Source organism: Colossoma macropomum, unplaced genomic scaffold, assembly GCF_904425465.1.
Source record: "Colossoma macropomum unplaced genomic scaffold, Colossoma_macropomum, whole genome shotgun sequence".
Lineage (NCBI taxonomy): Eukaryota > Metazoa > Chordata > Actinopteri > Characiformes > Serrasalmidae > Colossoma > Colossoma macropomum.
Window position 1 is genome coordinate 38,211,638 of NW_023494802.1, and position 144,179 is coordinate 38,355,816.

General features: G+C 39.4%; 6 protein-coding genes across 23 annotated transcripts in view; 1 reads left to right on the forward strand and 5 right to left on the reverse strand.

The window, feature by feature from the left end:
* Positions 1–309: 309 nt before the first annotated feature.
* On the reverse strand, positions 310–16,872 carry LOC118822925 (NACHT, LRR and PYD domains-containing protein 12-like; the record flags this gene model as incomplete). The annotated part of the gene is given in 8 exon segments (XM_036592254.1): positions 310–505; positions 2,137–2,313; positions 4,119–4,295; positions 8,054–8,227; positions 9,240–9,268; positions 9,270–11,026; positions 13,624–13,698; positions 16,597–16,872. Coding segments are annotated over 8 exon segments (2,724 nt in total), but the record flags the coding sequence as incomplete, so codon positions are not given.
* Positions 16,873–23,267: 6,395 nt separating this feature from the next.
* Positions 23,268–36,853, reverse strand: LOC118822183 (NACHT, LRR and PYD domains-containing protein 3-like). Its single transcript, XM_036591095.1, has 12 exons — positions 36,556–36,853; positions 35,410–35,478; positions 31,758–33,552; positions 30,566–30,739; positions 29,640–29,816; positions 28,365–28,538; positions 27,897–28,070; positions 26,577–26,750; positions 25,710–25,883; positions 24,851–25,024; positions 24,426–24,599; positions 23,268–23,631 (listed from the first exon to the last, which is right to left on the reverse strand). Exons 1-12 carry the CDS (start codon positions 36,695–36,697, stop codon positions 23,625–23,627), a joined length of 3,408 nt encoding a protein of 1,135 aa, XP_036446988.1. The 5' UTR covers positions 36,698–36,853; the 3' UTR covers positions 23,268–23,624.
* Positions 36,854–42,151: 5,298 nt separating this feature from the next.
* On the forward strand, positions 42,152–54,964 carry sgms2b (sphingomyelin synthase 2b). Its single transcript, XM_036591179.1, has 6 exons — positions 42,152–42,261; positions 49,429–50,090; positions 50,710–50,827; positions 52,324–52,477; positions 53,237–53,403; positions 53,615–54,964. Exons 2-6 carry the CDS (start codon positions 49,594–49,596, stop codon positions 53,798–53,800), a joined length of 1,122 nt encoding a protein of 373 aa, XP_036447072.1. The 5' UTR covers positions 42,152–42,261; positions 49,429–49,593; the 3' UTR covers positions 53,801–54,964.
* A 5,033-nt stretch (positions 54,965–59,997) lies between these two features.
* Positions 59,998–85,161, reverse strand: LOC118822195 (complement factor I-like). 18 transcript variants are annotated; one of them, XM_036591115.1, is made up of 27 exons: positions 84,951–85,161; positions 82,963–83,344; positions 82,006–82,153; positions 81,229–81,416; positions 80,025–80,138; positions 78,265–78,396; positions 76,381–76,419; positions 75,824–75,853; positions 75,677–75,715; positions 74,034–74,063; positions 73,894–73,932; positions 73,265–73,294; positions 73,125–73,163; positions 71,796–71,825; positions 71,555–71,587; positions 70,523–70,552; positions 70,384–70,422; positions 69,469–69,498; positions 69,228–69,260; positions 68,100–68,129; positions 67,142–67,177; positions 65,945–65,971; positions 65,712–65,848; positions 64,706–64,809; positions 64,105–64,385; positions 61,950–62,051; positions 59,998–60,418 (listed from the first exon to the last, which is right to left on the reverse strand). In XM_036591115.1, the coding sequence occupies exons 1-27, from the start codon at positions 85,005–85,007 to the stop codon at positions 60,201–60,203; spliced, it is 2,397 nt and encodes a 798-aa protein (XP_036447008.1). In that variant the 5' UTR covers positions 85,008–85,161; the 3' UTR covers positions 59,998–60,200. The 18 variants fall into 18 exon arrangements, with proteins under 18 accessions (XP_036447008.1, XP_036447009.1, XP_036447014.1 ...); XM_036591116.1 differs by lacking the exon at positions 76,381–76,419; XM_036591121.1 differs by lacking the exons at positions 73,894–73,932; positions 74,034–74,063.
* Positions 85,162–96,581: 11,420 nt separating this feature from the next.
* On the reverse strand, positions 96,582–126,791 carry LOC118822203 (tetratricopeptide repeat protein 39B). The gene is made up of 19 exons (XM_036591143.1): positions 126,541–126,791; positions 118,318–118,352; positions 116,600–116,704; positions 114,624–114,755; positions 113,745–113,821; positions 113,449–113,516; positions 112,918–112,982; positions 112,287–112,392; positions 111,472–111,537; positions 110,740–110,848; positions 109,563–109,630; positions 108,420–108,479; positions 108,050–108,211; positions 107,190–107,281; positions 106,314–106,434; positions 106,079–106,190; positions 104,768–104,885; positions 104,143–104,259; positions 96,582–103,744 (listed from the first exon to the last, which is right to left on the reverse strand). The coding sequence occupies exons 1-19, from the start codon at positions 126,565–126,567 to the stop codon at positions 103,648–103,650; spliced, it is 1,737 nt and encodes a 578-aa protein (XP_036447036.1). The 5' UTR covers positions 126,568–126,791; the 3' UTR covers positions 96,582–103,647.
* Positions 126,792–129,307: 2,516 nt separating this feature from the next.
* Positions 129,308–144,179, reverse strand: part of LOC118822926 (lens epithelium-derived growth factor-like) — an 18,178-nt gene continuing 3,306 nt past the window's right edge. The window contains exons 5-15 of the mRNA XM_036592255.1: positions 143,691–144,179; positions 139,892–140,033; positions 138,347–139,296; positions 138,116–138,271; positions 136,609–136,931; positions 135,461–135,507; positions 134,801–134,880; positions 134,282–134,383; positions 132,558–132,759; positions 132,376–132,448; positions 129,308–131,423 (exon numbers count right to left, since the gene is read on the reverse strand). The exon at positions 143,691–144,179 is cut by the window's right edge and continues 54 nt beyond it. Coding sequence (XP_036448148.1) covers positions 131,399–131,423; positions 132,376–132,448; positions 132,558–132,759; positions 134,282–134,383; positions 134,801–134,880; positions 135,461–135,507; positions 136,609–136,931; positions 138,116–138,271; positions 138,347–139,296; positions 139,892–140,033; positions 143,691–144,179 — 2,589 coding nt within the window. The 3' untranslated portion in view covers positions 129,308–131,398. The remainder of the gene's footprint in view (positions 131,424–132,375; positions 132,449–132,557; positions 132,760–134,281; positions 134,384–134,800; positions 134,881–135,460; positions 135,508–136,608; positions 136,932–138,115; positions 138,272–138,346; positions 139,297–139,891; positions 140,034–143,690) is intronic.

Below are 144,179 nucleotides of genomic sequence, written 5' to 3' on the forward strand. Positions count from 1 at the left end.
AAGACTGTCCTCACTGCCTTTAAATATTAATCAAGCACTGCTATTTACTAGTTTTGTTTAAAGCTCAAAACATTTTCACCCTTTACTATATTAGTTTTTTTGTATTTTTAAGTATTTTTTTATTTGAGAGCTTTTGGAGATAAAGATAACTTGTTTTTGTCTCTGTATACTCATTCACTCTAAAGCAAATTGTGATCTCACACAAAAAAGCAGTTCATAAGGATTGCTAAGGAGCTTTAAAACTTGTAGAAACCTTACACATCGGATACTTTGTGTGTGAGTGTGTGTGTGTGTGTGTGTGTGTGTGTGTGTGGAGACAGTAACATACTTTAATTTCTCCAGTTTACAGTGTGGGTCCTTCAGTAGATCAGAGAGCTGCTTTACTGCTGAATCTCCTGGATAATTCTTGTTTAAATTCAGTTCTCTCAGCTGTGATGAGGGGTTTGATTTCAGAGCGTTAGCCAGAGCAGCACAGCCTTCCCCAGTAATACTGCACACAGCCAGCCTGAAGAGAGATGTATAAAAAATTACCTCACAAGACCCAGCAAGCACTTGAGAAAAATGATATGCCGGATCAAAATATAGATTCACTGCGCACTGCTCTTTGTCAGGAGCAGTATTAACAAACACTGCTGTATTAGAGTATACATTATACATTAGGTATGTAAAAACATAAATCGAGTGTAATTAGTAGTATGAATCAACAGAATTCCCCAAAAAAATTTTACTGATATGCAATACTTTTAGTGTATGAGCTTACAAATGTGTACTGTAACAAAGTTTGTTTTTCTTCTTATGCATACTTTTTTCACAATACTGTGATAACTGTAAACCGTGATACAAGGCAAAAAAATTATCATGATCCTATATTTTGATATCAGCACGTGACTACTTCCTATCATTCTTGTACAAGTTAATCTTGGTTTTACTTGTCCAAAGAATCTTGTTCCAGAACTGAGCAGGCTTTTTTTTAGATGTTTTCTAGCTAAGTCTAATCTGGCCTTTCTGTTCTTAATTGATATCAGTGGTTTGCATCTTGAATTTAATCATTGGTGTTCATTGATGATGTGACTGATGATAGAGGATGCAGGATGAACTCTGAAGTGTATAGAGCTATACTTTCTACACAGATTCAGTCAAATGCTGCAAAACCTATAGTACGGTGCTTCACAGTGTAGATGTATAGTAACCTAAAACATGCCCAAAAAGCAGCCCAAGTTCTGAAGTCAAAGAAATGGATTTTTCCATTTGAGTCATTTGACCTCAACTTAACTGTGCATGCTTTTCACTTACTGAAGACAAAACTGAAGGCAAGAAAAGGGCCACAAACAAGCAGCAACTGAAGGCAGCTGCAGTAAAGGCCTGACAAAGCAGCTCAAGGGAGGAAGTTCAGCATGTGGTGATGTTCATGGGTTTCAGACTTCTGGCAGTCATTGACTGTAAAGGATTTGCATCCCAGTATTAAAAATAATCCTTGTATTTATAATGTTAGATTGTACAATTATGTTTGAGCCTGTTAAAATGGAGGGACAATGTACAAAATGGCCATAGTTCTTAAATGGGTAATGCAGTATTTTTGTTAAACCCCTTGGATTAAAGCTAAAATTCTACACTTCAATCACATCCCGACTCCTCATTTAAAATCCATTGTGGTAGTGAACAGAGGCAATATTACAAAAATTGTATCACTGTCCAAATACTTGAGGACCTGACTGTAGCTGGATAAATTCATAAATAATGTTGAAATAAACTTATTAAATTGATCTGGCAAGAGTTTGAAAATGCACTGCAATATATTCTATGCAGCATACCTGTATTTTTTACTGTGCCTGCTACACAACACTAAGTGGTGTGGCTTGACGTGTCCAGTGTGTGGTGGCCTTATAGCACTCTGAACTCATAAAAAACAGTTCCACCTGATAGGCAGCTTTAACACTTTAAAAACCTCACACATCTGATATGCTGTGTAAGTGTATATGAGAGAGAGTATGTTTCAACAATTAAAATATATTATGTGGTTTATATTATTTATTTTATTTGGCATTTTGTTGTTTTGTTACAATATTCTGCTGTTAAAGGCAAGCATGCTGATAAACATTACTTTTTGTTTTTGTAGACAGTAAGTCAGTAACTCACTCTAGTGTCTCCAGTTTACAGAGTGGATCCTTCAGTAGATCAGAGAGTTCCTTCGCTCCTGAATCCTTTAGTTCATTGTTGTTCAGATTCAGTTCTCTCAGGTGTGTTGAGGGGTTTGATTTCAGAGCGTTAACCAGAGCAACACATCCTGTGTCTGTAATGCTGCAGTCAGACAGACTGCAAAGAGAGGAAAAATATGACTTTCACGTAAGTGCTTTAGATATTTGTACTTTGTTCACTGCTGGTCACTGGTAACAAACTGTTCTGCAGATATTGAGACTTTCTGAGCCAGATAAATGTTCTATATTGGTTTGTAAACTACACAGCATCCCATGTTTTTAACAGTGTTGTTGAAGCAGTTAGTATCAAATAAATGAGAAAACCTCACATTAATGATTGGTAAACCACTTTTTTCCTTTAAATCTGGAAGTTTTGACAATTTGCTGCCCCATACTGTTATTTTTGTGTCATGAAAAAAATCCTTTATATTTACACAGGTACTTAGGAGTTACTAAATTCATACAGATACTATAAGTACTACTGTACAATACATGTTTACTAATATTAAGCAATGCTAATGTTAACACAAACACAACATCGCAAAGCACAGTAAGTGCAAAGCACAGTAAAGAACAAAGCAAGAGCAAAAAAACAGCAAAAGTATTGCTGTATGCTATTTACAGATGTATAAATAGAAGAAGTAAATATATAAAATATAGTGAGAACCATAAAAATGTGCAGTACAAGGATAAGTAAGTAAAATTGCATAAATATTATGCAGGCAACAATGTAGTGGTTTAGGTTCATTCTGCTGTGGTGGTTTAGCTCCTGCATTGCTTTACTGTTGCTCACACTTCTCAATTTATTTTCATTTTATTTTAAACAAAAAGGACCCTAAAAGAGAAGAATACAATCATACAAGCTTGAGTTCCTGCACTGATAGATGCTGAATGGATTAAAAAGTGTAACTGCAGTTCTAGAGTTACTCAGTATGTATTTTTTGAGCTGATATGTTAGATATGTTAACTTCTGCTCAAGTTGGTTTTTGGAAAGGTACACTATATTGACATAAGTGCTGGGACACACCTCTTAACCTTTGAATTCAGGTGTTTCATTCAGTTTCATTGACACAGGTGTATAAAATCAAGCACCTAGCCATGCAGTCTGCCTTTACAAACATTTGTAAAAGAACGGGTCATTCTAAAGACCTCACTGAATTCGAGAGTGGTACTAAAAGGACACCACTGTTCTAATAAGTCAGTTTGTGAAATTTCTTCCTTCTTAGATATTCAACAATTAACTGTGAGTAGTATTATGTAAAAGTAGAAGCATTTAGAAGTCACAGTAACTCAGCTATGAAGTGGAAGACCACATAAAGTTACAGAGCGGGGTTGGTGAGTTTCTGTCTGTTTGTAACACTCTTTGAGAAGTATTGCCAACCTTGTCTGTTGCATTCTGCACATTCTTTTCCTGATTGTGTCTTCTGTGTTTATGATCTTTTTCCAATGATCAATTCTCTCTTTTGGACAACGCTTTGGATGCACTCTTTAGTTTGTCACTCATGTTTGTCTTTTGGCTATTCATGATTTTGATCTAGTTTACTTCATATTAGGTAAGGATAATTGATATAGTATTGATTGAGCATGTCAACAAATTCTTAACTTAATACAAGTAAACATTATTGTAAAGTGTAACCAATTTACACCACATGAAATTTGAATACAAAAATTGAATGAATTTTTATCAGACTACAGAATACTTAACTGAAATTTTAAGGTTTATAAGCGAGCAGTATACAATGAAATATTATTAAGCACTTTAGGCTTTACAGCTGCCCACAGAGACAAACCAGTGTGTATTATTTGACTAGTCGACTAGTCAATGTTGCTATCACATATATAATCACCCTTTTACTTACTCTGTCACACATACAAACACACAGTACTGAAAAAGGATTTCCAGATGTTATATGAGTAACTTACTGTAGTGTCTCCAGTTTACAGTGTGGATTCTTCAGTAGATCAGAGAGCTCCTTTACTCCTGACTCTCCTGGATAATTCCAGCTTAAATCTAGCTCTCTCAAGTGTAATAAGGGGTTTGATTTCAGAGCTTTAATCAGATCTGCACAGCTTTGACCTGTAATACTGCACATTTCCAGGCTGTAGAGAGAAGAAAAACTCATCACACTTACAGCATAACACACACATGCACACCTATTTTAAGTCATCTGGCAGGATCACCTATCAGGGATCAGCTTACCCAAGCTACTGATAGTTGGTCCCTCCCCTTTTCTACATCTGGGCTGCATTTAGCCTTGACAAAACATAGTAAAATGTTTATTTAAATGGAAACGGTGGTGTGTTGAACACACTGTTGTATTTTGCAAGGATTGCAACTATGGCAGCTGAAAAGGCCATACTTGTTCAAGCATATTCTATTAAACAAACATTTACACTAAAATACTTACAAGAAACATGTCTTACAGTGTTTTCAGGTGTTGTGTACACTGAGTTGCAATGGCCCCATTTGTAGAGGACTTTATTAGAATCTATTGTTTGCACTGCCTTTATAATTTGGCAGTGTTTATATGCATGTCACTGCTGATTGGGTAACACCTCTGACACACCTATCAAATGAGAGAAAATGTACCTCAAAGCTCGTTTCAAATCATTTGGACAAAACATGTTGTTCAACCAGGAAGCCATGGCAAAAAGGGATGCAAAACATTTTGAGATTGAACGTGCCTGTGATATCATGTTTCTTCATTACTCAGCCTACTTATACACTCTCACCCCTTGTGAGGTATTACCTCTCCCTGTGTCATTCCTGAAGAGTTTTCACTTGGATACATTTTTCTGTTTTTTAGGATTTCTGCCTGTGTTTGAAATTGATCTGGATTTTACCCATTTGCTCTATGCTGCTTCTGCCATTCTCCAGTTGCTTGTTTAAGATAGTGTTTATTGTTTGTATTTTAAACATCATTAAACTCTGCATTGTATACTTGTGTCCAAGTGTTACAGAATATCTAACCACAATGGATGCAGCAGTTTATCTGAGGTAGGATCTGACCATAGTAAAGTCATACAAATAATGCAACAACTAACTGAACTCAGCTCTGTTTTTAAGGTTTGTTCTCAATGCCTGGATGCAGTAGTACCTAGTGCACCTAGTCTTTCTGATGATGCCAAGATTACCAAACACTGGTATTCCCCTCAAATGCTGTCAGGTCTGAGGCTCTTGCAGAGAATGAGTGGTTTGAGTGCAGGAAATGGGCTTGGAAATAAACCCATGCCCGTCTCAGTCTGGCTGAATGTCACCAGAAAAAGCAGGTGGACAAATGATGAATCAACCAGTTGATTTACTGTTTGCAGTTGCTCCCCCATTATAAAGTCTCACCCAGCTTTCATGTCTCCATCCTCAGGCTGAAGATCCCTGGTCCACTATATGATGCCTCCCCCAAGTGGCTCCACTTCCTTTGTTGGACATTGATGGAATCACTACTTACAGAGTTAATTTCATCCTTCACTCTCAGCAAAGAGGGGTGCATCCAATATCTAGTGGACAGGGAGGGGTATGGCCCCAAGAAGTGGTGCTAAGGTCCAGCCTCTGACATCCTGGACCCATCCATAATCATAGATTTTCATGGTCACAGGCCCGATTGACCCACTCCTAGACCTCAGGGCTGCCCCACCGCACTGCTAGACATGCATAAGGAGAGGGTTCTGTCATGCCCTCAGGCAGAACTACCTGTCAGAGATCAGCTTCCCTGGATCATTGATAGTTGGCCCTTCCACTTTCAGACACCAGATTCATTTTTCTTCATTACTCAGCCTTCTTATACACAGATTCTTGCCTGCACTCCTTGCAAAGTATTGTCACTTTTTCATTTTTGAGCCATTTTTTACTTGTGTCCAATTTTGGAAATTTCTGCCTGTATTGGATCTGTATTTTGCCTTTTAGTTTTTTGCTGCTCTTTCCCTTTTAAGTTGGTGTTTGATGTTTGGATTTTAAACATAATTAAACTTGCATCTGCATTGAATACCTGTGTCCGAGTGTTAAATTAGTTTTCAATCTCAAGTAAAGCTGTTATGTTTTCATGTACATGTAAGTTAAAAATCTAGAATCAAGCTTATGTTCTGTTGTAAATGATTGGTAGTGAACTTACATTCAGTAAAGCAAGATTTTGCTTACTGTATACAGCACAATTTGGAAGGACTAAGTATGTTAATTGTATGGAAATTTAATTAGGGAAATGGGAAGAGCCACTTATTCAATCATAGGCCTCCAATGGGAGCATGGGTTTTGGTGCTGGTGGTGTCATGATGAAAAGCCCAGAGGGGCCTGCAGCCTTTGCCAGACCTGTGCAATAGTCTATGAAACTGATGTCAAAGGTGCCAGGAAGACATTATCAGTCTCATCTTAATAAGTACACCAGCTCTCCTGCTTCTGTGGAGGTACCAGAGATGGCAGGAGTAGAGCTTAAGTGAAGAGGGACCCAAGACAATGCCACATTTAATGATCCGACTCCTCACAGAAGATAATTTGAAATGGATGCCAATAGGACTGGGATTGGTGCTGTCCTACTGCAAGAGGACACAATAGTAGATCAACCACCCAGTCAAAACTTTTTTCTAAAAGGTTCACCCATTCTCAGTCAAATTACTTTGCTATTGAGAAAAAAGACTCTAGCTTTGTTATATTGATTACAACAGATTGAGATTTCTGTCTGTTTGAGCTCTCCAAATGCTATTGTGTACAGTGACGATAATTCTCTGCTGTTTTTTAAGAGAATGTTTAATGTCAACCAGCATTTATTGAGGTGGCCTTTGCTCACTAAGAGCTATAATCTGGATATTTGCCCAAGGTCAGGTTTTTCTGTTTGTTTTTGTTGCCTAATTGGTTGCTGTCACCCAATAAAAGGCATTTAGATTTTTATTTTTAGCCCTCAGCTTAGCTTTGTAGCCTGTATTTTTGATAAATATCTAAAGCTTGTTTATGCTAATATCTTGTTGTGGACCAGAACACCAGCTGAGTATAGTGTATTGTATGATCTTGAAATAGTTGCCTTGTTCGCGAAACATCATTTGGCCTAGTAATTTTGATAGGGCCTCATCAGTTTTAAATCTGACTTTGATCTCACTAACGAAAAATATTGCACAGAGGCCCATTCTAATTAATTTAAGTACTGGTAAAATCTTTAACCTAGACATCTTATCAGTGTTTCACATATTAAAATTGAGCAAACTCTCGGTCAAACTTGATAATATTAATTAAATATTAATTGTATACTAATATTAATTATTACCTATATTATTAACTATATTAATTAACAAAAACAGGTGTCAATACTTGGACAAGCAAGAGGGAATGAAAGAAAAAAAAGCAATGAACGAGGAGTTTTCAAAACAAGAGTTCAGTAAGTAATTAAAAACTACAGAGAAAATGGGACCCCAACCACCTGCAGGACCTGGTAGACCAAAAACAGCCCCCCCCCATCAGACAAACAGCACAAATCAAACTGCTTCAGATCTGAAAACATCCACAGGTGTTACTTTCTATCCTTCCACTATGGGTATGAAAGGATGTGTAGCTGTCAAGAAGCCCTTACTAATATATACATACCTAATTGCAAAAACAAGCAACAATTAACAGGCATAAATATAAGATTTTAGTTCACAGTTTTATTATCATTATTATTATTATTATTTTTGCCTAATTAAAAAATAATTTGTTTTATTCTTTTTATTAAAAGTGCATTAAAATGTGCAGATGTGTGTTCTCTGAGGATGTGTTAATCACACAGAACATGAGCAAAACATATAATGTAATTTGATCAGGGGCTACTTTTTTGACAGGGCTATCAAAAACTTTTTACATTGATCAGGCCTGGGATATACTGAGATAATCAGTAACTCACTGTAGTTTCTCCAGTTTGCAATGTGGATCCTTCAGTAGATCAGAGAGCTCCTTTACTCCTGAATATCCAGGATTATTCCAGCTCAGATCCAGCTCTCTCAGATTTGAGGGGTTTGATTTCAGAGCTTTAACCAGAGCAACACAGCCTTCCTCTGTAATACTGCAGTGATCCAGCCTACAGAGAGAAGAAAAACTTCTCACACTTACAGCTCAACACACACACACACACAATATTTATTAAGTGACCCTTACTAGTCCCACAACAGGGAAATTTCACCTCCACATTTGACCCCGTCTGTGCAGTGAAACACCACATACACACTAGGTAATGGACACACACTAGGTGGCAGTGACCACACTTGCCCGGAGTGGTGGGTAGCCCTATCCACAGCAGTTGGGGGTTAGGTGCCTTGCTCAAGGGCACTTCAGTCATGTACTGTCAGCTCAGGGGATTGAACCAGCAACCTTCTGGTCACAGAGCTGGTTCCCTTACTTCCAGCCCATGACTACAATGACCAACAATTAGAGGAACAATTGGAGCAACTATTTCAGGCCACAAAATAGAAAGCATATATGCTGAATGACCACTTAAAAAAACACCTCTTTATTTCTACACCCATTGTCCATGTATCAGCTCCACCTAACATTTAGGTGCACTGTGTAATTCTACAGTTCTACTGTAATTCTGTTCTTCAATGGTCAGCACCCCCATAGAACCACCACAGAGCAGGTATTATTTGGGTGGTGGATCTTTCTCAGCACTGCAGTGACACTGGTGTGGTGGTGGAATGTTAGTGTGCTGTGCTGGTATGAGTCTTTTGCTATGTTTTTGTCTTGCCATCTGGTGTTGAACTGGTGTACTAGGGTGAACAGCTCATTAATTTTTTTATGGCTCTGTCAGACTAAGATTTCCTTACAGCTGAACTGGCAGATGTCCAATTTTGATTAGCCAGTCAGTGCCAGGCAGCAAAATAACAATGCTGTTCATTTGCAAAATACCTAAATTTCACATTTTGATGGCTAAAAGTGTACACTATTGTAAAACACAAATGCACAGACCTACATGCACCTAGGACAGAGCATTCAAGGGACCATACATTTTCACAGCACATATCATCTACGAACATGGTCCTTACCATCTCTACAAATAGTGAAACAGTGAAATATTTATTAATGAAAATACTTACACTGCTTTTCTGGATGCTTTGACCACTGGCTAGCAGTCTCTGAAGACATTCCTCTGATGGGTCGTACTTTCTCAGGTTAAACTCATCTAACTCCTCTTCTGAGTTCAGTAACACAAACACCAGAGCTGACCACCGAGCAGGAGAGAGCTTAGTTCCGCTGAAACCACTGCCATCTCTTCTGTTCAGGTACTTTTGTACTTCCTGTACTAGAGACTGATCATTCAGTTCATTCAGACAGTGGAACAGGTTGATGGATTTCTCTGCAGAGGGATTCTCCCTGATCTTCTTTTTGATATACCTGACTATTTGCTCTTTACTGTGTGAGCTCTTTCTTGGTTCTGGAAGTAGCCTTCGTAAGAGAGTCTGATTGGATTCCAGTGAGAAGCCCAGCAGGAAGCGGAGGAAAAGGTCCAGGTGTTCATTCTCACTCTTTAAAGCCTTGTCCACTGCACATCTGAGGAAGGCAAACGTTTGTGGCTTTTTGAAGAAAGCAAAACATCCAGTGGCTTGCTCCAGCAGCACATTTCTGTGGTCAGAGATGAATGAAAAAAATGCATATAAAGCTGCAAGAAACTCCTGAACAGTCAGATGAATAAAGCTGAACATTTTCTCCAGGTGCAGTGCAGATTCTTCTCTGAAGATCTGAGTACAGACTCCTGAGTACACTGACATTTCTCTGACATCAATGCCACACTCTCTCAGGTCTTCCTCATAGAAGATTATGTTGCCATTTTTGAGCTGATGGAAAGCCAGTTTTCCCAGTGCCAGGATAATATTTCTGGTCCGATGAGGATTAATGTCACTTATTCTTCTCTGTTTGATCTGAAAGATCAGGAAGCGTGTGAACATTTGAGTCAGAGTCTTGGGGATCTCTTCACTTTCTGTTTCACTCAACATCTCCTCTAGGACAGTGGCTGAAATCCAGCAGAAGACTGGTATGTGGCACATTATGTAGAGGCTTCTTGACGACTTTATGTGTGCAATGATCTTTTCAGTAAGTCTCTGATCACTGATTTTTTTCCTGAAGTATTCCTCTTTCTGAGGGTCACTGAACCCTCGTATTTCTGTTACCTGATTAATATACTGAAGAAGGGACTGACTGACTGCTGCTGGTCGAGTAGTTATCCAGAGAAGAGAAGAACTGAGCAGCTTTCCCCTTATGAGGTTTGTCAGTAGAACATCTACTGAGGCTGATTCTGTTACATCAGATAAAATCTCATTTTTTTCTAAATGTAGTGGAGGTCGACACTCATCCAGACCATCTAAGATGAACATGATTGTGCAGGAGGCACAGTTTATTAAGTCTATTAATCGAATTTGTTTGATTTGAGGAAAAAAGAGATGAAGAAGATCGATCAAGCTGAGCTTTTTCTCCTTTATCAAATTAAGTTCCCTAAAAGGAAGTGGAAATATGAAGGCGACATTCTGATTCTCTTTTCCTTCAGTCCAGTCCAGAATGAATTTCTGCACAGAGACTGTTTTTCCAATTCCAGCAATTCCTCTTGTCAACACAGTTCTGATGGGTTTGTCTTCTCCAGGTATGGGTTTGAAGATGTCATTGCATTTGATTGGTGTCTCTTCTTTTGATTGTCTCCTGAATGTTGTTTCAATCTGTCTCACCTCATGTTCACTATTGACCATTCCACTCCCACCCCCTGTGATGTAGAGCTCTGTGTAAATCTTATTCAGAAGTGTTGAGTTTCCATCATGTAACACCCCTTCATTTATACTTCTAAATGTCTTCTCCAGTTCAGATTTGTGTGTTTGTTTACACACAGTGATGTATTCTGGTAAGAAAACAGACAGCAAAAATCTTTTGGAAATGTTGATGTTAGGTTTCACGGTTACTGCCATCAAACTGTCACATTTTATACACAAATATATCTTGCATTAACAAAAAATTTGTTGTTAAAAACTGATCATAAACCAGTTTTAAGAATGCAGTTTTAAAGCCATGAAGACAGTGTTTAAAGAGAACAAAAAGGCAAAGCAATTGTGCATGTGATTAGAGATATCAAGGAAATTCCAGGAGTTGCCCACATCAAATTTAAAACTTTGATGCTTTCATAGAAAACCAAAAATACCTCCCTACCCAATTACAGCTGTCAAAACTTCAACACTTGAACTGCAGTTCAAGTTTCAAGTACAGCTAGGCTTGACCTGCCATTCTTCAAAACACATGGAAGGCCAGCATTAAGACTGTTCTCTGTCGTGGCACTCAAGTAGTGAAAAAGACTTCTGCTGGCTGTCTGGACAGTCCCTCCCTGACTGTCTTCAATCATTGACTGAATACCCATCTCTTTGTAAAGCATTTAAAGCTTGTGTTTTACTACTGTAGTTTGTGGCTTTCTTTTCATGTTTCAGCACTGCCTGTTGTTTCTGGCAGTGCCTTAGTTTAAGGGTATTTTGGACCTATTTTGGTCTAGCTAATATACATTCTCTGATTGAAAAAAAAGCACTTTTGTAAGTCACTCTTCTAAATGTCATATAAGTAAATGTTAACATGCTAAAGACAACATGACTGACACCAGCAAAAAGAAAGACACTATACCAAGTCCTACAGACAGAAAAAAGCAATTATTTAATAAGAAAAAATAAGCAAATAAGCAAATAAGAAAAAAAACTTGTTGCAAAGTATGCCTTGCTAGTCAGTTAGCTTACTAAGACTAACCTTGCTGATGGTGAGTGTTTGCCGATTTAATAAGCTGCTGCTTTTTTTCCTCCTTTGTTTTGTGCTATGAGTGGTGGCTTGCATGATATAGAAAGTGTGAGGGGATGATAAAAAAACATTACAGAAATAGGACACCACCAAGACAAAAAACCTGGCTACGAAATCTGTGAAGGGGAAACATAACAGTTCTATAAACATAACTGCAGTTGTGACACGTCGACGCGTGTCACAAGACAACTTGGACTTCATTCCCCAGAACCCTCAGGAGGATCACGTGACTACGCAACTTCCCTCTGACTCAGAAAACTCAGCGGACTGCATTAACCACAATGCTGTGGGGAATCACATGACCTCTGAAGAGATCACACGCTCCTATCAGAGGTCGTACTCACCCGAATACTAAATGTTTGCACCTGTGTTTACAGTCATATGACTTAGTTAGATTAGCTTTTAAGCCCGGGCTTTAGTTTAGCTCTTTGCAAGGTATTGCTTCTTCACAAACATACTGAGCGGTTTTTCCAAGTGTTATTTGCTGTACGTTTTTGACCATTGTTTCATTATTTGACTTTGCCTTTTGCCTTTGCCCTTTTGTACTGTTGCCTGTCTTTGCTGATCTGTGTTTTTGGACCTTTGCCTGTTTTTTGACTTCGTTTTTGCCTTGCCCTTTTTGACTTTGTCTGCTCGGTGATATGATCACCGCTTTGTTTTTGGTTTGTCTTTTGGATTTGACCCACGCCTGCTTTTTGACCACGCATCTGCCTAGCCCTATTAAAACACCTTTTGCCCTTTTAATCCATGAGCGTCTGGTTTCTGACGAACTGTTACAGCAGTATAGACTTGTATGTGAAAGTTTGGGGAGCCCAGGTCAAGTTACACACTTCCTTGATTTCTTAAGTAAAATGTGGAATGTGCATAAATATGGCCACCTATTACAATCGCAAAAGGTATGTAATATAAACTATGTTAACCTTAATCTTCTGAAATTACCTTCATCATCCTTGAATATTATTTAAAAATAATATCTGGTTTGATCTTAAACATGCTGTAAATCAAGAATTATCAGGAACAGAAAGATTGTTAGAGGGCTCCAAAAACCTTTGGAAGGTTTGATTTCAGCCAAAGGGATTCTTACTAGTACTATCCAAAATAAAACCCTGCATTGTTCAAAAATATGTACATGCGAAATTTTATGGTTTATTATTTTTTCAATGTATTAAATTCAGCAAATAAACAATAATTGTGTTAAAATTGCCAGGAATTAAATCATATTAAGGTTCATTCCATACAGAAGTGGTGTAAACTTCTTTTCACTTCAGAAAAACTTCAGCAGTGTGTAATTAGACTATGGGTACTCAAACAAAAATAGTGAGTATGTATGTAAATATGTACCATCTATACTTTATGTAAGTATGCACCATAAATAGACCTTGGCTTTTAATATTGTGGAAAGTATGCCCCAGCTGTGACAACTGAGGGGGATTCTAGGAGCTCTTATTAGGACTTACTAGTGATCATGAATCAATAACAAATATTTTGGTTTATTACTCTGTAATAAATGTCTAGTAGACTTCTCAATCACATGCATTCCATTTTTTCTGTACCGTGAGCTCAGTGCAGTGGAAAACATGCTCAAACAATAAACTATTTACTAAACAGTGCAGTGATCAACTAGTAAATGAGCAGTAGTGTCTAGATACACACATTCAGACTTACCTTCAGTGAGAGCAGAAGCACCGGGAGAGCATCCAGCCTGAACTGAGCTGCTGCTGGAAGTGGGAGCTTTCTGAGCTGGAGGGGTGATAAATAGAAAATCAGGACTTGGTAACACTTTCTGTGTTTATCATGTTCATAAAAAATCATTAACACATTCACTGGTGGCTAGATAGAGTTTTTAGAATGGTTTCTATTTATATGTATTGGATTTATAATTGTTGATGATTAATAATTATTACTTTTTGGGTCTGAAAAGAAGATGTCTACCATATTTGTAAGGGTCCAGCCACAGGAGGTGCCACAAGTTCAGGGAACTCCAATTCCCAGAAGCCATCAGGCTGATTAGGCCCAACCTGGTTCACCTGTGGACTCCTTAAGGCCGTGGCAAACAGCAGCCCTTTGTCACACCTTTGTAGAGGGGTGACCAGTTCGGTAATTAACCCAGGTGGGTATTTATACAAAAAAGAAAAGAAAAGAGGGCAGAAAAAAGAGAAATTGCCCCCAAAACAAAAAAGAGGGCTAAAAAAGAATAAATTGTCCCAAAACTACTTAAAAGCCAAAAAGAAGGTTTGAGGAAGAAATGGCTCCAAGCCATACAAAAGGTGTTTGTTCCTCAAAGAGCAAAAATATAAGGCTGATCTTCATCTCATAATCACAGAGGAAATGTCTTTTATTTTACTTTTTTCTATCTCAGCTTTTGTTTGAACACGCTGGTTTTAGCATCCCCTTAATTTGCCCTTTCCCACCATTTTTTATTCCCATTCGTTGAGGTGTTTTTCCTGTTTTCGCCTGTCCTGTGTGGCGCAGCAGTAACTCCTCGGGCCGCCATTCAGTACCTCGGCAGTTTGAGCCTGGCTCTGAGCCACCTCACCCCAACATGCTCAATCACCTCATTAATTTATTTAAGACCCTTTCTCACAGGTTTTCCTCTCTGCACTTGGGTTCCCCTCTCTTCCGCTCCGTAACAATATTGATCTTTCAGTTTGGCAAGCACAGTTTTTTTTTTAACAAATAAGGTAAAATCCCTAAAGGGCAGTGATGTTTTTAACTATATTGTATTTGCATGGCTGTTGACCTCAATGAACTAGATAATCCTACAGTTTTTGTCTCAGAGCTGTAATCTCAATGTACAAAAAGTGAGAATGTTACCCCCACACACATAGAACATACCTTTTTTTTTCAAAATCTTCATTCGTTTTTGAATGAACTAAAGAAAAGTGATTTATTATCAGCTGCCAAACACACCTTCCACATATCTGCTGAGATCTATGCTTTTTATTATTTTCCAAATAAAACTTCTCAATATGATTAGATGCCAATGATAAGGAACTTATTCTGGTTATTATTCAATTTGCAGAGTGAAGATTTTCCACAAGGGGAACTAATAGAGTAAACCAAACACCAGCATGAACTGACCATATGTTTACAGTAATAAATTGTTTATATGATGTTTTTATAGCAGTGCACTGCAGAAATTGGGTTTTTAAGTAGTGTATTGATCATTTAACAGTGAACAGCTTACTTACTTTAAAAAATTAAAGCATTTTTTGTAGTGGTAATCAGATAAACTGCTTATAAAGTGAAGGTATCTTCATCAAGCACTACTATATGCATTTTATAATTAAATGATTATATTATAATATTATTATAAAGTCTTCCTAGTTCATGTGTTTCCAATAAAATAGGTCAGAAAGGCCCTGCATTATTAATTTTTATATATATCTTTTTTTCAGCTTCACCTTAAAAATTGGATTATTTGACTAAAAGACAAATTATTTGGTATATTACACAATAATAATACATTTATACTGACATAAGCTCAACTCCGCTCAATGCTGCTGCATTTTGTTTGAGTTGTAGAGGATGGATTGACAATTATCAACTCTGCTATAACAAATGCATGAACTCTCTGCATCGCTCTGAGAAAGAAAAGGCTGAACTTTTGAGATTACACACAGATCACACCCATGTCTCCTACTTTGGGTTTGGTATATGAAGCTTATGAGCCCAGCTTCTCACAAAGAAGCTTTCTCTGAGTTTTAGTACCAAGAATCAGTATTTCAGTTTTTTCTTAATTTATTTATTTTTTTTAATTTAGACATTAAGTCACGTAAAAGTAAAAGTAAAAGTACTGTGATTTAACTATACTCAAAAAGTAACATTTGAAGGAAAAAATGTACTTAAGTACAATAATGAGAGTAGATATAACTTGTTAATCTCTGATAATAGTAATCAGTAGAACAAATCTAGGTACACCACCTCAACGCATTATCTAGGGGAGCCAGGGAACAACCTAATGCACGGCACAATTTAGCACAGACTTTTTACATTGTTATACAAGGTAAACCAGTGTGTGCTTCTTGGGCACATTACCATATTTCCTAGCCACAGTCTTCTGCCAAAATTCAGAGCAATTTGTCAGTATTTCAAAGAAATTTGCACCAACGAGTGTTTTCAGGGCATGTAAGTATTTTTTTTCAACAGAAGTTTTTTTGGTTACTGAGCTGTTTGTGTAAATCACAAAATCCAACCTTATATTACTTTCATCACCATCTTGTTTCCTACAATGTAGCACCATTTTGAAGCAGCTGACAAGCTCACAGCAAGTGCAGCTGGGCTTAAGTACAGCCTCTGTACTGCGGGGTTAGTTCTTTCACAGCGGTACAGGTCAGACACCTTCAGTAAACAAAGGGGTAATTTGTAACACTGCACTTCCTGTCATTTTTGGTGGAGTTGTACATAAACGCTAGGAGCTAGAAACAAAGTTCTAGTGTTTGTTTGTAGAAGAGATGTTTATGTTGCTTGTATAAAAATGTGATTATTCCAGCTTAAATCTTATTAGACATTATTCAACAAAAAACAAAATGTGCCCCACTCTTCTCTGTATCTCTGTATAATACAGGTTCTAATAAACTTTAATGTAAACAGACTCTTTAACTTAAAAGCTCAGACGTCTCAGACTTTATCACTCACCTCCATATATGTTGTTTATAACTGTCAGCGATCCTTGAACAGTGTTTCCATCGATCACAGGAGCACAGGCGGTTCCTCCTGTCTGAGCTGTGATGTTGGTCTGGACAGGAGCTCTGTGATCTGGAGTCTGAACCTCCATCTTTTACCGGAAAGGCCTTTGGTCATCAAGCCAGAGAGTAAATTAAGCACATCTCTCTTACTTTTCTCTTAAGGTTATATGTGACGTTTTCGTTACTAAACATGCTGCTGAACATTTCACTTGGACTGACTGACTAAATAGGTTTGTCACCACAGGAGAAACTGCAGCACTTCCTCTGTCAAAAAATGTGAAGTGAGTATCATTTCTTAAGCAAGAACTTCCTGTAATTTGGGGAATTTAGAAGGATGTGCTACATAGAAAAAATAAACTATAAATAAATAAATTATCATTTATAGAGTTTGTCACCTTGTACACTTTTACTTTGTGATGCATGTGGAAATGTGGAATGCAAAGAAAAATACATTGTAGTCTACATTTTATGCCAAGGCACCTGTTCGGTAACACTTTAGAATACTGGTCCATACATAAGCATGGATTAATACTTAACACATCTGGAAATAATGAAGTGTACACGTTAATAAAGAACTGAATCAAATATGAAAAACCATTAATAAAGGTAATCATTAATTATTAACATAATTCCAACTCAATCTGTTAATTAATACATGACTAAATATATTAATTAACCTTTTATGTAATACATGTCTAATGGAGATGATGTAGGTTAACACAAATTCTAGGCTAATAATTACTACACTAATCTGCAGGAAACTAAATGGCTTTGCTGTCGAACAATTTTTTTTATGACATGATATTCTTTATATTGATTTTTTGATGCCTTTCACATTGTGTCAATGTTTCATGATTAATGGATTATTAGAAGTTTCATTACAATTACATGACAAGGGCGGGACTCAGTTTCATGCACTCTTTTTAATCATTTATTAAAAAGATTTTATTTAATCAGCAATCATGTGCCACAAAAAAGACAGTATGTAATGATCATGATGTATACTACTATTCATTAATGTCTGTGTATCATTAGTCTTTATATGACTGTATCATGTAACTTGTCTAAATTCTAAATGTCCCCCACCAGTAAAGTCATGATGTGTGTATATATATATCACGCATAACATTAAGACCACCTCCTTGTTTCTACGCTCATTGTCCATTTTATCAGCTCCACTTACTATATAGGTGCACTTTGTACTTCGACAATTACAGACTGTAGTCCATCTGTTTCTCTGCATGCTTTGTTACCCCCCCTTTTACCCTGTTCTTCAGTGGTCAGGACCTCCCATGGACCCTCCAGCAGCACTGCTGTGCCTGATCCACTCATACCAGCACAACACACACTAACACATCGCCACCACATCAGTTACTGCAGTGCTAAGTATGATCCACTACCCAAATAGTACCTACTGTGTGAGGGTCCATGGGGGTCCTGATCTCTGAAGAACAGGGTAAAAGGGGGCTAGCAAGGGTTCATTCATCCCTCCACATCCCCGGCCACTGCAGGACTTTTCTTTGTGCAAAAGAAAGATGGAGGGCTTCGTCCATGTATTGACTATAGAGGGTTGAATAACATTACTAAAGCCTATCCTGATCCTCTTCCTTTGGTACCTGTCGCCCTTGAGCAGTTGCGGGGAGCCAAGATTTTCACCAATCTTATAATCTGATTAGAATTAAAAAGGCTCACCACTAAGGGGCACTATGAGTACTTTGTTATGCCATCCGGCCTCAGAAAAGCCCCCTGTGTGTTCCAATCCTTTATTAATGATGTACACAGAGACATGTTGGGGAAATTCGTGATCGCATATATTGATGACATTTTGATTTTTTCAGAAATAGATTCTGAAAATGATGAGTATAACAATCACAATGCACTGCCTACCTCATGCCCTAGTGATAAAAAGTTCGTGCCTATTCTGTTTTGAGATCGTCTTATTACCTGGGCTCTTTCTTCTCTCACCTCGGGTCATCCGGAATAAACTCGCACTCACCAGTTGTTGTCATCAAAATACTGGTGGGAGAGCATGGTTGCCGATATTCATCGGTTTGTAGCATCCTGTTCCACTTGCTCGCAATGCAAAACCACATGTATGTTGCCCGTTGGCAAACTGATGCCGTTGCCCGTACCTTCTTGTCCCTGGTCGCATATTGCATTAGATTTTGTCACTGATTTGCCTGTTTCTGATCGTTACACTGTCTAACTGTGGTTGATCGATTTTCCAAAGGTGTACATTTTATTCTATTCACCCAACTACCTAATGCTTTGCAAACTGCTGAATGTGTGTTTAACCATGTATTTCGCCTGTTTGGTATCCCCGAAGACATTGTCTCTGATAGAGGCACTCAATTTACTTCTCAGGCTGCTGGATGAGGTCATGCCCGACGCCAGCTCCCTGCGTCCGAGATCATGGAGGGTGCACCTGTCTACGCTGTTCGTCGGCTCCTGGACTCGCAGCGGTGCAGAGGTGGCCTGCAGTACCCGGTAGACTGGGAAGGGTTTGGACCAGAAGAGAGGAGTTGGGTACCGGTGGAGGATGTGTTGGATCTGGCTTTGATGGAGGAGTTCCATCGAAGTCGTTCACCACAACCCGCACCGCGTCTCCGTGGTCGTCCTCATGTGCGGCCTTCCAGTCCTCCCGGTGTTCATTGACGATCGGCTGATTGTCGCGGTCGTCCTTGTTCGCAAGCTGTCTCGGACTCTTTGGGGGGGAGTACTGTCACGCTTCCGGGTTCTCCTCCCTTGCCTAGCATGCTCCATGACTCCATTTCCCATAATTCCAGTCCCGATGACATCATCAATTTGAAATCCAATTCCTCCAATCCACACGCAACTGCCTCATTCTCAGTCACCCGATTCTAATGCAATTCACCTGTGTGTTGTTTGTCTCGGAACCTAAATAGTCCTCGGTTTGTTCTCCTCGTTGTGAGGTATTGCCATTCATATGGACTACGGAGTGGTATTTCTCTGGTTCCTCTACTTGTGCCTTGAACCTTTTGCCCGTTTTTGAATTTTGCTCTTTTGGATTTGCTCATCTGCTCTGTTTGCTTGTATGTTTTGTTTATTCTGGTTTTTCACTCATGCTTGGTTTTTGGATTACGATATTGGATTTGCCCTGAGATTTTGTTTTACTTGGATTTTTGTACTGACAACTCTGTTATTAAACAGACGTCCATTTTTAAGATCCACAAGTGTCTTCTTGCATTTGTGCAGCATTTCAATTATCACTGAAGAACATTTATTGAAACACACAAATTATAAATGTCTTGCAGCATAAAATATGAGGAAAAAACAATGTAGCTTAACTAACATGATGTGTTTCATGTCAAATCAGCACTGCTGAAACACTGAACGGAGAAGTTAGCTCAGCGCTGTCTTTGTGAATGTGTTTAAAATGATGCCAGACGTTTTTCTTCTAAATGTGCGGCCACTTTTTTGTTTGGTTGTAAACTAAAATGATTCTGGGCATATATTAGCCAGATCAGGCTCAGAAATGAGCTTTCACCCCCCCTCCCCCTCCAACCTACTCTGCGGTGCACAAGACAGGACGGTCCACAATGCTGCCTGAACAAAGCTAGACTAAAATTAATCAGAATTTTGTGAGGGTGTAAAGAGTGTTTTAATTCTGTGCATCCTTAAATGTTGCTCTGATTGTCTCAGTGCAGTTCACCTCGCTAAGGTTACATAGCCCACATAGTATTTATGTTCAAGCATAATTTCAGTTGCACAAAGAGGGCTCTTACTCGACACATGCACTCTGCAGCACCACATTTCTGCTGGATGAAAGTATTGCTTGTGCTAATTCACAAAGCCTTACAATGTAATTTACCATCAATTAATGAGATTTTAGCCTTTGGGAAAATTTTTGTTCAGTGACAGAAGCGATGACTGATAAAGGCATAACAAAACAATCACTGCAAATAAGTTTGGATGGTACTGAATTAGCACAGATGCTAATTTTTCTGGTTGCATCCTGTCCAAAATTAATTAATGATATATTAATGTATTAACCAATGACTTTATAACATATTTACATCATGACTACTTTGTGGGGCACATCATCATTACATAATGCTAAATGTAGACCAAATAGACTACAAATAAACATGTTAACTAATGATGGTTAAATCAACTAAATCATGACTTAAAACTGCCATTACATGCAAAATGATTACCTATTTTGCTAAATATATTAAACTATTATTTTGTTGCAAAATTATTTAATCTGAGAAAACATACTTTCTGCAAGGCTGTTAGAAGAGGGTTTGTTTAGCAGGTCACATTACATATAAAGTACACAACTGTACAAATGTATATATTCTTTAATATTCTGGGCATATTTAATGCCTTTTTTGACATTGGTTATAAGCCTATAATGATGATGCATAAATATGTTAAGCCACAAATTTGCTTATTTAGCATTACATACTAACATTTTCCTGATATGTCATTACAGTTTAAATAAATAAACAGCACATCATGCAATCTTTTCAATCTAAGCTCAGCCCCAAATTCAAAAATATGTAATACTGCATTTAGTTAAATATGTTTAACTTGGTGGATGCAAGCCATTGATTTTCCTGCAGATTAGTGTTTTAGTTATTAATTTATAATTTGTATTAATCAATATTATCTCCAAACAAACATTATGCATTATAGAAAGGGTTTTAAATAATATATCAAGTCTTAAGGATCAGAAGAAACAGAATGAGTTAAAAATGGCTGTTTAATGGTGGTCCTTAAACACTTTTTAATAATACTACTCACAGTTGATCGTGGAATATCTAGGGGGGGAAAATTTTACAAATTGACTTCTTATTACAGAACGACACTCGAATTCAGTGAGCTCTTTAGAACTAACCATTCTTTCACTAATGTTTGTAAAGGCAGACAGCATGGCTAATTGCTTGATTTTATTCAGCTGTGGCAATAGGACTGAATTATTAATTCTATGATTAAGAGGTGTTTCCCAATACTTTTGTCCACATAGTGTATATCTTATATACTACTACTAAAAAAAAATCTTTTTAGAGAAATTTTCATGCCAGTGGCAGCTCAAAGTGCTTTGCAGACAGCTGATAAAGCTTAACAGTAATATTAGAAACTACGAGTATAAATTTAAAATCATATAAGACAGTGACACAGATCAGATTAAAAAGACAAATACTAAAGAGATGTAGAATTTTACAACCCCATTTCCAAAAAAGTTGGGACTTATTTACAGAATGTTAATAAAAATAGAGTGCAATGAAATGCAAATCATCTAAACCATATTTTTGAAGGAATATACTACAAACACAACATATCAAATGTTGAAACTGAGAAATGCTATTGTTTTTTTGAAAAATATATGCCAATTTTGAATTTGATGTCAACAATAGTTGGGGTGGGGGCATGTTTACCACTGTGTTTCATCGCCTCTTCGTTTATCAACACTCTGTAAGCGTTTGGGAACTGAGGAGACGCTGCTGTAGTTTAGAAAGTGAAATGTTTTCCTATTCTTGTTTGACTTAGGATTTCAGCTGCTCAACAGTTTGGGGTCTCTTTTGTCGGATTTTTCATTTCATAGTGTGCCAAATGTTATCAATGGGTGACAGGTCTGGACTGCAGGCAGGCCAGTTTAGCACCTGGACTCTTTCAATATGGAGCAGTGCTGTTGGAATATATGCAGAATGTGGTTTTACATTGTCTTGCTGAAATAAACAAAGCCTTCCCTGAAAAAGACATCATCTGTATCGCAGCATATGTTGCCAAGACTTGTATATATCATTTAGCATTAATGGTGCCTTCATCAACCACACATCAACCACACCATGTGCACTAACACACCCCTATACCATCATGAATACTGGCTTTTGAACTGTGCGGATATATTTGGATATGTTTTATTAAATAATATGACACACCAACTAAATTACATTTTAAAACAAAAACATTAGAATTCTCACCTGTGTATAAATAGATTACAGCATATAAAAGTATAAAAGCATAAAAAAAACAAATGCAATTGTAAGTTTTTGGCTTCCACAATTTATACATGCCACACCGTGTACATTCTTATTTTGTGATGTGTGGAATGTGAAATGGAGCAGACAGTGAGTAACTCACTGCATTGTGGGTTCTCCAGTAGTTCAGAGAGCAGCTTCTTTTCTGACTCTCCAGGTTTATTGAGCCCCAGATTCAGTTCCCTCAGATGTGACAGGAGTGGAACGGATGGATGATTGAGTTTTGTTTTTCTTCAATTGAAATAGCTGGAGGAGAAAACTTGAAGGTCCAATGAAATGTCTGTTCTATCAAACTCCTTCTTCAGATGACTTGCGTAGCCATCGCTCAGAATCAGATTGAACTGAAAACGCTTCATTTATCCCTGAGGGTCAAGTGGCTAACAACACTGAGTACACCCAGGCTAATGTGGAAAAGGCTGCTGCTGTATCATTCCTTGGTAGTTGCTGTAAATCTTTGAATGGAAAATGTCCATTTCTACACTTATAGAGACAGTGTTGCACATGACAGCACTCAAATCACATTCCATATAAAAGCAACCCAGATTTGACCAAAGGTAACCTCAAGCTCAGTTAATCCTCCTGGATCAGATTTGATCTTGGGTGACCTCTACTTCTCACTTACTTTAAGTAAAACTGGATAGAGAACATCATGTGTCCAAAGTTTCAGTTCCTGAAAAACACAACTTCCCACCAACTGCATTCACTTTCCTGCTAATCTAGTTTACATAATTTTTACAAATCATATGTACAAATATTTTGTAAAAACACAAAGGCTAAACAGGCAGACTTGGCTCATATTTGCATGCTTATAGACATTCACAGAAATAATGGACTTAATGGATAATGTACAGATTTGAGCAATAAGACACAAAAGACAAAACACGTTAGCATGTAAAATCATGCACTGTGTGTATGGGGGGGTTCTCTTCTCATAATCAGCAGTGTGAGACAGGTCTTCTGTGTGAGGATTTCAGAAGCTGTAAGACAGAAAACAGGGCAGAATTATGGAATTATTACATGTATAATATTTATAGTTATGCTGCATTTAGATTCACATCCATATAATTCATTTAGTGAGTGCAGAAGTGTGAATAGCCTAAACCCATAAACTATCAAAGGGATGAAATATGAAATAATGAAACAAAATGAAACAATGACAGTAATTACAGCATCTTTCAAAAAAACTATTTAAATAGAAGTTCAAACAAATCAGTTTAAAAACTATTTAAGCACTTAGTAACTCTTAGAAATGCAGTGCAAATTCTTAGTACATCCAGCATCTTTCAGTGTACAAAATGACATTTGTTACTTTCTAAATTTCTTTTTTGGATAATTTTGGTATAATATAAAATGCTAAAGCACCAAAGTGAGAGATGTGAACAACAGTGAAATAAGCCAGGAGCTGAACCAACAGGGCACAATGAATTTACTAAATATTAATGACTAAAATGAAGCTGAGTAAACAGAGAAGTAAAAGTGTTAACATTTTATTCTCAGAAAAGTCCATCAAAGTTTATTTGAGTACATGTAACTGTGCAAATGAAACTAGTAGCTACCCACTACTGCAAAATGCTACATATTATTATAGCTAATAAAGGTATTACATAACCTTGCTTATAAAATATGAATTTATCTATGCACTGTGTGAACAAAAAAGTGAAAATATGAATGCATGCAATTGTTATTTGTATGTATATATATATATATATATATATATATATATATATATATAATATATGGTAAGTGAGTAACTGACTGCAATTTAACTCACTGCAGTTTCTGCAGTTTACAATGTGGGTTCTCCAGTAATTGAGACAGCAGCTTCTTTTCTGACTCTCCAGGTTTACTGAGCCCAAGATTCAGTTCCCTCAGATGTGATGGGTTTGATTTCAGAGCTTTGGCCAGAGCAGCACAGCCTTCACCTGTAATACTACAGTTATGCAGCCTGCAGAGCAAAGAAGAAAAACTTAGAAAAGAAAGAAAAAAGAAAAACAGCTTTTTTCATTCTTACAGGTACAAAAATATTGCACACAAGCACATATACCCCCATAGCATGCAGCATGAAATAAGAAGAACTAACAAGACTATTATGAACATTACCTCCCTGTGTCACATACAAACACACAAGATAGATGTTATGGCAAAGCAAATAAAACTAGTGATTATACATCAACTGTGAGAAAGTGATGATCTTACCCCAGTTTCTCCAGTTTACAATGTGGATTCTCCAGTCCAACAGAAAGCAGATTCACTCCTGAATCCTGCAGTTCATTGTTACTTAAGTCCAGCTCTCTCAGTCCTGAGGAACTTGAGAGGAAAGCTGAGGCTAGAGCTGCACAACTTTTCTCTGTGAGATTACAACCCCACAGCCTAGCAGAGAAATTATGTTCACATCAGAAAACTGACCCATCACAAACAAATGTGTGCATAGTGTGTGCTAATAGTTCCTCTTTGGGGTAAAACTCCAGCCGTCATGAGTAAATGACTGATTTTCAAAGCCATGTTTACATGCTTTACAAAGTAAAAAAAAAAACAGGTCATGTATTCATTAAGTATTACATTTTCATAATTTCATAACTTAACTATCAAAACACTTCAACTGTACAGACAACATGAAGATTTTTCATCAGACAGTATGTCTCACTCTGGAAAACCCACAGCACAGACAGTGGAAAATTTACTGATTGGTTGTTAAAGCTGAACTGTCGTCATCAGTTTATTTATAAATCGTTGTGTAATTTGTCGATCATTATATGCAGTTACATTATCCAGTCAAAAACTACACACTATCAGTAAAGGGGTGGGCTAAGTCTGGGGTCAACAAAGTGTGTCAAATTCAATGTTTTCTTATATGTTTCTCCATCTTTGTGATAAAACAGCCCAGAAATACAATTCTTTTAGAAATATATTTTCTGGATCTGTAGAGTCTGGATTGCATGTGACTAACATCTGAATCACATCTTTATTACATTCCACTCATTAACATTTATGCTAAAAAGGTAAGGTTGTGTGTGTGTGTGTGTGTGTGTGAGCAGAGATTAGGTCAGTAACTCACTGTAGTTTCTCCAGTTTACACTGTGGATCCTCCAGTAGATCTGAAAGCTCCTTCACTCCTGAATCCCCTAGTTTATTGAGGCTTAGACTAAACTCTCTCAGATATGAAGGGTTTGATTTCAGAGCTTTAATCAGAGCAGCACAACCTTCCTCTGTAATACCACACCATTCCAGTCTGCAGAGAGAAGAAAAACTCTTACAGCTCCTTGATGCAGAGTTGGTGTTGGGGAGCATTGCCATGTATTGCTTTAGATGTGAGAAGGACTTTTTGTATTATGATTACACGGTCATGATGTTGTAACACATGCAGAATGCTTTTATTTCCATGAACAATTAGAACAATGTTCCAGTGATTGTTGAACATTTTTATTAAAATGATGGATTTTGTCAAACTGGAGAGCTATGACCTAGCCTTGCTCATACAGTACCAGGCCTTTCCTGGATTCTCCTGTAATACCGAAGTATGAATGGGTTTAAGATGTTTTATTGCATTTCACAATGTTGTTAAGTCTTAAATGCCCCCACATTAACTTTTTAACATGATCTAGGAATATATTTCAAAAAACTATAAAGTTTAATAAATACAACATTAAATATCTTATATTGATACTGTTTTGGTTTCACTACAGGTCAAAGTGTGTTTACAAATCACAGCATTCTACATACTGTTCCAACTTTTATTCAACTGTAGTTTATACAGTGCAATGCCTGAAGCAAATGACTAAAATAAAGCTAATTACTCTACTAAAGACTCTTAGTAGAGTGCATTTCGCCATTTTGTAGCAATACTCTGCTGTTCCATCTCAAATAGCATGCAAATAAGCATGAGCATTTGTGTGTGAGTAGAGACAGTAAGTCTGTAACTCACTGTAGTTTCTCCAGTTTACAGTGTGGATGTTTAAGTAGAATAGAGAGCTCCTTTACTCCTGACTCTCCTGGTTTAGTGTGGTTTAGATACAGCTCCGTAAGATGTGAGGGGTTTGATTTCAGAGCTTTAACCAGATCAGCAAAGCCTTCTTCTGTAATACTGCAGCCAGATAGCCTAGAGAGACATACACACACAAATATACACCTTAACCAATGATTTGGACCTGCCCTTAGATATTCATTAGGCAACATCTGTTAGCAGTGTTAAAAACAGCTCAAACTTTACATTGTACTTTAGGATTTCATAAGTTCTTATTTGACATTTTTGTTGTTTTTCTTTTTTAATGAGTTACATGTGCAAGGTTTTCCTTTTTCTTTATGAGATCACAGTGTGCCAAACTGGCAACCTTGGCTTGTTATCTCAGAACCACACCAGAGCAGCCAGACAATCTTCAAGGTGCGGAAACTCCACAAATACATGTGGTTTAACATCAAAGCCTGTCTCAGCCATCTTCCCCCACCCTCCTCTGCCAGTGTACACTGGCACATACTCTCACCTTTAGATGCCTGCATCCTCCTGGTTGTAAATAAAAACTTTGATTATTTCATGCACTTTTGTCTCTGGAGTGGAGATAACCCACTTGCATAAGGAGAGTAAATCAAGCTCCACTCTTGCTTTAGATATGAAAAAATGCACCAAGAAATAAGAAATTTGCAACGCAGAGAAAGCACCTGCTGATTTTCTGAAGCAAGATTGGAGCTGAATTTTCTCCTCTCTCGCAAAGATGACAACTTTAAATACAGTTTATCTGATTGGCACAGTTTTAGGACAGTCTACCATGTCTTGCAAGTGGTTGTTAGATGTCTAATCATTACTTGATTAAACTACAGTAGTAATCATTATTTAAATTCAAATTCTTTGGAAATTTCTGTTTTAAATTATTTTTGCATTATATCTTAGGTTCTCACAAATATTCTGAAAACCCATGTGTATTTAATGGCCATTTTGGCTGGAAATAAAATCAATTAAGGATAGCCTCTGAGTTTTGCACTTTTGGGCAAATGCTTCATTTTCATTTTCCATAGAAAAAGAGTTTTTTGTACTTCAGCTAGTCTCAGCCTCAGATGTTCTGCCCCAAGAGTAACACAGATCATTTGAATCTGAAAATATCATATTGTTCTTCATTCTCTGCATCACATTCACACATCCTTTTACACACAAATATACAAATCATGGCACAAGTAAAATTAAAGGTTTTCTACATCATCTTAATTGTATTTGAATGTATGTGTGTATAGAGAAAGTAAGTCAGTAACTGACAGGAGTGTCTCCATTTTACAGAGTGGATCCTCCAGCAGATCAGAGAGCTTCTTCACTCCTGAATTTCTGAGTTTATTCCAGTTCAGACTCAGTTCTGTCAGGTGTGAGGGGTTTGATTTTAGAGCTTCAACCAGAGCTGCACAGCCTTCCTCTGTAATATTACAGTCATACAACCTGCAGAGAGAGGTTAACTGCTTAAAACTTTCTTTGCTCCATTGATAGGGTTAGCTTCACTTGTTTCACAAGTTCTGACTGGTTATTCTTTTACCATTATTGACATAAATGTTTTTGTCTGTTTATGTAACTCTGTATATTGTTTGTGTTGTATGTTTAATTTTTTGAAACAATATTTATCTTAAAATCTGTTTCTTTTTAAAAGCAATTCCAAGCAACATTCATCTTATGCTATGGACACATGTATTTTCACGTGTCCATAGTGTAAAAAGAAACAGTATGTTAGTAACTCACTGTAGTTTCTCCAGTTTACAGCATGGATCCTCCAGTAGATTAGAGAGCTCCTTCACTGCTGAATCTCCTGGTTTGTTGTTATTCAAATTTAGTTCTCTCAGATGGGAGAGGTTTGTTTTCAGAGCTTTAACCAGATCAGCACAGCCTTCCTCTGTAATACTGCAGTCAGACAGCCTGCAGAGAGACAAAATCTCATAGTCTCATAATATGAATGAGTTCCAATGCTGTTCTTTGTGCCACTTTCTTCTGTATGTGTTTGCACTATATCAAATAAGTTGAAAATACATTTCATTTTATTGGGGTTTTGGTCAGGGGATTGGGATGGCAATGCCAAAAACTTTTTTTGGTGACTGAAACATTTTTGCATTTACAAAAATGTACAGATGTATGTTTCTAATAACTGTCCTATTAGAAGATCCAGCCACAATGCAGATTTAGCTTTTTCACAGAGGCAGCCAAATTTATGTATCCCAGCATGGTTTTCAGGGCCTTTGGAGAAAAAAACAGCCACAAAACATGACCAATACTCCACCATGATAAAAAAAACAGGGGGAGGGGATCCTTTCTGTATAACCATTCTTCCTTTTTATGCCACACCCGTCTTGAGTTTTTGTTGGCAAAAATGTTTTATTTCTGTCTCAGCTGACTAAAAAAACAATTCCAAGCACTTAGGTGGAAACTATTATATGGAAAGACAGCATGTAATTGTAGTTTTGGAGACTTCATGACTCAAACACGCTACTATCTGCTGCAAATCTCCAACTGTGTTCTTTGGAGAAATTTTGCTCTCATCTTCACCTGTGCATTGGGGCACCTGTGCATTAGGGCATATGACAAATGTGTCCTCATTCAGTCAGGGGTGCTACAGATCTGGGTGTTTCTGAGTTATTGACCTAAAAGTAAATTTGGCCATTTTCTAGCATCCAGCTAATTTTCATAGCCATTGGCAAATGTATTAAGGTCAACATACTTTGTCTCATTTCATTTATGAATTCCTTAATGTCCTAAAGTTGATAGATGACGGAGATTTGACATCTGTCACATATTTATAACCCAGTGAAACAGGGAGTTATAGATGAGCAATTTTGGTGGGTTTTAAAAAGTAAAATATAACATGCTACAGCTGCTCAAATGAAATTCTAGAGGCATAAGTGATTTTCTTTGACAAATATTTTTTGTTTTCTTTATTTTAAGTGTGTGTGTATTTGTGTGTGTGTGTGTGTGTGTGTGTGTGTGTGTGTGTGTGTGTGCAAAGAGACAGTAAGAGTAACTCACTGCAGTATCTCCAGTTTACAGTGTGGACCCTTCAGTAGATCAGAAAGCTCCTTCACTCCTGCATCTCCTGGTTTAAGGTCATTTAGTCTCAGCTCTTTCAGTTGCAAGGAAGGGTTGGATTTTAGAGCTTTAAACAGACAAGCACAGCCTTCCTCAGTAATACTGCAGCTACACAATCTGCAAAGAAAGAGAAAACTCCTCAGCACCCACAAATATTCTATCAGACACTTCACAAAACTACCAGTATAAATATTTCTCTTGCCAAAAAACATATACATACCAAACTTAAAGGAGGCATTAATGTACAGTGTATTTGTGGTCACAAATTGTTCTCCAAAGGTGATGTATGGATGGCTTCCCACCACAATATGCTACCAGAAATACTCTGTAGAGCAGTGTAACTATATTTTTGTCAGTATAATTTGTTTATTATGTAGTATCATATTATGGCAAGAAATAGTATATTGAATTACACCACAGAAACAGATCTTTATCATGAAATAAGCACTAGTGGATGATTAAACTGCAAGTTATCAGAAAATGTAACATTTTTGATATATGTAGACTGTTTCACTCAGCTTTTACTTTTTTACTAATGTTTTTAGTGTATTAATGAATTACACTTAAAATGTGGTGCTATGCTTTGACTCTTATTGACTGTAGTTAATTTTGTAAAATGATACATTTTGTTAGCCTATATATAAATATATGCCAAAGGTTCTACATTCTTCTGAATGGAATAACAATTACAACAACATGTTTCACATTCCATAATCTCTGTTTTGTGGTGATTGTTCAAGGGATACATTTTTAACAGTGTGTGTGAGAGAAAGATGAATAATGGGTAATGGAATGTGTGAATGTCTATGTAAATATGTGTGTATGTGTTTGCAATCGACATTTACATGAGAAAGTGATAATCTCACCTCAGTGTCTCCAATTTACAGCGTGGTCTCTTCAGTCCAGCAGAGAGCAACTTCACTCCTGAATCCTGCAGTTTATTGTTACTGAGGTCCAGTTCTCTCAAACTTGAGGAGTTTGAGCTGAGAGCTGAGGCCAGAGCAGCACAGCTTTTCTCTGTGAGATTACATTGATGCAGCCTGGGAGAAAAATGATGTCAGAAAGCCACAATCTCAGCCATACACACACAAACATTCAAAACTAAAACAGTAGGGTACTTTTGGATCCAGTATGTCATCACAGATGTGTTTGGGTCTTATTGCAGGAGAGCAGTCATGTCATAGGTAATTATTCTCTCAGTCTGGTATTTATTAATAAAATACATGCTTAAAGAAAAAAACAGCCTCTGTTTTTGGCAGACAAAAAAATGAGTTTTCTTAATAATTTCATGTGTGTAAAGATTTTTCAGCAAGGTTCTGGTCACTGATGTTTTTCTGCAGTATTCCTATTTCTGTGAGTTACTTTTGCTTCTTTGCTACCTGGTTAATACACTTAACATTCTGGCATTTTCATCAATAAAAATATCAGTAAAATATGTGCTCTGTGGCTGCCCCAAACACAAAAAACAAATAATCTGGACCTGTCAAATATAGCCATACCCATGACAAGCTGCAAAACAACATTGTGATAAGATTCCCAGCTATTTAGTTCTACAAAATAACTGCAGGACTGCCAATTATGCCATTATTTATGATGGCTTATAGCAACAATAAAAATACATACATTGAAAAGAAAATGAAGGCAATAGTGAATATAGATATGGCTTTCCAGTGATGGCCTTGCTTTGTGAGACACAAAATTATTTTGCATGGCACATCACAAGCTACCATCTAGGTTGGCTCTGGATCCCAGGGGGTCCAACAATAGCTAATGTTATGTAGCTAGCTAGCTATTGTGTTAGCTTAAAACCATGTTAGCACCTCAGGCTCTTGTTGAGGCAGCCACATGCCTACATTTTAAATCTGAGGCTTTAAGCAGAAGGAGATGCTATGTTTGGCTTTAAATATATTTGTTTGAGTTTTAAAACAGTTATTGTCAAGTAAATTCTGCAAAATGAATCATACCAACTAAAGCCAATGAAATTTATTACTCCTAGTTTACTTTAAAAGTAAAAAATAAAAACAGTTCAGTGAAACATTTATACATTAAAATACTTACACACACTTCCTGGATGCTTTGACCACTGGCAGGAGTCTCAGAAGACATTCCTCTGATAAGCCATATTTACTCAGATCAAACTCAACCAGCTCTTCTTCTGAGTTCAGTAATACAAACACCAGAGCTGACCACTGAGCAGGAGAGAGTTTAGCTCCACTTAGACAATCATCACCTCCTCTGTTTAAGTATTTCTGTACTTCCTGCACTAGAGAATGATCTTTCAGTTCATTCAGACAGTGAAACAGATTAATGGATTTCTCTGGAGCAGGATTCTCCATGAGCTTCTTTTTGATGTACCTGACTATTTGCTCTTTTCTGTGTGAGCTGTTTTCTTTTTGTGGCAGAAGGCCTCGTAAGAGAGTCTGATTGGACTCCAGTGAGAGGCCAAGAAGGAAGCGGAGAAAAAGATCCAGGTGTCCATTCTTACTATGTAAAGCCTTGTCCACTGCACAGTTGAGGAAGTCAGAAATTCGTAACTTTCTGAAGAAAGCAAAACGTCCAGTGGCTCGCTCCAGCACATTTCTGTGTTCAGAGATGAAAGTAAGAAATGCATATAAAGCTGCAAGAAACTCCTGAAAGCTCAGATGAACAAAGCTGAAAACCTTCCCCAGGTGCAGCCCAAACTCCTCTCTGAAGATCTGGGTGCAAACTCCTGAGTATATACACACTTCTCTGACATCAATGCCACACTCTCTCAGGTCTTCCTCATAGAAGATCACATTGCCATTTTCTAGCTGTTGGAAAGCCAGTTTTCCCAGAGCAAGAATAATCTTACTAGACTGGTGAGGATCAGTGTCACTTATTCTCCTGTATTTTTGGCTGCTGTGTTTGATCTGGAAGTTCAGGAAATATGTGAACATTTGAGTCAGAGTCTTGGGAATCTCTCCACTTTTTGTTTCACTCAACATCTTCTCCAGAACAGTGGCTGAAATCCAGCAGAAGACTGGTATGTGGCACATGATGTAAAGGCTCCTTGATGACTTTATGTGTGTAATGATCTGTTCAGCAAGGCTCTGATCACTGATCCTTTTCCTGAAGTATTCCTCTTTCTGAGGGTCACTGAACCCTCGTATTTCTGTTACCTGGTTAATATACTGAAGAAGGATCTGATCGGCTGCTGCTGGTCGAGTTGTTATCCAGAGAAGAGAAGAACTGAGCAGCTTTCCCCTTATGAGGTTTGTCAGCAGCACATCTACTGAGGCTGATTCTGTTATATCAGATAAAATCTCGTTTTTCTTGAAATCCAGAGAAAGTCGATATTCATCCAGACCATCTAAGATGAACACGACTTTGTAGTCAGCCCAGTCTATTAAGTCTCTTATTCGAAATTGTTTGATTTGAGGAAAAAAAAGATGAAGAAGATCTATCAGACTCAGTTTTTCCTCCTTTATCAAATTCAACTCTCTAAAAGCAAGAGGAAATATAAAGAGAACATCCTGATTTGCTTTTCCTTCAACCCAGTCCAGAATGAACTTCTGCACAGAGATTGTTTTTCCAATTCCAGCAACTCCTCTTGTCAGCACAGTTCTGATAGGTTTGTATTTTCCTGAGAAGATGTTGAAGATGTCTTTGCATTTGATAGGTTTTTCCAGTGTTGTTTGTCTCCTGGATGTTTCAATCTGTCTCACCTCATGTTCATTATTGACTTCTCCACTCCCACCCTCTGTGATATAGAGCTCTGTGTAAATCTTATTCAGAAGTGTTGAGGCTCCACTTTGTGACATTCCTTCATTAATATGTCTAAATTTCTTCTCAAGTTCGGATTTATGTGATTGTTTACACACAGTGATGTATTCTAGTAAGAAGAGACCAACAAGAGCAAAAATTATATTTGGTAGTTTTCAAAGTTTCCATTTGCCAGATTATTTACATCAAACTGCCTTATTTTATTTTTCTGTGATCTCTAGAATCTCAGCAAGGAAATTACTAGACTAATTATTCCTAGATTAATATAAAAATAATTTAAAAATGAAGCCAGTTTTGTGGTTGTTATAAAATCTTAAAACATTGAATATTAAACATCATTCATCACTGTGCCATTGTAGTGCATTTTCTGTGTTTTTTATCAATTTTGTAACAGTGATATCAGTAATCATAATTGTAAAATTGTACATAACTGTAAAAAGTAATCATACACCCTCCAAAACATGATGGATCCCTTTTCATACAATCTCAATTTGTATGAGATAAAAGGTAGATCAAGAGACAATACAAGAGATGGCAAAAAGAGAGAATCCTAAATAAATAGTTTGGCAAAAAATCAAATTCACAAATTTTCTACTCATCTCAAATGCAGTCAGTCAGCCACGACATGTTTGGTGTCCAAAGTTGGCTCCTTTAGTATAGAACAGGAGCTTCTAGGCTAACGGTACTAACAACCACTGGAAGTCAATAGACACCCTAACTGTTTCAACAAATACCTGCCAAAATCGTTATATTTTTGCTTTAAACTACATCAATAAGCTTTGTAAAGTCATTAAAAATATTTAACAAATTGGCATGCATATACCTTTTTTTTACATATTTAAGCTATAATTGGAACTGTTTTATCATCTGCATAAGTTTCTGCCACTGATTTTCCTTTCAAACTCTGGGAGGCAGGAGCACAGGACTTTGTTGTAAAACATCACTATTCAGGTTGGTATGTTAGGAAAGTAATACCTAAGATTAGCTTACTGTAAGAGAGTTAGAAATTGTATATCAAATAGCAATAAACACATGCAAATACAGTGTTGTGTTCCATTTTGCAAAAACAGAACAAATAAACCTGCATGTAGTCTGGTACATTACCACAATTTGCACTTGCTTAGCTTCTCTACCTAGCATTACCCTATAGTGTGTCAGTGTTCTGAATTCCCTTAGCCACATCTCTGGTCATCTTATGCAGAATGAAATCAATTTGTGCAAAAGAAAGAAGTGATTCCAGTTATCCTAAATGGCTGACCCTTCTTTTAGCTATTTTTTTTAGCTAGCTAGAGTCATACTGTTTTCGAAACCATGTTGACCTTCTGTGTAACCTGTATTTTGATTTTGATGTAGTTTGAGCATATTTTATGCATGTATTTACAGAAATGGTTTGGGTGACCATGGACTTCCAGTGTTTGTTAGCAACATTAGCCCAATAACTTCTATCCCAACAACAGTTCTAAATTAAAGAAGCAAAATTTGCACACCAAACATGTCTTGACTGATCGACTACATTTTGATGAATCTAAATTAGATTTTTTGGCCAAATTGTTCTTTTAAAGCTGTGAAGGGGGTGGACAGGCAAGTGAAGCCGAATGCAAAAGCGAGTAGAGATGTAAACCACAGGAGTTTCCATGAACTAAACAGAACATAGACAAAAACTAGAATATAAACAACAGGAAAACAAGTAGTATGAAAACACAGAGAGTAAAACGGCAGACTAAAGAAATGAGCAACGAAGTGATAGTTGAGGAAAAACAATGCTATGCATGAAACAAGGAGAAACAAAGGACTAGACATAGCTGGGGGTAATGATGAAAGGGTGGAACCCTCAACAACACACAGGAGAAGGAGACATGCATTACTCTTGGTATAGTTTAGGTTTAATGCAGTGTGCTCAAGAAAAACCCAATATGTTGCAATGAATAACCATGAAGATCCTGTGATAATTATACACAGCTAGTACCTTCAGTGAGAGAAGAAGCATCAGGAGGGCCTCCATCATGAACTGTGCTGAAACTGGAAGCATTCTGAGCTGGAGGGAAGATAAATGGAAAATCAGAGCTTTCATCACTGTGTTTTCCAATACAGTGCTTTGTAAAATTGCCCCACCACAGATTGCAAAATTTACATATCCCCTCTGTGGTCTCCAAAAGCTTCGTCTGTGCAAACAACAACTTCCTCAATGCAGTCTGGAAGGCTTGCATACCAGATACTCCAACAGACAAAAGGGGCATGTTTACATGTCAGCGTGCAGAGTGAGATACATCTACCATAAAAAGCAGCTTTCAGTATTTGATAACTACACCAGTTACCAGAAACAGCAAAATGTACCAGAAAGTGAACGTGAGAAGTGTCGCCTACTACAATTTACCACAAAACGTGGAAAGTTACAATGGTTGAAGTATCCGGAGGTGCACCTTAAGACTGATTCTGATTTGAAAACTGTCAACATTTCAGTCTAGAACTCTAGCTAGTTTGTTAGTATGCATGTACACGTATCTATAAGAATCCCTGAAAGACCTTCTGAGACAACAGTTACCAGTTTTTGGAAACCAAGGCATGGGTGAAAACTGGAGGGATATTTTTGCAGTTATGCATGCCATATAATGTGTAATAAACTGTGTAAACAAATACATAAATATAAATATAAATATAAATATAAAGTCATATGCAAAAGTTTGGGTGCCCCTGGTCAAATTTCATTTTTTGTTGATATTCTCTATAGAGAACAGATTTCTGCACATTTTAATGCACGATTACTGTTTATTTGCAAAATCTAACGTAATTAAAAAGCAAGTGCCCTGTGAAAAAGTTATGGCATGTTTTATATTTCATGTTTAACTTTTTTCCAATAGGTTAAACTCAGCTAGTAGATAGAAATTAAATTGCATTAAAATTGAAAGTGCATTAAATCCCTGTAGAGAATGTGTTAGCTTATTTTCACTTCGAAAATAAACCAAACACATAATTTAACTGCAGTTTAAAACTTTTGCAAACTGTAATTTACACTCATACATGCAGAAAATATGAGCTGTGTTGAACTTTTAATACTCAGCTGGACAAACAGATTCATTAACCTACAAAGGTTTTCTCACACTTCATCACTTACCTTCATATATGTTGTTTATGTTCACCGTCAACGAGCCTTGAATAGTATTTTCATTGATCACAGGAGCACAGACGGTTCCTCCTGTCTGAGCTTTGATGTTGATCTGGACAGGAATGCTGTGATCTGGAGACTGAACTTCCATCTTCTAACGGAAAGGCATTTGGTCACCAAGCCACAAAGTAAAGTTGGATTGTTGAGACTTCAGTAATTATCTTTCTGCTTTTTCTTTATTTCTCTATATCTCGCATTATTTACGATATCTTCTCAAAATGCATGCTACTGAATATTTCACTTTCAATTTGGACAGACTGACTGACTGAGTTTGTCACCGCAGGAGGAAGTGCTGCACTTCCTCCGTCAAAAATGTGCATGAGGGGTAAGCAAAACATGGTGTCTTAAGCAAGAACTTCCTTTAAGTCGCTGAATGCAAAGAGGATTATTACATAAAAGAAACAATAAATACTTACTTTTTTAGTTACTGTCTTGTAATACTTTACTTTTTTACTTGCTGTCTTTTAAAACTTTACATGCTTCACTTATTGTCTTTTCATTTTTTCTACAGCAGGTTTCGGTTCATTCTTAATATGAATGTGAAAAACTAGAGAGACAGAATCATCAAAGAAAGGTTATTCCATGCTTACACCTGTCTAGTGCACAAATCCTGTGGCTGGTGTTCTGCTTAGGAACACTGGTCTAGATCGAGTAATGTTAAACGTGCTACTAAGCAGGTATGTTTCTGAAGTAACTCTCCTACACTCACTCTCATCTCTGTTTCCAGAACAAAAAAAGCTTAGACTGGCTTTTAATGGAGAAACTTCCATGAAACTCGTTGCATGCAACATAATTTCCATGAAATTCGACAGTTACACAAAGCAAAACAAAAACAAAGTCACAACACATTTGACTACTCCATTATTTAGCCATATTAGCAGTTTTTTTTAGTACACTGTATTGTTCTCACTATAAAGTCATCTGCATTGTGTTGTTTACATTTGTGGCACTTTTATATCTGTCTTTTATCCATCTACCACTCGTGCAATGAATAATCTACAATTAATATATGATTAATCAAACTACATAAATAAGGATGACAAAAGGCTAAAGAAGAATAGCTGTCAAAGTTTGCTGGCTAGTGAGCTCAGCTGGTTACAGATATGTTAGCTTTGAGAAACTTATTTGTTTGTTGTCAGGTCTCAGAAAGCTGACAAAATGAAAAAGTACCAAAAGTACCATTATTGCATGAACTGTCAAATAAGCCAGATTCGGTTTTATTTTCTTGGTTATTTATCCAGTGAAACTAATCACATGAAATGATGCAATTTGTTAGGATCACAATGCATGTATCGGCAGTTTGATTTGCTGTTTCATAAATCCTTTTCCAGAGTTTCAAGTGAGTTGCAGGATGCTTTACATTGTACAACTCAAGTGCAATTCATAAATGTAGGTTCATGTAGGTTTCAAGCAACTAAAACTGCATAAACATGTTTCACCATGTACAGCCAACCTCAGCGTTCAAAGGTGGAAGAGCTCCTGGAAGGCCTTCTAGTAGAAAGACTATGAATAAGAGATGACCTATGTATATATTCACAATTTGCAAAATACCCCCTGGTATTTGGGGGTTCCTTTGTTGGCTGGCTTCTTTTGTGTTGTCGGGCTGCTAACTAACTCAGTTCTTACACATCGTTTCTTTTGTTTTTGGTGTGAGAAATGAGTAAGAATTCACTCTTTTCAACGAAGCTTGGGAATTTGGGTGAAGTATAAATATGCAGCGGCATACTGTAAAGCTTTTCAGAGGTCTCCCACTCAGAGTTACAGTTGCAGACTGGGTGAACCAGTCTGCTACAGCGCCACCCTGAGGCAGAGCAGTGCTGCAGCTCTAGTTAGTTAAGAACACCGAATACGGAAGCTCTGTTTTTCCCTAATAGATAGCATAACATCATGATAAGTTTTTTCAGAACCCCCTCAGAGTTTTGATTTTCAGGAGGTCTTGGATCCCCCCAGGACACCCGGTATTTAGCACCTTGTTCACAATACAGGGTGATTAAAAAAGAGTTCAAAGCGCCATATTTTTACAACTGTAAAAGAGTAAGGTCACCAGCATCACCAGATCTCACACCTTGTGACTTATTATTGTGGGGGTACGTTAAGGATTTTGTTTATGTGCCACTCCCAACAACACTGGATGATCTCCGAAATCACATCGAAAGAGCTGTGAATACAGTGACACCCAACATGCTCAATCCAGTATGGGATGAATTTGACTATAGCGTTGATGTTGTCCGTACAGCTGGAGGAGGTTCATATTGAGCACTTGTAAAATTACGTAATAAACTTTATGCTCATTTAAACCATTTACAGTTTACTGCATTGTTCTGTAATGATTTACAAGTGAAATAAATCATTTTGAACTTGAATGAATCTTTTTGAATCACCCTGTAAATTGTTGTGAGGTTTATCTCTACAGTTCTTTCACAGTAATTATTTTAACTTATGTACTTACTGGACATACCACATTACACAGTATCAAAAATTTGAAAAACTTTATTTTTAATTCCGTTAAATTTATATAAAAAGAGTACAAAAATTAAGTTGAAGTTTCTCTTACCGCTTTCTTGATACAGCAGTGCTTTGCACGGGTAATCTGATAAGAAGACACAGCAAGCAGGTATAATAACCTACATTTTTCTCAATTAACTAAAATATGTATTTTTAGGTAGTAAAAAATGATCTAGTTTTTTACTATAAACAGACATGTTAGGTGGGTTCTGTATAAAATGAAACCAAATTGCAGTTCAATTTGCTGGACAAGTGGGTCGTACATTGTTGGTTGTCATGCAGAACCACATGTAGGCTAGTGTTACAATCACATACAGTGTGATACGATACACATTACTGTCAGATTGCTCTGTAATTTGTCATCACTGCAGCTCGATTGGAGGGGACTTTCACAGTCACATAACACACCTTACAACAAATCACAACAGTACACTTTACACCATAACCAGATTGCACAATGCTCCCAACAACCCCTAATGCTGCAGAATAAGTGCATATGTTGCTAAATTTGTACTTATTTAAACAGTTTTCTCTTTTGATTAAGTATCACAATTGACTGAGGGATAAAAGGGTTCCTAAATCTATTAAGTCTCCGTTTCGGTACTCTAAAACGTCTATTTAAAGGCAATATATTGTATTCACCATGTAGCACATGCGATGGATCAGACAAAATACTAAACACTATTCTTTCCATACTTTTCCTGTAGGCTGTAAAACCATCCTCCAAAGATTGACCTACAATCTTTGTATCAGTCTAAGCAATCTAGTAGACAAAAGACAGTTGTACCATGTTGTCGCACAGCATTGCATCACATTCTGTTTACTGTGGTGTAAAACAAAAATAAAATCTGATTATTGGACCCAAAAGATCTGAACCTGTAATGAAAATGAACAAGTTGCTGTATCTTACTGCAAACATAATCAGTATGACTATTCAATTATGGTGTTGCATCTACTGTATATGTACACCAGGGTATTTACAGACATAGCCTGTTTTATTTTCTGATTATGAAATGATAATGGAGGTGGATATAAATCAGGAGAGAGACCAAAAATAATATCCTCTGACTATTATATTAATAATAGGAGCATTCTAGTTACACCGGTCTACCAGCTTAGTAACACCCTGTTGAATGAGATGAATGTCATTATTATGCATCAACAGAGCTAATAACATAGAATCCTCAGAATATTTCAAAATGAAATGATTTGTTCCTGAGCTTTACAATAATATGTATACAACGTAAACAGAAGCAGAGAACTAGCACATCCTTTTGGTGCTCCAACATTAGTAATAATGGACAATGATAGGGTTTTTTGTTTACTTTTACTTGCTGTACTCTATTAATAAGTAAATCCTTCTACCAGTAAATAAGATATGGATTAATATCTAATTGAACCATTTTTGACAGTAGAATATCAGGATGAATGGTGTTAAATGCAGATGAAAAATCCAGAAAAAGTATGAATGAGGTCTGTCCAAATGTCTTCACACAAAATGGACCCGCATCTTGTTTGTATGTAAACTGATATGAATCAATTTTTTTCCATTTATTGCCTTAAGAAGATGCTGAACCAGGATCCGCTCACAAGATTACGAACTACTGATGTAATCGCTACTGTGTGAAAATCACTGCAATCTTTAGGACATGATTACTTAGGGACTGGTGTAATACATGATGTCTTCGATATTCTAGGAATAGCGTGTGTATATACAGAAAGCTGAAAGATGGCTCGCCCATAAACCGGGGCCAGTTTTACTGCAAACAATTTTAGAACAAAACAAAATGATATTATCTGGACCAGTAGCTTCTTAATGTACTGCATCTAAATGTACTAAACACATCATCAACAGAGATTATTGTCCTATTTAAACTGGTTGGTATAAAAGCACTAAGAATATTAGCTCATTTATCATCAAGGTCCACCATTTTAAAACTAGTAAAATGACCATTCAGTAAGTTTGAAAATTCAAGGTCATTTTCCACTGGAAATGGCTTGCTTGATGAGGACATTCATGTTCTTCCTAGTGTCACAGAGTCTCTTCAGGTGCTTAGTTTTAAAAGGATCATCCAGTCAAGTCAAGTCAACATTTATTTATATATCACTTTTTACAACTGGTGTTTTTACAAAGTAGTTTTACAGAAAAATCTGGGTCCAAGCCCCCATGAGCAAGCCAAGCGTGACAGTGCCAGGAAAAGCCCCCAAAGAGCGAGAGAGGAACTAAGACTCAAAAGGGGAAACCCATCCTCCTCTGGTCGACACCAGATTGTAAACAATTACACAATATGAGCAGAGAATAAAGTTTGACCATTAGTATAAGTTTACGACATGGACAAAGGGAAAAGCAGGTGAAGCAATAGCTATGATTAGATAGTTTGAGTCTGTGCAGATCATCAGGGTTTAGGTTAGGGTCAGTTCATTCAGGTAAGGTTTGCTCCGTGGTGGTCAAACTGGTCCAGAAGGCTGGCAAGCAGTGGGCACCCAATCACACAGCCTTTTCGTATACATCGCTTTGCCTCTCACAACTTCCCTCCCCCATTTTTTTCCACTAGTTTAGCAGCACCCCAGTCCCAATCTCTAAATCCACAAACCTGACTTCATTTACATTTTGGAAATGTATGTATTCAACAATACAGACCTGTAATACATTGTTTAAGTGTTTAAGTGTTTATGTAGTTATTGATGTGGCCCCGGCAGTTTTTTTTAGTTCATGACTATGTGTTGTATATTCTGCCAATCATTTTTTCCATCTTCTTCTCTTTGGCGTAGTGCGCCCTCTACAGGACCAAGGCGAAATAATCCTTCAACAGCAGGTTGGAAAAAAAAGACAAAAATTAAAAAATAAATAAATAAATCTAAAAACATATGTATGATGTTTTGATATTTTTGAACAATATAGAAAATATGACTAACACAGGTGTCTAAAGGGAAACCAAAAGCGCTGTTTCTCAGCTATGACTCATCAGACACGCAGGTGCAGTGTTGTCCGGAAGGGGCGGGGTTTACGCGTCAAGTGGGCGTGGCGACGACAGGTGAAGGCTTTCAGATCCTGCCTCGACAGTTCGGAGTGGGGTCCGGAGGAAAACACGAGAAGCTGCGAGGCTCGTTATTTAAAACTACAGCCAGATTGACTGCAGAGCGAGCTCGGTGAGTCCTTCAATCCCCTCAGCAGAGTTTTTCATACGCGCACTTCTCCTTGTTTAGGCTGCTTTTTCCTCTCTGAAACCTGGAATGTCTCAGTCTGGTGTTGCCAGGCTTTTGTACGGGCTGTAGCGAGTAGAGTAGAGAGGGTGTTTACTTGGTTGTGTAACACCATCAGTTGGAGGAGTTTCTTTTTGAGTTAACTGACCAAAACATCCAAGACTTGGACTAGTCTGGACTAATGAGCTGTGTTTCCTCATCTCAGTTACACTGATTCAGGTTGGTGACCTCAAGAAGCACTGGATTATCATATAAACACTGAATACCATTGAATTAGCTTTAGTGCATGAGAGGAGGTGTGCAGAGCGTGTCAAAGCCACCCTCCAGTGAAAGCTTGTTACTTCAGTTAAGTACATTTCCACAAACCACTTAAGTAGAAGCACAAACACAGCAGAAAAGAGGACTGAGGACTGCAGTGGAGCTTCTTACACCATCCAGCACCTGTGAACATTGGAACTGAAGTTTGTTCGACTCTTTTTAAAACCAGCTTTTGGTCAGCTTAAGCTGAAGAGTGGTCAGCAGTAAAGCAGACCAACACAGCACAATGAAATTAACCCCTAAAAAGTGAAATGGGAGAACTGAGAACTTAATTGAAATGACTAAAATATAACTGGCTAAAGTAGATTATTTAAGTATGAAAAAAAGGTATTATGAGTGTTGTACCTGTGTACATGTACTTTTACAACTGCTGTTAGCAGTTAAACTGGTGTAGATCCAGGAATGATTAGCTTTTATCACTCAGTCATGTGTGTGTTGGAGATCTTGGGGGAGGAGGGGGGGTTCTGGGACGAGCATCAGTTCCTGGATTGAGCGTCTGGCCATGTGCGTTTTCCGTAGATTGGTGGAGTTTGGAGATATTTTAAGCAATGAGATCAATACTTGTCCATTTTAGCTTCTAGATGGATGCTATTATGGTTCCTTCCAGAGGAGTCAAATCTATCCTAGGACAGCTGAAGGTTAGGACGATTGATAACACAAGTGTAGCCTGGGTTAATGTTTAGGCTGTAACAGAGCACATGGTTTAGGGTTTGAGTCTGGGATCAATGTTGGATTTTTTATATTGTATCCTAAATATTTCTTGATGGTTGGTTTTGGTTCAGAAAAATACATTTTTTGGCTGATTGTTGAGTTTTTGGCTGAGTTTTATTAGCCTTTCCTTTTTAAACTTACATGTGGACTAAGTGAACACATGAAACATACTAGCACATTTCAGTACTTTCTATTAGTCAAAATTACAATGTTGTTGCTGTTGGAACAAAACTTCTTATCTTCAAAGTGTTAATTTTACAAGAGAAAGGAAAAAAAAACATCCTTAACTTATGATGGGAGTATAAAAAGAATTTGGTCAATTATTGGTCAAAGAAAAAAGTTAACGAGTCTTTCAAATTATGTTAAAAGAGTAAAAAATGACAATGAAGATACAAGGTTTTGTTTTGACAGTGACTATATAAATGCCATTATTTATTCTTTAAAAGGTCTGACTGGCATTATAACTTCTTAAATGAATAATGAGTCGCTTAGTTAAATTGACTCAAATGCTGCAGTGAAAGAATGATGGCGGCTGGCTGTTTAACTCAGTGAGTCATCTGCTGATTCTGATAATGGCTAGTTCCAATTGTGCATCTCTGTTAACTATAACTTACTAAGTTTCAATTTTTTAAAAAGTTTCATGTCTGAATTAATGGTTTAGTGAAATTGATCATTGACCATGACCTCCACAAATGACAGAATGAGAGAAGACTGTAGTGTTGATAAGTTTTCAACTTGAACACACAGATTTATCATCCATTAGGTTGATTTTCCTGTACTGTGTTCAAATTACTGCACCACTACTAATGTAGTGGTGGAGTTCTGGATGTATCAAGCTAAAAACATTCTAGAAAACATGTTTCTAAAAGCGTTCGTCCCCCTATAGGCCTCAGAAAAATGCTTAGGAAGGCCTTATTCTGCGTTATTATCTACTGAAGTCACATGGAAGATTTTTGTGGCTCTCGTGATCTGCAGTGCTTTTGATAGCTGGCTCAAAGTTTAAAGTCTGTCAACACGAAGGATTGATTTGCAGCGTCTTTCTCTATTGATTTTTTTTTTTCTGAAGCTTGCAGAACGAGAGAGAGAAATGGAAGGACGTGAAGGCCATGCTGAGAGAAAGAATGTGACGGTATGAGTAGAGACAGGTTTCAGCGGGTGTGTCTGCTGAGGTTTACCTTCGGTCAAACGCGCATGGTTTCTCGCACCTTAAAGCCTTTTGTTACGTTCCTTCTGACAGACACGCCTTTGTTTGCTGCCTACACACCATCACCCACACTCTGTCTGCACCAGCACATATACGGTCCTGCTCTCGGTATCTATAGAGATCATAGCTGAATGAAGGTGTGGCTGTTCCCAAAGCTCAGTTTAGAAACAGCCTCACCTTCTGTGAAATGTTGATTTTTCTATATAAAAAATAAATGTAAACATTCTCACAAGAGAACACACATAAGTGCTGCTTTTTTGGCAAGTTTTAGTGCACAATTTCTATTTATTTACACATTTAAATGAAACATATATATATATATATATATATATATATATATATATATTTTAATAAATGTATTTTATTATTGAATATAAAATAACTTTTATGTGGGCCACAGTTTTTACAGTGTGTTAAATTCAGCAAATAACAAGTAATTGTGTATTAAAATGTGCCAAAGTTTGTTCTCTGTACAGGATGTTCACTTATTTTCATAGAAAATCAACAAAATGTAATCTGATGAGAGGCACCTGAACTTTTTATTGCTGAGAATCAGTTACAGTTACATTTATGCTTTTTAAATTTTGTTACCAATTTCTGACCCAAATTGCAACTGAGATTTCATTTTTTTCCAGATGTTTTTTGGCTATGAACACCAGGAAATCCACTTTTTCTTGAGGCTTGAACACAGAATGAAGTGCATCAGACTGCCAGTTAGTTGGATGTTTGGTAGCTTCTGATTGGTCTAACTTACCTACAGGTGAGGGACAGGCTGTGTGGTCTTAGATTAGATTTCTGCACTTAAAACAAGTTAAGACAGTGTAAATAATCTAGGCTACAATAAAAGCTGCAGCTCTTGCAGTTTGAATATTGCACTCTGTCAAATTGCAGTTATAATAGTATAATATCATAATAGTCCTCCCTCTCCCTCTCTCTCTCTCTCTCTCTGTCTCTCTCTCTCTCGCGATGCCAACCAATGCGAGCATCTCCTAGATAACTTAACAGACTTGAGTTAGCAGCAGTTTGAAACTTAGCCTACACTTTTAAAAACAATGGTTCTTCAAGGGTTCCTTAGTAAATGGTTCTAAATGAACACTCCAAGAACCCTTTGCATGATCAAAAGAGTCTTTGCATCTTGAAAGTGTTGTTCAAATTGATGGAGAATGTGCTGTAGATGGTTCTACAGAACCTTTTTGAAAAGAGTTCTATATAGCACCATATATAGCAACCCTTGTTACGATTGTAATTGTATAGTCGTAATTGTTGTTCATGAAAAGGGTTCTTTGAATGTTCATGGTTCTATATGGTTCTTTACTAATGAGCCCTTAAAGAACCATCTTTTTTCCGAGTCTATGTTTGCCTCTGAGGTGTCTCAGAGAAGCTCATGCTGGTCTTCACCCTCCCAGCTTGGTAGCATTGTGTTAAAAGGGAAAGCTAGGTAGCAGGGGGAATTAGACGTGGCAAAATTGGGTGGTAATGTGGATGCGTATAATAAAAAAATAGCAATAATAATAATAATGATGAAAAAATAATGTTCCATGACATTCTTAAAAAACCACAAAAAATCCATCGCAACCCTGAAACCATGTATAATTTTTGTGTATTCAAATGTGTTAGTTTTCCTAGAAACTCTGCTGTTGTCAGTCTGATTTGCCTAGTGGAGTTTAAATACTGAAGTATCAACTTTTCCAAGTAAAAACGACTACATTAAAACATTGAAAGTAACCAATCATTTTAATGTATTGGTTTCAATGAAACTGAATGTGTATTTGCTGTTGAAAGAAATTTCGTAATGAAATGTATAGCCTAGGAACATAAGCACACAGGCATTATGCAAGTGTGTGATGAAAGAGGCTTAATATTAGTGAATTTTAATCATTTAATGCCTGCAATTGATTTACTCATACAAGCTTAAACTGGCTTTGCTGTTTAAAAATAATGTACAAAAATTCTTTTATGTTTTTACTGTCTGCATTTCTGAGTTTCAGTGTAAGAATCCAAAAGAACTCACATTTTTGTGGTTAAAACACATTTAAGTGTTTATTAAAGTGTTGCTGTTAGTATGAAGATATTAACCTTCGTATTACTTGTTATTAGACAGAAAACAGTCAACGGTCCCTACATAATCATAACAAATCTGTGGTAAATGATCATATTCAAGAATAAGGGAAAATATTTTTAACTTTAATGAGTGTTTATGTAACAGGATTTTATTTCAGGCCATTTTGGAGTATTTCTGTTTCCACTCATCATGAAATGTTAACACATTGTGAAGAACAGCTTCCATTCACAGAGATTTTGATATGACCATTATGCACATGCAGTGTGTTTGAGAGTATTCATTAGAGTTGAATGTGGAATTCCCGCAAATCGGTCAGTCACCAGCAGCTGGGCACTGCAGTGGCCATCATAGCCAGTGATGATGATGAGTGGATTAGCCGGTTCCTGGGTGTTGGCGAGTTACCCTGGATTGTGCGTATAGTATCTGTTAGCAGGAACGTGAAAAGTTGATAACTGCTTCCGACACTGTTTAATCAGTGCGATAGAGGAGGAAGTGACATACGGCAGCACTGGAATCTGCCCTGCTGAACTGAACTTGGTGATTAAATCAGCTTCAGATGCCTTTCAGATGCATTCAAAGCATTTTTCATTGGCAGCTGCTGTAGTTTAAGTGAGAGGTGATGAGATCTGTGAGTTTAATCCAGTGTGAACCTTGATGAAGTTAATTGAGCAGTTGCTCTGCATGACTCTGCAAGTTCACCTCTGATATTACCAGTTTGGCTTTGTACCTTCCTGCAGACGTGAAATCTGCCTGCAGCACTGAGCGCAGCTCACCAACCGCGTTTACAGAACCTTTTCATTTATGATAGCTACAGTAAATGTGATATTAATGTAGGAGATCATATTCTGAACATGGTTATAAGTTCAGTTGTGTTCATTTGTGTTTTCCCCATTGTTTATTGTGGCACTATTTGGATGAAACCTTGTATCTCCATATTTGTTGTTTTTAATTTTTTTGACATGATTTAAAAATGACAACTGTCCTTTATATTTTGTCATGGACTAATAGAAATGCTCGAAAAATTCTGTATTAACTTCCATTATAAGTGAAAAACTGTCACACGTCCCTCAGCCTCAGAGGCCTCTAGGGACTCCAATTCCCAGAATCCCCAGGGGGATCACATGGTTCTCAGTCCTCCATCTTGCTCCAATCACCGCTCTCAGTCTCCTGAGTATTAACTGGTTACACCTGTTGTAACATGATTAGTTTAGTATAAAGCCTGGGCTTTTAGTCTAGTTTGTTGCGAGGTATTGCTTCTTTTTCCAAGAGCTACTGATCGTTATATTCTTCTCTCTATTGTGATTTTTCCGTTTTTTTGACTCTGTTTGCTGTTTTTGACTTTTGCTCTTTTGCCTTTGCTCTTTGGACTTTGTTTGCCCTATGTTTGTCTTTTGGTGTTGGTTGTCTTTGGATTTGACCTTTGCCTGTTTTTTGACCACTATTTTGGATTACGACTCTAACATTAAAGCCTCATTCTCGTTTTTAACCGCGAGCGTCTGAGTTATTCTGCCACGTTACAAAAACCTTGTTTCTTCTCCTGTCAACTTACCATTTTGGAGATACAAGGTTTTGTTCCAACAGAAACTGTATGTATGTATGTATGTATGTATGTATGTATGTATGTTTGTCTTAATGATTTTGGTACATTAAACCACACAAATGTCATGAAAGGATGTAAGCGAAAAAGAAATGCATGAAAAATGTTAGATGTGGGCACTTTAAAGAAGAAATAGTGCCTGTTTACACCTTGTAGTAACCTGTATTTCTTGTCCGAAACACTCTCTGGATTAACTTTGACTTTTCCATTTACACTTTTTGCTATAATGCGTCCCAAGTGTGTTCAAAAGAGATCAGAGGGGGCGGTTCCCAGAAGCATAGTTGGGACCACTTGCAATGCAAGTGTTTCCCTGAATCACAGTTGGAACTATTGAAGTGACTAGGTCAGATCGCCATGTTCAAAGCACACCAACACTTTCATTATTTCCAATATACTCTTGTTTACTTTCTTCTCTCTTCACAATACGAGTCGACAAGCTCTGCTTGGATGCTTTCATCAGCCTGGAGTGGATGAAGGCGCTTGGTTGGGATCTAACTTCAGCCTTGCGTGTCCTCCATCTTCAGTTTCAATGTTTATTCTCTCACCTACGAGTCAGCGTTCAGCAGACGCGTGGACTTCTAACTTACATAACTGTGTACAGATCAAAAACACATTCTGTTTACACTTGTCTTAAATGTGGTTAGTGTTCGTCTCTGATCACCTCTGACTGTGGTTTGAATGATCCAATCATAATCTGATCACAGAGCGTCCTGGGAGCATTTACACCTGCTTTTACATGCGTTCAAGTGAAATCTGAATTTGATCTGATCAGAAAAACACATTAATGCAAGGTGTAAACAGGCCCATATTGGATGGTATCCACTGATAATCAGGGTTTCAGTGGGAAAGGAAAATGTGGGATTGTGTCGCCTCGATTTGTTGAACTGTAGTGTATTTTAATCTCACTGGGCAATTTGCCAACATTCCAGTTACTTGAGCGTGTTTTCAGCAGTATTTATTTTGTGACGGGAAGTAGAACAAGAATTCTTACCCCTCCCCAACATCCATCACTTCTGTTTCTCACTGATGAGTCACAATCTCTCTCTCTCTCTCTCTCTCTCTCTCTCTCTCTCTCTCTCTCTCTCAGTCTCTCTCTCTCTCTCTCCCTCTCTCTCTCTCTCTCCCTCTCTCTCTCTCTCTCAGTCTCTCTCTCTCTCTCTCTCTCTCTCTCTCTCTCTCTCTCTCTCTGTCTGTCTGTCTGTCTGTGTTGCCCTCGCCCAGGTCAGTGGAGATAACCTTTCTCACAGGAGGAGCAGCAGAAGCTCACAAGAGGACATTTTCTGTGGACTTTTCCGTCCCTCTGAGGAGATTACTGACTTTTTCAGGACATCTCATAGCCCCCGCTCCTGCCGGTAGGGGATCCCTGTGTGTGTGTTGGTGTGTGTGATGGCGGCATCTCAGCTTCCTGACTCCGGAGAGCACAGTAACGACAGCAGCTGCCAACACGTTGAAGTGACGGTCACGGACAGTCCCCACACACAAACCACGTCCTCCAGACTGACCCACCCTTCACAGGACACGCCCGACAATGGCCGCCAAGGCAACGGCAGGTCCTCTCGGTTGTCCCGAGGCTTTGCGAAAGTCCTGCGTAAGAACCAGGATTACATCCGGATCCGTGTTCCGGAGTCCAGGCTGGACCGGCTGCCACCGGAGTGGTGGAAAACAGGTGTGACCTTCCTGTGGGCGGTGTTAAACCTGTTCTGCACCACCGTCATGATCACCATAGTCAACGACAGGGTCCCCGATAAGTCAGTGAACCCACCACTGCCAGATAAGTTCTTCGACTACGTGCCCCGCGTGAAGTGGGCCTTCACCATCACTGAGGTCAACGGCATGATCCTGGTCATGGCCTGGTTCATCCAGTGGCTCTTACTCAAACACAAGTAAGGGTTTTAGATTTTACTCTTCTACTCATTTTCTCCAGATCTCACTTTCGTTTACAGACACAGATGGTTTTGGCTGCTTTAAGAATGTTTAGGGACAAGTGAGGTTTTATTAAGGGATCACAAACCAACATCAGACAATCAATGTTAATTACGGAGTGTAATTAAAAATCTAGAACAAAACTGACTGAAAACTCTGGGTTAACTTCATTTTAAGACATGGTTAGCTGAGTAGTAATAACATTCCAGTTCATTTCTATAGAAACAAAGATTCTTTTTCCATTTTTGTTTATTTTTCCTGCTCCTGCTTTCCATAGTTGTTCCTCTCCACCCATTAGATTGATAATAACATTCTTGCGATGTTCATGTATTATATATATTATATTTATATCAAAATATATGATTTTGTATTTTGGCCCTTGGCACATTGGACCTCAAGGCAAAACTGCTTCAGCCTGGAGTCAGAATGAGCTCTGTGTCAGCCTTCCTGATCATAACAAGTTTAGTTGTTGGACAAAAATGAATTAAAATAAAGTTTTCAGTTGTTCCTGTTTTCAGTGACACTAAATTAAATTGATGCCATCCTCGTGTGTGTGTGTGTGTGTGTGTGTGTGTTCAGATCCATCATTGGTCGGAGGTTTTTCTTCCTGATGGGAACTTTGTATCTGTACCGCATCATCACCATGTACATCACCACACTGCCTGTTCCCAGCATGCACATGAACTGCGCTCCGAAGGTGAGAGCAGTCACATGGGTCTGTTTCCCCTCCATCACCCCCTCCACTCCATAAAATCCTCCATCCCTCCATCACTTCACTCCTTCTTCCATCCTTCCATCACCCCTCCACTCCATAACATCCTCCATCCCTCCATCACTTCCTCCTTTACCGCTTCCATCACTCCAAAATCCTTCCTCAATCACTCCCTCCATCACTCCATGACTTCATAACGTTCTCCATCCCTCCTCCAATACTAAATCCATTACTCCATAACGACCTCCATCACTTGATTCATCACTCCTCCATTACTCCCTCCATTACTCTATAACGACCTCCATCACTTGATTCATCACTCCTCCATTACTCCCTCCATTACTCTATAACGACCTCCATCACTTGATTCATCACTCCTCCATTACTCCCTCCATTACTCTATAACGACCTCCATCACTTGATTCATTGCTTTATAACGTCCTCCATCCCTCCATTTCTTCACTCATCCTTCCGTCCTTCCATCACTCCTCCATCACTTCCTCCATTACAACATCCATCACTTGATTAATTACTCCATAACGTCCTCCTTCACTCCTCCGTTACTCCCTCCATTACTCTATAGCGACCTCCATCACTTGATTCATTGCTTTATAACGTCCTCCATCCCTCCATTTCCTCACTCATCCTTCCGTCCCTCCATCACTCCTCCATTACTCCCTCCATTACTCAGTAACAAACTCCCTCACGTCCTTCGTCGCTTCACCCATTACTCCATGTCTTCTATTCCCCCATTTCTTCACCCATCCTTCCATCCCTCCATCACTCCCTTCATTACTCCCTCCATCACTTCACCCATCTTTCACTCTTTCTGTTACTCCCTCAATCACTCCACAACATCCTCCATCACTTCATCCATCCTTCCATCAGTCCATCACTTCACCCATCCATCCATCCTTATCTCAATCTCTCATCACTCCATTCTTCTATCCCTCATCACTCCATGCCTTCATCCTTCCCTCCACCCTGTCACCCCTCCATCACTCCTCACCTGCTCGTGGGCCATTGTCATACTGCAAAAGTTGTAGTTCTGCAGGTGCTCCTGTGTTTTCATCTTCTATTGTGTAGCAAGTGAGCTCTGGTTTTGAGGACTGATGTGCACCAATAGTCTTTCTATTATAATGTCTGTGTGATTAAATATGCAGTTAGCTCTACGTTAATCGGTGTACATAAGCATTCAGTATTTGTTAGCTACATTAGCCTCGTAGCTCCAGCTTAAAATTAAAACAGTGTTCGACCTCAAAGACGTCTTGACTACATTTAGGGTGAGAGGAGTGTTGATTTTTTTTATTGTAATTTTTTTTTTTACGTAAAAATGCTGTTGCTGGGTTTCCCTGTGTGTCACAGCCGATCTTATAGTGTCAAGTTTGTTGAGTGGAGTGTGCTGTGTGGAATTAGCATTACAAACTCTCTCTCTCTCTCTCTCTCTCTCTCTCTCTCTCTCTCTCTCTCTCTCTCTCTAGCTGCATGATGACCCTATAGGTAAGGTCCATCGGGTTCTGCAGTTGTTGTCTGGAGGAGGTTTGTCCATCACTGGTTCTCATATGATGTGTGGAGATTTCCTTTACAGCGGACACACCGTCATGCTCACCCTCACCTTCCTCTTCATCAGAGAGTGTGAGTGTCTCACCATCATCATCCTCCCTGCTGTGATAATATTTATTGTTAAACAGGAAACCTTAGTTTGTTAGAAGTTTCTGTATTGACAGGTTACAGAGTCTGCACTTCTGTTTCTTGTTTGATTCACTAGCTACGTTTCCAGCCACTTTCTGCAGCACAAAATGCAAGTGAGAAAATAAAATGGAAAATGCATAAAAAAGTTAGCAACTTTTGCTGCACTGCAGCTTTTCATCACATTGATTTCCTGGAAAATCACACTTTTCCCAGGAAAGTTAGTTTACAATGTAGGCCTTACCAATGATACAGTTCTGCCAAAATTAAACAGAAAAAAAGTTAGAAAGTTGAACTTTTAAAATATTTCCAGTCTACATCATCAAAAGTTTTGAATTCATAATGATTTTTTGAGCTACAAAAAATTGTTTGCATGGAATCGTAGCTGCTGTCAACAAATGACAAAAAGGTAAATGTTTTTACTTTCTGCAAAACAAGACTGCAGTAAATTTTCATAAATTCAAATCATAATTCAAATGTGATATGGACTGATATGGACTGATATGGACGAGAATCTGAATTTCTCCGCTTTTTCATGGAGCAGTGAGTCAGAAATAGTTCCTCTAAAATGACAGCGTGTTTTTGTAATCACTGGCGCTGTAACCACCTCTTCCACCTCTGCATATGTTTGGAGACCCCACTCTACGTCTGTGGACTAAAAGTTTTACAGGTTAATTTGTTTTTAATATTTTTTCCCTTCTGCAGACTCCCCACGCTCCTTGTGGTGGTATCACCTGATCTGCTGGTTTCTAAGCGCAGTGGGCGTGGTCTGCATCCTGGTGGCTCATGAGCACTACAGTGTGGATGTGGTTGTGGCTTACTTCATCACATCCCGGCTCTTCTGGTGGTACCACACCTTGGCCAACAACCAGGTAAACAAAAACAAAACACACACAAGTACATTGGTATAGTGTAGTGGGTAACACCTCTGCCTTCTACGCTGTAGACTGGGGTTCAAACCCCTCCCTGAGTAAACACCCTACACTATACCAATAAGAGTCCCTGGGCAAGACTCCTAACACTAACTCTCTCTCTCTCTCTCTCTCTCTCTCTCTCTCTCTCTCTCTCTCTCTCTCTCTCTAGTCTCTGAAAGACTCTCCTCATAACTATTTAAACAGAGTGTGGTGGAGGTTCTTCTTCAGGTTCATGGAGAGGAACGTTACAACCATGGTTCCTTGCACGTTCTCCTGGCCTTTATCGCTGCCCGCAACCTGCTTCAAAAACCCCTTCAGGAGGTACTCCAAAGTCCAGAGCGTCCGTGAAGAGTGAGAAAACACAAACACCCACGCACAGATGTGTGCAGTTGTATGCAAAAGTTTACACGCCCCTGGTCAAATTCCATGTTCTGTTTATGTTCCAGGTGAAAATCAGTTAATACATCCTCTACAGAGAACACACTAAAATATGCCATTTTTTCTGCTAGTTGCAATGCAAAATTTCTGTTTACCTTTAGTTTAAGATATTGGAAAAAATAGAACGCACTATAACAAGCGGCATAACTTTGGCACAGGAAACATTTTATTTTTTCCAGTGTATTACGTGCAGCGAATAAACAGTAATTGTGCATTAAAATGTGCAGAAGTGAGGATGTGTTCACTTATTTACACTCAACAAAATGTGGAATCTGACCGGCACACCCGGACTTATACAGCATATGACTATAACGGTGGACTTTCACTCACACACAGCAGTGTTTTAGAGACTGTAAGGCTGCTAATGAGTGTGTGTGTATTACCTGGAAATTGGTTCTACTTTTTGTGCTTGAAACAATATTGAAGGATTTAAATGGGCTGTGTGTGTGTGTGTGTGTGTGTGTGTGTGTGTGTGTGTGTGTGTGTGAGACGTACAGATACAGACAGACTAAAAATAATGCAATACTAAAAGCACACACCATACCTGTGAGCAATTTCTGTGCACTATAAGGCTGTTAGAAAAAACTTTGTGCTACAAAAACAAATAAATATTTAAATTTCTATGTAGGCATAAAAAAGAGAAGTAAATATATATTTAATTCCTTATGAAGCTCTTTATGATGATGCTATGTTGTTATGCGGTATGGATAAAAATGTTAAAAATAGAATAATCTCTTTTTCCGTAAACAGAGCAAATTAAAACACCTGCTCACTATTGTGCAAGATCACATTATGACTCTTCCCAGATCTCGGACTCTACTGTAGAGCCTGAAGTGTGTTTTATCTGAACTCAGAGCTGAGTATGTGGATATGTTTGGATGTGTTTGTGTTGCGCACCTCAGTCCTGATCTGTGTTTACCGTTAACGACGCTGGAGGGCGATCAGTCAATTATTTAATGAAGTTACTGACTCTTTATCACTGTGTACTGTTTTTATTTCTGTTTAATGATTCGTTGCCTTCAGATGTGTTTAATATTAATGTTGTGTTGAGGTGTTAAGTAATAAACTATTTTTCTATGAAGTCTTATGTTGTGTGATGTTAATTAAAAAAAAACCTATATAAAGACAAAAATATCAGGTCGGAATCCCCAGGGCCTTTAAGACCCTCAGAGATGGGCTAGTGGTTTTTTGTAAAAGCAAAAAGTATGTTTTTGTAATTTTTATTTAATAGAATCATCACATTTATATTTAAACTCAAAGAATTATACTAATGTAAAGTTTTGTTGGAAACATTGGTTGATCCCTCCGCCACTTCCTAATCACATTTTGATTTACAAAGAACATCACTCTAGTCCTTCTGGAAGTTCTAGGTGCATCACTGACTGTGAATACAAGTTGCTCAGCTGGTTTCAGGTAGTTGTTAGGAATAGAAAACAGTGGCGGCAGCTCTATGCAGGACGCTTTACGGAATAAGTCACTGTAAAACTGATACATACAAGCTGAAATATATATTAATGTCTTTTACCAGCTTCATAATGTTCATGTTTAATCTAGAATAGCTAAAAAAATGTGAACCGCTGTTAGCTTAGTGCTAACATCCTTGTTTTTGGCGCAGAAAACCATATGGTGATGTAATTCATCATGATCCAATAAGATATCGTCATATTGCCCACCGTTTCTTCTTCAGTCTTTCTGTAAACTTGCTTAATCATCTATTTTAGGTAAATCAGTTCAAAGGACAAAAGTTTTGAAGGACCAGTTCCATGACAGTGTAGGCTAACGCTGAGCTTTCTTTGTTTTGTTTTTAAATAGTTTTTGCTTATTCTAATAGTTTTTAACTTACTTCTCCATAATTATTTGGTCTGGAGAAGGTTGTCAGGGTGATGTGAATATTGACTGTTTTTGGGCTTTTAAAGTTATTCATTACTCATGCTCCCTGTAGTGACCTGTTCGTGAAAAAAATCAAACATACAATTGTTTTTTTGGTTTGTTTTGGGTTTTTTGGGGGTGGTGGTGTTCTGGGATGCTTTTGTCTGATGTAGATCTGTTCCATTAGCTCAGCTGTATGCAAAAGTTTGGGTTTGCCTGACCAAAGTTCAGTTCAGCTCCTTTGTTGTTGTAAAAAAAATACCATGTGGTGCTTCACATAGTAGTACCGTGGTTCCCAGGTCCATTAATGGAAACCTTAAACTCTCAGCCAGTCTAATCACCCGCTTTAGTGAATGGAGGTGTCGAGATCTCTTCTTTTTCTTGGCCCGGAAAGGTGAATTGGAGCAAAAGACCTGCTGCATTACTCCTTCTCTGAGCTGGGTGAAGACGGATGCAGGGCTGGCCTGGAATTCTGAAGAACCTTTCCACCTTCAGTCAACAGTAAACTCTTCCAGCCATCGATCTCAGCGCTGCATAGTTTCCTTTCTCTCAGACTTCAGACTGTAATCCAGACTGTTCTCACTCTAATCTCAACATGCGTCACCAATGACTCACTAAAACCACAAAAGCACTGAACCTCCTGAAGAAAACATGCTGTAATGCTCAATATGGTCATGTGTATTGATCAGTCTTGTATTTCACTTAAATGCCTTCAAAGTTGTTTGATGCCTGTAATGACATTTCGGCATAAAAATGCCCAAATATAACATGATTCACTGTAAAATATGGAGTCAGTTCATGCAATAATAAGCACTTTGGCCAGTTTTTATCCAAGTTTAATACCTAGATGACGTTACGTAGCAATAAGTGGAGCAGCACTAAACGGAGGTATGAAGTAGCTGGAGTTTGGATGACAGCGACTGAAGTTCCTTACCTTTCGACCTGATGTCTCACACTGTCAGTCTCCACTTCTGCATTTCCTGTGAAAAAGTTTTCACACCCCACCACCTCCTGATCCCTTCGGGCTCCCTCTTCTGTAGTTCGGTAGTCACCAACAATCCTTCAGGAGATCTACTTCTAACATACTGCCCATTGCCTTAATATGATAGTAATACATCTGATCCAGCCAATCAAGGACTTCTGAAGAAATGAATTGGCTGGAGCAGGTGTTGCAGATTGTGGTTGGGATGATATTCAACAGGAAGTTAGCCCTGGAGCAGAATTGATGACCACTGCTCTAGTAATTGTGCTGCTATGTATCTTTTCAGTATTTTACTTATATTCCTGTGTGAAGCACTTGCAGATTTTGTAACTAAAATTAACTAAAAGTGCCAAATAAATAAAAATTATTATTATTATTAGTATTAGTATTATTGTAACCTCTCCTGCTGGGCTTTAGGTTTGAGCCCCAGCAGTGCTGTGTGCCTCAGGTGGGACCTCTATACAGAACACAGTGTTTCACTAACAGGTTATTCATAAACATTCAATGTGTGCAAAAGTTTTAGTTTATCCTTCTGGGTCATTTCCACAAGCTTCTGCAATGTCACAATATTTATTTCTGTCCAGAGTTGCATTAATTTTCCCCAAGATCTTGTATTGATGATGGGAGATTTGGACCACTGCGCAAAGTCTTCTCCAGCACATCCCAAAGATTCTCAATAGGGTTCAGGTCTGGACTCTGTGGTGGCCAATCCATCTGTGAAAATGATGTCTCATGCTCCCTGAACCACTCTTTCACAATTTGAGCCTGATGAATCCTGGCATTGTCATCTTGGAATATGCCCGTGCCATCAGGGAAGAATAAATCCATTGATGGAATAACCTGGTCGTTCTTCTGAAGAAATGAATTGGCTGGAGCAGGTGTTGCAGATTGTGGTTGGGATGATATTCAACAGGAAGTTAGCCCTGGAGCAGAATTGATGACCACTGCTCTAGTAATTGTGCTGACCTTCTTTCATTGCTCATGACCTTCATGACCACATGACCTTCTGTGCTGACCTTCTTCCATTGCTCATGACCTTCATGACCACATGACCTTCTTCCATTGCTCCAGAGTCCAATCTTTTATGCTCCCTAGTAAATTGAAGCTGTTTTCGCCAGTTAGCCTCACTGATAAGTGGTTTTGTTAAGGCTACACAGCTGTTTAGTCCCCATCCCTTGAGTTCCCTTCGCACTGTGCGTGTGGAAATGCTCTACACTATTAAACATATCCCTGAGTTCTAGTGGTGTTTTTCTACGATTTGATTTCACCAAACGTTTAAGTGATCGCCGATCACGATCATTCAGGATCTTTTTCCAACCACATTCCTTCCTCGAAGATGATGTTTCCTCACTGTCCTTCCACTTTTTAATAATGCGTTGAACAGTTCTTAACCCGATTTTAGTAGTTTCAGCAGTTTCCCTCACAGGTTGTGTCTTTCCACATGGTTGTTTAACAAATGAGAAGCTACTCACTGCATCAGTTAGGGTTAAATAACTTGTTGCCAGCTGAAACATAATCACCCATGCAGTAATTATCGAATGGGAGGCTCTTACCTATTTGCTTAGTTAAATCCAGGTGGTGACCTTTTTTTGGCCAGGCAGTGTGTGTGTGGCTCAGTCTGAGTGCAATGATGATCAGGGACAAGACTTCTTTATGTTAGAATGGAAATTAATGGTGTGTATATGTGTGTGTGTGTGGGTCTGTGAGTGTGTGTGTGTGTGTGTACATAAGAAAGTTAACTGCTTAAATTCCTTTATTACCCTCCTTAATTTCCAGAAGTATTATTATATCCTAAGTGTAATTATTAATTATTCAGTAATTATATGGAAAACTGTTCAAACTTCTTTATTCTTAAGTTAAAGGAGTGAGGAAGGGAAGCCTGGACCTCCTGATGGCTCCTGGGTGTTTAAGGGGTTAAACTAGTAACTTACTCGTGACTGTAGACTGGTTTTCAACACAGCTGAACTGCCAATGCAAATCCTGTTCATTTGAAATCAGGCTAAACGCATGTGTGTGTCAAAGGATCTGCATGTGAACTCTCCATGAGCGTCTACACTAGATCACTTACAGTCGCCACCAGAGGGCACTGCCGAGCTAAACTGAAGGCCTGCACTCAATAACAGAAACCTGTCAAATGAAGCTTGTACATCTCAAAAATGCCAACATTGAAGGTGAATTTTAACTATTTTCTACACTTTCTGAATAATTTTGTGTTTGAGATGTAAACAGAGAGATTCAGAGTGGTTTGGTGTGAAATGGTTCAGATGTCTTTACAGTGGTGGTGATAGGAACCAGGAGTCGCCATGACTACAACACAAATATAGACATTTTATTTACTATCTAAAACCACCAGTGAACCTACACGAGTCTTCTGAGTTTATATGGAATGTTGATGATGGTAAAATAGTGTTTTAAAGTTTTCTTTGGGGACTGTTTTGCCTCACAACAGCTTGATTATTTAAAAGGTCATGCAAACAGCTTTTCCTAGATCGGAGTGAGGTCTGGAAATCTGATTAAGAAATCCAATATCAGATTTCTCAGAGCATGTAAACTCTTACTCTGATTTCTTTCGGATTTCTCAGTCTGAGGATGTGCGAAACAGACCGCAGTACCGGAAATAAGCGAGCAGCATTTAACACAGCACCCACAAGATGGCAGCAAAACACTTTTGGAGCAACAGTGAAACTAAATACATGCTTGACAAAATGAGGGATTTAATTGTTTCGTCATCTTCTAGAGGATGTTCATAATTTCAAGGGAAATGTTTTTTTAAAAAAAAGCTGTTACATGAAGTTTGAGTTTTATGTTACGTTTGCATCATGTCTCATTCTAAGTTTATTGGCTGGTTGCAAAGAAGAAATCTAATAACTGTCTGATTCATGTAGACCTGGAGTTTCCCCATTATCTGATTACTGAAGTGCATGTAAACAAATGGATTACTGATAACATCTGATTTTCTGCAATTATTAATAAACAAAGATTATTAAGTGCATGTAAAGGTGTGTCTCAGACAGCAGGCAGTGCATTTGCAACCATTTCATGTAGTAACTGTCCTGTGAGGGAGCTTTTAGAGGTGGATGTCTGGTTCCTATCACCACCACTGTGAACAGTTCTGACTCAGTAAGTTTCTCTAGAACAGAGCGTTTCACACCAAACCACTCTGAACGACTCTGTTTACATCTTAACCACTGAATTATGCAGAAATTTAGAAACAACTGCTGGAATTCCTCTTTAAATGTAAGAAAACAGTGCAGAGTCTTTAGCTGGTCTGTGATCATTTTAATGGAAACAAAGAAATTTCTTTGTACAAAGTCAATAAACAGCAATCCATCCCAAAACAAGCATCTACAGAAGTAAACAGCCTCATAACCTACTAAAGCCACACCTCACATCCGTCTGTTTACTGTGTATACCTGTGAATGAAGAGTAAAGCAGGGTTCGGTGGGCACTGAAGTCTCATTCTTCCTCAGTGGTTGTACTTGGTGATCGCAGGCCAGCCGGTGTGGAAGCGGATCCATTCAAAATAGTGAGCCACTTTGGTGTAAACCCCGGGGTAACCAGCCTCCCCACACTTCTCCCCCCAGCTCACGATGCCCCACACGTACGACAGCCCGCTGGCGTCCTTACACACCAGTGGACCTCCGGAGTCGCCCTGACATGAGTCCACCTTACCGTCCAGATCACCTGAGCAGGTAAAGACAGGACAGGTTGAGAGAGATGAGACCGGGAGACAATACCAAGTATGTTTTTTATTTATTTTTTTAACCCCTTTTGTTTTAGGCCACAACAACAACAGCTGTGTTTAAAGTGACTCGAAACCGCTGCAGCCATCATTGGCTTTATCGTCAGGAGATCTCGAGTTTGATCCCAGGTGATGCCACAGCCGTCCGTGGACAGACGTCCGAGACAGCATAATAGAACTCTGTAGTCAATGTCATGCCCATATCAGGAAATGGGTAGTTTTTCACTATGGGAAATATAAATGGTGTTTTGTGCTCTGTGGTAAAACTTTTCACAGCGGACACAGTTTGTTTCAAATACAGTCATACGCAAAAGTTTGAAATCCCCCAGACAAATTACATTTAGTTCATTTTCAGACTTAAATATGGCATTTTCTGCAAAGTCTAGTGCACAATTTCTATTTATTTAACATGAAGGGGAAAAAGAACTTCCTCATAGGCCACAGTTTCTGATGTGTTGTTCTCATATGTTAAATGAACGTGACTAATTTTCACTTACAAAATCAACAAATTGTGCCATTTGACCTGAGGCGTCCAGGCTTTTGCATATGACTGTATCTGTTTTGAGAGTGCAGCTCAGAGCGGTGGAACATGAGAGCTTTGTGTTTTACAGGTTAAAGAACGTTCCAGAGTGCGCTGGAAAGATATCACAAACTAGCAAGGCTGCTTACCTTTAAAGGGCTCATATATCATGAAAAAAGCATTCCTTGCATTTTTTAAATGTGTTTCATATCGACGCTGTCCAAAGAAACTGGACATTCAGCCAACAGCAGTTTAGCCCTGCCTATTTTAGCCTACAGCAGATAAGCCAGGCCCTCACAGCCTACAGCAGTTTAGCCACGCCCATTCTGCCTACAATAGTTTAGCCCCACCCATTGAGCCGAAAGCAGTTTAGCCCCACCCATTCAGCCAACAGCAGTTTAGCCCCACACATTCACCCTACAGCTGTTTAGCCCCACCCATTCAGCCTACTGCAGTTCAGCCCCACCCATTCAGCCTACAGCTGTTGAACTCTAATCATGCTGTAGTGACGTGGAGTGTTGTTCCAGCCGACACTCATTGTAGCGGACGTGGGGAAAATAATTCAATGTTAAGCTGTTCCTAGGGGTTAGGAAGCAGCAGCCAATCAGATCAGAAGTCATTTACATATATCAGTCTTAAAGGCACAGTAACAAAAAACAGCATGTTTAATTCTAAGAAATAGAGGTTGGATGATGATAATGTTCGTGCTTTTGGTCCACTAACTACACACACTTTAAATAAGCACGCCTCAGTGACAGAAATACAATGCAAGAGAAATGTAGCATACATGTCTTTTATAACAAAGTGCATGTGAATAACGGTGAGTTCATGCTCAGTACAGATTCTTAACTGACCAATCATCTGCAAACGCTAAATGAGTAGAAACAGGTCTTACTCAGAGAGTTATGCTCTCTCACACATGTACACACACCACAGATCATGCTTGCACATACCTGCACACTCCATTCCTTCAAAGTACCTCTCCTTGTAGTAGCTCTTGCAGTTTCCAATAACCGTGACATTGGCCCATTTCAGAGCGTCTGTAGTTCCTCCCTCTTTACAAACACAGAGGAACATATGAAAACAAAAATCAGCTAAAATAGATCCAGATAGTGTGACACCACCATTGCAGAGACTGCAGAACAGCTTCCAGGATGCATTCTTTGACTGGTAATGGTTTAAATGTATTTGATATGTGAGATTCAAGCATAACCTTATAGGAAAAGGGGGGGAAAACATACTTTAATTTAAAGGGTCCATATCATGAAAAAAGTCATTTTCTTCAGTTCTTTTTAACATAAAATACCTTGACCTTACTATAACATACTAAATATACTGTTCACCCTGCTGGGTATGTGGCTCATATGTGGAGACTAGGCTGCAAAAACAGCCCATTTGAAATGTACATATATCCACCTATTCAGCCTACAGCAGTTTAGCCGTTTAAGGAGTGTTTCTATTTTAATTATGCATTTGAAAACAGGATAGCCAATCAGAACAGATGTCACTTACATAAATCAGTCTTACGGTACATAAGTTTCTCTAAGAGTAGAGAGACAACAGCTGCTGGTTTATATAATAATGGAAATAAGTGGTTTTACATGGAAGTGCAGACAAAATTTGGAGGGAAGATGGCGTTTGGATAAAGTTTACACTTCACAAGTGAACTGATCTTAAATCAAGGCAATATGTAAAATAATATGGTAAAATCTAATACTTCTAAAGTTAAGATTGTTGTAAGCATGTAATAAGTTTATTACACTTATTTCTAGATGTTCTTACTTGTTTATGTCATTTTTAGGCTATTTCAAGCATATGAAATAATTTTACTTGCTAAAATCGCTTAAGACAAATAAAATGGCCTAGAAATAAGTTAATAATCAAGATAAGAAATATTACATTTAAACTAGATTTAAGATATTTTCACCTGTCAAGAGACTGGACAAACATTATGCAAATGAACTGCGTAATGACCAATCAGATTGTTGATGTGTGGCGCGGTAACTGATCGTGTCACGCCCACAGACTAACACTGGAACACACACCAAGCAGGAGATATAATGATAAAAACTTCATTATCTCAGATTATTTTTATTGTAAGTTTAAAAACAGGCTGCTTTGGGGTTCAGAAGGGGCTTATAAATCTGCGTACACCTCTCTGTGTACATCAACCTGCGTGTTTTAGAGACGAGCCCCCAAGCAGCCAGCAGTTGCCAAGGGAAGCAATGAGTTCACTGTAATGAAAATACAACTTAACCTCTTATTCACCAGGGTATATGTTGGTTGTTCCATTTGAATTCACATGACGGCAAATTATTCAGTAACTGCATGAAATAAAAGTACATTTTTATTTATTTTTTTTTTTTGTAAAAGCTCCCCTCAAATTAACAGAAAATGTGTTTTATTATAGTAGACATATTGCTATATGCTTACAGTTTACTTATCTGTTTATAGTTTATAGCCCAGATTTGTGGAAAAATGGGTCGACTTTCAGTAGACAAAAAAAAAAATCAGCTTCTTTTATTATAAGGGTTTAAAATTACATCACCCATCTATTTGACTGGAATGAAGACAGTTACAGCTCTCACACGACCCCCACCTTTAGAATGTAGCTTTTGAAATACGAAAGTTACGAAGAATATGACGAAGTGCGTTTTGGAACCACCGGTGGTCCCAAGGAGCTGAAAAGGCTAAGCAGTGCAGATATATTTATGTAATCGAAAATATATAAATAAAAAGAGGAAAGCAGGGTCTGTGCTCCGCTTAAGCTATTAGAAAGTTCATATCTCTGTATTATTATTTCTCAATAATGTATTATGTACTATTTTTGGTTTTAGCTGTTGCAAAGCTGAAAACTGGGACTTTCCCTGGGACTTTCCAGACGGAACTCCCAAGACGGACAGTACCAAGAACGGAGAGGTTGGAAAATGCACGTGTAAAAAGGAATTAAAGCTCCCAGTAACATAATTAGGGTCTTAAGGGGAAAAAAGATTTGTGTCCATTCATTGAGAAACAGTCACACAGTGTAAAGAGCAGCTGCTGATTTCAAACCAGGAAAAACAGATTGATGACAGTGACGGTTTAAAAGCCTCGCTGTGGATGCTGTACCTTTGTTTCTGCCCCACCCGGAGATGGTGCAGGTGTCTCCATCCTGGAACAGCAGAGTGGACCACGGCACGCACACGGCACGCACCGCAGGGTTGGGCTGTAAACACTCTTTCGAGTGTGCTAACTCCTCCAGCTGCACCAGCGCGATGTCGTTCTGGTAGGTGCGCGGGTTGTAATCTTTATGGATGATGATGCTCTTCACTGGAACGCTGTCCGTCGTGCCCGACGGATCAGTCTTCTTCCACAGAGAGAACTTAATCCGGAACACCTGAGGCTTCGGCCTGTGCACAAACACGACCGCACAGAAGCAAAACAAATGTACACAGTTTTCATTATTATTTACACCTTCAATATTTCAGATGTAGTCAACCAGCCAAGAAGGATTCACTGTGTGATTTGACATTCATTTAATTCTGCACTGGAGCTATGAAGCTAATGTTGCTAATGAGTAATAGAAGCTAATACCCCACCAATTAGCACGGCCCAAACATCGCTCACTCGCCTCAAACTGTGTGTTGTTCAGTAATAGAGTCAATGTAGGAAATGGGGCAAAACTAATTTCACTGGTACATAACATAGAAAAGGCTCACTGACTGGTTACCTGACACAGTGGGCAGCAGTTAAAACCCAGCAGCCCCCCAGGTAGACCCCCCCACAGTGGATCTTGCCCTCCTCTTGTACCGCCACCTGCCACTGGATCTGAGTCTGCAAACCAAATGTTACCAAAGGTCAAAAACCAAGCCAAGCAAACTCTATATAAAGTGTAATATATATATATATATATATATCACTATTTGGGTGATTCTACAGAAACGTCCATTTTTGAGTCCCTGGCGTTACAGATATATTACACTTAAAAAACTTACAATTTCTTTATATTTTAAAATAAAACAATGTTATTTTAACAATTTAACCTTCTTGAGCCTCAATTTAGCCATATAGGTTTTTCAATCAATTATCCAGAGCACCACAGAAGAGATCATCCTCACAGTCATGTGTACAGCATGAGGCCATATTTGGAAGAATAAAACACAATTTTAACAGCAATAATCTATACATGACTATGGAATATACGATTTAAATTAAATAAAGAAAACAAATGGCAAATCAATATTATAAATTATATAATGAAAGTTGTTGTCCCCAGGAGTCGTGTCACTGGTGTTACCACGTAACAAAAATAAACTCTTATTTTGAAATAAAAATCACACTGATGACGTCACTTGACTTCCTTTTACCTGTTTTCTGAGGGTCTATGAAGAAAAGCACATGGTGAGTCCACTGTGTCTTTCAGTTATCAGAGCTTTTCTCATTTAGCTCATGATTTCATATGAAGCTTTTAGCTGAAGTCACTGGAGTGACCGACTTTATTCTGAGGTCATTGTGAAAAAATAGAATACAAATGGATTAAATTCCATATTTTAGTGGATGTTCCATGACTGACATCATGTGGTTTGATGCTCTGTAGCAGCCGTTTTGCAAAATGCGTTTTTCATCAAAAATGTCTCTGGTGTTCCCTTTATTATGTGTAACACCAATGACGATCAGTAACACCAGTGACACCTATGGACAGATAGAAAAGTGGATGTGTGTGTGTTTGTACTGACCGGTAAGGCCACCTGTCCTCCCACCACTCGTTTTCTGCGCACCGGTCGTTTTTCCGCCTCCGTCCTGTAGAAATAATCAAAGTTCGGAATACCGCATTCCACCTGACTCTCAGTGTGGTTGCGAGCCTGCCGGATATCTAACACACACACACACAGCGGGGTTCAGTCAGTTAGCGTAGATTTACACAATTCATCTCTGAAGAGCTGGACTGAAAGATTACTGAGATATTTACCCTCCTTTGGGCTCCACCAGACAGACGCTGAAAAACAAACACACAAACAGGACATATCAGAGTCTGTTCCCTGTGCGTGTGCGTGTAGAAGTTGGCCCAGAGCAAAATGTTATTGCCTAAAAGGCACTCTTTTATGGAAATATGAAGAAGTTTCGCCCAAAAGCCCAGATCAGCAACAACATCTGACCAAAAGGACACATGAGACACTTCTGGCCCAGATAAAACATTATAATAACTACTCAAAGCATCAACACTGAGAAGAGACTTCAGCTAAAGTCTCTGTTGTCTTTCAATTTGATCTCAGAAGACTCGTGTAGGTTCACTGGTGAGTTTGGATGGTAAATAAAATGTCTATATTTGTGTTGTAGTCATGGCGACCCCTGGTTCCTATCACCACCACTGTAAAGGAATCTGAACCATTTCACACCAGACCACTTTGAATCACGCATTCAGTTGTTGAGAAATCTGATCACATTCATGTCAGTTATTCATTCAGCCTAATGAGAAACTGTAGAACAGACTCGGTTTATATCGCAATACCTACATTTAGAGTCGGTTATTCATTTAGCCTAATGAGAAACTGTAGAACAGACTCGGTTTATATCACAATACCTACATTTAGAGTCGGTATTCATTCAGCCTAATGAGAAACTGTAGAACAGACTCAGTTTATATCACAATACCTACATTTAGAGTCGGTTATTCATTCAGCCTAATGAGAAACTGTAGAACAGACTCGGTTTATATCACAATACCTACATTTAGAGTCGGTAATTCATTCAGCCTAATGAGAAACTGTAGAACAGACTCAGTTTATATCACAATACCTACATTTAGAGTCGGTTATTCATTCAGCCTAATGAGAAACTGTATAATGCACAGAGCTTTTGAGCAGCAGTTCAGAAAATGGATAACCATCCATAAATGGTAAAAAAGTATAAATGCACATAGTGCTGTTGAGACCTGTGACAATTTCCACTTAAACTACTGAGTTTTGAATAAGAACTGAGACAATATAACAGTCGGCTCAATTACAATAAAATATAAATAGTTCTTATAAGGGAAAGAAGTTACTATATGCATTGCAGTGTTTATTGTTTGACGGAACCCCAAAAAGGCCAACTTCATTTTTACTTACAGTTTTATTTAAAATAAAAAACAAACAAAATGCACATATTATGTATGTCTGATACTAACCTTTTTTAGGTTTTACATCTGAATCTGATCCAGTTGCTATGAGCAAAAACACAGAGAGAGAACAGTTAGTTTCCTGAACACGAGATGTGAAGACACTAAAGCGGCTCAGTAACGCTGAAAGCCACACTGGCTTCACTTCAGCAGGAGAACCCGCATAAAAAACAGAAAATGTTTGTTTGTTTATGACTTTCTTAAAGGAAAAATGTGCAGCAATTCCAAAAGCATATAGTTTTATGAGTAGATAAACTAATCTCAATAGCAACAATATATAGTAAATTAATAAAAGAGGAAATTCAGACTGTTACCAGCATAAAGTTCAAATGTCAGGGTTTCCCATGGTATAAGAGTGCATTAGTGGGTAACCAGCCAGCAACCAAGTTCAAAATCAGGAGCAACATATGCTGTCAACAATTTGAATTCTTTCTTTCTTCTATTATAGCTTTCCTGTATGATATTGGTGTTTACTGTACGTACAGATGTGCAAGTTACCCACTAATACCCTCTCCTACCATAGCATACCCTCACATTTAAACATACAGTAAATACCAACACCAGACAGGAAAGGTGTAAAAGAAGAATGAAATGGCAAAAAAAAATACAGTTCTCAAAATTGAATCAGTGTCCTCAGTCCCTAAATGATTATTGAGTTCCCTTTGAAGGAAAAGTGATGTAGTACAGTGGTAAACATGCTCCTGTCCCAACATTTTTGGAACATATTACAGGCATGAGTGCATATTTACAAAAACACAATGAAGTTCATAAGATAAAACATTATGTGCCGCATTTTTGTAGTGGTTTCAATTTAATACCAGTCAAACGGAATTTAACAGAAACTAAATTAAACGTTAAAAATCTTGTGTTCTTTCACCAACAAACACTGTTTATAATATTAAATAGCTAATTAGATAGACTGAAGTGGCTCAGTAACAGTGAATGTCACAAACAAAGCCTCTGTTACCTTTATCCGGCTTCACTTCAGCATGAGAGCCTGCAAAAACAACATCATTATTATTATAATTAGCAAGAGGTACGTTACGGAATTAGTATTGCTTATTAATAAATTGTGTTGCAGGTTACAAAATATTAGGCCCCATATATGTCGCATACAGTAACACAGCTAAACAGTTGTCATTACTGGATGTCATGAATACCCAGATAATTTCTGAATGGTACCTCAATCAGTCAGTCAGTATAAATGCAAGAGATTCATTTTATGATACAGTATATTGGCTCCCACTGTATGTGAAAGTGTATGTAAATATGAACCACAATTCTGAAAATGTTGGGACAGCAAAGTGCTGATAATATGAGAAATCAGTGATAAGTAAATTCTGTTTGACCTGTATTAAATTGAAAACAGTGAAAAACACAATGTTACACAGGTTTTCAGCTGGGCAAGTGTATGGGATCATCATTGTCACATTTTGTCCTTTATAATACACCTTACATTTTCAATGGGAGTTCTGGAATTTCTTCTGTCCCAACTTTTTTGGAATGTGTTGAATAAGAATATTTTGTCTTTGTACTGATTTTAAATATGTTTACAAGTAGCTACTTTCTGTTTCTGATTGCTTTTCACATACTGTCCCAACCTTCTTGGGAACTGTGGACTGTATAATATTAAATATCTAATTATATACTTAGTGCTAACATACTACTGGAACCCAATAGTGGGTGTTAGCAGAAATTCTGAATGACAAACAGACTTGCTATTAGACTCATCTTCAGATTATGCATAGAAACAGATGGGCACTCTCCATCTGTTCATTGTAATAAGTAAACTAATTGTCTTTTTTTCCTAACATTCCCCAGTAAGACTCCTAGTCTTATATTTCTTCTGTCCCTTTTTTGGAATGTGTTGCAGACATCAATTTCTGAATAAGTGTATATTTACAAAAGCAATGAAAATAATAAAGTAAAACATTAAATATTTTCTCTAAATAAGTTTACAAGTAGCTACTTTCTGTTTCTGTTTGCTTTTCACATACTCTCCCAACTTTCTTGGGAGCTGAGACTGTATAATATTAAATAGCTAGTTATATATAATAAAAATGTGTATGTGTGCATATCTGTCCACAGTACTAACCTTCGCTTTCAGGTTCTCTGTGTGATCCTGTGCCTGTAGCAAAAAACAAAAGATACACAGAGAAAAAAGTGACACACACACATATACACTGCAGATAGTAAAGCAGTTTAATAACAGCAAATTACTTGTGTTGTTACTTGTGTTCTTTCACCAACAAAGATTGTTTATAATATTAAATAGCTAATTAGATAGACTGAAGTGGCTCAATAACAGTGAATGTCACAAACAAAGCCTCTGTTACCTTTATCCGGCTTCACTTCAGCATGAGAGCCTGCAAAAACAACATCATTATTATTATAATTTGCAAGGGGGACATTACAGAATTAGTATTATTTATTAATAAATTGTGTTGCAGGTTACAAAACATTATGCCTCATATTTGTCACACACAGTAACACAGCTAAACAGTTGTCACTACTGGATGTCATGAATACCCAGATAATTTCTGAATGGTACCTCAAACAGTCAGAAAGTATAAATGCAAGAGATTCATTTTATGATACAGTATATTGGCTCCCACTGTATGTGAAAGTGTATGTAAATACAAACCACAATTCTGAAAATGTTGGGACAGCAAAGTGCTGATAATATGAGAAATCAGTGATAAGTAAATTCTGTTTGACCTATTAAATTGAAAACAGTGAAAAAACACAATGTTACACAGGTTTTCCGCCAGGCAAGTGTATGGGATCATCATTGTCACATTTTGTCCTTTATAATACACCTTACATTTTCAATGGGAGATTCAACTGCAGGCAGGCCAGTCTAGTACCTGTACTTACTGATTACCCAGCCATGCTGTTGTAACATGTGCAGAATGTGGCTTTTCGTTATCATATTAAATTAAGCATGTCCTTGAAAAAGACGTCATCTAGAAGGCAGCATATGTTACTTCAAAATGTGTATATATCTTTCAGCGTTAATGGTGCTTTCACAGCAAGTTACATACTAATACTGTTGCAGACATCAATTTCTGAATAAGAATACTTTGTCTTTGTACTGATTTTAAATACGTTTACAAGCAGCTACTTTCTGTTTCTGATTGCTTTTCACATACTGTCCCAACCTTCTTGGGAACTGTGGACTGTATAATATTAAATATCTAACTATATACAATAAAAATGTGTGTGTGTGCATATCTGTTCATATTACTAACCTCCGCTTTCAGGCTCTCTGTGTGATCCTGTGCCCGTAGCTAAAAACAAAAGATACACAGAGAAAAAAGTGACAGACACACATACAGATAATAAAGCAGTTTAAAAACAGCGAATGTCACACTTAGATACTGCTGTTACCTTTATCCGGCTTCACTCCAGCATGAGAGCCTGCGTGAAACAATATTAATATTATTATTATTATTCACCTTATTTATTAAGTGTATGAATTGCACTGTAGGTTACGAAACCTTTTGCTAACATTTATATACACATACTTTCTAAAGGGTCCCTCATTCATTAAATGCAAATGTAAAAAAGTGTATTTTAGGCCACCACTATATGAATGTGAACGTAAATGCACACAAACACATACACACCTACACACACACACACACACACACACACACACACACACATAAATACACATGGACACAGGCTGTCCATGATGGAGAACCTGTTTTATGTAGTTCCTTTCAAAAATTCTATATAGCATCTTAAAAGTGTTGCCGCCCAGATATCAGAGGTTTATCCCAAAGGAGTTAGATCATCATCTTGATCATCTAGTGGTCTCTAAATATGCTGACCAAATACTGAGATGTTAAAACGAACAATGACTGTAGATACAGGAAGGTGTTCCTAATAAAATGTTCAGTGAATGAATTTTAATGTATGTTACAAGCTTCAAATATCAGTGTTTAATCTAAAATGGTCCAAAATATGAACATACTTTGCTGTTAACTTAGTGCTAACATACTACTGGAACCCAATAGAGGTGTTAGCAGAAGTTCTGAATGACAAACAGACTTGCAATTAGACTCACCTTCAGATTATGCATAGAAACAGATGGACTCTCCATCTGTTCATTGTAATAAGTAAACTAATTGTCTTTTTTTTCCTAACATTCCCCAATAAGACTCCTAGTCTTAAATTTCTTCTGTCCTAACTTTTTTGGAATGTGTTGCAGACATTTCTGAATAAGTGTATATTTACAAAAAGCAATCAAAATAATAAAGTAAAACATTAAATATTTTTACAAGTAGCTACTTTCTGTTTCTGTTTGCTTTTCACATACTGTCCCAACTTTCTTGGGAGCTGAGACTCTATAATATTAAATAGCTAGTTATATATAATAAAAATGTGTATGTGTGCATATCTGTCCACAATACTAACCTTCGCTTTCAGGTTCTCTGTGTGATCCTGTGCCTGTAGCAAAAAACAAAAGATACACAGAGAAAAAAGTGACACACACACATATACACTGCAGATAGTAAAGCAGTTTAATAACAGCAAATTACTTGTGTTGTTACTTGTGTTCTTTCACCAACAAAGATTGTTTATAATATTAAATAGCTAATTAGATAGACTGAAGTGGCTCAATAACAGTGAATGTCACAAACAAAGCCTCTGTTACCTTTATCCGGCTTCACTTCAGCATGAGAGCCTGCAAAAACAACATCATTATTATTATAATTTGCAAGGGGGGCCTTACAGAATTAGTATTATTTATTAATAAATTGTGTTGCAGGTTACAAAACATTATGCCTCATATTTGTCACACACAGTAACACAGCTAAACAGTTGTCACTACTGGATGTCATGAATACCCAGATAATTTCTGAATGGTACCTCAAACAGTCAGAAAGTATAAATGCAAGAGATTCATTTTATGATACAGTATATTGGCTCCCACTGTATGTGAAAGTGTATGTAAATACAAACCACAATTCTGAAAATGTTGGGACAGCAAAGTGCTGATAATATGAGAAATCAGTGATGAGTAAATTCTGTTTGACACAATGTTACACAGGTTTTCCGCCAGGCAAGTGTATGGGATCATCATTGTCACATTTTGTCCTTTATAATACACCTTACATTTTCAATGGGAGACTGAACTGCAGGCAGACCAGTCTAGTACCTGTACTTACTGATTACCTAGCCATGCTGTTGTAATGTGCAGAATGTGGCTTTTCGTTATCATATTAAAATAAGCATGTCCTTGAAAAAGACGTCATCTAGAGGGCAGCATATGTTACTTCAAAATGTGTATATATCTTTCAGCATTAATGGTGCTTTCACAGCAAGTTACACACTAATATCCCCCCCCCCACCCCATCACAGACTCTTTTGAACTTTATGCTGGTAACAATCTGAATGGTCCTTTTCTTTTCCTTGGATTTCTTTGTGCATTCTACAGTTTTAACTTGAATTTATGGATGCAGCAATGGTAATGGCAATGTGTCAAAGTGTTCCTGAGTCCATATCCACCACTGAAATTGTTAGTGCAGTGCCATCTGAGGGAACGGAGGTCATGGGCATTCAACTTGTGGTTTTCGCCCTTGCTCTTTGTGCATTCCCTCTTAAATCCCAGAAGCTTTTGATGAAACTATGCACTGTTTTCTTTGTTGGTGAAATACCTTAAATCTTTGCAAATGCTCATCAAGGAACATTGTTTTTAAACTGGCGGAGTATTTGCTGATGCATTGGTAGGTAAAGTGGTGGGCTTCAACCCATCCTCATTTAATACTTATGCATGATTGCGCCACCTCTTTATGATTTTTTTTTTTAACATTCCACAATAAGACTCCTAGTCTTAAATTTCTTCTGTCCCAACTTTTTTGGAATGTGTTGCAGACATCAATTTCTGAATAAGAATATTTTGTGTTTGTACTGATTTTAAATACGTTTACAAGCAGCTACTTTCTGTTTCTGATTGCTTTTCACATACTGTCATATTACTAACCTTCGCTTTCAGGCTCTCTGTGTGATCCTGTGCCTGTAGCTAAAAACAAAAGATACACAGAGAAAAAAAGTGACAGACACACATACAGATAATAAAGCAGTTTAAAAACAGCGAATGTCACACTTAGATACTGCTGTTACCTTTATCCGGCTTCACTCCAGCATGAGAGCCTGCATGAAACAATATTAATAATTGTAGGAAATTGCACTGTAGGTAAAAAAAAACTTTTGCTATCATTTATATACACATATTTCTGAAGGGTCCCTCATTCAGTTAATATGAATGTCAAAAAAATGTATTTTAGGCCACCACTGTATATGAATGTGTATGTAAATACAAACACATACACACATGAATGTATTTTAATGTGTTTTACAAGCTTCAAATATCTGTGTTTAATCTAGAATAGTCCAAAATATGAACATACCTTGCTGTTAACTTAGCGCTAACATACTACTAGAACCTTACAGGGGGGTTAGTAGAAATTCTGAATGACAGACAGACTTGCTGTTGGACTTGCCTTCAGATTATGCATAGAAACAGATGGACACTCTCCATCAGTTCATTGTAATAAGTAAACTAATTGTCTTTGTGCTGTTTTTTTTTAAATAAAGTGGATTTACAATCCACTGCTGTCTGTTTTTATTTGCTTTTCATGCACTGTCCCAACTTTCTTGGGAACTGAGGCTTGTGCAATATTAATTGGCTACTTATATACAATAATACAGTCCTGAAAAATGTTAATGTGAGCACAGTTCATAATACTAACCTCCTCTTTCAGGTTCTCTGTCTGAATCTGTGGCAGTATCTAAAAACAAAAGACACACAGAGAAAAGAGTGACACACATACACTGAAGATACTGAAGCAGTTTAATGACAGAGAATGTCACACTTAAATGCTGCTGTTACCTTTATCCGGCTTCACTTCAACATGAGAACCTGCGTAAAACAACAGCAGTATTTTAGTGCTCTGGTTACTGGCTGGCACTGGCACCTAAGGCTCTGAAGGTGTGGTTTTGCAGTTGACCATAAGCAAAGGCTCATGGTAGGAACTAAATGTTGTTTACTGTTGTTGTCTGTTGGTTATAGTTATACATATATGTTACTTGTTTTGTTTGGTTTCGGGGGCTGTGGGTTTCGTGTGTGAGGGGATCACGGTAGGGGTGAAGAGTATGGCTGTTGGTAACCTCCCTGATGATTTTAGTGGCCTGTATGTGCCCCTTTCTGGCAGTGTGTTCAATATAGAGAATTTCTTGCAGCAGCTCATGGTTACCCCTGTGTTTCTTATTCTATGCCAGTGCTACAGTGGTGTCAGAGGTGGGACGTCCTCTAGCAGCCTGGACGGGAATTGTGAACCCAGCAGCGAAACTACGAAGACCGAGATCAGCCGAGAAATGCAAGGAGGAGCAGTGCAGTTAAGGCAGGCGGCAAGAAGACAGTAGTCGAGGCAGCCCGATGAAGCTCGATGGCAGAGCCTGGCTGGAGGACGGCAGCCTGAAGCAAGGAAGCTCGGTGGTGGAGTTGACACGGTGTGGTATGATAGTTGGGCCAGCAAGCGAGATGGCTAATTGCATTTGCCTCTATGAGCTACCCAATATCTCTACTGTGACCAGCATGCTCGTGCACCAAGAGGGGCACATCACACAGCTGGAAGGTGACCATCGTCCAGCTCAGGTCAGTCATCAGCGAGGGAGGCAGAGCCCCAGCATGCATGAGCGATGTTTGGGATGGTGCCAATACTTCAGGGAAAGTGGAAGCACAGTGGCCAGCTCTGCAATACACCAGAGGAGCCTTGGTCGGGGCATGGCCCCGGGAGAGGGCTGGAAGTGCCTGCTGTCGAGGAGCTAGGGCGCAGCAGTGTTTGTTCTAACAGAGACCGTGCCTGTGCCCAAGGACTTGGCTTGAGCTTTGCTGCACGCAAAGGCTCATGGTAGTGCGTGCCCTCCAACAAAGGGACTAAATGTTGTTTATTGTTGTTGTCTGGTTACAGCAGATCATGGCTACCCCAGTGTTTCTTCTTCTGCCAGTGCTACAAAATTATTAGTAATTACATTATATTTTTGTTTCCTGTTACCATAGAAATAAAGCTAAACAGTTTTAACTGCATAACATTTATATACATTGAGGAACATTGGTTTTAAACAGGTGGATTATTTGCTGATGCCTTTTTGGGTAAAGTGGCGGGCTTCAACCCATTCTCCTTTAATACTCATGCATGATGGCATCACCTCTTTGTGATGTTTTTTTTTTTAACATTCCACAATAAGACTCTTAGTCTTAAATTTCTTCTGTCCCAACTTTTTTGGAATGTTTTGCAGGCATCAATTTCTGAATAAGTGTATATTAACAGAAACAATGAAAATAATAAAGTAAAACATTCAGTATTTTGTGTTTGTACTGTTTTTAAATAAATTTACAAGTGCCTGCTTTCTGATTCTGTTAGCTTTCACATACTGTCCCAACTGTCTTGGGAGCTGAGACTGTATAATATTAAATAGCTAGTTATATATAATAAAAATGTGTATGTGTGCATATCTGTCCACACTGCTAACCTCCGCTTTCAGGTTCTCTGTGTGATCCTGTGCCGGTAGCTAAAAACAAAAGATACACAAAGAAAAAAAGTGATACACACCTATATACACTGCAGATAATAAAGCAGTTTAATGACAGTGAATGTCACACTTAGATACTGCTGTTACCTTTATCTGGCTTCACTCCAGCATGAGAGCCTGTGTGAAACAATATTAATATTATTATTATTTGCATTATTTATTAAGTTTATGAATTGCGCTGTAGGTTACAAAACCTTTTGCTAACATTTGAATACACATACTTTCTAAAGTGTCCCTCATTTAGATATTATAAATGTAACAAAATCATTTTAGGCTACCATTGTATATAAATACATATTTATATATATTTTTTTTATATAAATATAAATCAGTCCAACTCAGTTCAGACCTGGACAGAGTACAGGATGTTGTTTTCTACCCCTTTCCAAAGTCAAAAACACATTTAAATAAAATGCAAAATGCAAATTTGCAAAAGAGCATATGTTAAAATGTTGAAGCAAAGCACCTCAAGTCATCAGGTACAGTGTAAATAGTCAGTAAAAGCATTTCCAAGCCTGGTGGTGTTTTGGTTTAAATAAAATAGAACTACAAACCACTGCTTTCTGTTCTTATTTGCTATTCACATGTAATGCAATAATGTGGTCCTGAAATATGTTAATGTGAGCACTGTTCACAATACTAACCTCCTCTTTCAGGTTCTATATCTGAATCTGTGTCAGTAGCTAAAAGCAAAAGACACACAGAGACAAAAGTGACACACACACATACACTGAAGATACTGAAGCAGTTTGATAACAGAGAATGTCACACTTAAATGCTGCTGTAACCTTTATCCAGCTTCACTTCAGCAGAAGAACCTGCGTAAAACAATACTGATATTTTACTTTTCTTTTACTGGCAGGCACTGGCACCTAAGGCTCTGAAGGTATGACTTTGCAGACGACCACATGCAAAGGCTCATGGTAGGAACTAAATGTCTGTGGTCTGTATGTGACAGACCAGTGTGTTCAATAAAGAGCAGATCAGATCATGCAGATCATGACTACCCCTGAGTTTCTTATTCTATGGCAGTGCCACAGTGGTGTCAGAAGTGGGATGTCCCCTAGCAGCCTGGATGTGAATTGTGAACCCAGCAGTGAAACTACGAAGACCGAGATCAGCCAAGAAATGCAAGGAGGAGCAGTGCAGTTAAGGCAGGCGGCAAGAAGACAGCAGTTGCTGAAACTGCAAGGAGGAACTGCGCTGTAAGAGGAAAAGGCAGGGAGATGACAGCAGTCGAGGCAACTCGATGAAGCGTGATGGCATAGCCTGGATGGAGGATGGTAGAGAAATTTCCCTGCTACTAAATATTCCACAGCCAACTATCAGTGGTATTATAACAAAGTGGAAGTGATTGGGAACGACAGCAAGGCCACATAAAATGACAGAGCAGGGTCAGCGGATGCTGAGGCACATAGTGCTGTATCCAAGCCTTATATCACCAAGCGCAATGTAAAGTGTCGAATGCAGTGGTGTAAAGCGCTGCCACTGGACTCTAGAGCAGTGGAGACGTGTTCTCTGGAGTGACCAATCACGCTTCTCCGTCTGGCGATTTGATGGACGAGTCTGCATTTGGCGGTTGCCAGGAGAACGGTACTTGTCTGACTGCATTGTGCCAAGTGTAAAGTTTGGTGGAGGGGGGATTATGGTGTGGGGTTGTGTTTCAGGAGTTGGGCTCGGCCCCTTAGTTCCAGTGAAAGGAACTCTTAATGCTTCAGCAGAAAAAAGAGATTTTGGACAATTTCATGCTCCCAACTTTGTGGGAACAGTTTGGGGACGGCCCCTTCCTGTTCCGACATGACTGTGTACCAGTGCACATAGCAAGGTCCATAACGACATGGATGAGTGAGTTTGGTGTGGAAGAACTTGACTGGCCTGCACAGAGTCCTGACCTTAACCCGATAAAAGATGTACCGACATCATATTAAACCCTATGGATTAAGAATGGGATGTCACTCAAGTTCATATGCATGTGAAGGCAGACGAGCGAATACTTTTGGCAATATAGTGTATCATGACAACTCAAAGAACTTTCCAAATGCTTAAATGTTTAAAATATGGTTAAGGAACATTCCTCTCCATTATTGAGAACCAGTTTTATGTAGTTCCTTTCAAAAATTCAATGTAGCACCTTGTGTTCTGCTATTGTCTGACAAGATTATATGTCTGTGGGGTACAAATCCTCTTTCTGACCGATGCTACTTGTCATATTTAGTCTCATAGCACAAGTATCCATATTAAGCACTTCTCAACTTGTAAAACGATAGATGCTTTTGAAGAATGTTTGTATCACATATGTGGTCTGGGAGGTAGAATTTCATCCCCTTCCTTTCTACACTGGTACAAAAAAAAGCATTAGTTTTTATTTACACACATGGTAGTTTGTAGAAATTACAACCCACTAGAAACTGCTTTTAGACCCTCATCCACATCCAAGGGCCTGTGGGAGTCTTTATCTGACTGTCAGCCCACCTGTGCTGTATTATGTAATACTGGCTGTGCTAAAAAAGGAAGTGAATGAATCTCACCAGTTTGAGCAGGTCCCACTGCAGCGGTGGGGACTTCATCGTCTCCTCCGAGACAGTCTCTGATCTCATCCCGCACAGCGTGGCCCGGAATACACACTCCAGACTTACAGTGGAACGCCCCACTCTGGCACTCTGAACACACAGCAGTCAGATTAGAACAGAGATACGAGTTGAATAAGCAGGAAAACAGACTCTTTAGAGTAGAACTTCTCAAACAGCTGCTGAATAGTTTTACTTACTGATCATGGACTCTCACTCTTTATATCACAATGAATAAATGTAAAAATGTTTAAAAAGAGTGTAATGAGGTTTGTTATCACCGCTGAAATTCTCTCCTTTAGATATGTATTAGACAATGCATACTGTAAACATTACTTTTAACTGTCTTGGACTTTTGACTAAAAACTTTTTTTTTTATTATTATTAAACATTATTAGTTATGTTTATTAAAATGACGGAACAATCATAAAACTTCTGAAACCTACCAAACCTTTCAGTAGTGTTTGTATCGCTAGTGACATTAGCAATACATTATGAATAATTATGAGCAGAACTCAAAAATGCTAGCCAGTACATGAATAGCAAACACTTTGAACATAAAATTTGTCATAAAATTTTTCATTAAAACACAACAAATATGTTTTGGTGGTGACAAAAGTCAATGCTCCACATCGATTTTCAGACTTTGGGAACCATTTACTTCAAAACAATGGGATCAAACTGCTCACCATGTAGCCATGAGGGGCAGGGATGCAGCTTCACTTTCTGCTCTAAAATGCAGGGTGTGGCTAAAATAAGGCTCTGCCTATGAACTACAGCTCTTTGTGTTTTGGTAGTAACATGAAAATGTGAGACAAAATGTGGTACAAATTCACGTTAAAAATCAAAAAGATATTTTAAAAACACTGAAAAAAGCAATAAAAAGTAACCATTATTTTCACAAATGTAAATTTAGGGTTTGGGGTTTGGGACAGACACCTCCCAAAAGAAAGTACCCTATAAATGATGATTTAGTTTATATTTAGCTTATTACTATCTCCATTAATGCATTGGGTTTAAAGAGATCATAACCTTATATCTAAGCTCTGAATACTTAATTGCCTTTTATTTATTTATTTATTTTACTGTGAGACCACACTTTTAAACTAATTCCGTAGAATAGTCCATATAGAACAGTTTTGCAAAATAAAGAAAAAAGAAAAATTATACCAAATGTGTTTATTAGCAGTTCCTTCTACCAAAAAATAGCACCCTTTTGCATTACAGATGGAGCTATAAAACTGCCCCAATATCAGGTTCAGCTCAGCTTTCTTATTATTTTCCAAATGGAGCTGAATGTGGTTTTGTTCTAGTCAGTCTGTAAAGCATTCACAGCTCATCTTATTTGCTGAACAGTATTCTGTTGGTTTCTGGCTGATTCCAGGTCATTTAGCAGCTGCTGTCTAAAAAGCTGACTTTGGTTCAATAAGAGGTTCAGAATCTGATGTAGTCCTGCGGTCACGCTCCTCATCAGAATCTGACCAAACGTGCTGCAGATCAAATATTATCTTGCAGTAGTTATTTAATATGTCCATTTTCAGTTTTTTGTATGTACTATGATCTAAAATGTTGTATGGTTTCCTGAATTAACCTGATTTTTTTCTTGAATTTTTTTTAATATGATATGATCTGCCAGGTCTAAGGTGAGTTGGTGTGGAACGACCCATATGTAAAATATTTATATATTTAAATTGAGGCTATAGAACTGATAAAGTATTCACCTTTGCAGCACATCTCATCGCTGTTATCTCCACAGTGATCGACTCCATCACAAGTGTGTTTCAACAAAATACACTTCTCATTCACACAGCGGAACTCCGGACACTCGTCATCATCTAATGCAGAGAAAAAAAGAGCCAGAATAGAATTAAAACTAAGTGTAAACAGCCAATTCATTCAATTCTAGCAATCAAAAGTGAAACTGAAAAACAGGTTTGGTACATAGTGTTATTAAAAGATTCAGAGAATCCAGATAAATTTCTGTTTGCAAAGGACAAAACTAAAAACCAGTATTTGCTGGCCGTGATCTCTGGGCCCTCAGATGGCACTGCATTAAAAACAGACATGATTCTGTAGAGGAAATCACCACATGGGCTCAGCAACATTTCCAAAAAACCACTGTCTATGAACACAGTTTGTTGCTGCGTCCACAAATACAAGGTAAAATTCCACCATTCAAAGAACAAACCATATATAAACAGGATCCAGAAACGCCGCCGCCTTCTCTGAGCTCATTTAAGATGGACTGAAGCAAAGTTGAAAAGTGTCCTGTGGTCCAATGAATGAAATGTTTACATTGTTTTTGGAAATCATGGACACTACGTCCTCTGAGCTAAAGGGGCGAGGGAACGTTTTATTTCAGCAAGACAAAGACAATCCACATTCTGCACATATTACAATAGCATGGCTCTGAAGTAAAATGGATGCTAAACTGGCCTGCATGCAGTCCAGATCTGTCACCCACTGAAAATATTTGGCGCATTATGAAATGAAAAGTACGACAAAGGAGACCCTGAACTGTTGAGCAGCTGAAATCCTGCACCAAAAGCACAAAAGCACTTTCAAAACTACAGCGATTGTCAGAAATACACTCCTTTCTGATTTGTGGATCCTTTGGAAGGTTGCAATGATTTATTTGCTTCCCAACAGCCATGAACAGAACAGCTTTTTTCTACATCTTCCACTCTACTGCAGAAAAAACACTCTACACCACTACAGTGGAAATGGGTAGTGTTACTGTGTTTGTGACATTACAAACATGATGAATTAAACAGGAGCTGTTTTAGCAGCTTAGTAACCATTTATGTTACATGTGTAAACTAAATCAAAATCATTTATTTCAAAGAAAAGGGTATTTAGGTGTTGAAAGGGCCCTTTAAGTACTGCACAGTTATACCATAGTGGGTTCTGATGGGGGGACTGCACCTTGGGGTTTCTTGTAGCAGGTTAAGGCAGCAATCTTAGTATTCTCCTTCATGTCCTGAGGCTCATAGATGGTACATTCAGACAGGGAGTACTCAGATCCTGTGCAGCTCACACTCATGCACTGAGATGGCCATGGATGTTCAACCTCAAGGTCCTTGAACGTCATCCTTGGAATAGAAGCTGCGCCTCTAATTCAAAAGAAAGAAAAGAAAAAGAAAAATAGTAAACCTGCTGTACTGATGGGATTACTTGGCTGCACAGTAGAGTTTACGTGACTGTACAGGTGTGATTACCTGGCTGTACATGTGGGATTACCTGATTGTACAGTTGTAATAACCTGACTGTTAACGTGGCAGTCTCTGATTGTACAGATGTGACTACCTGGCAGTACAGGTGGGATTTCCTGATAGCACAGTTGTGATAAAATGACTAAACAGGTTAGATTACCTGGCTGTACAAGTACAATTATCTGGTTGTACAGAAGGAATTATCTGACTGTACATGTACAATTACCTGAATGTACAAGTGGGATTACCTGACAGTACAGGTGGAATTACCTGACAGTACAGGTGGGATTACCGACGGTACAGGTGGAATTACCTGACTGTACAGGTGGGATTACCTGACAGTACAGGTGGAATTACCCAACGGTACAGGTGGAATTACCTGACTGTAGAGGTTAGATTACCTTGTCTGTACAAGTACAATTATCTGGTTGTACAGGTGTGATTATCTGACTGTACATGTACAATTACCTGACAGTACAGGTGGGATTACCTGTCTTCTGCTTTCAGGCTGCGACAGATAACATTAGCTGCTGCCATGTCCCACGATTTTTCTCCACATATCAGAGCTTTTCCTTTTACAGTTTCCACCTGAACCACCTCTCGATCACCGGATTTCTTTAGCTCCACCTTAAAAACATCTGTAACACACACACACACACACACACACACACACCGTCATTCTTTGTTCTCCATCTCTCCAACATACCATAGCTATATAAGCTATAAATAAAAGGCAGATATTTAAGATGTGTCTAATATGGTGACCAGAGCTGTAGAAGATTCTACAACGACTTAGAAAGCTGTAAAACATCAAGAACAAAGCTCTAATAAAAGTATCCAGAATTGAGTTCTAAAAACATTCATGGTAATCAAGAATGATAATTAATTATAGTAGACTAATTAGTTACTAATTATAGTATATTATTTATTATTTAATAAGCTCTTCTTGTTCCAAAGAACCTGGTGTGTTTTCAGTACTTCAATATTTATATTTTTATTATATAAATTATTCTGTATAAAACAATACAAGATTTCTGAAACTTTGTGTTCTCTCTTTCTATTCTCTCTGCCCCTCCCTCTTCCCCTTTTCCCTGTCTCTCTCTTCCTCTCTCCCTCCATCTCTTTACACTCTCTCTCTTTCTCTCCCCCCCTTTCTACCCCCATTTTTCCCTTTTCTTTCCTTTCTTTTCCCCACTCCCTCTCTTCCCCATCTCCCTTTCTTACCTTCTCTCTCTCGTAATCTCTTTCCCTTCACTCTATCATCCCCTCTTTAACTTTATCTCCCCCTGCCTTTCTCTCCCCTCTCTCCTTCCTTTCCCCCCCTCCCTCTCTCCTCCCCTCTCCCCTCCCCCCTCCCCTCTCCCCTCTCTCCATCCTCTCTCTCTCCATTTCTCTCCACCCTCTCTCTCCCCCACTCTTTCCCCTCTCTTCTTCTTCTGTCTCTCACCTTCGTCACAGGAGCCGTAGTGAGAGAACACCGCTGTGTTGGTCCTGCAGGCGATGGCTTGTGCCTGACAGAAGGAGATGTAGGACTGTCCATTCACTCCGCAGACAGCTCTGCCCAGGCGTGGACACTGATAGGGCAGCTTACAGACGCACTTCCCGTTGATGCAGCGCCTCCACGGCGGGCAGAACACTTTAGAACAGGACAGGCGTGTGTACTTCTCATTCAGACACTCCTGAGACAGACGGTCACGGTCAGATTTCTTGGGCTGGGGATCAGGGACTTTTTTAGGGGGCTGTGGAGGAGGGCCTGGCTTTACTCTGGGTTTTGATCCTTTGTGTTTGCCTGCAGGTCCACTAGGAAGAGAATCCTCCTCTGGACTCTCCTGAATAAACAGAACATTTACAGTTTTCATAGAACAACAGAAGAGTTTATTTCAACTGAACAAAGAACTACCCTAACTGCCTCAAAGGTTCATTGAACCCACAGTAGTAAACAAACAGAACAATACCACCGTAAGCAGGGACAGACCTTGATCTTTCAATGCCACACTCTGACAATAACACAAAAAATTACCAACAAAAATAAGACCTGTAAAGGGCCATTTAATAGAAAAAACTGAATTGAAAAATTGAAAAAATAAGTTGGGACAGGGGCAACAAAAGGCTGGAAAAGTAAGTGGTACTAATAAAAAACAGCTGGAGGAGCAATTTGCAACTAACTCATATGAGTTGGTATTAAAACAGCATTTTAGAGAGGCAGAGTCTCTCAGAAGCAAAGATGGGCAGAGGTTCACCAATCTGCGAAAAGCTGCGTCTAAGAATTATGGAACAATTTCAGAAAAAAATGTTTCTCAATGTAAAATTGCAAAGACTTTAGGCATCCCCCCATCTACAGTACATAATATCATCAAAAGATTCAGAGAATCTGGAGAAGTCCCTGCAAGGGACAAGGCCAACAGTCAATATTGGATTCTCGTGATTTTCGGGCCCTCAGACGACACTGCATTAAAAATATCTCATTTAAAACATCTGATATGTGTTCTATGTTCTGTTGTGAATAAAATGAGGGTCTATGAGATTTGCAAACCGTGGCATTCTGTTTTTATTTACATTAATTTACATTTTACACTGCGTCCCAACTTTTTTGTAATTAGGGTTGTATTTAGTCATTGCATATAAGAGCTGTTCATCTATTGGCAGTCAGAGGCTCCACTGGCCCGGTCAGTAATCCATCCCTGGCAAAAAGGGGGTGGAAGATTGGGACGAGAAGGCCCTGAAGAAATGGCGGCCCACAAAGATTGTACCTTTTTCAGCATTTTTCAGCAATTGAAGTGCTTTGTTTATTAATCTATAATTAAAGGCTAGTTTTTTGGATGTCAGCAGCAATGAATCTTCTATCATCCACTCCACTGACAACAAACACACATCTTGATTAATGAGGAATTCTACTGATTTTACTCTTGCATCCACTTCAGGAACTCAAAATTACCAGAAAAAATAAAAATAGCAAGTTGAAGTGAAGATGAAGGGAAAAAATGCTTCTCAGTCATGTAGCTCCAGTTTAAAACTAAAAAAGCAAACTTTAGACACCAAACATGGCTCTGCTTTTCCACTATGCTTGGAGTAAGAGTGGAGGAAACTGGGTAAATCTGATGTTTTGTCTTTAAAAATTACATTTCTAGTCTATTTATGTTAGATTTAAGCTACATTTGGGCAAACTCGCTCTGATGCCTCCACAGTAATCAATAACTCTGATCAATAAGAGACCAAAGACCAGATTTACACTGACTTATTTTCATTATTCCCTCATAAACATTTAGCATAATCACTCCCAACTGCAGCTAAAACTGTTATCGAATGACTCCAGCTCAGTAAATTAGGATTAACTTGTTTAATTTAAGGTCAGTGTTTACCACAAACTGCAGAGTAAACAGAAATGACCCCTTGTTCAAATCAACAAACCAACTTAATGACCACTAAAACACTTACAGCATGTCCACACTGCTGGAGCAGAAGAACGAGGAGAAGGACGAAGGTGGTCCTCATGTTTCTTCTGCCCTTTATTTCCTTTTTTCTTGCCTTCTTTTCTTCTTCCTTCGTCTTGTGGACTCTATCTCTCTCTCACTTTCTCTCTCCCTCCGTGTTATCTAACTGGACACAGCACCACAGGACAGCGCAATGGGCTCCAAAACTGGGTTTGACAAATCATTAACTTTGATCAATACAGACCAAATATCACCCAGAGAGTGTGTTTTACTGGAACATGTAGTCAGATGTTCCAGTAAAGCAGCAAGAGTCACATTATCACAGGCCAAACAGGAATCACATGACAAACATTTACATATTTGCAATGACATTAAAGCTGCATTTAGCATGTAAAACGCTACATATGTTGTAAACCTGCCAACTTTTCTCATGCAGTGATGCTGTAGTAGTCGTGAGAGTGAGATTTTATGGTTAAAAGACTAAGAAAGCCCCCTTCATTGATGCATACAGCCCACCCTCAAGTAGATGCATGCTGGGTATTGTAGTGAGAGAACACTGATGGACCAAAACAGGATACAAAACTGTGAATTCTGTCAAACAGTTGAGTCTGAGGGATACAATGCTGCGCAACATAACACTACAGAACTGTTACCAGTTACCAAGTCCCATTCATCCAGCCACTCAGCCTCTGCATGTTCCTACCAGCTCCAGACCCAGCGCTCAGAAACTGGGAAATAGCATTTGTCCCACCTGTAAATGGTGCTTGACAACCAACAAAGTCATATTTACAACTGGTTAACTCTGGGTTTACCAGACAGAGTGAAGTCGTATTTCCTACTTAACCATCTAGTATATTCAACCTTCCAATGAGCACCCGAACACAGCATAACACCTACTTTTCATTACCTGCCCACCTGCCGCCCTATAAGAACTCATTCTCCCCCTCAGTTCCCCATGCAGCATTGCACCTACTCCATGTGCTCTCGCACCACCATGCAAAGCCACTTGGCCTTTTTGTCTTCTTTTCTGGCTGTTTTTAGCTCTTATCATGTATTCGTTTCATTTCGCTGTTGTCGGAAGAAAACCTTGTATCTCCAAAATGGTAACTTTACAGGAGAAGGAAAAACTTCTCTTTTATTGTAGGTCAGTGGAACTAGACTTTTTTCCAAGTTATTTTGGGTCATTTCTTTTGGTCCATTCATCATGAAATTTACATACAATGTAAACACGCTTTTTCAAATTATGTCACAAACTGAAAATAGACAAAAATGGAGATACAAGGTTTTCTTTGACAACAGCGATATGTTGCCTTAGGTAGTTTCCTTCTCTGTTAGAGAAACCAGCATAGGCTGGCATGGCTGGCCACAAGCAAAACCAGTATATATTGCATTCTGGATGTTAGCTTACTGGTCAGCAGCAATGGACGTTATTATGCTGATCACCAGATAATTAGCATATCATCACTGTTTGAACAAAACCTCCAAAATGGTAATTGTACAATAAAAGACAAAAACAGTTTATATTTAATGGAAGTCAATGTAACCAGACATTTTTCTTAGTAATTCCGGATCATTTATTTTAGTCCATTCAGCATGAAATTTACACACAACGTAATGAGCGAGTGGCTTGTTTAAAATTTGTAAATGCAGATACAAGGTTTTGTTCCGGCTGCTGCAATGATACGTTGTGTTTTGGAAGCTGGTATTCTCGTCAACCAGCATGAACGTACTGGGTGACCAGCTAAACCAGCACCAGACCAGCACTAGACTAGTACAAACCAGCTTAGACCAACCTAGACCAGTTTAAACCAACACAGATTAGCTTACTCTTCGTGCTGTTTTTTGCCAGCAGGACTAGCTTATTTGTTTCCTTTACTTCCTCTTTTGTGTCTAGTTTTGGTTCCTTTTTTCTTCATTTTGGTTTTTACCATAAACCACAATGGACACTGCGGGTCACCAAACAGATTCAGAGGTGGAATCATGTCTTATTATTTACTAACCTCTACATCGGTGGAACATCAATGGATTTCTTTATCTGTGTGTTTCCTGATGGTCATGTGGTAGATTTATGTAATGCATCCTGGGTATCTCAGCTAAAAAAACAGCAAAGACCAGCATATGTTGTGTTTTGGATGCTGGTGTGCTAGGTAAGCAGCTAAACAAGCACCAGCCATTTATGCTGGTCTCTAAAACATATTAAAAAAAAGTATCCAAACACAACATCTGCTGGTTTTGCTAGTTACCAGCAATGCTGGTCTATGCTGTTTTTTCTAGAAGGGATACCCAACATGCATTTCATAAATCCACCATACAACCATTGGGACCCTGCCCCTTAATCAGGATGCTTTAGCGGGTTTACTGACAAACAACAAATGAAAAAGACAAAAAACTACTATCAGAAATAAAAGAAAGAACCAAAATGAAGAAACCAAGAAGCAAAACTAGACACAAAAAGAGGATTTAAGAGAAACAAACAAGGTCGTCCTGCTGGAAAAAAAAAGTTTGTCTATGTGGTTTAAGCTGGTCTGGTGCTGGTGTAGCTTGTCACCCAGCATGGTCATGCTGGTCGACCAGCGTCGAAAACACAACATATGCTAGTTTTGCTGGTGACCAGCCTAAGATCTTCCATTGCTGCTACCCAGCAACTAAGCATCCAAAACACGACATAAGCTGCTCTATGATGTTTTTTCTAGCAGGGAGATCAGCACTAGACCAGCATAAACCAGGCAATATTGGACATTTTAGCTTAGACCAGCATAAACCAGGCAATATTGGATATTTTAGCTTAGACCAGCATAAAACAGTCAAGACAGAACACTTTGGCTTAGACCAGCATGGAATTGCTGTTTTTTTCAGCAGGGACTGTAGTGAGAGACACTGATGGACAAAAAACACAAAAAGGAGAAAAACCATGCTAGAAAAAACAGCACAGACCAGCATAGCTGGTCAGCAGCAAAACCAGTATGCATGTTGGATACTGGTATGCCGGTCAACCAGCATGACCATGTTGGGTAACCAGCTAAAACAACACCAGACAAGCATAAACCTGACCACCTTAGACTAGCATGAACTGTAACGAGTCTCACTCAGCCAGCCACTCAGCCTCTCCCCATTTCTACTGGCTCCACATCCTTAGCTGCATGGACCCAACACCTGGTCCTCATTATCTGAACACCTGGTCCTCAATTCATGCTCACCTGCCCCTCTACAAGAAGTTGTTCCTCTCAGTTTCCTTGGATGCCTTAGTTCTGCAGCTGGTTAGCATGCAAGTTTCCTTTACTTCCTCTTTTTTTGTCTAATTTCATTTCCTGTCTTTTTCATTGTGCTTTGTGTGTTTGTTCTTTCTTTCATAACTGACATCCCTGCTGAACAAAACAGGACAGACCATTAAGCATTTATTCCTGGTCTAAACTGGTCTGATGCTGTTTTAGCTGGTCACCCAGCATGGTCATGCTAGTTGACCAGCATATCAGGATCCAAGACACAACATATGCTGACCAGCCTAATAACGTCCATTGCTGCTGACCAGCATTCTAGTATACAAAACATTTCATGATCCAGTTATCAGCTGGTTGAGAGGTGATATTATCAGCTGGTCCCCCCAATTGCTCAGATTATTTTCTTTAGCTCCAGTGTGTTGGTCTTTGTCCTTAGAAAGTCCAGCAGTCCAGTGAGTGGAGTACATGCCCAAAGAATTTCAATATCTGGCAGAAGTCTTCAGCAAGAAAGGCGACACTAAACTACCACGTCATCGACTGTGGGATTGTACTATTTGACCTGCTGCCAGGGGGGCACTCCTCCCAAATCCAGATTCTACCCAGGAGACCAAAGAGACTGCTGCTATGGACAAATACATCCAGGAGGCCCTCAGGTAGGAGGTCTTCAGACCATCTATATTATCTGCCTCAACTGGTCACCTGCTGCAGACGAGGTGTTCTGCTATGTAAAGCTCAAATTCACTCCAACTCCCTATTCTTCACAAACCTGATCCCTCTGTATCATTTATTGTCGAGGGGAATGCCTCAATTGTTGAAAGGGGGAGCCATTTTGTCCCACTGCCAGGGAGCTACTCTCAAGATGTTCCCAATTACCTTTCACTCTAAGAAACTCTCCAGCCGAAAGGAATTACAACGTGAGGAACCTGAAGCTCCTAGCTATCAAATTGGCTCTTGAGGAGTGGCGTTATTGGATGCAAGGGACTCTTCATACTTTGGACTGTACAGACCACAGGAACCTGGAGTAAATCGCAATGGCCCAATGCCTATCCTCGATAAGCCAAGCGGGCTCTCTTTTCCACAAGGTTTCGGTTTACCATGTCTTACAGACACGTTTCCAAAAATGGGAAAGCTTATTCCCTGTTGAGACTTTATAATCCGGAACCATCCCCTGCCAAAGAACAGATCTCTATTGAGCACACCTGCTCGGTCAATATGATCTTCTGGGAGATCGACCAAGAGATCTAAAATGCAGCAGCAGCAGGTGACCCTGGAAAAACCACCTAGTAAAGTAAATGTTCCCGAGGTTGTGTGACACAAGCTCATTACTCACCTATCGATGGACTTGTCACAGACCTCCCAGAATCAGAAGGTAACAAAAACATACTGGTGGTGGTGGATCAGTTTTTAAAGGATGTTGTCTGATCCCTCTCCCAAGACTCCCCACAGCTTACCAGACCTTGTTTCAGCACATCTTCCACCTTTTCAACAACTAAGATGCAACACCTTTGAGTCCGTAACAAGCACTACAGTTTTGACCAGTTGTGTACAGTATATTGATATGAAGTCATATTGCTCCTTTTCATATTCCAGTGGTGGTCCTGTTGTGGTCCCTCTCCTAAAGGAGTGATAGACACAAATAACATGGTGAAGAATAATGATGACAAAAAGGTGATTCTGTAATACAAGATGTGTGAGATCTTTCAGTTCAGGTCCCACCATATGAATGTAATGTGATTAACACACTGTCAACAACAGTTTACTGGCACAGGCCTTGGCTGAACTGACTAACTTGCTAAATGCTACACAAATAAGATATAATTCTGCTCAGTGATTGGTCACCTGACACTGGCAGGCAGGGGTCAAACCCCAGCAGCTGCCACTCTCTCCAAGTCTGCAAGGGCGAAGGTCACAGGGCCACTGGAATCACAGAACCAAATATGACCTGAATTATTTTTTCAGCTGGGCAGCTGTGTCATAAGTTTAGTAATAGTTTGGTAAACAAAGTCAGAATTAGCAGCATACTCCAGAGTTTGTGCTGCAGTGTGGCAGCTATGCCTCTGTGTTGTGCAGCATGTTGTGTATTCTATCATATGGTCATTATAACACTTTTTATTTACACATAAATGGTTATTCTCTTTCATGCACATAGATTCCTGCACAAATTATCTCATATCAAGACAGTAAATCTCTGATAAACTGCTAAAATCTGGCCATATTCCTCCTTTTCCTTGGCAAGTGAAATAATCTTAAATCTAGTTGATATATCTAATATTTCACGTGTTGAGATTGTTGTAAGCTTATTATAAAATTTATATAGAAATCTTTTTTCAAAGAAAATGACATTATATTGGCAGATAAGTTTGCTTGTTTAAAGCATGTTTTATATATTCTGCCAATATAGTGAGGTAGTTTTACTTGATAAAATGACTAACAACAAAAAAAAAGTTAAACATTCTTATAATAAACATACAACAATCTCAACATAAGAAATATCAAATACCTTGACTACATTAAAAATCAAACTCAATTCCAAAAAAGTTGGGACAACTAGGTCAAATGCCAAAAAACAAACAAACAAACAAAAAAGAAAAGTGGTTATTTATAAATCTACTTTGACCTGTACTTGAGTGAGTACAAAGACAGGATATTTAATGTTTTGCACAATCAGTTTCATTGCTTTTTGTTATTATATGCTTATTCTGAAATCGATACCTGCAAAATATTTCAAAAAAGTTGGGACAATTTAAGACTAAAAACACTGTGAAATGTTCGAAAACATCTGAGACAGGTGATGCAATTGCGCATGGGTATAAAAGGAGAATGGGATGAGGCTTGGCACTTTGCCAAAAATAAATAAAAAAAAAGGAAAAGAGAAAATGAAGAAATAAAGAAAATGAAGAGATGCTTATGTTTAGGTGTAATTTTATTTCACAAATGCTTCGTTGTTAATTTTTTGTATTTTAGGTACAGCAATTTTCTAATGTCATATATTATCCAAGGCTCTGGCTGGTAAAAGTATAATTAATATTAGTGCTATCAGAGTCATATATTAATAGTATATATATATATATATATATATATATATATATATATATATATATATATATATATCCTGCCTTCCACCCAATGACAGCTGGGATAGGCTCCAGCACCCCACCGTGACCCAGAAGGATAAGCGGTTTAGATGATGTATGTATGTATGTATGTGTGTATATATATATAAAATCTATATTAATTAAGGAGGATGAATGTACAAATAATTTAAAGGTTCTGGTTTAAATGAGGTTTTATTTTAATGCTCTTTTTTAAAGATGTATGATTGTAGACTTTACCCTGATTACCAGTCTACCCTTTTGATAAATGACAGTCTGTACCCTTGAAATCAAAATGAAAAACAATATATTTATATAAGAACAAGAAATTAATGTACTTAACAACAACTCATGAACAAATGTACACTCAACAACTATAAGTTTAATTGAGGATATCACCAATATTAGACTGGAAAATGTGACTGAATGATATGCAGCCTATGCTTTGGTGTGATTCTTATTGGCTAAGTCAAGTGTTTGTGCCTATCAAAACTGCTGACTGTGAACTGCCACAGTTACCTGGAACAACCAAAGTAAGCGTAGACAGCTCAATCTGTGTTCCTAGAAGGGTCTGAGGAAAGGTGGTGTTCACTTCAATGTAGCCACGATAAGGAACGAGCTGACTGTTGGATGCAAGTATGTTGTTGAGAGCACTGATGTCCAGGTGTGAGATTCTGTTTGTAGTATGACTGTGGCACCGTTGTGACTTGTGTCTAGGAGACAGTTGCATTTTCTTCCTACAGTATAGACTTCAGCTGCTCACTTTGCTCCAACCAGACCTTTCGGTAATGTGAGCAAATGCTCTGTGGACCTGATGTGCTTGTAGTCAACCCTACACTTGTCAGTGAAAGGACAATTTATACGTGCATCAGCCCCCATTTGTCCACAGCCGAGGCTGGGCCTAGTTTAAAGAAACAGGATGGAATGAACCAACACGAGATTCCTCTGAAAGTGGTTTCCTCTTCTTTTTTTTGGAGGTTACAAGGAAGGTTTTGGGGCACTGTTGCACTTGGAGTCAATATGGCCGTCCTCACCACAATAAAAAGCAATACCATAGCTCAGGTTTGTTGCTAGGCTTTTGAGTCAAAGAGAATCTCTAGTCTGTACAGACTGATTTCTACTCATTCTACTACTGGCTGGCTCAGCAATCCAGGAACTTGTTTTTGTAGTTCAAAGAACTGACTTTTCTGACAAAGGATCATCTTCTCTTTATTCTTTGCCTTTAATTGTTCAAGCTGATCTTTGGATTTCTGTGACTTGTCTCTTTCAACTGTTTGACTGTTTACTGATCGTTGATTCAACTTCCTGTGCAGAAGCACACAGCAGATAAGAAGTGGTACATGACTTAGCAGTGCCAAGATGCTTTTTCATGCAGCACCCTTCTGCAGTCCGTTTATCTTCTCCTGTTCATAGCAGAAATAAGAGTTCTAAGAATGGAGGTGGGTTTTTTCTTTTGCATTATCTCAACAGGCTCTGCAGAACTGTCTCAACAAGTGTCGATCAGCTTTGTTGAAAGAAATGGCACCTCTTTTCATAGCTGAGGTCAGAACTACCTGAACACGGTGTAAGAACTGGGATGGCTTCTGTCCGGCCTCTGGTAGAGTATTCAGGAATTTAGCAAACAGTTCATCACCATCCTTCACAGCAATAAAAGCTAGCTGTTCAATATAGGCAAGGATTTAATGAGATCTGCAGCAGGGGCAAGAGGCCATCAATGATTTTTCTAGACTCAACACTGTTACGCCAAGCATGGTAATCTACTTCATTGCCAGGATGAAGGACTCTTCCAGAGAAAAACCTTAGTCTGAGGGATGCATGCATGGAAGGCATGTCTTCCTCACTCCATACTATATGTTCAACCACAACCTGCTGAACTTCTGGGGGGGTTTACATCAGTCAGTGAAATCATGGAGAATGGTTTCACACCAGTGGTTAAAGTTCTTGTGGCCTCACCTGTGTTTTCTTCTACTGCCTCCATTGTGTTTGACCAGGGGTCGCAACCCAAATGTTAAGAAGAGCCATATTGTCCTTTCAGCAAAAAAATCAAACCACCTTGGGAGCCACAACATCTTATATCCATTGTACCATATTGGCTGTAAATATGATCTCAGTATGTGCTGATGTACTAGTATAGGATAAAAAATATAATATAAATGAAAACACAGACTTACTTCGCTCTGCTTTAAGCTTTAGATCAGCTATAGCCGCTTTTCTCGCATCTCCGGCAGGAAACTTGCAAAACGTTAAATTTTTTACGAGGCTGAAGTCGCTTCTCATTTGCCAGCTTCTTGTTTGAATTTTCCTTTTGCACCTTAAATCGAGCCCGAGGCACCAGAATGTATCTGTGGCACCATTTAGGGTGGAACGGGAGAATTCAAATAAGAAGCTGGCGAAAAACAAGCTGGCGAAAAACAAGCTGACTTCAGCTTTGTTACTTTTTAGTGTTTGACAGTTTTTTGTTGCAGATTAAACGTATCAGGAAACCAGCTGGAATGATTATAAATGCAAATAAGTCAATTTGTCTCCAAATCATGAATGTTCATCTTAAATCGTTCTCTTTGTCGTTTTGTTAGCTACTAGCTAGACGAGACTGTTATCTGTGTTGCTAGGTGACCAGCAGTCTACGCGCCAATCTTCAGTGTTAAAAAGTGAATTAGCAGTTCTACATTAACTCCAGCATTTAAGACAATTTATTGTTAAACTGTGTTGAACGATCAGCAGAGCTTTATTTTACTGCAAAGGAAGATTATTTCATTTTTACCTACAAATCTAATTCTGCTGTGGAGCCACAACAGGACAGTAAAAGAGTCGCATGTTGCCGACCCCTGTGTTGTGGAGCATTGCTGTGGAGCATTGCTGGTTAAGACTGGCCGAGCTTCAAGAAGAGTATGGTCTGGATTTCACAAGACAGGCTTACACAACATCCTATCTTTGCTTTGGGATACTGATTCCCCACACTTTGAAATCTCTTCTTTTAAGTGTTCATCTAAGGGTTTTTCCACTCAATCTGGTTATGCTCTGCAGTTCTTCAAGATAACCCATGGTGGCGCCACCAGTCATAGCTGAAGCATAAACACTTGAGAGTACACAATGTCAGTCTGACTGGGGCTTTTGAAGCTGTATGGCAGTTTGGGTTCTAAGCTCTTTACTGCAAGTCCACTCTCACATTCAATTATCACAGTCCTATGATACTCGATGACAGGCCTGTCTATATGAATTTTCCTGTTGATGCAACCATGTTTCCTTAAGAGCTCAGTTGAATCATCATGCACTTATTCCATTAATAATAAGTGAATTTTACACTTTAATATTTTTTCTGTCAACAATATCCATTATTGGTCTCTAATCTACCTTTGAGCTTTAGATCTGGTCTCAGGTTTATCAAGCTATCTATTTTATTTCCACTCATTGACTGGCTCGCCAGTTTGTAACGCTACACTGGCTATGTACGTGTTGAGGGACAGAAAACTAGGTTCGTAGGAGTGGTAAAAAGAGTGACTGTGGGTGTGACCAGGCTAAAGACAAGGAGCATTATCTCACTTCTCTGCATATCTGGCTGTGGTTTTTACAAGCAGAAATATTTCAAAATAAAAAAGTTTAGCTTAAATCCTGACGGAAGATTAACGGCTCATTTAAATGCATTTAGTATATTGTGGTTGTGAGGATTTTTTTTACATGGTTATTGAGAATTTTCAAAGCTTCAGTTGCATTTACTGCTGTGTAGTGAGTAGTATATTGTTGGTATTAATGTGCGATGAATGTTGATGAACCTTCAGGGTTACATAAGCACAGCAGACGTCATGTGATAACAATGTCCAGAAACGCTGCTGACTTCTCGGGACTCAAGCTCATCTGAACTGGCCTGATACACAGTGAAAACGTGTATTGTGATTTGACGAGTCAACCTTTAAGATTGTTTATGGAAATAATGGATGTTGTGTTTCTCGGGCCAAAGAAGAGACGCACCATCCAGACTGTTAACAGCACAAAGTTCAAAAGTCAGGGTCTGTCATGGTGTGGGGGGGGGGTATAAGTGGGTAACCTGCACATCTGTGAAAGAACCATTAACACAGCATATTTTGGAGCAACATATGCTGCCTTTTAGACGCCGTCTTTTTCAGGGACGTCCATGCTTATTTCAACATGACAACACCAAGAAACATTCTACATGTTATAACAGCGTGACTGCATAATAGGAGAGTGTGGGTGCTACACTGGCCTTCCTGCAGTCCAGAACTTTCTTCTTTTAAAATGTGTCACATTATTAAGCTCAAAATATGACAACAATGCCCTGTACAGTCACACAGCTTCAGACTTGTATAACAGAACGGATCAGTTTGTGTCTCCAGTCCCCAAATGATTATTTAGTGCTGTTTAAAGAAAAGGTGATGTAACACAGTGGTAAACCAGCTCCTGTCCAAACTACTTTAGAATGTGTTGCAGGCATCAAATTTGGAATGAGTGTATATTTACAAAAATCATACTTTCATGAGCAAAAAAATACAAATATTGTGTTTTTGTACCGTTTTTCAATTTAATACAGGTGAAACAGAATTTACTAATCACTGTGTTCTGTTTTCATTAGCTTTTTATATAGTGTCACAACTTTTTTGGAATTGGGTTTGTACATTTTTAGCAGTATAATATTACACACTACTGTAAGTTCAAGATTATTTTATTTAAGAATGGTTACCTTATTCAATCTCGTTCAGAATTTTTACGCAATTGTAAGTAATTAATGGCAAAAATAGGCACAAAGAGTTGCTCATCAGGTTATAATGGTTACTATACATGGTTACAGTTATGGTATTTGTCAGGCCCTTTTTGCTTGTCACATCTGGTCTTACTTTAGTGATTTGAGATGGTACTTAATGTTATTTAGAATCAGGGGTGCCCAAACCTTTGCATATGAGTGTACAGTCAGTTACCACAGAGAGTAATGTTCATGCATTTCCCTGCACTTAGCAAAATAACAGAAAATCTGCTGACTCTAAAGACACTTACAATAAAAGGCAATGGGCAGTTGCTAAGTCCATCCCAGCAGTTTCTATTGTAAGCATGTTTCAAAACAGGTTTCCTGTTCAAATGCAGAAAAATTACAGCAGTAATTAATATATATGTATTACAGATCAGGGTAAAAAAACACAATGAAATATTTTAGGCACAGTGGTGGCGAACCGAGACTATTAGATCCAGGCCTTCAGTTCTGCACAGACTGACACAGCGTCTGAATTCCTCCAGTCAGGAGGTCCTCAGAGGGCTTTTCCAGAAGCACCAGCAAATCTGTATTTCCAACAATGAGCTTGGCAGAAATAACAAGGCGACTGGCCTGTCATTGTTTTATTGATGAAAATGAACATAAATAAAGTACAGAATACAGTCTGAACAGCTGGGTGGAGGAAATGTTCTGTTTTAAAGCCAACAATAAAGACAACAGGCACTGAGAACAACATGAAAAACAAAAACTGCAAAAAAGAATGAACGAACGAGAGAGAGAGAGAGAGAGACATAACCTTACACACCTCTCCCACCTACTGCCACCTGGTGGTAAATGAAAGTACAGCAGCGGCCTCAGCACCTGCAAAACTTCATGAAACTCAAAACCTCTGACGTTAAAGCTGCCCAGATTACTGGCCAATACATGCACCCCCAAACCCCCCCACACAAACAAAATTACCTTCTTTAATGTACTTACAAGAAAAATGAAATCGCACACTCAATTATTTAGAGGACAGAAAACTGTCCCACTCCTGCCCTCTGAACTGAACTGAACTTCTGATAAACTGGTGAAACTCACTGGCTGCATTTGAACGAATAGCGTGAAAAACAAAATGGTTTTAGCCATAATAAAAGCTCTTAAAATGCCTTCATTTGTTATGCTGTAACAAGCTTTACAGAACACTGGAACAATGGGATAAAACATCCCCATTCAACCTGATAAGAAACTGTATTTTATATTGGCTGAATGAATAACTGGCTCTAAATGTAGGTATTGTGATATAAACTGAGTCTGTTCTACAGTTTCTCATTAGGCTGAATGAATAACCGACTCTAAATGTAGGTATTGTGATATAAACTGAGTCTGTTCTACAGTTTCTCATTAGGTTGAATGAATAACTGACTCTAAATGTAGGTATTGTGATATAAACTGAGACTGTTCTACAGTTTCTCATTAGGCTGAATGAGATCTTAGCAGTGCACTGTAAAGCTCCAATCTAGCAACAGTAGCTATGAAAAAAACGTGGAAGATGGAATTCACAATTTATAATTTAATACTGCTGCAATGTTTATAAAAATATTGGAGAGGTTAACGTTTGTCAATGTCCTGTAAATATTAGATGTTATATTTTGTCAGTAAGCTCAAGGTACAAACGTCAGAGAGCTAAAAAAGTCAAATGGTAACAATTTAAAATAGCAACACAACCAAAATTAGATTAATAAAAAAGCAAAATAAGAGCAAAACAGACAAGACAATTTGTTTTTTCTTTATCTTTTGGAAATTGATATTTGTTGCCTTTTCACTTTTATGTCTATTGCAATCCACCTCACCTTAAGGAGGAATGTCCTAACAGAATTCCTTAAAAATCAGTTCTTTGTTGTGTGTGATTCGTTTAATAAGGACTTACAGGAGAACAGCATTAAGTACAAGAATAAACATTGAAATTTCAAATGCAGCCAGTGGCTCTAACCCTAATTATTCACTACTGCCACCTGCTGGACACACACTCTGATAGGCGGCTCAAAACACCAAATATAAGCAAATAAAACAAGATTCGATCGTTGTATTTTCCTTCAGAAGTTCGAAACATATAATATCACGGTATGACACGTATATAACATTCTTATATGCATTACAACATGTTCAAAATGCTTCCTCAGTCCAGCACGGCTAAGATCTCACAGATTGAGGAGAATTACGACAAAGGAACGACTGACAGGTGAGAAAATTTCACCTTGTAAAGGGACAGCAGGTATTTTTAAAGGAATAACCCAGAATTTTCAACCCAGTCTCTGTCTGCCGCATCTGGAGTGCAGTGGTCGACTATCACAGACAGTAAATCTCAATGCTCAGTCAAAAACATTGAGCGAAAGGCAGTGATGCACCAAAATTCTTGACCAAACCCGAACTTCAGGACAGAGTCGTGCAAAAGCTTTTTTATATCATTTTCTGGTTGATTTATGCTCTTGAATTGGTGTAGTAATGCTGACAATGCATCAAAGCCAATAATAACCATGTTGAGAAAGAGAACTGAGAGAATTGGAGTACTAATTTAATTTTAAGCAATTTGCTAAACAATATTAACTATTAAAGTAAAATTATGAAAATATGATTCTTTATGGTTTTCCAAAGGCATCTAAAGCTGAAACTCCAGAGCTTTTCTGCTATGATGACAGAAAAAAGCTCATTTTTAAGCGAACAGATGTCTAAAGTTTCTCCAGCAGGGGGCGCTATTGGCACATGAGTCTCTTAAGTGAAGAAACAGTCATGAACCCACACCAGCAGGATCCAACCAACGTATGTGTTTACAGTAACAAATTTCAAACCCAGAGGTGAACAGGTTTGTTACCAAACGATATCGAGTAACTCGGTGTGATTTATGAGATTTACATTAAAGAATATCTTTCAATCAGTTAATGCTAAAAAGTCTGCAAGTTAATGAACACAGGCTACGTTCACATTACAAGCCTCATTGCTCAAATCTGATTTTTTGCTCAAATCCGATCTCTCTGACATGACGGTTCAAACTCATTTAGGTGAGTGGCTCAAATCTGTCATTAATGTGAACAAACCAGCATCCTACCCAGTAACGTCAACACAAACTAACGAGCAGAACGAGCTTCGCTGAGAAGATAATTAACTCTGATCAGCTCTCAGCTTCATTATTAGAGCGAGACGAAGGAGAAAAAGGTGAGATGAGCTGCTTTTCCACCGTTTACAAGCTTTAACTTCTGTTTGGCGCTGTTGCCATGGTAACGCTGAATGATGGTGCACGCACAGTGGAAAGAAAGCACATGGATTCCGATCTGAGCATCACATTAAGGTCGCATGGCCACAAATCGGATACGTATCCGATCTAGGACCACATATGAAAGTGGCTCAGGTCAGATTTGAAAAGATCAGATTTGTGTCCACACAGCTCTGAAAACATCAGATCTGAGTCACATTAGGGCAAAAAATCAGATTTGTGCCACGTCAGCCTGGTAACGTGGACGTAGCCTTATAGACTTTGTGTTTCACTGTCAATGCTCAAACTGAATGTGTCGCCGCTGACCAGTGCAGGACAGCGAGGTAAACAAACAGCAGTTTCAGTCTTCTTTCTCTTTCTTTAAAAAAACAAAAGCGGGGCCCCCCCTCAACCATTTTCAGCCAAATGTTTTCAGTGACTGAAATTTTGGTGCATCCCGAGCTAAAAGGGTTTCTAGTTCATTTACGTCGCAACAGTCGTCTGTGCTAATCAATCATACACTACAGAGGTCACAGAGATGTTAGATGGCTTCTGCTTATCAGTCGTTAGTTACTGGCCCAATGCTGGGAATACAGCTAACAACCCATCATATCAGAACAGGAATTAAAGTCCATTTTTGACCCAAAAGCTGTCCGTGTCCCAGCCTGAGGACTATGGTCTTAACATCACTGTAAAGTTACAGCCAGTGGACAGCATTCATTCTAACTTACAGCTTCTTCTGGAAAACTACTGTTCCTATTCACCTTAGCAGTCGACTCTGAGGTCAAGTTAAAGTGGACTGAAGACTGAAAATCACAGTTTATTTTTTAAAAACTAAGTTCCTTCTGTATATTTATGAGCAGAGATATTCCAGCCCTGCTCAGAATGATCCTACAAGCAGAGCTCATGAATATCCTGGAGTGTCATGAATGCACTTAAGTGATGAAACAAACACAATGTTCATGTTCACACAAACACACACACACACACACACACACACACACACACACACACACACACAGACTGACATCTTTTGGCCTACACAGGTTTATGCTTGATCATACCATGGATACTGTGGTATGTTTATAAAGAATGTTCTGATCTTATGATTGTTTTATTTATATTGTGCAATTGGTCTTTTATAATTGATTAAAAATACTACCTACAGTACATCTTTATGCGTATTTGTGGTAACACTTAAACTCTGCTACATAACACTGACATAACCATGCTATAAACATGTTATTGCAGATGATGTCCAGTAATATAACAGATGATGTCCAGTAATATTACTTGAAGGGTGTTTTTCATTTTACATAAACACTTCATAACATGTTCATGAATGTTTTAATCGATATAATGATATTAACATGGACTGCTGTGTCATTTTACTGAGAGACGTTTTCATAATAAAATTTTAAAAATATTTAAAAAGAAGTTGAAAGTATAGGCGATACGTGCCACAGTGTCAAAGCGCAGGTCATTTTTGTTTTGGCTGTCCAGAAATGGACATTTCACTTAGAATAATATGTAATAATAATAATAAATAATGAGGACTTTTATTTTTGAAAAATGTCTCTCAGTAAAATGACACAGCAGTCCATATTAATATTGTGTAAAACGTACACTTTATGAATGTCTAATTAAACGTTCATGAACATGTTACGTGTTTATGTAAGATGCTATGAATGCATTATAGACACCCTTCAAGTGAAGTGTTACAACAGGGTCATATCACTATTGCCAGTAATTGTCTTGACAGCTGTCATAACTTTTGATGTCAAGACAGCCATTTAGTACACTAGTACACACGCTGTCACAGTATCAAACGATATGATTCCTTAGCAGTGATGGTTACAAGACACTGTAATATTCTGTTATACACTGTTATGTTACACTCATGGCTGTCACATGTTTACGACATGGTTATGTCACTGTTATGTAGCAGAATCCAAGCAAAATGTTACCGTATTTTTTCTCATCGCGTCAGTTTTCTAGCTGTACAGTACACTGAGTTACAGTCGTAACAAAGAGAAGGCAACTAGCAGCCTGCAGCTTATGGCTTAAGATCTTCTTTAATGCAGTAATTAAATGACAGGTTGTGCTAAGTACGCAGTGTAGCAGGAGCCTCTCGTCATCCTATATATACAGAACAAGCTAAATATTAATATCAAGAAATTAAATTCTATAAAAAAAACCTTAAATAGCCTAGAAACCGTAATGCATTTGAATCCCGCAGTGTCATATTTATGTATGAGCGTTAACTCTTTCATGTCCAATAACTAAATTCATTATTTTACTGAAAAATACTGCAGAATCTCATGATTTGTTATAAATTTGGTCTAGTTACACCTAAAGTTACACCTAATCTACATATACCTCATATAATTTTTTGATTTCACAATATTTTCATACTTTTATTTGGATTTTCTAGTGTTTTGTTGAAACTCTCATTTTATTACAGGCATAATTTAATATATTATATTTAAGTGATAAAAACTCATTTTCGAGTCGGTGAGTCTGATTGGAGAACACCTGCACTAAAGAACATTTGAGATTTCAGATATGGACGCGTTAAAGAGTATTTCCTGTTTTGGACTGTGCTGTGCTGTTCCACCTGTGCTGTGATGATTGATTTTATTTTTTAAGTAAAAATTCAATAACATCAAAGTGAGATTCATCTGTGTGACTTTGTTCATGCAGATGTTTTGAGATTCCCAATTAGTGTATAATATTCTGATATTCCTTTATTTCATCAATTGTGTATCAATATCACACACACGTTATCTCACTGCATAGTAAATAAATCAATAAAAACATTAATAATACAGTTGATAATATGTAGGCTAATGTAGGCTAAGTTTAATTTATTAATTCTAATTAATTAAAATTAAAAATGTATCTTTACACTAAACTCATTTATAGATATTACTGTCTAATCATTATTAGGGCTGGGTATCAAAATTCAATACTTTTATATGTTACAGTACCAAATGAATTACTTCACTAATACAGAATAGTGACAATGATTGTTATAATAGTGTTATAACAGTGTATGTCTGTTATTGACATCAGTGCTTCTTGATTTGTATTCAGTAATATTCCCACTTCCAGCACTGCACACTCATTTCTAGGTTAAGCCACACCCACTTTCAGTTTGTAATAGTCCTCTGTTGTCCTGTTGTCATGCTGTAGTTGGTGTTACGCCCATATAAGGAACACCGGAGCTGTGCTGTTTTTCTTTATGGGAAAAATAAATGGAGTTTTCAGCTGTTGCGCCCTGCGCTGAGCAAAGAGGCTGATTTATTCTGCCGTACGTACTTTTTTCACCTGCAAGTCACTGGATCCCATGAATTACCATTTTTTAAAGCCAAACGACCTCATAATTCAGAGGGTCGAGTGACAGTAAAGGGAAAATGAACACCGGCCGAAACGTTTTTCCTCATAAAGAAAACCTGCTTGAGTTCCTAATACGGACATGGACTCCAGAACGATGCGCAATTTCTGAGGTATATTTTTAAAAAAGGGCATCAGAAACAGTACAGCTCAGGAATCGGTACTGAATTAAAGATATTAGTATTGAAAAGTTATTGAGCGATACCCGGCCCTAATCATTATTGCTTTCAGATATTTATCTTGTTCTCGATTTTTGCTTAAAGCTGCATCAACAGAAGCAAATTTACTCTCACTACAGCAACGACTTTAATGAAAAGCAGACAGACGGTAGATGTACTAATCTCTTGACTTTCAGCTATTGCACTGTTCTCCCAATATAAGCGACTATATGAAGTATAAAAGCTGCAGAAAAACAATAACAACAACAATAATAATAACAATAATAATAATAATGATGCTCTAAAAGGCATGCAAAAAGAGACCGAAGAGTACATAAAGACACACATGGTAACAAACACACACGTATAAACTCACAGAGGCACATACATCACGCATGACACACACTCACACACACAAACACGGATATTTGGTCTAAAGTAAAAGAGTAAGACATTCATGAGAAGCAGCCGTGTTGGTGTTGTAAGTGGAGAATTCTCACAGCAGCTAAACTGCACTACCAGAACCAAATCAGCGTTTACAGAACAAACAGGACACACGTCAACTAAAGCAGCCTCTGATTCCTGTCCGAGCTGAGGTACGAGTGTGTGAGAGAATGGAGGAGCGTCCACGGACCTCTACCTCTGAACCTGACTCCTCTGAGTGCGGATGGACAGAGAGGAGGCTGGCTTTGGTTTGTAATGTTGCTCTAAGTGTCGTACGGTTACCTCTGCTTCTGTTCCTGCGATTATCTGCTGCTACAGTACTGTAAAGGTTGTTTGTCAGGTTTCCACGGCGACTCGTGCTGCTGTGTGAGCTAAATGTTCGAGTTGGTCATGTTAGTGATCCATCCGACGGTAGTCCGCTCCTCATGTTGTGCGTCTGGGCCGTTGCTATGGCGAATTTACCGGGGAACCTTTCAGGCTGTTTAGAGCCGCGTGGATCCGGAAATGAAGTCGAGACTCCATGGAGTAGTCCTTATAGTTCAACCTGCAACAAACAAACAAACAAACAAATAAACAAACAAACAAACAAACTGAGACTCCGTAGAGTGGTCCTTATAGTTCAACCTGCAACAAACAAACAAATAAACAAACAAACAAACAGATAAACTGAGACTCTATTCAGTTATTTTTTTAGCTCAACCTGCAACAAACAAACAAACAAACAAACTAAAAGTAATCATTGCAGTTCAACCTATAAAACATAATAAATAATTCACTGAGTCGGCTGTATTTCTGCACACGGAGCGCTAGAATTGTAGGTTTGTTATTTTTATCAATTGGATTATCAAACGTATATTGTGTGTGTTTGTGTCTCTGCATTGTTTTAAGGCTTCATGCACTGTGTGTGTGTGTGTGCGCGTGTGTGTGTGTGTGTTGACTCACTTGGCGTCCTCTATGTACCGCGTTGCCTTGGCGACGTCTCCCTGCTGTTTGTACAGTAAGCCCAGCTCATAGAGGGTGAAAGGGATCAAGTAGTGATCATAACGGATACGCTTCTCACTGCAAACACACACACACACACACACACACACACACACACAAATACATACACATTTTCCCATATATCTTTCTTGTATTTTATGTCCCCACTTGAGGGTCACTTAGCATGTTTGTTTTGTTTTCTGTACCAAAAACTTTACAGTAAGTTATAATTTTTATAAATCAAAATTGTTTCATTTCAAGAGATTAAAAGTTTAATTAAAGACTGTTATATGTAAATGACCTCTGTTCTCATTGGCTGCTCTATCTTGTGCCTCATTCAGAAAGCATGCCTGAACACCTTTCTAACAGCATGAGTGGGCGGGGCTAAACTATGACATCACAACGGTAGTGAATTCAAAATGAGCTGTTTTTCAGCTCAGTTTCCATTTCTGCACTGTGGAGTGAACGGTACGATTTAAAACTTTAACACTGCTCGCATATTACAGCTCTTATTAAAAAAACGAATAAAAAACTGTCGTTTTCATGATGTGGAGCTCTTTAATTACAGCTATCATGTATTTCTCACCTCGAGAGGACCTGTGTGAAGCACAGCTCGGCCTGCAGTAACCTGCCCAGGTGCTTCAGACACAAACCCTTCAGCATCTGCACCAGACACTGGTCATCTGGGTGGAACTCCGATGGGTCTGACCCCACACACACACACACACACACACACACACACACACACACACACACACACAGTCATTTTCAGTTTAGAGTCTAGATATTTCTTATGTATTTAGTATACTTGCAGTATTTTGCACAAACAGTGCTGTGCAAAAGTCAGAGCCCCCCTTTATTTATTTAATTTCCAGTCAAATCAGCCATTAAGAACAAGTTATTTATTTTAGGCAAAGAGTCTCTCTTCACCTTCATTCCAGCCTCCATTATTTTCAGGAGACTCACTTTCAGTTCCTCAAAGATTCTGCAGACACACCTCCAAAGTTCAGTCTTAGAAGCTGGTTGATCATTTTCTGAAGTAATCAAACATTCAGTGGTGTTGAGGTCTGGACTCTGGGGTGGTCAGTCCATTGTTAAGCTTCTTTGTTTGATGTGTCCGTCTCCTTTTCTCAGTGAGTGAGTTTCTCAGTCAATAATTCGATCATAATCGGATTTCTGCAGGTATCTGATTATTCAAATGGTCATGTAATCAGCACGCTCTGATTTCTTAGATTGGAGTAAAGTCTAGAAATCTGATTAAGAAATCTCATAAAGAGGCTGGATTTTGGCTCAGTAATCAGATTTCTCAGTGCATGTAAACTCTTACTCTGATTTCTTTCGGATTTCTCAGTCTGAGCATGTGCAAAAACAGACGGTGGTACTTGTTGTAGATGTTGTATGTTCATATTTTCAGGTAAACTGGCGCGATGTTTTAAAAAAAAAGCTGCAGTATAAAGTTTGAGTTTTACATTACGTTTCCGTCTCGTCTTCTTCTGTGAGTTTATTGGCCGATTGCAAAGCAGAAATCAGATTACTATCTGACTCATGTAGACCCAGAATTTCCCCATTATCTGATTACTCAAGTGCATGTAAATGCGTTGAACAGATTACTGACAAAATCTGATTTTCTGCAGTTATCGGATTATTAGGTGCATGTGAACGGACTCAGTGAGGCTTCTTGACAGCTACACATCCTTTCAGACCCACAGCGCTGAGTTTGGAATATCTTACATCTAATTTCATTTACATTTACAGCATTTAGCAGACGCTCTTATCCAGAGCGACTTAGAAAAATTTCCTCACAGGCGACTCCTGAATATTAAATATCTCACACTGAATGGCTGTTTTGCGTGGAAGTTAAATAAAAGCAGGGCGACCTCTGGCAGTCTGAACTCACTGGGGTCAGCGCGGAGCTCCTCCTCTGCTTTCTCGATGGTGATGAGTAAACTCTCGGTGGCATCCGCCCGCTTTCCCACGATAGTGAACCCGTTCCACACATACATCATTTCCTGTTACAACAGACGACTCAGTGTTAAAATAGGGCACTTCCTGTTGGTTCTACAGGCGTCGCTGTGAGTTTTCTGTGTTTGAGGAGAAGCTTTGTGAGAGTATGTGTGAGTGAGGCAACTCACCAGCGCAGGAATGATGAGCTTAACAGGTTTCGCTGCCGAGTAACGGCGAGACTTCCTGACTGCAAACTTCTCTGTAGGGATGGACTTACCAGCCAAACGCTGCTTCAGACCCTCGACCTGCCTACACACACACACACACACACACACACACACACACACACACACACACACACACATTATTAGTTAAATGCTGCTTTTGAACCTTTAAATTTCAAATGATTATTTTGTATGCACGTTTTTTGAGCCGGCAGCACCAGAACGGTCACATTTATTAATAATCACCTGATTGCAAATACTTAATCACATTTTATTCACACATCCTCTACAGCAGGGGTTCCTAGTCCCAGTCTGAAGAACTGCATACTACCATCTTTAAAGAGTATGTAAAAATCAGTACGCCGTGATTAGAAGCCCATTCATAAATATATCATGTATAGTACAGTACTATGTGGGTTTGGATGCAGCCCTGGTGACTTAACATGTCATTGGGTCACCTGGACTGGGACTGCGAACTCCCTGCTCTACAAGGAACTTTAATATGACATTTCGCAAACATTTAGTGCACAATTTCTATTTATTTGCTGAAAAAAAATATGTAGCACAACTTCTGCATAGACCACGTTATGTTTATTATTTTTCACCCCAACATGTTAAATGCAGCATATATAACAGTATAAATAACAGTAATTATGCATTAAAATGTGTAGAAATGTGTTTCTTGTCGAGGATGTTTTCACTTATTTGCACTTAGAAAATCAACACAACATGTAATTTGACCAGGGCGGCCAAACTTTTGCACGTGACTTTACGTGCGGGTAATATACATCCATACATACAGCCATGGGTGAACACACACACACACACACTGAGGCTCACCTGAATAAGTCCACCACGTTCTCGCCGGTCTTCTTCATCTCCTCCTCGCTCATCATGCTGAGGATGGCAGCTTTCTGATAGACGTAGATCGCCTGCAGCACAGAGTGAATTAGCTTACACTGAATGTGTGAGGCAAGTTGGTCCTCTTCCTTCTTCCTAATGTTCTCTCTGATTTCTTTTCAATTTGACACAACGTCTATAACATCATCCACATCTCATCTGCAGCTTCTAACGATGCTCGATTCTTCAGTATCTGGGGCATTTCAGGAAGTGCAGGGAGAGTCCTGCCTTTATTTGACCCTCCTTATCGCTCATATTTTTCTGCATTTGCTTTTTTATTTATTGTAGATTTCCACTGTTACTATTTTCAACATTACATATAAAAACCAATGAGTGTTCATTGGTTGTTTTGGATAGTAAATACATGTGGATAGTAAAGAAATCTGAATCTATAACTTTCTCTACAATTAAGTATTTGACATCAAACCATTCTGGATGACTTTGTTTACATCTTAACCATTTAAATGTTAACCAGTTGTCTAGCTCAGGGCTGCCCAAAGTGTGGCCTGCAGGCCAAAGCTGACCCATGAGGACGTCTGTTTGGGCCCATCAGAAAGTCATCCTAAACCCCACGTGTCAAACACAAGGCCCTCGGGCCGAGTCAGGCTGTGACACAGTTCTATTCGGCCCGCAGAATTATTTAACTGTATGTTCTTATTAGTCCGTTTCACCCTGAGATGCACTACAGGCCCCAGCATGCATTGCAACATAGTGTGCGTTCAGGCCTGGCAGCACAACAGTGCTACAGCAGATAGACAACAGCATGTGTGTGTGTGTGTATGTGTGTGTGTGTGTGTTACCTTAGACCAGCGGCTCTCCTTGCAGAGCAGGTCAGCGTAGCGGTAAGCTTCCCTCCACTGCTGCTGGAACGAGTGACACCACATCAGCTCCCAGTAACACAGATGATGGATCTGCTTCCACTGCTGCTGAGCGTTAATACATTCCACAAACTTCACCTGAGCCTGAGGGAGGAGTGGAAAAACAGATCGTGAAGATAAAGAGAGTGAAAGAATTTTGTTGACATTAACAGTAAGATGTTTCACAGCAGATGATGGAATCCAGGCTGCTTTGACTACAAAAAGCCTCATTTCAGGGAAAAACGAAGGTCAGAAAAGATCCATTTTGAGTTCAGACACAGTGAAACACTCTCAGCTGCTGCTCCCGCTTTACCTTCTCAAAGTGGCCGCGCAGCACAGCTATCCTGGCTGAATAGAAGAGGATGATGGAGCCCTGCGGACGACAAAACAGCAGCTCTTTACCAGGGAGAATGGCTGACATGTGATGACCTGTCTATCTTTGTAGTAAAGCCAGAGAAAAACAGTTCTAACACCAACAAAATGGTCCTGACACTGACCTGTGTTTTTACAAAAGCTCCAAGACTCATTTTTTCAAACTGAAAGAGTAAAACCATTTATTTTTGGTTCTTTTTCCTTTTAAAGCTTAGATTTTGAATTTGGCTTAAAACATTTTTATTACTCACATATTTCTGTTATCAGAACAAAACCTTGCATTTCTATTTTGGCATTTTTCATATTTTCACAGAACTAAAAATGCCAGCTGCCCTTTACACTGTGCCAAAATTTCATGATGAACTGACCATCATCACTGCACAGAGGTGGATCCTCCCATAATCTTCGTATCCGACACTGGATATTTTAACTACATGACACAGTGATGTTAAAACTGACCACAGCTAGAATCGATAAAGCTAAAGCATCGACTCTTGAGACATGGAGACGGGACTGTTTTGATGTGATGAAAAGATGTGAGCAAATCATATGATGTACACTGTATAGGCCAGCATCTTTCTTTTATTTTTATTTGCTTATTTTATCTCATTCTTTTCATTAAAATATTATTTAATTTCTTGTTAGCAAATATACTGTAAAGAAAGATGGATGGATGGATGGATGGATGGACGGGTGGGATGGGGAGGGAAAGGGGGTTGTTTTTGGTTTGCTTCAGTTCTGTAACATTGTGATAAAGGGCTGTTTGATTAACAGAAAATAAAATAACTGATCACAATTACATGAACAGACCAATGGAAAAGGCTCAAAATGACTTGGAATATAATCTTTGTACAATAACGTTCATTCAGAGTCAAGGAGGTTTTTTCCGTCTCCTGTAAAGTTACTGTTTTGGAGGTGACAGACAGTTTGAAGATGATATACAAATGCTGTGTTAAAGTTTAAGGCACATGAGTGCATTTTTTAAAACCACTCAACTGGACAATAAATGTGTTTTTATGTATGCAGTCTGATACGAAAGGTTGATCATGTTCTGTTGATGAATCGCGCGTGTGTGTGTGCTCACCTTGGGAAATCTGTCCAGGTAAGGCTCTAACAGAGCTTCTGCTTCGACTAGGTTTCCTTCCCCCGTACCTGAAAAACACCCACTATTACAGCATATCCACTATTATACACATGTGCACATGTTCAAGCGTGAACACAACACAGCAGAGCAGAGTTTCTCTCTTTATCACCCATAAACAAGTTTCTGATTGGCTGTCCTGCATCGCGCCTCATTCATAAGTTCAGTTTAAACGCTCCCTGTAATTTCAGTGTGAAATAGACGGGGCTAAATGAACTCCAGAGGTTTTGTAAAAGTCTCTGATGAGCAGATCAAATCCATGAGAGTTTGAACATGAGCTTCAATGGAAGAGAATAGGACTAAACAAATCTGACCTTTTTGTTCACAGGTGTTAACAGGGCCAAACCCCTAATTAGTTTAAATTTAAATACTGACCAGAGATCCTGAATATCACATCTTAATTATACTTCCGATAGCTTTTCTTTGTATTCAGTTTTACACAATTTTAGAGCTTTCCACGGTTTATTTGCAGGTTTCAATGAAAAAATTCCAGATTTTCAGAAAAACTTCCAGAATTTTCAATTGGAAACACTGTATTTGGATGGTCCACTGTCGATACTTGGCAAATGCTCAGTATATCTTCAAGTAACATTCAACTAAATATCCATTAAACGCAACTGAAGTTCAAGTTCAGTGTCAGAGTTTATTAAATCTATCCCTAACCCTAAACCTAACCCTAATCTCAAGGCAAAACCTACACCTACTCCTAACCCTAACCCTGACCACAATGTTGTTGATAGTCAAGTGAACATCACCAGAAGATTTGTTAATGGTTTAAGTATCTGTCGAGCATCTATAGGGGACCATCTAATATATATATATCAAATAAAGTGTGACTGACTTCTTTATATAGGTAGATTTTTATGACATCACAAAAAATGCTGAATTCAAAACAGGCCAGCTCCTCTTCCATATGGGCTGTATGGGCTGCGGTGTGATTGGTGCCTGTAGAAACTTTAACTAACTATATACACTACGCCAAACACCTTTAATATGAGTGATATTAAAGAAAACAATGAAACTGAGTTCTCATTTTAGTCTACGCTATCGGACTCTATCGTTACTCACTGCTGAATATGTGTTTACACTGTGTGAAAGCGTACGGTAAATGAGGATTTACCCAGGATGAGGCAGACGTATGTGTGGTAGAAGAGCAGGGTTAACGCAGAGAGAATGGCTCTCAGACTGTGACTCGCTGCTCCCTCTCTCAGCTGGGCCAGACCAAACTCCTACAGCAGAGAAGAACACGCAGCGTCAGCTAAACTGACAACACTGACAGGTAACACTGATGATTTAAAACCAACTGCAGCTGAACTGGAGCTCTAGTGCACTTCGCTAGTATTTCCCAACCATGGACCTGGAGAACCCTCACACTGATTTATCAGTCTACTCAGGCTTTAGCAGAGCTCAGTAACACTGAGATTAATAATTGATCATCACATTGATTGATCAGTCTACTCAGGCTTTAGCAGAGCTCAGTAACACAGATTAATAACTGATCATCAGATTGAATTATCAGTCTACTCAGGCTTTAGCAGAGCTCAGTAACACAGATTAATAACTGATCACATTGATTTATCCGTCTACTCAGGCTTTAGCAGAGCTCAGTAACACTCTACATGCTGTTGTTTCAAAATCGAACGTGGACTAAATACAAATTCTAAATTTCTGGATTCTGAATATGTATTTTCAGCAGATTCCCAATACTGCATCGCAGCCCTTGTTGGAAGCAGTGACTACACTGCTGAGGGTAATGGGCCTCCAGTACCCATGTTGGGACACAGTTACTATGTTTTGTGAATTGTGTGTGATTCATGTTTGTTTGTGTTTTGTGTGTTTTGTGTATGCTCACTCTGTTCCCTGAGAAGCCGATGAATTCCAGCAGTCGGAGAATCCTGGCAGGCAGCAGAGAGAGCATCTGAGACAAAAACATTCCAGCACAGCAGAGTCACACAGCATATTCCAAACTGACCGACACTGATCACAACGGTCACACACAACTGATAATGCAACTTCCTAAATATTTACAGGAAACTTAATCTTCACTGAGAAGATGACAAAATAAAACACAACTTGTACTACATTTTTATCTTGAGTTTTTGGGAATTTTCTAAAATATTATGCTTTCAAAACACCTGCTGGTAACAGACTTTTCACCATCTTGATTTCTACAAAACTGTGACTGACCTATCCAGGCTCCGCCCACAAACTCGCTTGTTCGTAGCTGCTGTTGTGAGGTTGGGCAAGCTTCACAGACTGGTTAAAAAAATATATTCAACCTAATGACAAAATGGTTGAACGAATAACTGACTCTAAATGTAGGTATTGTGATATAAACTGAGTCTGTTCTACAGTTTCTCATTAGGCTGAATGAATAACCGACTCTAAATGTAGGTATTGTGATATAAACTGAGTCTGTTCTACAGTTTCTCATTAGGCTGAATGAATAACTGACTCTAAATGTAGGTATTGTGATATAAACTGAGTCTGTTCTACAGTTTCTCATTAGGTTGAATGAATAACTGACTCTAAATATAGGTATTGTGATATAAACTGAGTCTGTTCTGCAGTTTCTCATTAGGCTGAATGAATAACCGACTCTAAATGTAGGTATTGTGGTCTGTTCTACAGTGAATAACACTCTAAATGTTAGACTCTTAGACTCACCAGGTTGAAGGAGCCAATGCCCAGCTTGACTCCGCCCTCAAACTGTCTGAAGGTGTCAGTTTCTCCGCCCACTCCCTGAGACATATTTAACACATGCTGGCACTCCCTGCATACAGACACACAGAGAAGCGTACGCGGTTAAACATAAAGGTTCCTGTGGTTACTGGCTTGGACGTTCAGTTCTACACTGTTCTAAAAATGGCAGAAAGAGATCTTTAGAGGAACGTCACAGAAAAACCACTTCGGGGTCCTTAATTAACCTTCTCATCAATAGATCTTTAAAAGACCTGCTTAGTAAATGAGAAGTCAACGTGTTTATTTTTATCGTTTTTGTGGGGAAAAAAGGAAAAATTCACAGAGAGATTCTTTAGGGAACCCAATATATGAATAAAACACAAACAAATATTACATAGATAAATAAGAAAATGAGGTTTAGTTTGTATAAATTAATTAAAAGATGTTTTCTTTTATCTATAAAAACAAATTAAAAATGGGCAACAAAAAGTATGTATTTTTATATAATTTATAATATATAATTAGTGGTGTGTGATGAAGACACACTAGGCTCATTATATAAAGATGTATTCAGTAATTTTACTGTAATTACTGTATTTGATGAAGATAGACTCACTTGTAAATCTGGTAACTTGTGCGTATTTTAATGCCACCTTTAATGAAGCTGATCATGTTTTCATCCTGTAACGAGAAAGATATAATAATACTGAGAGAGAGAGAGAGAGTCATAACAGAGTGAGAAAGAAAGAAAGAAAGAAAGAAAGAAAGAAAGAAAGAAAGAATGGAAGAGAGATGAAGAGGAGAGAGAGAGAAGAGAGGGCGAGATAGAGAGAGAGAGAGAGGAAGAAAGAGAGAAAGAGACAGAGAGAGAGAGAGAGAAGATAGGGCGAGATAGAGAGAGAAAGAGAGGAAGAAAGAGAGAAAGAGAGAGACAGAGAGAGAGTGATGAGGAGAGTGAGAGAAGCAAGAAAGAAAGAGAGAGATAAAGAGGAGTGAGATTAATAGAGAGAAAGAGAAAGATGAAAAAGCAAAAGAGAGAAATAAAGAGGGGAGAAAGAGAGAAACAGAGAGAGAGAGACAGATAGAGAGAGAGAGAGACAGACAGGGAGACAGAGAGAGAGATATATATAGAGAGAGAGATACACACCTGTACGAATGTTAGAGTGGCTTTCTGTAGGAGGCACTCAGCATAGCAGATCTCCGCATGCATCTCCTCTGTAACACACACACACACACACACACACACACACACACACACACACACACACCACAGAGTATAACACACCATAAATAAATAATAAATTAATTATTACTGTAAGTACTTTGCTGTAATAGTAACTGTAACTTCAGAAAAACAGTTTGTTTAAAATACATGAAAATATAGTGAGAATCAGGAGAGACGACCACCTTAAGGGCAATAACACAACACACACACACACTCACCTGCTTTCAGGCTGTCACAGGACTGTTTAGAGACCAGGCTGGACAGAGATTCCACCATCGAGTTCCTCTTCCTGAACCTGCAAAATCCAAAACAGGGAAAAAGATAAACAAAGAAGGCTTTAAGAACTAATTACTCAACATTATGTAAACATATAAACATATGAATATGGCTGCTCAAATAAAATATACATTACAAACATGCAAATTATCAAATAATCACTATTAAATCACCAAGAATTTGCATTTAAAACCGTTTCGTTAAATGAAGTAAATGATTTTAATTGATTAATCATAACAACTACAAACAGGGCAGGTATCACAACTCCACCCGCCTAAAGCCCTGACTAGATGACTTTAATACCACAGAGAACCTTCTGTATTTTAATGAAGATGCTGGAAAAAGTAGTCGTGCAGTATGAGAGTCCGGGTATCAGTACTGGTATTACAAAGTTCTGAATGAGACTAAATACAAGTTCATATTTTTAGGTCTTTAATCTCTTAAACGCCCTGAACTCATAAAGGGCAGAATAAGGCTTTAAATGTATTTTAGAGAACAGCCCAGATTAAGAGGTCTGTTTATGAACACACACACACACACACACACACACACGCACACACACACACACACACACACACACATACACACTCACACACACATACACACTCACACACACGTACACACACACACACACACACACACTCTCACACACTCACACAGACACTCATATACACACTCACACACACACGTACGCACAGACACACTCTCTGTGCAAGTCACTGTGGCGTCAGAGCAGCTGCACCACACAGTAAATAAAGGCCCTCCGGTCTGTCTGTCAGAGCCGTCGCCATGACGTCCGTGACACAGCTATCCCATAATACCTCTGGCAGGTGTGCAGGGCCTCTTTGATGGTTGCCATGGCAGCCTGGATGTCTTTGTGCTCGAAGGTCATGGCTGCCTGCATCACCAGAATGCTGCTGTATCCCAAAGCGTGATACATGCTGCCCTTAGACCTGCAACATTTCACACAGCGTCATGAATCAGAGTCATAGATGTGTCTCCCACACACAGACACACACACACACACACACACACACACACACGCACACACACACGCACACAGACACACACAAACGCACACACACATACACAACCTCATTTCCAAAAAAGCTGGGATGCTGTACAAAATGTAAATAAAAAAAAAATGCAATGATATGTAAATCCTATATTTCATAATAGTAATATAATAGTAATCAAAATAGTACAAAGACAACATGTTAAATGTTAAAACTGAGAAATTTTATTGTTTAATGAAAAGTATATGCATATTTTGAATTTGATGCCAACAACATGTTCCAAAAAAGTTGGGACGGGGGAAACAAAGGGCTAATAAGGTTGTGTGATGCTAAAAAAAAACAACACCTGGTGGTTGATTGACAACAGGTCAGTAACATGATTGGGTATAAAAGAACATCTCAGAGAGGCGGAGTCTTTCAGAAGTAAAGATGAGGAGGGTTCACCACTCTGTGAAATACTGCACGATCAAATAGTGCAACAATTCAAGAATAACGTTTCTCAACATAAAACAGCAAAGAACTTTTGCTTTTCATCAACTACAGTACATAATAACATTAAAAGATTCAGAGAATCTGGAGAAATCTCTGTGTGTAAGGGACAAGGCCTAAAACCAGTATTTGCTGGCCGTGATCTTTGGGCCCTCAGGCAGCACTGCATTAAAAACAGACATGATTCTGTAGTGGAAATCACTGCATGGGCTCAGAAACACTTCTGAAAAACACTGTCTGTGAAAACAGTTTGTTGCTGCATCCACAAATGCAAGTTAAAACTCTAAAACCCAAAGAAGAAACCAAATATAAACAGGATCCAGAAACACTGCCACCTTCTCTGGGCCTGAGCTCATTTAAAATGGACTCAGGGGAAGTGGAGAAGTGTCCTGTGGTCCGACGAATCAAATTTTGAAATGAAAAATACAACTAATGAGCCCCAGTTGAGCAGCTGAAATCCTATATCTAAGAAGAATGGGAAACATTTCACTTTCAAAACTACAGCAGTATCTCCTCAGTTCCCAAACACTGATGAAACTCAGTGGTAAACATGCCCCCGTCCCACCTTTTTTGGAACATGTTGTTGGCATCAAATTCAAAATGAGCATATATTTTTCAAAAAACAATCAAATTTCTCAGTTTCAGCATTTTATATGTTGTCCTTGAAGCATTTTCCTTTAAAAAATATGGTTTACATGATTTGCACTTATTGCATTCTATTTTTATTTACATCTGCACAGCGTCCCAACTTTTTTGGAAATGCACACACATATACACATATACACAATACACACAGATGAGCTATCATCTCTGACTTTACATCTACCAAGGTAGGAGTGTCTAGAGTGGACAGTGAGCGGACACAGTGTTTAAAAACTCCAGCAGCACTGCTGTGTCTGATCCACTCAGACCAGCACAACACACACTAACACACCACCACCACGTCAGTGTTACGGCAGTGATGCACCACCCAAATAATACACGCTCTGTGGGGGTCCTGACCATTGAAGAACAGGGTGCAGAGAAACAGATGGACTACAGTCTGTAAATGTAGAACTATAGAGTGAAACTATATGGTCAGTGCATAAAATGGACAGTGTAGAAACAAGGAGGTGGTTTTATTGTCAGGCTCACTGGTGTATTTATGTAATATGCCCCATATACATCATTTGAGGACTGTATCTCTCATTTACATTGCAACCCAATACTTTTTGTACTGAAAATGTATATAAGCATACAATCACACACACACACACACACACACACACACACACACACACACACTTGTGTACCATGGTCTGAGCAGGTCCAGAGCTTCCGAGAACTTATTGTTGAGTACGAGGTTCAGAGCCATGCTGCACTCCTCAATGGACGTCTGGAGATCCATCTTAGAGGCCCTGCACACACACACACACACACACACACACACAAACACACAAACACACTTAAAACACACTTACAACATACAAACACAATCACACACACTTACACCTTCAGCGCTTTTAGAGGTGGATGTCTGGTTCCTATCACCACCACTGTGAATAATTCTGACTCAGTGGTTTCAACCACTCTAAATGGCTCTGTTTACATCTTAACCACTTAATTATGCAAATTTTCTTAAAAATTGGTGGAATTGTCCTTAAGCCTTAAGCAAACAACTCAACAACACACATCTCTGGTTATTTGAGGGGGGGTAACAATACACATGATTAAAAAAGAGAAGAAAGGAAAGAAATGTGGGCCTAAATGTCAGTAATACAGTCTGCTTTCAAGTGTGCACCATTTAATCTTTATCCAGTCAGACAGTCTCTCTGGATTTGGGTAGCTTTTTGTTAGCAGTTGCCTTGGAAACCAGTCAGCTTGGCTTCACTTTTTCTTCAGGTACCTTTCGCTTCTGATTGAATTTGGATAACTGAATCAGGCAGAATTAGACGAGACCAGGCACGTCCAGCAGTGTTACTGGAGACGTCCTGCCCTGCGGAGTCCAGTTACAGCCCTAATCTAACACACCTGATCCAGATCAGGTCACAGGGGTGTTGCGTAAAGCAGGGCTTTACAGTGAGGCAGATAATCTAAGCCCAAAGTTATCCAGTTTACTGAAATAGAGATGCCACTGATCCAATGCTCAGATTTAGTATCAGCTGATGTTCAAGCTTTCAGCAATAGAAATACAGTAGAAATAGAACAGAAATCGTCATTTATGTCCAGTCAAAACAGTCATTAAGTACAAGCTATTCATTTTCAGGAGATATTTAGATATAAAATAATCGACTTGCATAAGAAATTAGAAAGTCTAAGTGAAAAAACAGGAGTTTCCAAAACTGGAGGTCAAAAAACTGTTAAAAGACTAAAATGTTCCGCCTAACAACCACCTGGAAGACCTGGTCGACACCCAAAACTGCCCCCATCAGATAATCAGCACTTAAAGCTTTCATCTTTGAGAGAGAGGAGAAAATCAAGCTGCTTCAGATCTGAAAACATCCACAGGTGTTTCTGTCCATCCTTCCACTGTGAGAAGATGACTCAGCGCTGTGGGTCTGAAAGGATGTGTAGCTGATCAAGAAGAACCTCACTGAGAAAAGGAGACGGACACATCAAACAAAGAAGCTGAACAGTGGACTGACCACTCCAGAGTCCAGACCTCAACACCACTGAATGTGTTTGATTACTTCAGAAAATGACCAACCAGCTTCTAAGACTGATAATCTGACTAACTGAGAAGTCCTGCCTTTTGAAACACACCCTTGATGAGAAAAGCGGTGTTAAACAGTCACACACACACACACACACACACACACACACTTCCTTTATCTGCAACAAATAAACATCACAGCAACCACGGGACCATAGAGACAGATGCTATAGGCCCCTTATCAGTCTTATCAATGTTCTCACTTTTATCTCTCTCTCTCTGCACTTTTATATCTAATCACCCTTCACACTCACTCACACAAACACACACACACACACACCTACCTTCACCTGCAATATGAAAGGAAAGGTCACTTACACTGGGATTCGATCGTAGGCATCTTCAAAGCAGTCCTGCAGAAACAAACAAAAAATGAATAATTAATAAATGAAATGGAAAAATGAATAAATAAATATATAGATAAATGTTATTAATAAAAATAATAATATACATTGGAACAGAATGAGGTTCTTCAGGCCCCAAAATACAACAGTGCAGAATGTACAGCAAATACACAGACTTTACACAGATTGTAGCACACAGACTCTTTTAATACGGAGCAATGCTGCTGTAATACATGCAGAATGTGGTTTGGCATTGTAGTGCTGAAATAATCAAGGCCTTCCCTGATAAAGACGTCGTCTGGATGGCAGTGTATGTTGCCAAAACATGTACATATCATTCAGCATTCACAGATGTGTAGTTCACCCATGCCATGTGCACTAATGCCCCCCTATACCATCATGAATACTGGCTTTAGAACTGTGCACTGATAACAAGCTGAGTGGTCTTCAGCCCAGAGGACACAGCGTCCATGATTTCCAAAAAAATTCAAATGTTGATTCGTCAGACCACAGGACACTTTTCCACTTCCCCTCACCCGCACTCCTTCACTCAGACTTATTTGCCTACACTCACTTATTTGCACTTCTTCACTCACTACTACACCTTCCCCTTTACCCATACCTCCTTTACCTGTTACTGCTTCATCTGTGCTTTTTCACTCGTACTGCTTCACCAGCACACCTGTACGTGCTTCACCTGTAACTTTGTCACCCGTACGTTCACCGTACTCTCAGAGCTGATGTGCACAAACACACACAGCTAAAGCGCTTTATGGGACTGTTTCACGAGAAACACACTCTGTATTGATTCACACTTTGTGGAAGAGGAAGAAAACACAGCTGCTATTTATAACCTCACTGCAGACAGAGTGTAACAGGGGAGCTGGGTTGCCAGATTGGGACTTTCTCACCAAACTGGGCTCCTTTTGGCTGGGTGGTGGAAAAATGGGCCAGTAAATCACTAAAATCAGTGAAAATCCCATGAGCGAGTGCTCGTGCATCAGTGCAATGTAAAGAAGGGCAACTGTTTCTCAGGTGACTGAGAACATCAATGCAGTCCAGTACATCTACAACAACACAGAGTGGGAAATTAAGGTAGGGCTGCAGTGTAAATCATATGTTACAGCCTTTGAAGTCACCAGATCTCAAGGCAGTTAAACACCTATGGGGGGTTTTGGAGCGCCACGTTAGACAATGCTATTCCTAGGTGGATTAAAGCTCTTCACCTAATTAAGACACTTGGTCAGGATGTGTTATACACACACACACACACACACACACACAAATGCACACACACACACAAACGCACACACGTGTGAACCGTTTTCGATGTTCTGGACACAATGAGTCAAGTTAAGAACAACTACTTGTCTGGAAATGATTAAAGCAATCTGGCAACCCAGCTGGGAAACTGACCCCCAGAGAAAATGACCCTGTTGGCTGTGTGAAAGGCAGCAGTGTGCATGTGTGTGTGTGTGTTTAGAGCTCCGGAGCTAATTATAGCTCTGCAGTTATGTAAGGGAGGGGTGCTGGAGCTGCTTTAACTGCTGAATCAATGCTGCGCCCTGCAGCCTCTATCATCACAGCCTGACTAACACGGCTCTAAACACTTCTGTTTTATTACTGCTCTTTAACCAGCACCATTACACACACACACACACACACACACACACACACACACACACACACACACTCACATCCAGATTTAGTGCTGCTTTCGCCTTTAACACAGAACTAGCACGAGATACAAGTCAGGACATGTGGTACTGTATATATACCACCAAACCTAGCAGACCACCAAAACTGTACCCATCAGATAAACAGCATCTTTTAATGGAAGCTGTAATAAAGGTAAAGAGAGACACACTTAACACAGAAAATTAAAACAACGAAAGGGTGAGGGGGTCTCTGAAAGAACTGTATATGAGGACCTCTATCGTCAGAACATTTTTGCCCTAAAAATGTACTAAAACAAACAAACACACACACACACACACACACACACACACACACACACACACACCCTCACACTCATTTTGCACTCTCACCAGTACAACAGTGTACCTGAGAACACCTGCAGACCGACACAACTGACCTAACACACACACACACACACACACACACACACACACACACACTACTTGTGTCCTGTAATCAGAGGCCTGAGGTGGTGCAGAAGCTGAGAAACAGTCAGAAAGGAAAGAAAAGCCAAAAACACCTTTAACTACTAAAACATCACAGCAGCACAGCCACAAAATCACAGCCCATCAACACAGACTAGACAGAGGAGCTGCTAAACTGGCTTTGGTTTCAATAGCGACAGGGTGGGTATACATATATGAGGGTGTGTGTGTGTGCGTGTGTGTGTGGTTACACCTAGTGGGGAAAATAATAGACAAGAATTCCACCTTAAGGGGAGGAGAGAAAGAAAGACAGTAAGTAGGATGAACAGACAGACAGACAGACAGACAGACAGAGAGACAGACAGATATAGTTGTATTCTCAACCTTTTTTCCTCAACTTTTAGTGCACCGTTTCCATTTATTCACTGCGTTTAACCAGAGACGTTCTAACTGAGGAGACGTCACCGTTTAAGGTATGAATGGAAAAGCTCATAATGCTCTACATGGCGTCTGCTTGAGGAGGAGGTCCCGCCCTTCAGTAAAAAGAGCCAATCAGCTTGCTGATTAAGCTGGAAGGCCCCCCCCCCTAGTTGTGGAGATCTGTGCAAGCGCAGTGGCCAGAACTACCTGTTTTTTTTTGTTACTGAGCCAAACACGACAAACTATTTATGAGGCTTTTGTTAGATTTTACCAGTGATTTCAAATCTGCTTTTTAAACGGTGATTTGAGCTTCACTTTCGAGTATTCTGGTCTCTCCCCATTCAAATATGGCCGCCGTGTGAACAGACTATAATGACTTTGGAAAATAAAGACAGCATAAAATGTTTAAAATGTACCTTAACTTTTTACGCTTTACTCTGTTTCTAATGTGTAAATTCAGCAAATAAACATCAACTGTGCATCAAAATGTGCAGACTGTGTTCTCTGTAGATGATGTGTTCACTAACTTACACTTAGAAGATCAGATAAGATGGAATTTGACCAAAACTTTGGCAGCGAACTGTAGACAGATAGGCAGGTACAGACAGACAGAGAGACAGACAGACAGATCGCTCTGCTCTCCTGGTCCTCTGTGACAGACGACAGCTGGCATTTCTGAATAATAAGCACACGCTGGAATGCTGATCAACCAGTCAGACATCAGATATTATGCAGATTATCATTAACACTGGAATTAACAACAGCATAGCAAGCCCTCCTTTCCACAGGAAGCAGTTTCTCAACAGGCCCCTCCTTCACTTCCCCACATTACTGCACTCTAAAGAGCCCAAGTGCTCGTGATTAATTAATGCTGGTCACATTAATAATAAAAAACACATTACCCACAATGCACTTCAGCAGACAATACATTGCCCCCTCCTCATGTGGACCCTTTACAGTACAAAACAGGTGAAGAGCTTGTTAAAGTAGCGCTTTCTGACGTCAGTCCTGGAGCTCCAACGTGAGACGTCAGGCCGGGTCAGCGATGTAACGGACAGTGTTTTGTAAGGAGTTTTGTAAAGGGGCGTTCAGACGACGCCTTTTCAAACGCGGTGGGTTTGTGCATTTGAAGGACTACAGTCTGTAATTAGAACTACTCCTATACGGTCAGTGGAGCTGATAAAATGGACAGTGAGTGTAGAAACAAGGAGGTGATTTTAATATAAGATATTGATAATATTTCTGTAACAAAACACAAAACGATTTCTGAAAGCAGTGCATGTTGCTCAACAGACAACAGTGAAAGGAAAAGAAGAGAAAGGTTTGGAAAATCATCATCTGAAAGGCACCGAAAAAGACCCCCAACCCAATTTACTCTCTAAAGGATCTAAAGCTTCTACGGTCAATATAAATATGAAAGATTTAGGTGCTATGATGGCATAAACTGCAGGGACAGGGCTTAATCTGAAGCAGTTCACATTAGCTAACATGCTAATCTGTGGTTAGGCAGCATTGTTTTTCCAGCTAATGATTGTAGAAAGCTAGCTTAGCCAGCCACCCAGCTCTATAGCCATGACTCTGATTAAATCTGTTTAGCAAGTAACGCACACTGCACCGTACACACTCAAACCACCACGCCATTACGGCTAAGAAGAGGTTTTACTTCCATGCGCTGTTTTCGTTTGAAGTATACTTATGGCTTGAATTCGTTTAGCGAGACTCGGCTCTCCAGACTGTCTTGAGATCTGATGACTCAAGAAATGAAACTGAGGACCAACTGAGGTTGTAACATGAAACTTGTGTGTCTATGTTAATGAAGGTAATGAGGAACTTCACAACTGAGAACTGAAAAAAAGAGACTGTGTGGAGTCTGATGAGCTTATAGTGAGCACAATTAGCAGAACTGAGAAACTCGCGCAGAATTTCCTTTATGAAACAAAAAATGGGCGGTTTATAAGCAGCAAATCACAATTAAAGTGTTTAACATTTCATAAACAACAGCCATCAATTTGCTGGGCTTCATTTGTTACACATGACTGTTGATACACCATCATCACTATGCTTTGCTAGCATGCTAGTTGGCAAGCTAAAGGCTACACGGCTAACGACAACAAAAAAAGGCCTACACCACAGTTTTAAGGCAAAGTCAAAGCAGTAATTCACACTTATTAAAATGTTGTGTGTGTTACGTTCAAAAAACGCTCTGCACTGCAAAGTTTACGTGGCTGATTAGCTCACTGAGGCCTGCTAGCTGAGGATGAGTGGTGAGTTGAAGTTGGCGATGCATGATAAAAAAAGTACTGAACCGGGGCCTTTCATTGGAACGTGACCTGAAATATGCTAAAAACCCTCAATCGGTGAATGAATCAGAATTCGTTTGGGAGGAAATGAATGAATGAAGGAATGAATGTTCAAATTCTACAACCACAAATGCCTCAACTACACCGTCGCAGCTCTATTGCCCCGCTGTGTGAGAGTGGGGCAGTGTTCTCTCTGGTATTAACTAAAGTGGATTACTCTCATTACAGCGCTGATCACACGCTCCTCCAAACACACGCACTCTTGCACACTCTTTTTTACGAGCACTCTGGTCTGGACGGGGTCACTGACCCCTGTAATGCAGCAGCGAGTTTAAAAGCTCTCATTCAGACAGAATTCAGTAAAATACCCCCCCCCTCTCTCTCAGCAACAGACGAAAACAAACACAGCCGACTTGCTCACACACACACACACACACACACACACACACACATACACGCACTCACACACACACAGGCTCACCCACATGCTATCCTGCAGTGGAAAAAGCACAAGGTCAGGACGTGTAAGCAGATCTGAGGTATGGAGCTGGAGGATCCACACACACACACACACACACACACACACAGAAACAAACACACGTTCGGCTGTGTTGACGGAGCTCAGGCGTGCGGATGCTCATGTGTGTCATCTCCTCTCACTTTCATCAATAAATCAACACAGTACGCTCTGCCGGCCCAGACGCCTCTCAGCACCCTGCAGTCTAAAGCCCTTCGCCAGGTGATCTCAGGCCGACGATTATCAGGCCTTAACCTCCTTTCACAGCAGCCGTAACACACTTTCTGCCTGGTTTACGCTTGTTTTTTTATAGTAATGTTGATGGAACACGTTTCATTGGAAGTGTGTATATATATACACAACCAAAAACACAGAAGAGAACTGTAATTCATCCTCATAGGTGAGCGAGCTGGTCAACACCTATAAAAGTGTTTTACTGTGATTAAATGCTGCGTGTTTACTGCGTCAGTCGTACAGGACTGTTTGATCCTCCTTTCGATATAACGGGGGAAATAGGAAGCGGCCAGACTCCTCATAAGTCAGCTCACTGTGAAAAAGATTCGTAAGTCTTAGGCACCTAAGCACATTTATTTTTGCCGTAAGTGTGTTCTGGTTAGTAAAACCACCATATATCATTACAATAAATGCAAATAAATATAAATAGAGTAAAAAGTAACAAAGACTTGCACTGATTTACTGGCTTCCATTAGCAGCACACTTGATGTAACACAATGAAGCACTGATTAGCCGAACCAGGTGTTGGCTGATAATTACAAATAACAGTGGGCTGCTGTGAGAAGAGGTTTGGAAAGGGTTAAAATATTCTGACATAAGCTAAATTAGAGGTAGCCAATATGATGAAATTTTATCGTGACAAATTGTGTTATCATGATTAACAATGATTAACAATGCGCTTTCTAAACATATTGTTGACATCATTTGCACTTACAACACTGAACAACTGCATGTTTCGTTTCAAAAAGAGCATAATTATTCCAGTTTTATTGCAGAGCAATATGTGAAATACTGAATTAATGTCATTGTACCCAGAATTTCTAATGGCTGTTTTCAGATGTGGCACTGCTTGTGCATTGTGACTGTGTCAAAATATCAGGCCACGTATCGTGTATCAATGAAAACATCTATAAATATTGTGACATGATATTTCATTCCCACTTATTGTATTTATATTATGTGCATTTATTGTAATATTAGTGTTTTTCTGGGCAAATAAACGCTTACTTGACAGATAAATAGCTTTTAAATGATCATTTTCTCAGGTGTCTAACACTACTGAATGGTAGAAACGAGAAAGCTACAGAGAAATGGGGCTCCTAACAACCACCTGGAAGACCTGGTCGACACCAAAACTGCCCCCATCAGATAAACAGCACTTAAAGCTTTCATCTTTGAGAGAGAGGAGAAAATCAAGCTGCTTCAGATCTGAAAACATCCACAGGTGTTTCTGTCCATCCTTCCACTGTGAGAAGACGACTCAGCGCTGTGGGTCTGAAAGGATGTGTAGCTGTCGAGAAGAACCTCACTGAGAAAAGGAGACGGACACATCAAACAAAGAAGCTGAACAATGGACTGACCACCCCAGAGTCCAGACCTCAACACCACTGAATGTGTTTGATTACTTCAGAAAATGATCAACCAGCTTCTACTGAACTGTGGGGGTGTGTCTGCAGATTTCCGAGGCTGAAAATGAATAACTTCATGCACAGTACTGAATATGACACAGATGGCCATTTTATCAGAAACACCTGCCATACAAAAGCACTTTGTATTTGCACAGATACTGACCGTAAATTATACAGCAACAGTAACTGTAACTTCACCAGTACGATAAGAGCAGGAGGGTAAAACTACCCTATCCTATCTATGCGTGCAGGTAAAGGGTAACTGGACCTAATAAACTGGAGACTCAGCGTTTTAAATAACACATTACACCTTGACCTCTTTCGGGTGTGAACTGGAGCTGATGTTAGTCATTAAAAAGCATGTTTGGCTCAGTGTGGACCTGTGTGGCCCTTTTTGGACAGAGGACTGGTCATAAGCTGTTGGGGAGGCTGTGGAAGGCCTGCAGTTCCCTCCTACAGCACGGTCACTTCTTACATGCAAATACTGCCTAATCAACCACATACAACAAAGTGCTCATGAAAAGATGCGGACACTGTCCTAACTTCCCAATTCACTGACCACACTAATGACCGGCTGCTGTCAGGTGACGCTCAGACCCACACCAGACTGTTTTCTTCTGCCCAGAAGTGCTGCTGAAGGCAAAGTATATGGAAACTCATGACTTAGACTAAAGATCAGGGCAGAAAAGCAGCGTACAGTGCTCATCCCTGACCACACCAGCGGGCACTGAATCTACAGGTACTCCCAGCAGCCTGGACATGGACAGCAATGCCCCTTTGGGCACGTATAAGCCAAAATAAACCACTCAGTGAAGGTATAAGATGCCATTCTAATGTATATGTGAGCATGTATGTATGAATACAGGCTCACAAATACATACAGATTCACATACAGGCTATATATGTATGCTGTATACATAGCATAGCTCACAGATAGACTTATGCAGGGCTACACAGGCATCACACACTGCACACAGAGTAAGACATATGTATATAAATATACATTAATATATGTAGTATACAGATGTAACATATAAATATAATGTAAATGTGTCTATGTATACACATTACATGAGCCTCCAAGCATTAATCAGCTCACAGGTCCCCTCAGCACGACTATGCCGACCTTTTATCATCGGTCACCTCTCCGTATTGACTTTCTGACCGTGTCTCCTTTATATGAGCTGGACTCACCTCGTCCATCTCGCAGTTTTCAGCCATAGTCACTGGTCACTCTCCCTGAGCGGCGCTGCTGAAACGGAGCGGAGCTGCACCGGCGCTAACACAGGCGGAGGGACCTCAGCATTGTGGCTGCATCAGGGCTGTTCAGTCCGGGGTGTCGCTCTCCGGAGGGGCTGTCCGGTGTGTGTCCACGTCCTCGGCTCTCCGCCGGATTCACACGGTCGGTCTCCCGCTGAGCTGCGCCACGTTTAACACGACTAACTCAGCAGCTTCCGCGGTCTGGTGTTTTTTTCCCACCCGGATTCGGGGAAAGTCCCGCCCCGCTGCGCTGGGATTGGCTAGTAGGCCAAATATGTAAACAATTTTACAAGCCAATCGTGGCGCAGGAAGCGTGAGCGTACTAGCCAATCATAGCGCAGAATTTGGGATTCTACAAGCCAATCGTAACACAGGGGTGGGATTTGCCGGATTATAGGTGGGAAAAAAATACAATCTTTTCGCACGACCGGTTTTCATTGGCGACACTGACGGAGCGCAGCAGTCACGCGCACCACCTTAAATCCACCTTAAAGTCCACCTTAACTGAGCTGTATTCAAAGGCATCCTGTATAAATAAGAATAATGCCTGGCTTTGACTTAGTAAGGCGTGGGAATAAGATAATTAAGTCGTGGCCACAACTTAGTAAGGCATGGGAACGATCATGATACATTAAGATGTGGTCCAGGCTTAATTATCTCATTCCCTATCTCATTAGGATCTTGTTCCCACACCTTACTTTTCGTGGCCACACATTACTTTTATTTATACAGGATGTCAACAGCATTTTATCAGCCACTCTCTTAAAAAGATGGTTCTTCATGGATCCTTTAGTAAAGAGAATGGTTCTATAGTTCTATACAGATCCACCTTATGCTTAAGGTTCTTTGCACGGTGAAGCGGTTCTTCAGACTGATGAAGAATGTGTTGTATATGGTTCTGTAAAGAACCTTTTTGAAAATGGTTCTATGTAGTACCTAAAAGAGTTCTTATGTCAAGTTTGTAAGAGTAGAGGAACCATTTTAGGTGCTATATAGAACCATTTTCAAAAAGCTTCTATATAGAACCACATACAACACATTCTGCATCAGCCTAAAGAACCATATGGATTAAAGCCTGATGGTTTTGCTCCCTAATGGGAACTGGCTTAATGGTTACCATTATAGACCCATAGTTTTCTGTAGGACACCTTTAGGTCACATTAGGAAACCATCAAATGCATCTGGAACCAGGACATCTGTTAAACTATTGGAGTCACCATGATGTGAACTCATCAGGAAAGACAAAATATATCAATACTGACTATTGGACACCACCAGGAACCAGCAGAACCTTTTAAACGGTTCCCATGATTTTTTACAGCAGGGATTTCACCATGCAAAGAACCTTAAGCACGAAATAGTTCTATACAGAACCAGTTCAGAGTGGTTTGGGGTGAAATGGTTCAGATGTCTTTACAGTGGTGGTGATAGGAACCAGGGGTCGCCATGACTACAACACAGATATAGCCATTTTATTTACTATCCAGAATCACCAGTGAACCTACACGAGCCTTCTGAGTTTATATGAATGTTGATGATGGAAAATAGTGGAAAATCTTTAATAATAAGTTTTCTTTGGGGACTATTTTGCATTATAACACCCTGCATGTATCCCTCCGCCTTGCAGGCGTTTTAAAACCACAATTTAGGCCGAAATCTTTACAAACCCATCGCACTAAATGGTTCAGACTGCAGACAGGCGCCTCTGACTGACTCTGACTGACTCAGGCGCCTCTGACTGACTCTGTTTACATCAACTCCAGTTAGCAACCACACAAAACGAGCCAAGGTGGCCAGAATTCAGACAACGAAGAAAAGAAGTGACTCTCATCAGTTCAGAAAATGTAGTACACGGTAGAACAGGAGGCTAAATGAGGTCATGTTAGTTTACTGGGGCGTTTTTGTGGTCATTACACGCTGTAGAAGAGCCTGAAGTGCACCTCAGAGCGGTAGTTGTGGTGGTAACGTTAACTCTTCCTCCTCCGGCGGTTGCGCTGCCAGGCAACGGCCTGCGTGTCTCACAATGCATCATGGGGGTTGTAGTTTTTTCGCTACTTATGTCTAACTGCGCGGAGACGTCTCACTACAAAACTACAACTTGAAAAAGTTGTACTCAAACTAGGAGAAAAATAATACACTGCATAGAAACAGTGAAGTTAAACCACTAAGTGTATTATTTAAACACGAACGCAGTCTGTACAGGAGTTGCTTCCAGTATTTGGTGGAATAATCTTTTTCTTTAATGCTTCATGTTTCCAAGGCATTAATTCAGTCAACAATAATAAAACAGTGGGGTTAAACGAGTAGGCTGGGGGAGGAGGGGAGCTACAGTGTGATGGCATTTACTTGCTAAATGGTGGTAGATTTACTGGCAGTTAAACTGCTTTTAGTTCTGAGGCTTAATGCCGCCCTCTAGTGGTGGAGCTGCAACAACACCCTCACACTCACATCTATCATTAACAATTTATTGAAGATTACTTACTGTAATCAAACCTTCTCTTACATAATCATATGGCAGGTCAGTTTAGTTTTTAATCTAAAGATTGACATTGGAAATTCAATTTGAATAAATAAATGTGATTAGTTTTACATGCAATAATGTTATTAGTGTATTTTTCACTAATAAGGAATCAGTTCCTACTTGTGAACGTCCTCCGGATAGAGTGAATTCTCAGCTCAGACAAAAGTCCATCACAGGTTCCGGTACAGAAATAGCACACTTTTAATCACAATAAGCAGCAAAAGCACGGCTTTACACAAGAACTGTCCATACCAGAGAACTATTTACACAACAGTCTTGTTAAAATCCATTAAAAACAAAGAGACAAAAGAAGAAAAAAAGTTTTATAATGACGGTATAAAGTATTGTAGGAGTGAGCATGGACTGAGAACGGGGTCTAAAGTTCAGCAGACCCCCCCGTATACCTACACACAGACTTTAAATATCAAAACAGAACAGACAGCAGGACAGCAAGCTTATGAGATGTGTAGTTAGGAATCTGTAATGCTGTGTGTTTGCAAATTTAGCACTCAGACATGTGCGTGCATCCAGTAGCAGTAACATAACATCCATCACTTTAATGCAATTAACAATATACCATTGAGTTATTATTACAGAGTGTTATTGTTAATTGGGATTACTGTAATAAAGAGCGAGATTAGGCTGATAAAGACAGTCAGAGGCTGTTTGCACAAACTACGTCAGCTCCCTTTCGCTCAGTCTCAGTCTACAGGTAAACACTGTAAGAAGGTGGATTTAATACAGACTTAATCTGGCTTTGATATAGTTTTAAACCAGCACTTGTTTTCCTGCAGAAACACTTGATTACACGCTTTATTACACGTGTATTAAGGAGAGGCGACGTGTGTGCAAAACAAGCATTCATGAATACTTAATGCTGAAACGTGCAGGGTGTTACGCAGCTGTGGTAGAAGATAAACACGGTGGGCGAGTTACACAGCGCTCTGTAACAGCTAGAGTCCACAGTCAGAGCACCCAGAAGCGAATGTTATTTTGGGCTGGAAGCCTGCTACTGCATCAGTACCATTACAGAACCTGTGAAGGTTCTAAGTACTAGGTTCCGGGATCCGTCCGTGGAGATACCCAGCAAAATAACCAGAGCGGAGTAGTGAATTTAACACTGCTGACTTTATAGTGTATAAAAAACCTTAATAAATAAATAAGTCTGATATTCATGTTGTACAGTACATACATCTGAAATGCACAGCCCGTTCTACCTAGAACCAAACACCTTAATGCTTCATATGAAATGTAAAAAGACCTACAGCTGTTGTGTGAAAACCTTCCAAGAGAAAAACGCTTGACTTTTTAGCTCTTTCAAGCTTCTCCCTCTAAACCATCCAGATTATAGAGTTTTTCAGATTTTAGCTTCGCAAAGTGGCCGCAGTGGCAGTGATGCACACAAGTCTCCACCAAACTTTCAAACTTTAAGCATACTGTGCTCGTTGCGAAACAAGCAGAGTCATTCAGAGTGGTTTGTGAAACTTGCCCAGTCAGAACTGTTCACAGTGGTGGTGATAGGAACCAGACGTCCACCTCTAAAAGCTCCCTCACAGAAAGTTACTACATGAAACGTCATGAATTCAGTGCCTGATGCCTCAGATTCTCCTTATTTATTAAGTTTTTCCTTTTTTTGTATAAACTATGATCATCTAGGTGCAGGTTTAACACAATTTTGGTGATGCAACAACTGTATGTAAGGCATAGCGACACTGGTTGTCTAGATCAGAAACAAAAACGTCTGTGTGTCACACACTGACCTCTGATCACAGTTCTGACTGTTAACATAGTAATAAAATCAAGGCTGCAGTTTCAGGATCTTTTTTCCACTCCATATGACTGGTTAATCTTCAATGAGCAAAGTATACTGTAATTTTGAAAATTTGGTGGAATTCCCCTTTAATGCTTTTAATGCTGTCAGGCTGACCCAGGATGAGTCTCCTGCTCTTACCTCAAGATATTTTACTGCCAGGCACCATAAAAGGCCACAGATCTGTTAAAAGTGAAGGCAGATTGTGCGAATGAGTGGGAGACAAAGAAAAAAAAAAGAGACAGAGAGAGAGAGAGAGAGAGAGAGAGAGAGAGAGAGAGAGAGAGGAGAGAGAGAGAGAGAGAGAGAGACAGACACTGAGGGTGATGAGTGTTTTCTGAATGCATCCAGAGTCCTGCAGCGCCCGTCTAACTGAGCACATCCGGAAAGATGTTTAAAAAAAAGAAAAGAAAGAAAAGAAAAAAAAAACCCAGGAAACGTTAAAACTCCAGTGGTGTTCGTCAGCTCCTCTCCACTGCACCGTCACTATGAATAAGCGAACACACACACACACACACACACACACACACACACAGATTCACTATAAACAGAGAGATCCAGACGGCAAAAGCACAAGACCACAGCAAAGAGTGTTACACACCTGATTAAATGACATTCTGCTGATTTTCTAAGCCAGAATAAGTTCACATCCCCTACAAGGAACTCGGGGCACAGTTTCTTTTTATTTGCTGATCCATATTGTGGAAAAAAAAAAATGTACCATAACTTTTACACAGACCACGTTCTGCTTTTTATGTTAAATTCAGCCAATAAAAGGTTATTGTGCACTGAAGTGTGCAGAGGTGTGTTCTCTATAGAGGATGTGTTCACTTATTCTCACATAAATCAACGTGTCATTTGCTTACTTTTGCAAACAAATGTACATCGTAACAGCTAGAAGGAAAAAGCTGAAACGTGCGCAGAACACTGCTACAAACACATTAGGGATGTGTACAGGCGCTCAAGGACTCGGTTATGAAAAGACAGTGAAAACAATAAGATAACAAATCAGACAAAGGTTAATTTTGTTTTAACAGGAGTGTAAAAAGTGGAGAGTTCATTTATATTTTCAAGTAGGTATATAACTCTTTACTACTATGAAAAAACAGTGGCTCAATGCGAGTGTGTCGCTAAGGACACATCATAAAGGATGTATCTGAAGTGATGTGAGTCTCGTATGATCTCATGATAAGATGGAATGGAAAGGGCGACTCTACAGATTCAGGGAATGGTTGAACTGGATTTCTGTGCTGGATCATCACAAAGATACAGACACAGATATACAAACATCGTATGTACGTTCGTGGACCCCAGAGGGTTAATACTGTCTTTCCCTTGTTTTTCCTTCCCTGCGGCAAACCAATTACACTCTAATTGCCCCTTACAGATGCTCTGCACGCACATCCCTAATACACACTCCTTTCACAGAAACACACACCTGTGCTGTATCAGATTGCTGCTTTGTACTTGGGTGGACAGCGTCTCTGCATCGGCCCCCTCAGCTGCAGAACCTTTACAGACACACAGAGACAGACAAAACTTTAGAATAAACCAAGAGTCCACTGCAGGCAGTGTGTTAGTGATTTCCCCACAGTTAAGGGGGGCGTTAGACAGTGTTACCTGCAGCACGCTGAGAGGCAGGTGACGAGGTTTCCTCCTCTGTTCTCTCTCTCTCCTCCCTCTCCTTGTCCTCCTGCAGTGTGTTTATGTACTCCTGACTGAGCGTTTCGTCAGAGTCTCCGATGAGGTAGATGTTTTTGAAGCGGTAATACAGCATAGAGGCCTTAAACATGATGGCTTCACTGCCTCGGAACCAGCGCATCTGCCCACAACGGGGACACACGACGTACACATCAGTCACAAACAGACACAAAGATTAAAAATGTGTCAAAGTTGTGTTTCCCCCCCCCCAGTACATTAAACTCAGCAAATGAACAAAGTTCATGCATTAAAATGTGCAAAAGCGCATTTTCTGTTGAGAATGTGTTCACATTTTTTTTGTGACCAGGCCTGTCCAACTTTTGCATATGAATACATACATAATACACACATACATACGAATACATAAAAATATATATATATATATATATATATATATATATATATATATATATATATATATATATATATATATATATATATATACACACACACACACACACATATATATATATATATACACACATACATATACACGTGTAATTTCACCCAACAAGTGGAAGAACATTTAGCATTGTGGGAACGTGTCTCCTGAGAATTTGTTGTCTTATTGTCTTTATATCTTTATCAGTCACATGAGCTGCGTCCCATTTCAGGGGCTGCGTCCCATTTCAGGGGCTGCATTTAAAGGCCGACCTCGTCACAACGGCGTGACTAGGCTGTCCCATTTCAAAGACTCCTTCATATGCGGCCGACAAATGTGTCCTTTTCCATGGCAACAAAGGATCCAACAGGCGAATCCTTAACCAGCTGACATATCCCGAGGTTCACTGTGTGCAGGCAAAGATTCATTAACATGGCGGCGTCAGCAGAGGAGCGAGCGGCGGCTGAGGAGACACTGTACATTAATGTGTTGGGTTTAAACTGATTTGAATAGCGAACGATACAGATGTTAAAAAAAGCCATTAAATGTGGTCTGAAGCAGAACGTACGCTAGCATATCGTTTTGTTTTAGGGAGCAAAGAGCCGACAGAGAGAAGCATCTCCAGCTCTAATAAATAAAATAAATAAAATCAAAGTTTGTGGCTCTATCTTTAAAGAACTTTAAAAGAACTTGACAGGAGCGGCGTTTCGTGATGCAGCGGTGAGGGCGGGAACAGCAGCGCTGTGACACAAACAGGAAATCCACCACAGAGCAAACCGTCTCATTTCGGTTCAGCCTTTGTGGGTCTTAGAGTTTGGGTTTAGAGTTTGCAACATCTCTGTGCTGACCCGAGTTTCTGAGCCTGTTCCTTTCGTGTTTTCCTGTTCTTGACTCTCGCTTTGCCATTGATCAGCCTCTGTTATTGCCTGCTTGTTTTTGATCCCTGCCATTTACATGGAGTCTGAATATTGGAAAACCCCCTAATAAAGCCTCTAGCATTCGCAACCTGCTTCAGCCTCAGCGTTACTTCATCAGTATAATGATTTTATAATCATTTGAGATCTAAACATCGAGCCAAACCTTTTTTTTGAGCCTCTGCATACTTAATGGTGTGAAAAACTCCTTCTAACTCTAAAAGACCCCCCTCTAGCTTTTAAATGATTATTGTAGGCTTATTATTGAGACAGGGCGACTCAAAATAATCAGTAGATTACTCAATTACTGATATGATCAATAATGACAGTCGTGGCAGGGCGTGTACCTTTCTGAGCGTGTCGATGAGTTCACTGTGGTTCTGTATGTGACGAGAGGAGACGGACACTGTGCTCAACTCATCCAGCGCCAGCAAACACTTACTCACATCCTACGGAGAGAGAGAGAGAGAGAGAGAGAGAGAGAGAGAGAGAGAGAGAGAGAGAGAGAGAGAGAATCAAAATAATATAAAACAATTCAGATCAACATTACTTAAGAACGTCTACAGTGAATATTAAAGCAGCGCTATGTACCCTCCAAGCTTCTACCGAGATCTCTTTAAACACTCAAAGCGGTCATATCAGGTTCATGCGCTCGGGAAGGGGTCCGAAACACAACCCACATAAAATGTTCTTCCACATGTTGCGTGTAATTACACATTTCCACCAGAGAGGTCTCCAAATCCCCAAATCTTACACAGTGCAGCTTCAACTATAATCATATCTATACTGACTACATTACGTAGCCACTCTTATTGTCGCTTTATAACAGAATGTTAAATATTAAAGAATATTTAACAGGAGCTCACAGGATTATCGAGGGTCATGGAGATCCTAATATCACCATGCAGTCTGTAAAGCAGAGAGTCGGTGACTGACAGAGCAGGATCTGGGAAAAGAGAGAGAAAAAGACATAATTAGCAGAACATTTGATAAAGCACTTTAACTCAGCCTCAAAAGAATTACCACAGACAATGTCTACTGATTCAAAACACTTATTAAACAAGTCAGTGTGTGCATGTGTTTGCAATGCTTCAGTGAGCGCACATTATCGTCTATAACAAGTGTGATTTGAGTCAACAGGTCTTTTTTTTTCTTTTTTAAACTGGGAAACGAGTGTAAATTATCATCCGCAGTAATTAGGCTGAAAAAACGCTAAAGAAGTCAAACTGACACTCCAGCCAGACCACAAAAGCCCCCTTCTGATGACGTACCTTGCAGGTGAGAGAAAACTAAGTGGGATGCTTCATATGTCGTTCTTTTTCGCAGGCGAATGAAGAAGGAAGCTGCATAGCTAACGTTACTGCTAGGAAGCAAGAAAACCCATTTCAAACAGCTCCACCCTTCATAAATCCACTTTAAAGCAATTCCTCCCACCTTCAAGGTGCATCATTAAAAGGGGGCTTTCCCACTCTGGCTGGAGTGTCCTTTTCAGTGATAAAGAGAGAGAGACTAATTCTGTCTTTTACCTCTCCGAATGTCCACTCTCTCCTCCTCACTCTTCTTCTTGCTCGGCCTGCAAAGAAAGAATCAACACACAGTTCAGTCAGTCATCACCCTTCAGTCCAGTGCATGTGTGAGTCTGTCTGTCATCACTGTTTATTCACTTTAACAGTCCGAGATCAGCTCAGCGGAGTAGAAAATTATTAAGAAAAAAGGTAAAGAGAGCTTAAAGGTCCCATATCTTACATTACTCTTGTACTTTATTTTACCACTGACATCCACTTGCAACATTCGTATGGTTTTACACAGCGAAAACAGTCACAACTGATTTGAACAACCTCTTTTTATCACCTATAATTCAACAGGCGGTTGTTGTTACTGTGCCTTTATGACTGGAATGTGCTAATGAGGTCTGCTCTGACTGGTCGCGTTCAAAAATCAGGGTGAATGGGCAGCACAAAATCTGCTAAAGGCTAAACAGATGGATGTATGTAAAGGACATGATTTGCGTGACATTACAAAAACATTCAATTCAACACAGACTGTTTATGCAGATTAGTTTCTACATATGGACTGTGTAGAGATTAAATGGTATTTTTTAGAATTTATCAGTGTTTTTATTTTACAGCAAACTACTGCAAATATTTTAAGAGTGAGGGAAGTTCAGCGATCCATAACATGGATCTGTTAAAATGAGGGTTCTGCCAAAAATGTACACAACTATTCCCCTTCACCATAAATATATTAGACCAAGAAAGACATGTTTGAAGTTTACAACGTAGTGGACAGAAGGTGAAAAGTACACTGTCCAGCCAAAAACAGCAGCAGCTGAATTTGGTCTGTACTTTCGTTCACATTTATAGACAGAAGTGTTTCACAGTGTCAGAAACCACAGAATTAAGTCTATTAAGATCACTGAACAACTCGAGACAGAGAGTGAGTGATGAGTCAGTCATGCTGTTAGCACTGTGCTAAATGGAGGAGTACAAGCTTCTGTTTCTTCATAGCAACTTTAGCCTCACAGCTCTGGTACAAAACTAAAGAAGCAAAACTCAAACATGTCTTGGCTGATCGACTATACATGCAGTCAGACTCTATAAGTTTGACGTTTGGTCAAACTATCGCTTTAAATCTCACAATCAGCAGCACCGCTGAGCTGCAGCTGCTCACTCACTCTGCTGTCCTGCTCTCCTCCCTCTGTGGCGTCTCTTCACTCCGCTCTGCGGCCGTCTTCTCGCTCGTCTCTCCTCTCCCCTCCTCTCCTGCTTTAACCGTCGCTCTGCTGTCGTCCTTCGCCGAGCGGTTCCTCTCAGGGCGCTTTGGAGTGGCGGGTTTGGACTCCTCGTTCACCGTCCTGCTCTTCGCTGTGGTTTTATCTGCTGTTTTGTCAGCAGCTTTGTCGTTTTTCTGCATCTCCCGCTTTCCTCTGGTGGAGGTGACCAGTCCCTGCAGAGACTTCAGCACACTCAGCCTCCGCTCAGCCAAGACCTTACTCCTCTGAGAGAGAGAGAGAGAGAGAGAGAGAGAGAGAGAGAGAGAGAAAGAGAGAGAAAGAGAGAGAGTGTAAGTGAATAAAAGTTTCACTTAATCTCTGCAGCAGCTAAATTACAGCCTAAATTCACAAATCAGGGTTCAATAATAACGACTGCCCGGGGCAGGTAAAACACGATGTTGGGACAGCACCACAAAATCACTTGACCCAGTTCTCATGGGTCGATTTTGACCCCTCTGTACCAGAGATGTTCTGTGATGTCTGTAGGGAAAATCCTAACAAGGCAGATAAAGGTGGTTCTTTTTTTTGGCTGAACTACAAGTTTTAGAAAACAGTCGCTCGAGTGTCTCTCAGTCACACTGCGAGTGTAGTGAAAAAAGCTGCTAGCGCGTCTGGGCCGCTCGACGTGTGTGTACGACAGATGAAAGGTGAAGCACATTCCAGGTTGACCAATTTAGTCACAACAGTGTACAACAAGGATTAAAGAGCGAGACTCTTCACAGACTAACCACAAGAAATAGACCTTCACAATAAAAACTGACCGGAACTGGGTAGCCAGTTTTGTACCGACATGGCTTGCAGAAGGTGAGGTCATATTTGCTAACTTGCGTGTAAATGCTAACATTAACTTTACATTAATGTGAATTTGTAATAAAATAGAAACACAATTCAGCGCTAGAAATGTGAGCAGTTTTATTAAAATGTTTTATGAATAACTAATCTTAGCTAAGTACGTTAGTTTGTGTGCTTATTTATAACACCTTAAAATAAAAAGATTGGTTAGATACAGTAGGGATTTGGTTCAGGACGGTGAATTTTCAGGTCGCGTTTCACAGTGAGACACTGGCGTCTGCCAAAGTGCTCAAACTCCTCAAAGTCGTCCACCTTTGTTTCATGGCCCGCCTCTTTTTTACCAACCAATCACAGGCTTTGCTGCGTACTGCTGTATGCAAAGGGGGTGGAGCTAAACTGCTTTAGGCTGAATGAGTTTTACGTTTTCACAGACATGAATTTAAAATAATATAATAAAATGTTAATTACAGTTTATAAAACTCTTATTACAAAAACAGGACTTTGAATTTCCTTGATTAAAAAGTGTCAAACAGACTTTATTTTACTGAAACCACCACATTTAAACCAGCTAAAAGCCCCAAATACACTCTGATACTCAGCGCAGTCGTCTCTCTACCTGCTCTTTCTTCTGGTCCTCTGAATCTTTCTCTCCTGCAGACTCTTCTTTCTCTGCTGCCCTTTTCTGCACCGTCTCTTTCTCTTGCTTTTTCTTCTTCTTCTGTTCCTCTTCCTCCTGCTCTCCTTTCCTCTTCCATCCCTTTTCCTCCGTCTCCTTCATGTCATCCCCCTTTTCTTTTTCCTTCATCGTTTCCTCTTCTTTCTCAGTTTCTTTCTCTCCTTTCCTCACTGGTCTCTTCTCCTCCTTCTCCTTAGGTGTAGCCACCTTTTCTTTCTTTTTCTGTACCTCTTCTTTCACCTGTTCTTTCCTCTTCTGTCCCTTTCCCTCCAGTCTGTCTGCCTCTTCCTTCTTTTTCTGCACAGTTTCTTCTTCTCTCTTCTTCTTCTTCTTCCTCTGTTCCTCTTCTTTCTCCGTCTCCTTCGCTGCTTTCCTCTTCTGTCTCTGCCCCTCTGCCTCCTTCACTTCATCCACCTGTTCCTTAGTTTTCTGCACCTCTTCTTTCTTCTGTCGCTCTTTCTTTTTCTGCTCCTCCTCCTCCTCCTCCAGTATCTTCTTTCTCTGCACCGCTTTCTTTCCTTGTTCTTCTGCATCCCTCTTTTTCTCCTCTTCTTTCTTCTGCTGCTCCTTCCTTTTCTTCTCCTCCTCCAGCATCTTTTCCTGTTCTTCTGCTTGCCTCTTTTCCTCCTCCTCTTTTTTCTTCTGTTGCTCTTTCTTCCTCTGCTCCTCCTCCTCCATCATCTTCTCCTCCATCTCCTTCTTTTCCTTCTCTTCCGCTTCCCTCTTTTTCTCCTCTTCTTCCTCTTTCTTTTTTCGTGCTTTGCTTTTCCGCTCCTCCTCCAGCATCTTCTTCTCTACCTCTTTCTTTTCTTCTGCTTCCCTCTTTTTCTCCTCCTCTTTCTTCCGTCGATCTTTTTCCTTTTCGTCTGCTTCCCTCTTTTTCTTCTCCCTCTCACTTCTCTGTGGATCGCTCCTCAGCCGCTTGCGCTCACCTCCTTCTCCTCTCCCTTCTCTTCTCCTCTTTCTTCCCCCATTCTTTTCTACTTGCGAAGAGGTCGGTTTTTCCTTCACTTGTGACTTGGACACAAGCTCTTCCATCCGTCCTCCTTCATCTGCCTCTGTCTTTTCTCCTCTTCTCTTCCTCGTTCCTTCAGTCTTCTCTTCTTGGGTTTTTTTCGAGGCTAAAAACACAAAGACACAACAGTCATGTTTACATGCAGCCTAATAATCCGTTAATAATCCGACTAATAGCTCACTCGGAATAGAATACGTCCATGTAAACACCTCAATCTGAATAGACTAGTCCGATTGAGGCCATTCGGAATACAGTTTCTATCCGACTGATCGAGGTGGGTAATCCTGTAAATAATCTGTTAAATAGAAGAATAATATCCGTGTAAACGCCTGTATCTGATTACATTCCCTATCGGAAAGTTTAAGTCCGTTCTGATCATGTTCGTCACGTCACAGTGAAAGTTTATACCGTTCAACATGGCGGAGCAGAAACTGGTCTGCAGAAGAGACGAAGTTTATGCTCTGACCTTTAAAAGACGGCGGTGTGACGGACGTCCAGCTTATGTGTCTCAGAACACGACGTCTTCCTCTCGGCCTTCTTTAATAAGGACATGTGAAGGACGTTTTCCTGAGTCTGACGTCATTTTAAAGTTATTAAAGCCAGCGTGTTACCCCATATGCGCAGCTCGAAGCGTCTGCGTTCGCTTTCTTGAGTGAAGCATGTTTCGGGCCTGACACTCACTTTCCTGCACCATAGCGTACCTGCTGGGTCCGAAGAAGCGACCGTGGGAGCTGGAACGTTTTCCTTCAGATCAGAAGCTTCTTCCAGCTTCCGTTTCTGACTGGCCGCTTTCGTCGGAGCCTCAGCGACCGGTCGATCTGCAGAGTCTCTGGGCTTCAGAACCTACAGTACAACACACAGCACGCCTTACACAGGTCAATATATGAACAACAGGTCAATATACAACACAGAACACCTCATTAATCTCAAATACAGACTCATGTTAACACCTAAAGGGTTAAAGAGCTGTACGCTCATGTTCAGTGATTGGCCACAGTACAGCTGCAAGGCTAATCAATGATACCTCTGCAGGTTCTATTGGGGCGTTCGCATTTTAGTGGACAGGGGCTCAAATGGAAATAAAGAGCAACATGAACGTCGACACACGGTCTCTCAGGGCCAGACATGATCTCGTACAGAGAACATCGAGTACAACAGATATATTTTGGCCTGAATGTGTCTGGGAACTCCAGTTATGTAATATAAGTTAGTTTGACTGAAAAGTTCCACAAAACACCCAAGTGAAGCAGGTGGATGTGAGTCGTGTGAACACAGAACACAATGCAAACAGTATAAACAAACATCATCTCCTACAGACTTAAAAAATAGGTTCTTGATGGGTTTTTAGTAAAGAAAGTTGGTTCTATAGAAGAACCATGAACACTCAAAGCACCCTCTGCATGATAAAGAATTCTCTGCATCATGAAAAAGTTCAGAATGTGCTCTAGATGGTTCTACATAGAACCTTTTTGAAACAGGCTCCTCTACTGTTACAATGTCAAGCTTGTTACAATAAAAGAACCCTTTTGGGTGCTATATAGAACGATCTACAGCACATTCTCCATCAACCTGAACCATTTCATGACGCAAAGTGTTCGTAGTTCTTTGCTAAAGAACCCTTCAAGAACCCTCTTTTTTAGGAGTGTAGGAGAGAAAACCTCTGTTAAACCAGATAATAATAAAATAAAAAAATAAAATAAAAAATTCACCAGACCGGTAATAAAATTAACGCCAGGTCTCCAGCGGCTCTATGTGGCCTCGGTTCACAGTTATGATGATGCCGCTGAAATGAATGTGAAGAATCGGCTGCTGTGTTTGGGAAAACACACACCATCAGATCTGCATTCAGACTAAACAGACTAGTGGAGCTTGTGGGCGGGGCTGTGCTGGGGGGGCGTGTCCTTGTTTGCAATGCATTTCCTGCACCAAAAGCTGCTCGAAGGTGTGTTTTTTGTTACATCATCACAAGATCACATCTGGACGTGCAAAACCAACATATACTCAGCTTACAGGACACATTTACCAGCTGTTGATGACGACCCAAACCTGAACAGCTGGTAGAGGAAATTTAGTAACTTCACAGTTTTTTCTAGCTTCAAATTTGCAGATTGTGCAACATTATTGCTTAATTTGTTGTGCTGGGGAGCTCACAGATGTCTTTACAGATATCTTTAACATCTCGCTGAGTCAGGCTGTTGTCCCGACATGCCTGAAAGCCACCACCATCATCCCTGTCCCGAAGAAAGCGTCACCCTCCTGTTTCAATGACTACCGTCCAGTTGCACTCACTCCCATCCTCATGAAGTGCTTCGAACGGCTGGTCATGCAACACATCAAGTCTGTCCTTCCCCCTCCCTGGACCCCTTCCAGTTTGCATATCGGCCTAATCGTTCTGTTGATGATGCCATCTCCACTGCCCTCCACTCAGCCCTCACACATTTGGACAAAAAAGACTCTCATGTCAAAATGCTATTCATAGATCTCAGCTCCGCTTTTAACACCATCATCCCCCAGCAGCTCATTCTCAAACTGGACAGGCTGGGGCTGAACACTTGACTGCGCAACTGGCTGTTAGACTTCCTGACTGGGAGACCACAGGCAGTACGGGCCGGCAACAACACATCCCGCACCATCACACTGAACACGGGGGCCCCCTAAGGATGTGTACTGAGCCCCCTCCTATTCACTCTGATGTCCCACGACTGCACACCGTCGCACAGCTCCAACCTCTTCATCAAGTTCGCGGACAACGCGACTGTGGTGGGTCTCATCAGCAACAACGATGAGACAAACTACAGGAGAGAGGTGAGCCGCCTGGCCCTGTGGTGTAGACACAACAATCTCCATCTGAACATTGAGAAGACGAAGGAGATGGTTGTGGACTTCAGGAGAACGTGCACCCAGCATGCTCCTCTGACAATCAACGGTGCTGCTGTGGAGAGGGTGAACAGCACCAAGTTCTTGGGTGTGCACATCACAGAGGACCTCTCCTGGGCCAACAACACAGCATCACTGGCCAGAAGGGCTCATCAGTGACTCTACTTCCTCCGCAAACTGAGAAGAGCCAGAGCCCCAGCCCCCATCTTGTGCACCTTCTACAGAGGTACCATCGAGAGCATCCTGACCAGCTGCATCACCTTGTGGTATGGCGCCTGCACCGTGTCCTGTCGCAAGACACTCCAGCGCATCGTGAGAGCAGCTGAGAAGATCGTTGGCACCTCCCTCCCCTCCCTCCAAGAGATATACAGCTCACGTCTCACCCGAAAATCCCTCAGCATGGCAGGTGATCCCACTCACCCACTACACACCTTCTTCAGCCTGCTGCCATCAGGGAGGAGACTGCGGAGTCTCCGGGCCAGGACCAGCAGACTGGGGGACAGCTTCATCCACCAGGCTGTCAGGACGCTGAACTCTCTCCCTACTTTGCCCCCCCTCTCCCCTTCTGCACACAGAGTTTTGGACCCATACACGGGTTCCTGATCCCCACTCCCCCAGTACTGAACTCTGGGGCACTCTCAGGGACTGTTACGCACTCATCACTTTAACTGCTCCATAAGCTCATTCTAATAGCACTACTGTTTATATTTGCACTATTTATACCCACAGATCTTAATCTGTTGTGCCTCATGTCACTTCGTGTTAATTTTCAAGATATATATTTATATATATACACATATATATTTATTATTCAATTTTTTTTTTTTTTAAATTAGTGCTTATTTTTACGATTAGTGTTTAGTGTTTATTTAGTGTATTTAAATTCACACTTTTCCTGTTTACTTTCTATTTAATGTTATTGCTACACCATGGGGTCTGAGAGTAACACAGTCTCAATACTCTGTATGTCCTGTACATATTGTAGTATTGACAATAAAGCTGACTTGACTTGACTAATTTGTCACTTTAGTGGCTCCGTCAACGTGTTCTTGTGATCTTTTAACACCACAGAGGCAGCAGAGGTGTAAAGATACACATCACTGCTGTCAGAACGAAACCACCTCCATTTTCTGCGTTTTTGACATAATCTGAAAACGCCTGATGCTCTTTACACTGAGTGTAAATTTCACAACGAATTAACCAAAAAATGGCCCAAAATGACCTGGAAAAAATTCTGGTTCCATTGACTTACACAATGTAAAGTCGTTTTTCTCCTTCTCCTGTAAAGTTACCATTTCGGAGATAAGTGCCAGTAGAAATTCTTCTGTGCCCACCCTCTAAAAAATACCCCAAAAAAATCAAACATGAGTGTATCTATAGCATAATCCCTCTATGACCCGCTTTTCCAGGCTGCATCCAGAAGGCCTGTATTGGTCATGGACACTAACAGGTCACTGACAGAGCTCAAAAGACTGCGAATGAGAGACCCTCAGAGCAGAGCGAGGGGCTCATCGGCCACACAGCTTTACATTTAACTACGCTGTTCCACGCGGCCACTTTTAGAGCCATAATACAGACTCAAATCATTAAATCTTCACTGAACGATAAACGCTGAACACTTACTTTTACTGACTTCTTCACTGTAAAAAGTGGAAGTTTCACTTTCAGCTTATTTCCAAGAGTCTTTCTTCTTCCAGCTTTCATTTTGTTTGCATCTGAAAGGATTTTGTTTTTGGTAGTGCTCTTCTTCGCCGCGCTGACCTTCTTCGCTGCGCTGACCTTCTTCGTGAGGATGGCCTTCTTGGCCAGGATAACTTTTTTGTTCCGGATGATTTTTTTCGCAGTGCTCACCTTCTTGGATGAACGAGCTGTAGAAACGTTCGCCCTTCTGGAGGTTTTAACAGTTTTGGCTGCCTTCTTAGCTTCGACCGCGGCTCCCACAGACAGTCTTTTCCTGGCCGGAGCGTCAGACGGCTCCTTTTTCTTTGGAGTTGTGCTCGTTTTCCCCGGCGTGTCTTTCTTGCTCGGTGTGGGGGGTTTAGATGGAGCTGTGAAGGCCTTTGGAGACGCCACGTCGCTCTTCTTCTGTGTTTTGGTTTCTTCTGTTGGTTT

Coding starts and splice junctions, on each gene's coding strand:
- LOC118822183 (XM_036591095.1), bottom strand. CDS start 36,697: ATGGAAGTTCAGTCTCCAGATCACAGCATTCCTGTCCAGATCAACATC. Junction 28,539..29,639: donor TGTAAACTGGAGATACTGCA/GTGAGTTACTCT, acceptor GTCTCTCTGCAG/GCTGTCTGACTGCAGTATTA. Junction 26,751..27,896: donor TGTAAAATGGAGACACTCCT/GTCAGTTACTGA, acceptor ATGTCTCTCTAG/GCTATCTGGCTGCAGTATTA.
- sgms2b (XM_036591179.1), top strand. CDS start 49,594: ATGGCGGCATCTCAGCTTCCTGACTCCGGAGAGCACAGTAACGACAGC. Junction 52,478..53,236: donor CTTCCTCTTCATCAGAGAGT/GTGAGTGTCTCA, acceptor TCCCTTCTGCAG/ACTCCCCACGCTCCTTGTGG. Junction 53,404..53,614: donor ACACCTTGGCCAACAACCAG/GTAAACAAAAAC, acceptor CTCTCTCTCTAG/TCTCTGAAAGACTCTCCTCA.
- LOC118822195 (XM_036591115.1), bottom strand. CDS start 85,007: ATGAGGACCACCTTCGTCCTTCTCCTCGTTCTTCTGCTCCAGCAGTGT. Junction 83,345..84,950: donor TCCAGCAGTGTGGACATGCT/GTAAGTGTTTTA, acceptor CTGTTTATTCAG/GAGAGTCCAGAGGAGGATTC. Junction 73,164..73,264: donor TGGAGTGAAGCCGGATAAAG/GTAACAGCAGTA, acceptor TTTTGTTTTTAG/CTACAGGCACAGGATCACAC.
- LOC118822203 (XM_036591143.1), bottom strand. CDS start 126,567: ATGGCTGAAAACTGCGAGATGGACGAG. Junction 108,212..108,419: donor TGCGCGGCCACTTTGAGAAG/GTAAAGCGGGAG, acceptor CTCCTCCCTCAG/GCTCAGGTGAAGTTTGTGGA. Junction 106,435..107,189: donor AACGTGGTGGACTTATTCAG/GTGAGCCTCAGT, acceptor GTGTGTGTGTAG/GCAGGTCGAGGGTCTGAAGC.